At 37.9% G+C, this 144,179-nt stretch overlaps 1 protein-coding gene across 3 annotated transcripts; it reads right to left on the bottom strand.

The window, feature by feature from the left end:
• Window positions 1–63,866: 63,866 nt before the first annotated feature.
• Window positions 63,867–138,548, bottom strand: STIM2 (stromal interaction molecule 2). Of its 3 annotated transcripts, XM_054065398.1 has the most exons (13): window positions 138,265–138,548; window positions 100,234–100,364; window positions 89,790–89,904; window positions 81,847–81,958; window positions 81,085–81,200; window positions 79,621–79,798; window positions 78,640–78,817; window positions 77,870–78,037; window positions 77,566–77,666; window positions 77,040–77,278; window positions 73,293–73,494; window positions 72,869–73,017; window positions 72,311–72,492 (listed from the first exon to the last, which is right to left on the bottom strand). In XM_054065398.1, exons 1-13 carry the CDS (start codon window positions 138,455–138,457, stop codon window positions 72,455–72,457), a joined length of 1,920 nt encoding a protein of 639 aa, XP_053921373.1. In that variant the 5' UTR covers window positions 138,458–138,548; the 3' UTR covers window positions 72,311–72,454. The 3 variants fall into 3 exon arrangements, with proteins under 3 accessions (XP_053921372.1, XP_053921373.1, XP_053921374.1); XM_054065397.1 differs by lacking the exon at window positions 72,869–73,017 and having other exon boundaries at window positions 63,867–72,492; XM_054065399.1 differs by lacking the exons at window positions 72,869–73,017; window positions 73,293–73,494.
• Window positions 138,549–144,179: the final 5,631 nt, after the last annotated feature.

Here is a 144,179-nt window from a genome sequence, read left to right as displayed (position 1 = left end):
AGGAATGACCATCATGGAATTCTGAAAAGATAAGCTAAATACAAGACGAAGTACAGAGAACAGCTTCAATTATACGATATTAGACTCTTAAGCAAAATTGGAGGTGTGAATTAATCTAATTTAAAATTTGGAGATTGCAGAATATAGAAAGCATCATAGCTGTAAGGTTTCGGTAACATTGAATTAATTATAGTTAAATAATTTTCATGTGGTAGTTACTAGCCTTCTGCTAAAGTGGCTATTCTAATATGAAAATTCTGTCAGGTACAAAAGATGTATTTCTGAAAAAAGCCCAAACAGAAAAATAGATAGGGGTGATCTCAAAATGCACAAGTCCCAACACTTAGAGATTCACTGCTTCACCTAACATGATTCCAAAATTATGATAGGCAAATCCTACTAACTGCCTAGCTCCCATCTACATTTCCACAGTATCAGCAAAGCACAGAAAGCATCCATTCCCTTGAGAAAGTATGGAAAAGGCCTGTTTATTATCAGAGACATGAAAAACACCTTGAGTAAAGAAAACCAAAATAGTAACACTAAAGTAGAGCAACTTAGTAATCTGCTTCTGCCTTACAACTAACTAAGCTCAGCATGAAATTGTGGGATTCAGCAGAACACGTTATTTTCTGAATTAAAGGTGACTTTTCCATAACTCTTTCATTAGTTTTAAAATATTAATTTTTTTTTTAAAAAAAGGAGTATAACGAACGTTTCTCTGGTCTATGGGTGTCAGAAGCCTGACTACTGAATTAATGTAGTTTATTTTCAGTTTATTCCACTGAACAATCTTGCCACAGTGTTGGAGATGTTTTTTCAAAGGTGCAAGGTAAAATGGGGTACTCACTTTTCCATGAAAATCCATTTTATTCTAATATCTAACATCTTTCGGTTATATGATATGTAGTCTATTGACACAGAACACAATAGTCTGTGGGAGAGGGTATTTTGCCCTATCTTTTTCTTATTACATTTTTTCCTACTTTTCATAAGTTAATAATGTACTGTGTTCTTAGTAGTCTTTCTTCTACCATCAAAAGCATCCATAACCAGTAGTGTTATTTATGGGTTTATTGCCCAGTGTTTGGAAATGTTCTTACTTGTATTAAAAATGTAGAAGTCTGAATTAATTTAATAAGAATTGAGTATGAGTCATTTGAAGATTCTGAAAATCCCAGCCTCCCTAGCAATTTAGGAGTCTAAAATTAGACTGCCCCTCTTTTGGGCAGGGAGGATTGAAAAGACTTCTAAAAATACATTGTGTGGCAGAGAGTGGTGAAAGTACACTAAGGTGTACTTTGTTGGGTTGTCGACACATATGCAGAACACAGCAGACACTTTGCTATCACAAACTTATTGCTGAAGTTAACAAGCAAATGGATGAACAAGAATTTCAATGTTACTAGCATCTTGAATAACTCTGCATTTTAGCAGAAGCCAATCTTGATTGAAGACACAGAAACAGTTTTCTTTTTTCACAGAAAACATTCCTCCCCGTTTCCCTTCCAAAAATAAACAAAAAAAAGAAATACTTTTCATATCTGGAATAACATTTCTGATCATAACCATGCAGACACTAATAGTCTTCCATCCCAAAGTCACCAGGAGATCTAGGGTTAAAGTCATTGCCTAGGATGTGGAAAATGGAGATTTGGGCTATTGCTGGAAGGCTAGAGTAGGCACTTGAATTCCAGTTTCCTCCATCACCACTAAACTGTAAGCATAAGTAGTAGGGAATTCCATTGTAGGTGTATTACTTTATGCATGAAAATCATTTTGAACACACTTGATCAACGGAGGCCAAAAAGAAAATAACAGTGAGGAAATAATTTCTGATCCAGGACTAATGGAGGATAACAATACTCCATTTCCAAAAAAATATCCAAAATGCCTGCAGACTCCAATGGAATACCTATTTATTCACCTGGATATGCAATATGGAGTTAGACCTAATTAAAACTATACATAGATCCAAAATATGAATGTGTTTGGGGTATGTGAATTGCACTGACAGCAATGTTAATCCGACTTTATGTTTAAGGTAGCATTAGGTGTTTTGCTTGGCACTAGATATTACACAGCTATATTTCTATAAAAATAAGATGTTTTGAAATATTTTTATAAAGCTTTTATTGCCATGATAGAATTTTTGTAACTCGCACCAAGTCTTTATTATCTTGTGGAAGGGAGCTATAAAACTGCTAGTGTTAAAATCAATTTATTCTCAAGTCATCATCCACTAGCAATTGCAACCTTGCTCACTGCTGCCTTCAGTTCAGTACTCACATTTCTATAGGAGTTTCGGCAAAACGCACTTTTTTTCCCCATTCTCAATTACAGGTTTCAGAAAGAAAACTACGCTGACAAACTGACACTAGAGAGACCTTTCAGCAAGTTATCCCAGAAAGGGTCAGCTTTACTCTCTGAAGTACTTAGAAATGTATTGTACATTCCTCTACCATCATAATAACTAAGAACACTGCTGCTAGGTATAAAATCTCTGATATTAGCCTTCACAGTGCTCAAAACATAGTACATTGGATGCCATTTGTGATGAAGTGTCACTTCTTAGAAGTGGTAAGAACAGGAATAGTAGTGTTGAGGAGCTTATGAAACCTTCCAGGGGGGAGAAGAGAGCCTCATGGATACAGAGAGAAAATGGAAGATCTAAAAATATGGTATTCTACTGAGGTGGTATCTACAGTGTTACGGAGATGATAGGCAGGAAAATCCCAGATGACTCTGCCATACACATAGAAAATGCTTCTGGGCATTATGCAAAACCAGCTACTACACTCTCCATTTGAGGACATAGTCTTTCACCCATTGCAGTGCTTTTTCAATTGGTTAGGGTAGTTTGCAAAGAAACTTCTATATTCAATAGAAAATTTATAGTAGAAAATTAAAAAGATGACTCAGTTTCAAAATTTACCTTGAAAGGTTGTTCTAGGGCTACAATTGAAACAGGATCCTCGGTCCCAAAGTTCATTGCTCTCTTTACTAGGCCGATAGCTGTTCTGTGATAAATGCCTCTTTCTCTCCACTTTGTCTCCATTTCCAAACTGAGATAGCTTCTTGACAATATTTTTGACAAGACTTGCAGTTCTGTTCCCACTCTCCTCCATTTAGTATGCATCCACAGAATATTAGCTATGTTTTGAACTACAGAGTTGGGCTCACATGTAAGCATTTTGTTGACAGAGACATAATAAGTAGTTTAGAAGAATTTGTTTAAGAAGTAAGGCACACATTTAATTTTCATATGCAAATACTGTGCTTCTTAAAAAGTCATTCCAAAGATTTTAGATTGCCTCCAGAATAGTAAATACCTTCCCAAACTTGTAAAAAGTATCAACTTTGCCTTTGTTGTGAAAGACAAAGTGAGGTACAAAAGGAAACAGCACAGCAGATGAAGTCATATCAATTTCCTATGGAGTCCTATCCTCTCCTTTTGGGGACATTTGTTTAGGTTGTTAGGATTAGCAGTTTACTGAATCCACCAAGACAACAATAGAATACTGAAGTGCAAGACGCTATCCCATCAAAACATTGAAGTGCTCTCTAAAGTTGCTTAGAAACAGTCATGAGAATCAACTCTTACTGTCCGGTGCAGTATGAAGTTCCACTGATATCCAACAGTGTATGTACATGGATTTCAGCTGATTGCTTTTGAGTATCAGTTCACCACAGCCAGACTTTCAGAGCTTAAGTGACATTGAGAAATGAAAATTCTAAAGCTGAAATGTTCAAGATAGTTTTTTCAGCTCAGATTTATTCCTCTTCTCTAATTATTCCAAGCTTTCTATAAGACTTTTTACAACAAAAATAAAACAAAACAAAAACCCCACCAGCTAAGGAATAACAATGTCTAAGCTAAAAAGAGAGAAAAAGAAATAAGGAAAAAAAAAACACCCAAACAAAACAAAACAAAAAAAAACTCAGAAAACTACTTACACAAATTGGAAAGCTAATTTGCTTTAGCATAATGTGACTAAATGACTTTGAAAAGATCACTGTGGTGAATAAACTTCATGTGAAGAATCAAGTAAAGTCATTTTTTTTGTGCACTGTACACTGGAAACCGTGACCAAATATTCCTCCCTTGCTCCCCTTTGAGAAATTTCTCTAGCAAGGGAAATTAACAGAGAGGCCTGAGAAGAAGTTCCATTTTAGCAATTAATATCTTTTCTCAAAACTTGTTATTTCACTCTTGTATTTGGTGGAGGCTGGTGCATAGCGAGACAAGGAAGGAAAAATATGGACTGTATTGCTGTGGGCACTACCTGAAGAGAGAGAAAAATCAGTAAGTACGTAGAAAGCAGTGAGGAGCAGAAGGACATAGTGTCTCAGATACAAACACTCTGTTTGATAGGGTTTGTCAGTTATGAGGAAACAAAAAAAGAAACAACTTCTTAGATGTGAACTGACACAACTCACAAGGTAATGACTTCAATGGCCTGGTTAATTCAGGAATGCTCTTATTAAAGGGCACTCTGTGAGTTTCACTGCAAGAAAGCACCAGGGATGCATTCCTGGACAGTTTCAACTTGTGCAATAACTAACTACCTTTACTTGCAAAGCCCCAGCAACCTGATTGTCCATCACAGATCCTGTGTATCCTTTCACTGCACTGCAGAAAACCATCTCTCTTCTATGTGTGTGCAAAGATGCCAACCTACATGATAAGTGCAGAATCTTTAATTACATAGAGAGAGAAAACGATCCGGTCAAGGTTCATTGATCCTGAATATGTAATACTGCCATTCAGAATTACCCCTTACTGCTGGCAACCTATTTCCCAAAATGTAACACCACCATTCTTACAGGACCCATTTGTGGAGATCATAAGGTGAACACCAAGAATCTGGATTCTCTCACTAGCTCTTAATCATCTGACACCTAACACTTCCTGAACATGGGCTGCTCTTGTTCTAGAGACCTTTGGCTTGGTCTTTCTAATGACTGATTTTATTGTGGGGCATGGGCAGGTGCTTCCAAAAAATCCATGTCTAAGGACTCTTATTGACCAAAGAGGGGATCCTAGTGGAGTATGTCACGCTTCTTCCCTGCACAAGACCAGTTCTTCCTTTCTTCCAACCAGGACACAATGTAAAGTATACACATTCAGTAGCATAAGAACAGGTTAAAATACATGACAGTGGCTATACTTACAGGTACCCTCACATCCATTTCTCAATCTGTGCGGCAAGTTCTTCTATCATAGATAATTTCTTGAATTTTCACGTATCTGTGAATTTCAACTCTTTTCTCTCCATCAAGGATCTGATATTACCTGCACTTGAGGTTACAGAAGTAGGACAAGGTGATAGGACAAGGGATAATGGTTTTAAAACTGAAAGAGGGGAGATTTAGATTAGATATCAGGAAGACATTTTTCACCATGAGGGTGGTAAGGCACTGCAACAGGGTGTCCGGAGCAGCTGTGGATGCCCCATCCCTGGAGGTATTCAAGGCCAGGTTGGAAGAGGCTTTGAGCAACCTGATACAGTGAAAGTTGTTCCTGCCCATGGCAGGGGGCTTGGATCTAGATGATCTTTAAGGCCCTTTCAATCCAAACCATTCTGTGATTCTATGAAATCAAATTATTTCGAAATAAGATGACAAGTGTCTACCAGCACAGTGTTACTGGTTGAGTTACAGACCATATGAAAGTGGTGGTGTAAGCTACTAGTTGCAGAGGATCATGCAACTTAAACCTGTATCTGTGGAGAAATGTACCATTTCGTTCTGTATTTCTAAATGGCAAAGCTTAATCACAATAAAATATATGACTGAGCATTAAGATCAGAACAATTTCGCAGTTCAGCTATTTTTGTTTCGATACTTAACTCAGGTGTTTTTGAAAGCTGGCTTACAGTGTCCACACCTAAGAGCAAGATCTGAGACCCGAGACTAATCTAGTGACTGTAACCTCCCAGCCCCATCAAACACACTTCCCCTATACTCAGGAGTAGCTCTATCTCCTACAACAGTAACAGCCTACAACCCCTAAAGTGAAATGCTGATCCTGCTCCTCACATAGGTAGTCTTACGTCCTCTCTGTGATGACAGTGCCCTCATTGGGATAGGGCAAAGTTAAGAAAACAACTGCAGGGTTGAATAGTTTGGGAGGATGAATTCATGGATAACAATACTCAGAGAAAATCTAATTAGAAGTTGTCGTGGTTTGAGATAAACTAGAGTCAGTTTTCTGTTTCTAAGTCAGTTGCTCATTTGAAGTAACTTCATTTTCTGAAAGCTAACTGCATGTTAGCTCATGAGTTAGTGTTCCTCACTAGAAGTGATAACACAGGGTATTGGTATGCAAAAAGGCCAGTGCTTATACTTATTCCTATAGTAACCAAGACCACCCTTGAGCTGGCAGAAAAATGCCACACCTGCAAGGAGGGGCAGACAGGACAGGTGACCCTAAACTGACCAACAAAGTATTCCATCCTATATACATCACACTCATTATAAAATCGAGAGATCAAGAGGATCTGGCCCCTCTTCTGTGATGGCCAACATCAAATGAGGGCTTTGTCTGTTTCTCCTAAAGCTGGATCCGCACATTCTTGAATCCAGTTCCTGAGCTCAACTCCCTTCTAGCCCTGGACCCATTCCCTAGTCTCTGCTCTACAGTATTTGTGGTGAGGTATAGTCATTGAGGGGTAGCATAGGGGCATGGACTCATATATTTGAATATATTTTATTACTTTCTAATTATTTTCGTTATTATTATTATAATTTCATTAAAGCTGCAGTTTTAGTTTCCAACCTGCAAGTCTTTTTCCTCTCATTTTTCTTTCCTCTTTCCCTGGGAGTTGGGGGAGCGGGATTTGGGAATTTAACTGTATGGTTTTAGCTGCCAAAATTAGCTGGGTCAGAGCTAAATCATGACAAAGGTGAAAACATCTATACACAACTGTTAAAATAACTGCTATTAGATACCTACATACACAATGGCTATTGCCACGAGCTAAACTTCTAAAAAGATGGAGCAGTCTGCAGAGACTAGCAGTCATTATAATTTCATTTCAGTGAAGATTGTGATGAAAAAACATATTCTTCTCTGACAGAGCTTTATTTTTGATCTTATTTTGTTATCCTTAATTTAAAATGAGAGACATCCCAACAGAAAATATCTGATTGCTCTTTGAATGCAGAGAAACAAAACAGAACAGATTGGCCAGGTGATTTTCTGTTACTGATATCTGTTGCTGGAACATTTTGTCAAAAAATATTTTCAGAGAACAAGTAGAATCCGTCAGGTCCTCAACATTAGTCTCTAACAGTATTTCCACAGATTAATTAACTGAAATGTCATTCTCTTATAGCTGCACGCACTCTACAGAAGAGTACTTGGTAGCTGCTGTGTGTTTTGGAGAAAACAAAGCTCTGCAGGGATACAATCATAACTCCAGTAAATTACTATTGCAGTGGAATGCTAAAAAATAGCTTTCCAGATATATTCTGGGAAAAATCTTAACCCAAATGCATTCTCAGAGCAAAAGATTTGCTATGATCATTTATTCACCATCAGAGGCAATCTGTAGTTGCCTTTCTACATGCATTCTGAGGACAAAAGATGGTACCTTTTAGTAGATACAGAACTCTCACTTGGGCCATTACACCTTGGTAGAAATATTTCATTTCAGAACATTCATACCTAAGGTACAGCTATGTAACATTTATTCAGTAACATGGGGAGTTGTTATGAATAACTCTTGTTTTTGTGTTTAGTTAACCTTCACCATGTAAATAGCACATGCACACATCCTCTCGTGCACTCTTGCAGGTTCAGTCCTGCCACCAGCCCTTGAAAATCATACCCAAAAATTACTATCTGCATTCAAAATGTCTGAAAGACACTCTGTAACTTTTGTAAAATTTGCTTTTTACTCTCTTCAGGCAAATCCCCTTGTATTTTCAAAAACATAAATATGTCTTTATCTTTGGGGAATAAAACAAAACACAAGTAACACAGCTGTGCTGGTCAGCACGAACATAAGTGCTAGAGAATAGTTCACCACACTCAAGTGACTTCACATAAATTTTCATCGCCCCATACTGACTCCAGTAAGTCTGAGTCTTTCTTTGCCCTCATCAATGACTCTTTCCTCTTTAATGTCCATCCTCATTGACAAAAGATCCCAATCTCATTTTCAAATGTTTTCTCTTTTTTTTTTCTCTGTTCATTGCCATTGTTAAAATAATAAGAAGAAAATGGTGTAGCTCTAATTTTCTCATTCCAAACAGTGTAATGATTTCCCCTTTACAACTTTTCCTGCTGTGGTTAGTATACAAGGCAATCATCCACTGGCATTTGAGGGCAAATAACAGCTAGTATAAAACCTACAAAGATAAATCAGTAAATATACAAACAGGTCACAAAAACATATTGAAATAACCTATTTCATATTTGAATATCACACAAAGTGAGTTCATATACTAGATTTATTTTAACCAAAAAAACCTATCCAGTACAATATAATACTGTTGAATCCAGAGGGATAAAATGTTCTCCAAATTCTCACCATTCTCTGAGCAACTACTAAACTAACAGTTAAAAGGGGCTGAGCATTTTCTAGGCTAATATAGGGAATCATGACAATCCTGCTCCCGAGCTTCTCTGAGCTTAAATCAGCATGGATATATTAAAATAATGTCACATAATTTTCCTCATGAAACACACTTTGCCGTTACCTGGAGGAATACTGTAAGATACACTCTAGTACTATAAATGTAAATATTCTGTACACCAAGTGTTCCGTGAGAATGGAAACTTAATGATGTTTATATTACAACATCACTGCTGGAGATAGAGCTGTATTAGCATTTCTGTGATAACCCATCCCACCATTTCCCAGAGGTTTATAATTCAACTGTAAAAATTTACTACAAGCTGAAATTTAACATATCAAGTCTGCTCTAGGAGCAATTTTTTGTTTTTAAAGGAGACAGCCATCTGCATGTTATGAATGTATGTATAAATATGTTAAACATACTTTTTAGTGTTTGACTTGATAAAAAGAAGCCATAAATAAAATTGTTTTAAGAAAAAAGAAATCCATCCTAATCTGAGGGCATCAAGTGAAAAAATATGGTGAGCAATTAGAATATAATTTCAGAAGCAATTTATGAATAGTCAAAGTAACTTCTAGGAATAAGCCCTCATGAAAAATGCGAAGATCCTGAATTTCTTTGAAGCGTGTTTATTTTCCTGCCTTGTAAAGGCCTAAATTTCATCCTGTTCTGTGTGAGAACACAGCATTGATTTTGCTGGTACAGCTACAGAATCAGTTCCTGAGTTATTGATATGCTTTTAAAATACAGGATATGCTGTAAGGTAAGCTTAGCAGTAAAAGAGTTTCTTCTCCTCAAACATGCTTCTTTCTCCCCAGAGCTCAGCATTTCCATATTACAGATTTAGCTCACCCTAGTAACCATCATGTCCAGCTCAAATCCGATGTAGCTGTGTAGGGATCAAAGCCTTCACCTCCTTACTTGAATGCCTATAGTTTTTGAGGTCAGTTCTCAAAAGGCCTTTTGTTTACTCAGACCATATCTAATATGACTAAGATGATAGACACAGTCCTTTCTATATCTGCATCTGTGTTGTGGAGCTCTGATACTCTTTCTTTCCATTGATTTTTCTTTGTTATTGCTGCTGTGTACTGCTGCTTTGGTTATTTTCTTGAATATAAATGAGGTTTATTGCTAAGTTCTAGATTATTGCCATCAGCTGTTCTAATGAAATGTAAACTATTCTTTCTTCTGTAAGACTCTGGGAATGATCTGAACCCAAACTCAATATGTATTTTTCCTGAAAAGACTAACCACAAAGTTCTGTAGCATAGCCCAACACTGGGAAACTTGGGGTAGGTTAGGTGAACATACACAAATTTGAAACTAAGATTTCAGAATTAACTTAAACTTTGTTTTCAGAAGATCAAATTACATCTGTGAAACTTCATTTTTTGCCTAGAAAGTTGAAAAGAATCTTAACATTTCACCATCAACTAAAAGTATTTAGTTTACATTGAGTGTACAATGGAATTTGGAGAAGAATTTGAAAGACAAACAAATGGCTCAGTGATCAAAGACCTGTTGTTTGGGGAACATTGCACACTAAATTTGAGGACACCATTTGTTGGCTGTTTATCATTGACAAGACCTCCACATTGTACAACTGCAGATAGGTTATGCACTGAAGAGTGTATGTATAAAGTACGAGATATTCAGAACACAAGAGAATACTGAAGAAAAAAAATTCTAAATGTACGTATTTCATTTTTTAACATTCCCTGGTTTTGTTGGAGAAGGATGACTGAGAGCCAAAGCAGTGCACTCTTAAAGCAAGAGTCTTTAGGACTGGTCCAAGCAAGAAGAAATTACTCAACTGCAAAATACTTGGGATGGCAACAATATGCATTGATGTGCATAAAAAAAAATCACAAGTTCTTCAGCAGAAATATGAAAATCAGAGCAAGAAGTAGTCACTTACTTGAATCCTTTCAAATAAAAACAGATATTCACTTGGTGAATTAAGCATGAGGCTGGGAGCAAGAAAAGCACAACAGCTTTGAGGATCATGATCAGACTATCAAATAGTGCTATCTACTCTCTGAAAGAATTCACTTGCACTTTGTGATCAGTCACATAATATTTTTCTCCTTAATAGTTTCTAGTCCTAGCACTTCAACACTATGACAGTATTTGTTTTTCTGCAGATGAAACCACTGCATATAATTAATGTTACAGAAACATCAAGGAATGATCAGTCTAGAGTCATTCCAAAGGCAGCCAGAACAGATCGCAGGACCTGTGCATACGCATTATAGACAGATGTTTGTCAAAACTTTTTTTAAGAAGCCTTTGGTGATGTAGATACTATACCCTTCTCCAGCAGTCCTTTCCTGCCCACAAAGGGGATCTTAGCCCAATAACTAGCTTCATCCAGGTGAGGAGCCTGTCTGTAAAAAAGAAGTTAAAAAAGAGCTCTAAGTGAGGTATAAATTCAAAATATGGCCTTCCCACCAGACACTTACTTTCCAGACAAGCTCTATATTGGCTCTCCAGTCTCAAGTCTTTCCAGCTTTAATGAAGTTGCTATTTCCAGGTTTTCAGAGGGTCTTTTTATACTTCTTTTTTTCCCCCTCCCATTGCAGATGCACTGAATGATACTTCTATGCAACTCAGCCTGGAGAACTCTCAGGGAAATCAATTTGACTAATGCACACACAGCATAAAAGGGGATATTTAACTGCAAAGAGGTTGTTTTTTCCCTTGGACTGGAGAACAAGAGCAATTATTTGAGCTAGAGTTTCCGTATGGAAGTTGGAGAGAAGTGATGTTTTCCCCATGGATTAACATTTCCTGACTTTGCTCTTCACTCAAAGGTTACAACTACTTATGTTAGATGCAAGCTATGCATAATAATTGGAAACAGGGCACACTGTCTAAATCATCATACTTGTTAACATTTCAATGCAGATATCATTTTAATCCTTGAATTTCTAATGTCAACAGTAGCTGCTTAGAGTTGTCATTGAAATCTTTAATTTCTCTCCCCTTCATACTGCACCTATGCACACACATTGTTCATTGGTTATGGTTTGGCGTTTCTTCCAGGTTTTTATAACCTTGCAGTATTTATGCACGTGGGAACTTATACTGGCAACCTGGTACAAGTGAGGAGTTTTATTTGAATGAAAAGTACTGAAGTTACTTAAGACCCTATTCAGCAAGATTATATAGCATAATAAAGGTCAGCTGTGACACATAGTAGTATGTTAACTTGCAAAAAGATATGTAGTAGTAGGTGATAGGAAGGCTTCATTTGCAAAACCAGGTCATGCTTTAGGAATAAGTTTCAGATAGCAATAAGCAGATGATAACAGTGGATTATTGCAGCCTTACAGGGAAAAAACATTCACATCAGCTGAAACAAGCATTTTAAAGCTGGAGTCAGATTCCGGATCCTCACTGTGCAAATAAAAAGACCTGAGGAGCTTCAAGAAAGAAACTTTCTCAAGGGCTTTGAGCTGGTGTGATTGTTGCCATCAGCAGGTTTCTAAGAGGTGGTTCTATCCATTCATATTAAACTCATATTGAAAAGTCCTCACAGTGACTTTTGCACATCATTTACAAGAATACAAGTATTTTTTGTGATGTGCCATAGTTAGTAATAACTAATTAAATCAAGAAACTCCCTGATGATTGAAAATAAGCATTTTGGACATTTTTTAACCAATAATTGCCTCCATCACCATTCTTCCAGATTCTCTGCTGTTTGGAAGAGAAAGAGGGAAGGATTTTTCTTCTTTGCAATTTCCTTATGGAAGATGATGAGTGTTACAAGGTCCTTAAGGCCCTGTACAAGTCAGTTCTGAAACACAGTTCATGCATTACTTATGAGATTTCACTGAAATGCAAATCTGAGTGTTTTTCATTTGTTCCCTTGGTCCTAAATGAAACAACATTTACTGAGTCCAAGGAATCATTTTCAGAGTACAAATTCTAGAGAAAAATGTGTGGTATGGTAAAAATTATTAATAAAAAATAAATACATGTCTAATCAAATAAAGCTTCTGCACTATAAAGCTTCACATTTGTCTGTATTAATGTTTAATGTATTTGTAAAAAGCAGTCCTGCTTTGCAGAGTATAGCCACAAAAGTGTCCTGCAACCTACTAGCACTTACAATCACAGCATGGGTCCAAAGAAGATTGTCAGAAAAGCGTCATCCATGTTTCATAGATCAGAGGAACGGTACAGAGTATATTAAAGACACATTATAGTTACTAACAGGAAAGTGAATGCAAAAAACTGTTCCTGGGTTAGCTCTAAAATTAGATATTCACTTACCGTTTCATTGGCTTAAGCACTCTTTGGAAATTATCAGTAAGTGTTGGACTTAACTAAAAAAAAACTCACTTATGATCTACAGAATCCAATTGCACAATAGGGTTCTAACAAAAATATTTATTTAAAAAATATGCTGAACAAAATGGCTTATAAATGACATGTCTTTCTACTATCATAAAACAAAAATACACCTTGAAAGACTCTGATGTGCTCTACCATAACCACTTTACACCTATACTGTTGAGAGCTAAGCATAACCCATAGGCATCTTTTGAAAAGCACTATTTATTTGGAATATTTTCTTCCATCTGTGAGCTACTAAAACATGTAAGCATTTAAAAACAGTATGAATTTATCACACAAGCAGGATTTGCTCTAGCATTTATTCAGGTGGTTTTGCATAGAGTTATTTCAGTGACTTTGCTGTTGTTCTTGCATTTATATCCAGACAGGAGTCCCATTATCTGCCAGTGCAAAGGAAAATATTTCCAACTACATTTACAAGATATTTCAAATTTAACTGAAAAAGACATTTAAAAGAAGGGGATTTGCGTGTAAATACTGTAGATATCAGTAAAAATTAAATCACTGAATTGAGTAAATACACAGAATTTAAAGAAATGTTAATATTTTCAATAAATATGATCCAAAAAAAACACGTTCGTTTCAGACATCTTATAGAAATGCAAGCTTAAGTTATTCTCCCTTGAAAGATAAAAAAGGGCAGAGAATCTGAGTCAGTCTCAAACTTGTTATACATACACACACATGACTAGTTACATTCTGAACTTGAGACTTGAATTCTTTGTTATTGAACAAAAGCTTAATCCTCCAGACTTCTTGGGGAAATAGCTGTAAACAAGTGAAGATGAAAAACAATTAACAAAGTGAAAGGATATGAGGAGTCATTTGACGCAGCAGTACAAAAGAAAAAAAAATAGTCAAAATAAAATAAGTTTCCCAACCTGAATAAATCTTTGTAGGAAATACTAAACCAAAAAAAAGGATAAGAAGAAGAAACTAAATAGATCTGAATTTATGGGTGCACTAGAAAACACAATAAAATAATCTTCAAGGCAACCTCTTGGGGAAAGACTAAAAATAAGAATTGTAAACTATACAAGGAGCATTTTGTAGAAACTGTGTCTTGCTCAAAATTATAGCAATCTAAATCATCCTCCCATATGCAATAGTCTACAGTTTAATTTGGTAAACTAAGTATCAGGTTTAACCTTCTAGCTGGTTTCTGCCTATCTAGCTTTAATTTTAATGCTTACTTTTAATTGACACTCAGCAATTCTCTGAGTTATGCCAACAGGTCTTCACTATGTAAAAAGGGTTAAAAGTATCTTGAAGCCAGAGCAACCAATCCAAATACTGTTCAGAAATTCTCAAAATACTAAAGACAAGGTTCCAAAATGGTCACAAACTTTTTCTATCAAAGGAGTTGTCTAGAATGACTTGTGATCCATTCTTATAGTTAATGGCTCACACACAAGAGAAGCAGGGCATACCACCACATCTCCAATACTGTTTATGACTGAATTATAACTCATCAGGTGGTTTCCAAATATATGTCATATGATTAGCAATTCATGTACATGTGTAAGGCAAGCTGGTCTTAGGGGGGATTTTCCAAAGTGTGCAGAATGGTGGGGCCACAGGATCAAGCAGATGTTCAGCAGTTCCAAAAAGAAGTAAAAAACATTGTAAAGTCAGCCAAACCAAGACTTCCTTCTATCAGACTCCCTAGGACTATAGTCTCAGTAAGGCTACATTCCCTTACAGGACAGAATAGTGCGGAGTTGAACTACAGGAACATCACATCCTTCACCATTAATTCAGCAGCAATGAGAAGTAAAGCCAAAGTCTCCAGTTTTGTAGCAGAGTTTTCATGAGAAGATGAAACATACATGGGCATCTTTGCGCTAGCTTCAATATGCAGCATAATGCAGCAATGGAGGTGCAGTGACAGGTTGGCAACCATACGCTTCCAGCCTCCAGAGAGTTTGATTTTTACTTATTAGCCCCGCTGTTTTTGCCTACGTAGCTAGAAAGATACAAGTACATTCATTTTATTCTTAGTATGCTACAATCACACTTATATTTTACTTTGTAGTTAGACCTTTAGGGAGTAGCTCACAGGTTGATTACGCTGGGAAAATTTCCAGGAAATTTTCATTCAACTTTTATATCTTCTCCCCTATCCTTCCTTGCTGCATGCATCTCTCCTTCTCCTGAATTTTTCTCCTTCACATCAAAAATTTACTATTATTTCGAAGCCACAGAAATCAAGGACAAGGAAGAGAACTGCCTATGTCAGAACCTGTGTTGAAAAGTTCCTAAGGATGGGGGAGACAGGAAACAAACATAAATTGTTGCAATCCAGGATGAAGAAGTTGAAGGTTGGGATGCAAGGACTTTCATACCAGCCAGCATACATATATTTATACACACATTTGAAGGGCAAAAGGAAGTAAGATCACATAAATTTTTTGACATCTACTGCGATGGGCTATTCATTAAATCCTTCCTTTGCCTTCATTCAATCAACTTCTTGGTAAAATTTCAAAATGAACCAACACTTAAATAGAAGAGTTATAGAAAAATCTGCAAAGAGTGGGTACAATAGGAGAAAACTTTGGAATGACAGAGGGAGAATGTTGATATGTTGAGTCATTTCATCCATTTAAAACCTTCCTTCCTTTTATCAAGTGTGTTTCAATTTTTATAAGTTTCTAGAGCTAGAAAGATGCCTCTTTAATTATAAATGTGAAAGAATAAATACAAGTCTTTATCTTGCAACACTTTGCTTTAGATTTAAGAATAAATGTGATTTAGAATATTCCTCTACTGTATATCAGCTTTTAGTAACTGGAAGTCGAAGTCAAAGTCACTGAAGACTGAAAGAGCAACATAACCAGCTTAGCTTTGAGAAATTTAGGGCAACAGAGAGACTCCTCTCAGACAAAGACATAATATACTGATGTCCTAGAACTCATCTAGAAGGAACACTGTGCTCTACAAAATGCATTCCTCCAGGTAAAAATGCTTTTTTATCTTCTTGTAGTTTACAAAACCTACTCATTGCAATACTGGAAATATTCCTTTAAATTTATGGAAGAAATACAACAGGAGGGTTAGAAATGAGGTAAGGTATGCTTTCTGATGGCATTGCTAAGAGTTGTACTGATGCAATCAAGTACCAAACTGCTGTACAGAAAAATATTGTTGTAGCATCTCATATATGAAGTAATTCATATAATTACAGGAAAATTCAGGTTGAAAGGACATGATCTAGTCAAGCCACCTTCCCAAAGCAAGGTCAGCTGTGAAGCTAGGGTTTTAATTCTTCAGTTATCCATTATCATTGAAAAAAGATGAATTCAACCTTATTTTCAAAAAATAAAAAGAAAAAATCCATTTCTTGCTAACTCATATTTCATTATAGGATTCTAGGAAATGAAAATATTTAATTATTTCGTTATGAACACAAGAATTATAAGGCAAGAGGGAGGCTTAGCCATCTGTAGTAGAACACTCTGCTCCTGTTTACATTCATCTCATCAGTTTGTTTACAGTGAACCCTCCTGAACCTCTCCTTGCTAGATAGGATGCCTTCCCTTTGTGTAAAGCAGGCTTATGCTTAAAGTCAGAATGAGCAGATGGAAAGAAAAGTTTTAACAACAAGAGTGCTCTTCCATTGTACTTCTGACGACAAAACAGTACAAAGTGTCAGCAGTAGGCAGAGTATGCTGCCATCTACAACATTAGGTATATTGCTGGTTTTCTTCAATCCAGAGTAGGCTGTTTCTGAGCAACTAGAAACATGCAGAAAAGATGAAAAATACCTTGTCAACCGAGGACAAAATTCAAAGGAAGTCTTTCATTCCATGTCCAATCCTTTTATATATAATAAATGTAAGAGAAGCAGTCAACCTACAGTCTTGGTTCAGAGAACGGCACAAGTACAATTCATCTACCTCTCCGCTTGCTGTTTTTCAATCAGGGCACCTTAGGCACAGGCAGGAGGGGAAATTAATGCCTCTATCAGGTAATTACAACCTGCTTCTAGTTGACCTCCTCGGTGTTAAATCCAGGTGCAGCAGTTTGCACAGCAGTTTTTGGGCTCTGCTTCTATATCTTGCTGAACTCCCGGGAAGTCTTTGAGGAGCATCAAGGTTCCTGCTGCTGTCTGGAAAGGATAGCTACAGGAAGCTGTAACTTCTAACAAAGTCTAGCAGCTTCTAACAAGATCTGGCAACTGTTCTTGATCAAAGGGTGTTCTATCCTCAGTCAGGGAGGGTCAAGCATGGTTTCAATAAGTACTAGAGAGAGGCCTGGAGTGCAGAAGTTTGTGCATAAATAGGGCACTACCTCCACCAGGGACCAGAGGAACTAACTCTGGCATCCTCTTTGATAACTGAGGACTGCTTGGTAGAGGCAGGATCCACCCAACTAAGTGGAGCAAAAGCATCTTTGCCAATGGGCTGACCAGCTTGGTGAGGAGAGCTTTAAACTAGGAACAAGGTGACCAGGAGAGATAGCAACACCCCATACAGCAAAGTAGTGATGGATAGGCTTGACAAGTAAAATGTGCAATGTGATGTGGACAGAAGGCACCTCAGTCAACGCAACTAGGATGAAGGGGCCATCAAAAGTCTATACACACAGACAGAGTGCTAAAAAGACAGCAAACTGCATATGTTTTCTCAAAAACTAGTAAAATACTACCTTTCTGAAGTGCCTGTACACCAATGTTCACAGCATGGGCAACAGGGAGGAGCAATTAGACATCTGTGTGCAGTTACGGGGCTACAACCACATTTGGATCATGGAGATATTGTGGGATAGCTCACTCAACTCTATTGCTGCAGTGGCCAGACACGGACTTATTAGGAAGGTAATAGTGGATCCAGATGGATCCACCATTTGGAATGCCAGGATGACTGGGAGTTGCCCTTAATGAAAGAACAGCAGACAGGTAATAAGCCATCTTGCTTCTTACAGGTCAGAATCATTGGGCAGAGCAAAATCAGTATTGTTGCAGCGAGTGTCTGCGACCAACCACCTGTTCAAGAAGAAATGCTGGATTTTATGGCTTTCTTCAGGCAGCTGGAATAAGCCTTCCATGCACAGGCCATGGTCCTCATGCAGACTTTGACTACTCCAATATCTGCTGGAGGAACAACACAGTAGGGCACAAGAAATTGAGGATGTTTCAGCTGTGCGTTGAAGGTGACTTCCTGACACCAGTGATCAAACAGCCAAAGAGGGCAGAAGCTCTGTTGCACTTAATATTTACTAACAAGGAAGATCTGATTGGAAGTGCGAAGGTTGGGGGAAGCCTTTGTCACAGTAACCATGAGATGTGGAGTTCAGGATCCACGGAGAAGGCAACAAGGCAAACAGCAGGATTAAGAGGATTGTAGCCCTGGAATTTAGGAGAGAAGACTATGGCTTGTTCAGGGACCAGCTTGGAACAATCACATGGACTATGACACTGGACAGAAGGGTCCAGGAGAGCTGTTTGATTTTTCAAGAATTACATCCTTCAAGCACAAGAATGGTCCATTCCAATGTGCAGAAAATCAAGGAAAGGTGGTATGGAGCTTCTGACAATCTCAACTATCAAAAAGAATAATAAGAGGTGGCTGCAGGGACCAGTGACCCAGGAGGAATGCACAGACACTGTTCAAGTGTGCAGTGATTGGGTTAGGTACATCAAAACCCATCTGGAGCTAAATCTGGCAAAGAATCTACAGGGCAGCCATCCTCACCTCAAACCCCAGAAAGGTAATGGAGCAAATAACATTGGAAGTTACTTCCAAAAATATGAAAGACATGGATGGAGCAGCCAACATACATTTATGAAGCAGAAATCAGGTATGACCAACCCAGTAGCCTTTCATGATGAAATCATTAGGCTCAGTGGATGAGGGGAGCATAGTGGATATTCTTATCTTGACTTTAGCAAGCCTTTCAGCACCTTCTCCTATAGCTTTCTCATAGACATATTGATGAAATACAGACTAGATTAGTGGACAGTAAGGTGGATTGAAAACGCGGTGAACTGCCAGGATCAAATGGTTTGTCATCTGCAGCATAAGGTCCAGCTGAGACCAATCACTAATGGTGTACTCTGGTGTTGATACTGGGACCAGCGTTGGTTAACATGTTCAGTAATGACCTGGAATGGGCCTGAGTGGATGTGAATGGGAGGGGTGGCTGGTAGACCAGATGGTTATGCTGTCATTCAGAAGAACCTCAATAGCCTGGAGAAATGAGCCAACAGGAAAGGCAGAAGTCCTACATCCGGGAAGGAATAACTCCCTGCACCAGAACAGGCTGAGGTACAACTGGTTTGAAAGAAGCTCTGCAGAGATGGACTCTGCAGAGAAGAGGGTCATCAAGACAGAAAGAACCCCACATTTTTACTGTGAGAGAAATTAAACATTGGAACAGGTTGCCCAGAGAGGTTGTGGAGTCTTGGTCCTCAAAGATATTCAAAATCAGATTTGACACAGCCCTGAGCAACCTGCTCTAACCAACCGTGCTTAGAGCAGGAGGGCTGGACTGAACCACCTCCAGACGCTGCCTGCCACTGCAATGAGTCTCTGATTCTGTCATCAGTTTGGTCACCTTTCCAAACACATGACCAGAGTCTAGGAACATTTCATAGTGTTGCATGTACACTTGTGGTCACTTGATGGGAACACTCATCTGTTTTAGCCTTATTACAAGAGTGCATTCACATCTATAACACAATAGGATCATGACCTATTAGCCCTGGAGTACTGTAGGAACATAGTGCACTGCACTGTGCCGGAAACTCTGGGAAGCACTGACAGAGTAGATTCTTTTAGCTAAAAAGCCTAAGCAATAACAGACATTATAATTAGCTGTGGATTCAAAGCTATATTTTCTGGTAGGGAAAATCATAGGAAGCCAGGGAAAATCATAGGAAGAATTACTCTGATTTACAGTAATTTGCCACTGAGGGTTTCAAACTTCACCAAAAAAAAATAATCTAATGAGTGCGTATTATAACAGTAGAGATAAGGAAACTCCCCAGGAAGTTTTTGTGTGTTGGAATATTTTTGTATCCTTTCTTTACTCTGATTACATACAAGACTGTGCTTGCTAACACAAGAATTAGGAAGACTGAAAATACATTCAGTAGAACCAGGGATGAACAAAAATGTCTGTTCGATTTGCAAAATATTTCTATTTTTCAGATTTTTATTTTGCACTGGTTTGAACCAGTTGAATAAAAAAGCCCTCAAGAAGAAAATCTCACTTAGGACTAATCCATCAACTCTGGCACCTGCAAAGGAAAGCAGAGATAGAAGATCACTCTTCTCCGAATTAAACAAAGCAAGGGCTTGAAGTTTGGTCTCCAGAATGCCAGTCAATGCCTTATGGGCTAATTCAGTGGAATATTAAGCAAAAATAAATCTATGGGATTGATATGACTTTACTATCCCTTTACAATATCAAGCACTAAAATAAATCAGAGTTCTAAGGTTGGTACAGTTTAGCTTCTTAGGAGACAATAACCATTATAATTTTTTAACATTTTATGGAAAACACAAAAACAAGCAAAAAAGAAACTGAAATCTAAAGGAAGGTATTTCTAGATGGCAGTTTGTTTTATGAAGGAATCTTTTCTACTACCAAGCACATTGCACAGGATGATTCCAATGTTAACAGATCATCTTTTGGAGGCAGCAGGCCTTTCTGTGGGATGAAATAGGTTAATTTTTAAGAAAAAGAACAAAACAAAAAAAGAACATACAAAATCAAAACTTTATCATTTTTAACACCTGTTTGTGACTCTTATACCACCACATTACAACTATATGATGTATGTATACACACTCACTCTCTCTCCTAAGCCCAGGTTAACCAAAGCCCAGTTTAACCAAAGCCCAGAATTACATTGGGGGAGATCACAAGACATGGCTACATCTACAAAATTCAAGCTTTTCAATCTAGCTTCCCTCCATAAAGGAGAGAGGTAAATGGACTGACCTGTAATTATTTCAACAACTTGTGTTGATTAATGAGCAATTAGACCTCATTTCTTATCTGTTAAGCTCAACCTATCCATTCCCAGTCACACAATCTTCTCATTTACTGTAAAGATATGCCTCCTCGCTGTTCAGAGAAAGCAGCCACGTGTGGGCCCCACTTGTGCCCCAAGGGAGCTGGCTGTGAGACCCCTCCAGCCGAGCACTCAGCAACCCCATTAGCACACAGCTCTGCCTGTGCCTAGATGCCTAGCTGAGGAGCAGAACATTTTATTGCAGACATAGCTGCACAGTAACAGGTCTGAAAGCTTCAGGCTGAAGTTGGCTCAGAGCAAGCATCTGACTATGCAGATACTACAGTCGAAAACAGCCCTTGGGTTGTGCCTGCAGAGCTCTCAGTTCACTTTGGTTTTCTAACTTTTTCAGACTTTTCTTAGAATATTTTTACATAACAGGTTGGGGTGACATTTGAGGTAGGTATAACTACATATCCCTTTATATAGAGGCTATATAGAAGCTTCTGTACAGCCTAAGCAGCAAACTAAAAAGTACACTCATTTTCAGGGAGACTGACTGTTAGCTCTTCTGGAGGGAACACATTTTTAGAACTGTCTCAGCATTCCTGATACTAAGACACCTTTCTGACAATTTTTTATTAAAATCATTGTTTCTACAAAATGTTTCAGCTACAATAAAATAGTATTTCCTGACCAAAAAAAAACCAGTGCATTCAGTAATGCTAAACACTTCTACTAGCTTCTTAAAATAAGCAAAAGCATTGGCAACAGAAACAGTGAACTGCAGTCCTATGCATAATAAAGGCAGAAAAAGCAGCAAAGAGGAACAATGCAGCCCACAAAATGAAACTCAAAGACGGGTTTGCTTTCATTGTCTGGCTATTTTATATGCTAACCAGTATAAACCTATTGTTGTTTCAAGACATCAAATGATCTCAGCTATGTGCTGCACATCTTCCTGTTGCAGAGAACTAAATGGGTCATTCTTACCTACATTTCCACAGTCTATAGAGCTTATTGATACTATGAAATCAAATTTTTATCAAAAGGATAAAATGATGTTTCGTGGAAAGAAATTTATAACAAAGCTATGCTTCTGGTAGTTTATCTTCCTCTATTAGAACAACCTGATTGCTTCTAAGCTTTCCCAAGCTATTTGGAAGGAAAAACTCTGTCAGAATTAGGAGTTATGATTATTATATCCTTTTAATGTGCTTAACAAGACAAATCATTACAGAATTCAAACACTTTGGCAAACATCTATTCCTGGCAGGGGAATGGACATTAACATGGCAGCAAAGGCAGTTTTTCATGCTCAGGAGACACTCTAGAGGGCTGTCCTGGAAGAGAACTTTAGTCCTGGATGGGCTTAAGTCAGATAAAACCAGTTGTAAGAAATAAAATAAACAAGAAAGTTGAAGAACAGAAATTTAAGCAGTTCCTGTGAAGAAACAAAAAAATTGCAAACCTACCATCACAGAAAGCTGTAGAGACAGAAGCTGATTAACAAAAAAATATAGCATCTGATCCTGTGTTTGGCTAGATGCTGAAAAGCAAAGTCCATTTATTTAGAAGAACAAGACGACAATGATACAATCTGTTTAGAACAAGAACGTAATTTTCGGTTGCATGTCCACTTTCAGCAAGTGCAGTTGCTGGAGGAAAAACAGGAATCGAATCACACTTGCTGCTAAATACATATTTAATTGCTTATGTTTTTTTTATATTTTGTTTTGCACCAGACTGTTTACTCTGCTCATGATGATGTGGAATTACTGTTACAAAGTTTTCTGCTTCCCTTCATCAGTCTTAAAGTGCCCCCTAGTGCACATGTAAGGAAATAGTACAGTCTAATAAAGCAGTGCTAGGGTTGCACACAGGGAATATTCTGGTAGAGTTTAATTCATCTCAAAGCTTTTCATTATCTCTCTCCAGTCGATTACATCAAATTTTAGTCACTGAAGTGGATTCTGCATCTCTGGGAATGTGAATTCGTAAAAGTGAATCCAATAAGGTTCTGGGTCGACGTAACGTAAGAAGCAGTACTAGTCCTTTCCAGCCTTCTAACCCGCACAACTATGACAGAGGAGATCTTGTTATGGAGGCTGGAACACATTGGTGTCTGCTCTCAGCACCATCTCCCACCCACCAGGACATCTGTGCCAATAGCACAACCCTGCCCAGGAACCATCATCAGCCCTGCAGAGGGCATCCAGACTCCAGACCTTTTTCCTCTACTCAGCAAGAAAGGATGATCCCCTATGATCTGTTTAGATTTAGGAAAAGAAAACTTAAGGAACAGATTTACCACTTCTGAGGCTTTGGATCGGAGTGTCAGGGCCTGATATCCATCCATGGAGTTACAGACGGCTGCATCAAAGTCAGCAGCTATAGCAATAGATATTGCTGAAAACTGCAGTTATTTAACCACATTCAGACACAGCATTTTACATCAACGTAACAATTTGTGTGTTCCTCACAGGTAAACGAATCACCGGTGCTCTGTGATACAGTGAAAGGAAGAGAAAAGAGGGATTATGTCTTTTTTAATCACAAAAATAAAGAAATATGATTTACCCAAAAACCTGTCAAGAATTACATGAAAAATCTGAAATTACCTGAGCTTTTGGTTACCTGACTTTAGCTTGAACCACAGACTTCTCCCTCCCTTCCAAAGCAGGCTATATCTGAAATGAACTCTGCTTTTCACTCACTGATAACCTTAGCACTGCAGTGGTATGACAGAGCTTGTTTCTCAGATGTTTGAATATTACTCCTGATGTACAGGGATCTAGCTGTCTTTTGTGATATGTTGTGATAAGCTAATTTCTTCTGCAGAGCTTTCGTGGAAAGAAATTGTACTGCAGTATGGAAGTCAAATGGAAATAAACCATTACAACGTTTTCAGCTACACAAAAAGAATTTAAGACAGTCCTTCAGTCATCACTACCACATATAAACCCAAAAACAATTGAGGATCAATAAATGCATCCAGCTGGCAAATCTCATTTACAAAATGTCCTTATAATTAGGGCAGCATCATCTGTGGCATGGTTTCTAACTGCTTATACCTCCCCAACAGAAATCACTTTCATCTTGCCTGTTTAGATATCTAGCATTTACGTTGGTGAGAAAAACAAATTCTTAGTCAAAAAACACTGCACATACACATCAAGAATATTTTAAATCCTCTCAAATTTCTCTTCTCTTTAGGATTAAATCAGACTTCATACTATGACCTTACATTTGGAGGGTTTAATAATTTGTGTCTAATTACTTAGAGAGCTATTTCTGCTTGATATTACTTGGGTTCTGTTAAAAGATCTTGAACAGCTGTTCCAGATCAGTGTAAGAATTGATTTCACATCCATTTTATCATCAGAATTAATGAAGCATCTGATTTGCTGTGTGGTCCATAGCAAGTGGGTTTGTGTCTCTGCTTGAATTTCTACATCAGTACAACCTTCACAGAGGCTTAACAGGAATCACTTCTTTCACATTCATACAGTATTAATCACACACACACAAAAAAAAAAAAAAAAAAAGAAAACAACCAATAACATTCTTACATGTGTCCTTTGGTGGTGAATTTAAAATGTCTAGTGCAGATTCCAAATATCTTAAAATGTCATTGTAGATAGCCAGACCCAAAAGATCATCAGTCCATCTGGTCAAACCAAGACAATAAGACTGTGTACTACAAGATTTGAAAACACCCTATCTTGCCACAGCAAGAAGTGCTATGCAGTAATGAATTAATTTATTTATATTTGCCACAAGCAGCTTGTTCTCTCATTCTCTTCCCTGTAACCAAATTACATATGCAAAGTAGGATCTGGTAGGATTGTTTTTCCCTGCATAAACATGCTGCTTTGTGCTTATATTAGAGAAGTCAAGGTCAAAAAAGTATACTTTCCATCTGAAGCAGCAACTCCCAATGCAGTTCCTACAGGAGATAATAAAAAAAAAAAAAAACCAAACAACTTTGCTGGAATAGTCCTTACCTTCAGACTGAAGAGCAACACTTAACTGGAGAGCCAAAGTACCTACATCTGATGGCTTTCTTCTGAAACTTGTACTTGGTGAAATGCTGAATGGACACAGATTTCAAGCATCTTCAAGGACTCCCACCCTTTGGGGATTTCAAATTGGGTTAAGTAAACTGCAAACAATTGGTGCAATGTTGTTTCTAAGAGACCTTTGAAGCTCTCCAGGCAGTCTTACCCCCTGAGCAAGATTATCAGCAGAACTGAATTGGGTCATCTGTAGGAAAACCCAAAAGATGGTCACCTGCCTAGATGTTGCACTGCACTTGTGGGAAGGAAGGATGGCTAACCCGACATCCCCCTCCTCCAGGCAGAAATTGTGGTCATTGCCTCTTGTTATGTCATCTGCACCTTCTGAGAAACATTTGGTACTCTCATTTTCATAATTCCCCCTCTTAAAGGAGGTGTATACATCTATTGGATCACTCCACAACCTCTACATGACTATAAGCAAGCCCAGCTCCCCTCAAAGGGCACCTGCCCTGCAATCCATCTTGATCACCCACTGACAGACCCTCTCAATAAGTAAATTATGTATTAATTTAAATATGGCTGCTTCTTCCAAGTTAAAACTTCCTGTGTTACTAGGTTTCACGTTTAAACATACTGTGTTGCTGTAGACTCCAAAGCTCTGAATAAGACATATCTGCTGGACAGAATAATACAGGAAATCGTAAAGGTTCTTTCAGATAATGTTATGCAAGGACTTAAGAGAATTTATCTTCCTCACAGAGAATACTGTATTGCAGTTGAAAATACCTCAAAGCACAGTTTAGGTCTACGCCAAAATCCTTGCATGTGTCTTGTTTACATTATGTATTGTTGTGCTTTCAGCACCTACCTCTGGATCATTTTGATGGGACTCATATTACCTTATAAAACAGATCAATGCATTATGTTGTGCATTAAATTGCTTGCATCTTAGCTCAGCTCTTTCTAGATACTGTCAGGTTGTATAATGCCACAGTCAACTACACCATTCTAATGGATATTTTTAATATCTCCATGTAAACTTTAAGTGGGTCTGGAAGGAGATTGACCCTCTTGAGACGACTGTGAGAACATGAGAAAAGTTAGCAGAAACACAGTGTTCTTAACACTAATGTTTATCTTTGAGCAAATATATACAAGTCCTGGATTTTCAACTAAACTCTAAAGTGGATACATGAGCAGAATAACCATAGTCAATTTCATTATCAAACTGAAATGCTAAGAGATTAAAATGAGGAATGTATTTTTAATGTATATTCCACTGTTTATCTCAAAGCATGAGCTGCGCCTGGCCTGCAAAGTGGCCCTCAAATACTACCTAAAACTGAGGCCAATGTGGGATCTTCTTGCAGCCCTAGTGTCAGTCACTTCCTTTCCAGCCATTGGTCTAAAAATTGCCGGTTTATCCATGGACATTTTGACTTCAGAAAACCACTCAAGTGGCTTTACTGTAGAACTGTGTCAGCTCCTTTCTGGTCTAAGTTATATTATATTTTCCTCAGTTAGACCTATTCGATCCAACACATCTAGTTCACCGGTTGTTTTGACATCTACATTCAGAGAGCCATGCCTTTCCAATATAGCAACAAACAAAAAATCAGGCTCTGGTAAGTAGTGTACTTCTCGAAACAGAGATAAATTGGGACAAGATTTATGATAGACAGCATATCTCAAAGTTTCATGTAAGATTTGAAAAGAGTTGAAAGACTGATTTCTATCTATAGTTTGTGTAGTACAATTTATGGTTTGTTGGTGTTCTGTAATTTTGCACAAGCATGCAAACAAATAAAGAAACAATATTTTACTTTTCTCTTCCAAAAGAAAAATAGTTTAATCCTGGATTTGAAAGTTCCCATAGACAGTGATAAAATCTAACATCTACCTTATCCGATAATATTTGTGTGCAAATAACTCATCTAGAATCACAAAGATTTTGGCTCTGTTTTAATCTAGCAACTGTTCCTGAGGGTTTCCATCACTTTTAGACAAATGCAAATGTTTTCCATGCACTGTTGGACACCAGTAATACTTACCAGTGTCTTTCCTCAAGAAATTTCTATGGATCAGAGTGTTAGGGCCTGATATCCATTTGCATGGAAGACCACAGCAGGAAATTCTACATGCCTTATTGGGCTAGCAATCTTTAAATACATAATGTCCTAATGAAAGGCATTTTACAGTACCAGCAAAGAACTCTTCACACATTGACAACCAATTTCTCAGCTGTTGAAAGCTGCATAAAAAGGCTTCCAGCTGCCATACAATATTTGCAACCAAACAAAAACTAATCCTTGGCAAATATCTTTGCAAAAAATAACTACGGTGAAAAATAAAGTGGTTGAAAATGGAGCGACATCAACAGGAAAAACAAACATCGAAACAATGCTTTTTAGCCCCCTTTCCGATTTCAAATTGATATGACTCATTCTTCCACGTCATTCTCCCACCTGTGCAAACTTTGAGGCAATATACCAATTTCCAGTCCTTCAGCACGGACAAATATGATAAAAACTGTCCTGGATGCAGCCAAATCTCACATATCTCAGCATTCAGTAGTATACAACACCAATTTAGTTCAGCAGATGTCCAGTGCAGACTGACATAGTAGTATTTTGACATTCAACTATGTTTTCCATGAAATTATGATCAATTCATGAGTGAATCTCATTTTAGAAACCTGAGCGAGACAGGGGAGTACAGATTCTCAGGGCTCTTGCCTTTTATTCCCACTTGCCTGCACATGGATCTGTGACAGGCCTTGGGGCAGCAGGAACATTGTTATGAATTGGACATTAGCAATAGAGAAGAAGCCTTTCAAAAGTGTTTGCATTTCAATCTTTTTGGACTGCAGCGGGTAGTCAGCAAGGCAAATGACTGCATTAACATCCTCTAATACAACTAGAGGAGCAGATGAGACTAGCACCCAGAGGAGTAAGCCAAGGGAGGAGCGAGGCCAGTGAAGCTGAATGGGGAGCATTTGAGGTCGTTTATGGGCTGGGCATCAGCAGGACAGCAGGGCTTATACTTGGCAGTGCACCAAGGTACAAATCCAACCTGGCAAGAATAACAAGAGGCAGATGATTTGAATCAACATCAAAGCCTGAATCACAAACCCCCCATCCAAATCCTACCCAAAAAGTATCTCAGCATTTGGGAAGGAATCTTAGCATGATACTTGTGGAACAATTCCTTGTAGGAGCAAGACTATCATGCTACAGTCTCAGTAAGAATTAATCCTCCCAGCCAAAGCCTGTATTCCCTGACAGCAAACTGCAACCTTCTCAGAGAAGAGAGTGAGTTTTCAGCTGTGAGATATGACTTAATACAGAGTGAAAGGGAGTGGCACACATCTGACCTATTTTAAAACACAAAATGTGGAAAAAAAAAATCTCAGCAATAAAATATGAGCTTTACTTTCAAGTGCAGGCAAGCCAAAGTAGCCCAATTATTTACCACCCAAGATGCTAAGGAAGAAAGTAAGTCTCTCTGCTCCCAATGTTGTTACAGAATCTCAGAAATACTTTATGTCTCTAATTACTAGATGAGGTTCCTAATGTACTTCACTAATGCTCTCCTCTCTCATTTTTTTTTTCCTGGTCATCAGTAAGCTCATTAACCAACCCCACATGCAGAAGTGTTATCGCCTAGACTGTGTTACATTATTTTCTTATTTATTTTGGAAACAAGTAATTTATTACTTAAACATATTTAGTTGTGACCAGAAAAATGCAATGTTAAAAAGAAACAATCAAGGGACAAATGTACATTTAACTTTCAACTCAGTTTTAATTTTGTAGTTCCACGAAAGAAAAATGGGCTTCTCTTCTGTTTCTTTCATCTCCAAAGAAAGAAAAAAAAAAGAATTCTAGTGAAGAAGCAATACATAGCAAAGGTACAAAAATTATTTTTCTGTTTCTTTAAGCCTGTCCCCAAGAACCCACGTAACAAAAAAAAAAAAGCCAAATAGAAACCACAAACAAAAAAGAACCCAAACAAGTAGAGACTCTTTTTAAACATTTTACCTTAAACATCCCTTTTTACTCTGCTGTATTTTTAAACATACAGACAAAATTGTTATGTGCTGCACTTGTATCTTGCACCTTAAAAAAAAAAAATCAGCAGCAACTTGCTTTTCCCTTTTCTCTCTCGCAAAAGAACTTGTGCAAGACACCTTTCAGCGTGTCTGCTAAGCTTATTGGGCTGGTCATTTAAAAAAAAAAAAAAGCAAAATAAAAGCACAGCTGTCTAACACTAGAACTGCTTAAGGTAGCAAGGGCTGGTCAGGAGCCTGCCTCCAGTGACATCCATGAAGTGATCCTTTCAAAAAAAAAAGGAAATGTTTGCTCCCTGTCATCACTTATTTTAATAAGATCCGTTGGCTGAGACAGTTATTCATGCAGAGCAGTCATGATCTGCTTAGACTTTCACTGACCTTCAGGGAATTATAAAAGAAGGAACCAATTTCAGTTCCTGGAATGGAGGGGAGAGAAAGGCAAGTAAAGGTAAGTGCTTCAACAGAAAGAGTTCTAATGTTATAAAAGAATTCCTAACAGCAGGGAAGGAGGCATCAAATCAACTTCTGTCACTTTAAATATTTCCTACAAAGGAGCAAATATGCTTTAGTGCAATGAGATATCCATTTTTATGTAGCGTGCCCAAGAAATAATCTCTACGGTTCAACCCTGCACTACTACAGCTGAGTCAGCACCATTCTTTTTAAATGACCTGATTCTGTAATCCCATTATTAACATCAAGAAAATGACTTTCCTCTTTGCTGTTGTGTGCTATCAATGGAAAGCCACAGAACCAAAATGCATTAGCTCTCACAGGTCTCCTCTAGGATTATTTGCATCAATACAAACTGAATTAATCATGGAAACATTTGAATAATCACCACTTGCATGCTAGTGCCAAAGCTGTGTCAGGAGCTGTGGTTCGCTTCTGTAAAATGCTGCATTTTATTTGTGTTATTGTCATCTGAACCATGCATATTTTATCATTCTCTATCAGGGTGATATCTTGCAATTTATATTGATAGCTTTTTCTTATTTCTTGGCATATTATGTATATACCCTCTGCTTTATGATCCCTTGTCAACAAGCTTATATTTTTCAGTGGCACATACTTAAATTTATGCACCTGAAGAGGAGAATTCAATACAAGAAATAAACATAGAAAATACCAACGTACTGGAGACCCCCTGTATGTTTGCAAGACATGGACTCAACATTTGACTTGTAGTGTTTTATATAGCTACAGCTTTTAACTGCAAAAAAGGAAAAAGTCTACTAGGTTACTAGAGGGCTGCTTTTATGGCCAGTAAAGTTTAACTCTTATCTCTGAGCAGCACTATAGTTCAAGTGGACTGCAAATGTGAAGAGTAAAGTACCCAGGATACAATTGACCGGTTCTAATCCAACTGAGTTGGAAGCAGTGGGTTCAAGGCAATTTGTGGAGTCTGTCTAGTAGCAAGCTAAACTCTGAAGACTGCAGTATCTGTAGCAACATATTAGTAAGCATTTTAAATGCAAAAAAAGCCCCTGATAGCCAGGGTCAGAATTCTCATAAAAGTGCTATACAGTTTGTCAGCATATTTATTCTGCAAAATTAATTAAAAAAAAATTAGATGCTTCATGAAACAAAAGTAATCAAAATTCTCACAAGACAAATGACATACTAGGAGTTTGTCAAACATTATGAAATACTGCTGAAAAAATTAGTTCTTCCTCAAAAATAATGCATAAATACATATGAAAGAGATGCAACAAGCACAACAATAGCAATTGCAAGCAGTCTTATGCATTGCACACAGAAGCAGGAGTCAAACAAATTACTTATACTGAATATGATATCAAAATACATTTACGTCACTGTTAAACATGGTTGAAGCAAGTTTTCTACTATGAAAGAATGATATAATTATCAAAGAGAATTCAGAATAATTGGAGGGCTGCACAGCTGCCCCAGGCTCTGGAAGAAGGACGGAGGTAATAGCCACTGTCCTATCAGTCATGCCCACAACTTTTCCAAGTCCTTCCAACTTCCAAACTGCCTACTGCAGTGGTACTGCAACATAAGCACAATTTCCCAGAGACACAAAATTTCATGCTACAGACATCCTCTAAGCAAAACTATGGAAACAATAAAATAATTATGGTACCGGAAATAATAAAACTGGAAAAGCAAAAAGCAACAGTGTGTTAAAAACATCCAATCAAAATAAACATTGACTTTCAGTGGAGTAAATACATTCATCTCCACCTGAAAGGAGGTAAGACCTGTTGTTTATCAGGGGCAAGGCCTTTCATGAAAGTACAACAACCAATTTACACAAACATTCAACTGGGCTATTTCCTCATTAATTTTCTTCTGAAATGTTTTTTCCTTCTTTGTATGAGGAAAACAACACTTCACAGAAGTCCACACAGGGAAAAAAAATCAAGTATTTAATCCTACTCTGTTACTGTACAGCTCCAGTTACCATAACAACTTGCTGTAGCTCTTCTCATAATAGGCTTAGGGTAGCTTGTCCACAAAAACATCTTGGGACTGGAGCTACCATTAGTATACTATTTCATATCCATGCAGTCTCTCTGTTGCCAAGAGTCAAATCTATTTCATTTTAAGTTTAAATATGAATCACGATATTTCATGGCCAGAAAAGTCAGACTACAGGAAATGTTTGTAATAACATCACTTATCACTCAATGTGGCACTGGATTCATACCATACTGTTGCTCATCAAACGCTTCAGTATTTCACTATGCTTATAACAGGAAGCAGACAGTATTTTAAATACATATGTGAATTTTTAGCGGTATTTTCATTCATATCACCAGTTCATTTACACCAAATCTGTAGTTCTTTCATTTCTATAATTTAAAAATAAATATTATTTACGTCTGTGCAATATAACAACTCTTTCTCAGGTATGATTTATTCCTGCTATTTGAGAAAGTACTGCAGCTGTGGCGAATGAGTGTGAAACTTGCCAAAACTCTGTGGGTAAAATTGGAAACCTGGTGCTCAATTTGAGGCTCAAATATTTTTTTTGAGCTTCATTTCACAATACAAACATTCTTTTGTGTAATTTATTATTAAATATAAGTTTTCTTCAGCCTAATTTTGCTAGATTTGAAAGAAGGATCCTAAAAATATATTTTAGGTGCTTTGAGCTATAATAATTCTTTAATGAAATTATACTTTTCAAGATAATTTCAATTATCTTTTCAAGATAATTATTCACAGAAGCTCAGTGCAAGTAAAAACGCATTCATTCAACTTAGCCTACTATATGATTTCCAAAGAAGGCCATTGGAGCCAAGCGCTGTCAAATGCAACCCTCAAACTTTCCAGGACTTCTAGACAATTTTTACTGGTGGGAAAGATGAAGGATTAAACTAAAAGCTCCAGAATTTTCTCTCCTCAAAGAGAAAATAAATCCTATGCTCCACAAGTCAAATCTAAACACAGACATCTCCAAACTATTTCCTCTACAAAAAGTCTTAAAACTTCCCTTTACGCATGTCATGAACAGGAACTCATAACTGTGTACTGATATCTGATGGTTAGGATCCTTCCACATTGCCAACAAAACTGCCTTCCTCTGGCTCAGTCCCTTGAAAAAGGGACGGAGCTTTGGTGCAGCAAGACTAACAAACTCTTACTGATAATAGGCATGTCCCCATTGGACCCATGACCCAATAGCCTCTCAAAATAGCAAAGGAGTGGGACACTTTCTAATTCTAAAAGATAAATATCACAAAACCTGCGAGAGTGCCTGTGCTGGATGATGCCTACTTTCCCATATGAGCGAACTCTCAAAACACCAAAATGTGTGCATGTGTGGCAACTGGAATGAAGATTAGCAGTGGTTCTGACTCAGAGATGCAGAGTTGCCACAGTTCTACTGGGTTTCTCTACAATTTTCTGTACTCTCTTCTGAGACATTTTAGCCACTTTGTCAACTGATACAACAAAATTACAGTTCATTTGCAGGTTTTTTTGAAATTTCTTTGTTTCCTTTTGAAAGGCATTTCCTAATCTAAATCCTCCCCCACTGAAGTTTATTTCTACCTAAATCATTTGTACCTGCAAAGTGCTTTGAGGTCTTCAGATCTGAGGTGTGTTATTTTATGAAGCTTGATGTTTAAAGCATTCCTAAATCAAAGTAAACAATGTGACATATTTGGACTTAATTTGGTGTGCAAAACCCATTATTATCTAGTTAGCAACTTCCTCTCAATTGAAAGTATTTTAAAAATATCACTAAGGGAAAAAATCTGCAGTGTTACAGGCAATGCATACAAGTCATTAGTTAACACAGTATCTATCCTTGCCTATGGATGGAATTCTGTCTCTTAAATTAAGAAGCGATGAAGAGCTACAAGAATTTTTGCACGTCGGCATCCTAGGTGGTTCTAGTCTAATTGATTCACATTTCCTGAGGAGAAGTGGCAGGCTAGCAAACACTACACTGCTGATGTCAGCTCAGATCTGACATTAGTAAAGTTCCTAATGCAAATTTACAAAGAACAGGTAAGTAAAATGAGCATATTTTTATTTTGGACCCATTAAAATGCTGGAGATTGCATTTTCAAATAAAGCCAGCAAAATAGATATGAAAAGTAATTATTTCCAACTTCAAATATTACAATGAAGAAACAAACAAAAATAAAAGTGTACTTGAAACTTCCTTGGAAAAATAATGTCAGATTCTTGGAAATTCACTAATCTCTGCAACATAGTCTAGATTAATATGCATGTTGAGCAATTTGAAATAAGTAAACAGCCTTCTGTGGAAGGAACTGCAACATAAAAGACAAAGAAGAGGTGATGAAATACCAGTACAAATGAACGGTTACCAGAGCTTTACAATTCTAGTTAACTCTTTGGTCAAGAAAATAGTTTTCTAAAATATACAAACTACGGTATACAAATAAACACTCCTGTAGGAACACACTGCAAAAACACAAAGCTGTTGTTTGAGATACTGCTTTGTAAGAGACAGACTGAGCACAACTAGCAGGCAGGGTGAGAAGGAACTCCCTGAAACTTCAGTGTAAATGGAATAATTGGAAAAATAAATGGGAGCTGTGAGGCTCTGGCACAAGGAGTGGTGGGAGCCCAACTTTAGTTAGCAGTGGTCCTAGAGGGTTGGGAAGTACGCAAACACAGAATCTGCTTCCTGTCGTTTAAAGCTAGGCTTCTGTAGGTTGCCTTCATACATCTGTCATATAAACGAATAGTGCCAGAGAAAGGCTTGCTTCATCTCAACCCTCTTCTGAACAAGAGTGGTCAATAAATTCAAAGAACAAGAATGTTAAAGGCATTCCTACCTTGAGGTGTTAAATCAGCTATAAATCTACAAAAGACATGAAGAACCAGATGCAAAGTCACATTCAAGGATATATGCAAAGTCTGCTCAATAGTCATAACATGAAAAACTTGTTTGACCAAGTGAACTTATCCTTTATGCTTTTCTAAACATAGGCTTCATGCAGTACTGATTAGCAGGCAGCTGCATGTTGCACCAATTCATAATATCTTGAGTAGCACCACTTGCAAATTACTTCCAAGGAAATGAGTACTTAGGAATTTGTCAGAGACCTGATTAGATGGTGAAATGAATCAGTGTTAGAACTGCAATAGACTTTGATCAGTTTAAAAATGGCTTGTTTGAACATTTGAAATCATTAGCAAGGTGCATATGGGAGTGATATAATACAGCATTGAGAGCAATTAAATTGGAGTTCATTTTGTAGTGTCTATTGAGTACATTATTTTTATCTGGTTTAGAAACATTTTAATGATTGCATAATAGATGCAACACCCATTCTCCTTGAACATTATTATAGAAGTTTTTTCAGTAATATTCACACATGTAAAAGCAGGAGTAAAAATAGTATTTTCCCATAACTTGATCTTTCTCTGAGAGATTTCAGTGGATCAAATTCTTATTATGCCTTCCAAGCTCTTTAGACATTTATCCAAAGATCTACTAAACTAATCAACGCCAATGGAAATGAAACTTTAAGACCTAGATCTACAAGGTATTTAGACTGAATTGGTTTAGAAAAATCCAGCTACACATTAAATAGAACACAACTTCCTTACAAAATACCATTAATCTGGAAGTTATACCTCCAGTTTCTCTCAAAATTTATAGAGTTTTACTTTTAAAATAAAGCCAAGTAAAATGAACACACTTCATAGAGATTCCATTCAGAAAACAAGTGATCAAAGCCCAAGAGTTGTCCATTATTTATCAAATTAATTTCACAGTTTCTATCTGAAATAATGATGGTTGCCTCCCTGCTCTCTTCACAGCAGTCACGCCTCCTTCTTCAACAACAAAAACTTAAAGCTCTCTTATATCACTTTGTAGCAAAGAACAGTTGGGAAATACAGCTGTTTAAATAGTCAGTAGAAAAATAAACACGTTGACTGTAGTGGTCTGAAAATCAAGATACATAGCTCAAGAAGTGACCCGCTGACAGACAACAGGGTTTTCAAAATCTCCTTGTTCCACATAGTTTAGTATCTTCTTTCATGAGGGTAGATCACATTAAGGGTCTGCTCCATACTATTTCAAACTCAATAGCAGTCTTTCAGTTATCAGTAAGCTTTGGATCAGACACCTAAGCAGGGAAGCTTATGTACATGGAATAAAAAGTACCAGTTAGAAACCAGTAGGATGACTGCCTCAGATGTGATTTACGTGCAAAGGCAAAACCCACAAAAAATACGCTAGTAGATGGGAGATTGTATAATTTTTTTCTAATGGCTGTGTTTCACATAAGTCATTTCTAAGACACAACACTCACCATTAAATAGACTTGTTCAGTCTTTGAGTTAGTTTTCCTCACAGTACCTGCATGTGAGGTGTGGAATTAATTTTATCTTCATTAATATACAAAAATTTGAGGCATTTAAATATGCTTATAAACAGACATTCTGTGAGAGTTAAGGAAGTTACTAAGCCAAAGCACAAAGTTCATTTAACCAGTTTTTCAATCCCACATGTTAAGTCTCTCGCTTATTCAGGCACTGCTCTGATATTTATCTCTGTACTGTTTCTAGTTAAAAAGCAACAGCTTCCTTCCAGAAAGCATCAGAAGTTCAGTCATCAGCATGTTCCACAATGGCTCTGGATGGGGACTAATCCCAAATCAGAGGATAATTGCCTGTTCCTCAAATTCCTATTCCAGGTTTCACAAGCAGGTTTTGTTGTTTCTAGGGCAGTACTGGCATGGCAATCTGCTTTACCACATTAATTAGAGCCCCTGCAGTGGCTCTGCTGACAGGTCAATACAGACAGCAGCCTCCACTATTTAATGTTGCAAAAAGATCCTCATCTGCCAGATAGTTCATGCCTTTTACTGAAGCCAAATTCTTAGAACAATTGTATTAACTACATGCAAAAACAGTTCCAAAAAAAAAATGGAGACTTCTGCCCCAGTGCCAATTTTTCACTCAGGAGCTTAAATTTTTGTTGTCAGGCAAATCAAAAACTTCTGTTCTCATTAGCACTCCACAGCTATCAAACTATCACTTCTTATTCAAATTCATCCTAAAAACTCAGCTTGCTTAAATATGTGACTGTAGGGGACTAAGTCTGTGAACTTTAACTAAGCTTCATTCATTCTGCTTTTTCAAGCAAATATATGAGCCACACAGCACAGTCTCTGTCATATGTCTTATAAAGCACAGAGTACACCAATAACTGGTAAAAGTAGTAATAAAAGGTTAAGAAAGAGACTTGAGCAAATCAGAAAATGAGGGCTTCCCCAGCGTCAGAACTATTTCAAATATTTTTTGTTATTGTTTTTCCCTCCTGGAGGACATGGCAACACAGAAGGCAGAGAAAAGCAATGCAATCCAGCTCATGACTTACCTCCTAGTACCCATGAGGCAGATGAGAAGAACAAGATTAAGTAGAAATATCCCCAAACATTTTTTCCAAAGCAAAATGTTGCATTTCACCTGTGAAAAATACAGAACTGTATAAATTAAAAAAAATCTCTACAGAAAATTGACCATGTTCAGAAAGTAATAAGAATCATATTGTTCTGCTGCAGATGGCTAGGTGGAAAATAAACCAACAAGCTTTAAAATGTAATTTGTCCTTCCTAAATAATTTCATTGTTTTGGGGAGGGAGGGCTTTCTAATACTATTTTATTTTAAACAATCAGTCCTCCAAGAACTTCAAGTCATTTAAAACAGAACCAGTAAAAGAAAATAGCTAATTTTTGCCCTTGTTGGAAGATGGGTAATAGAATAAAAGCAAGATGATGTCAGAGAGAGTTAAATACAAGCTTGCAGAGGACCTTACTAACAGATGCAGATAGTATATTACGCCATTGTTATCAGGCAAAACTATTCTCCTAGCTTGTAAATTAAGTTAATGTGTTAGTATCAATACTTAGGAATTTGAATAATAAAATAGATTTCAATTACCAGCACATTTCTATACCTGCTGAGGATCAAGTCCTTTGTACCAAGGTGCATCCTGCAAACCATTAGCCACTGACAAGTGATTCACTGTTATTTAACTTCACAGCTTGCAAGGTAGCAGGACAGGAGGTGGGAAGGGAAGCTGGTGTGGGTGGCAGCAGTGCTGCTTCTGATGGGCCCCAAACTGAGCTCCTGTGTAGAGTCCCAACATCACTCACCCACCCACTTGACAGGGCTGAAGACAAGCAAAATTAGGGCAGGCTTTACAGCAGTCAGTTCAAAATACCTCTGGGACTATCTGAACAAAGAGTGCAGAGCTAAGGGCTGTAACAAGCACCCAGGCAGAGAGAAGCAGCATCCAAGGGCCTGAAGTCTGACCCAGTCCAGAGAGAGGGAACCAAAACACTTCCTCACCTCATCTGCTGCAGCATCACAGCTCATTTGTGTTCTCCAGTTTGATCCCCTGTAGGCTTTGCCAGTGGTATTTCCTTACATTTTGGTAAGGACTCCTACCATCTATACCCATCTGCCCGTGGGCGGCTACACAGAGAACTTCCCTGGGCCAAGTGATGCAAACCAGGGCAGGAGGCTCCTCGGTGGAACAAGGAGCTTTCTCTCCACTTCTAGAGTGAGAAACAGGAAACTTGTATAATTAGTTAATTTAGACCCTGTAATGAACAGTGGTTTATGTTCTGACATTAAAGGACGTAAGAATCATTGAAAACCTGGAAGGCAAATTCACGGTTGGTACAAACAGCTGACTTCAGTGACATTCAGCTTGTTTATGCAAGCAGCAAATTTGGCCTGCATGTACTTTTTGCTCAATGTTTCTGTCAGACAATGCAGAGCAAACAATATTTGGCTTCGTCTTACTCTGGGCAGATCAACTATTTGCACCCGGGATTTTTTTCTTTGCCCGACGGTTTGCGTTTTCCCTCAACCTAGGCTTTGATGTACCTTTATAACAGCTGCAAACCACATTTCATGCCAAGGAGCAATTTGCAGGCACAGCACTAGACATTTCAGAGCATTGCTAGTTATTCATACCATATTTTTTTGGCAGCTTTTCGAAATATACCACCACAGAACTGTCGTCTCTCACAGTAACAAGTATTTTCATGAATTTGTCTTTTCTGTGAAAGTAATTTGTACTTTTTTACCACAACAGAGGACTCATCCTAGCAACATACAATTTTCAAATCCTATAGTTTGCTTTTAAGAGTGCTATTTCTAAAACAGTCTTAACAAAAGCTATCTTGACACGTGTACGAAACATCTCTTGCAGGTAGTAGAAAAGAGGCAATAAAAAAAAAAAAAATAACCACCTTACATCCCCCACTGCATGCCTCAGCTGACCTACCTTCCCCCAGGGAATGAATGCAATGCCTGATAAATCATATGTATGCTGTGAAAGCAGAGGCTTATCTCTCTGTTCCTGCTTTTTCTGCACAAATTGCACAAAGAAGTACTTTTAATTTGGATAATAACTGCACACAAGAAAAGGTTTCTGTTAAGCAGGCATAAGTCATATGTACTTCATTTACTTGAAACTCTTAAAACTAGGTTCTGAACTTTGTAATTTAAGTGATTTCACCATAGATTAAATATTTAAAAAAAACAAAAACAAAAAAACCAAAAAACCTTGCACTTGTACTTTATCATCACCAGTGTTACCAGCAGAAAATCAAAGCTGTTTGTAGTAGCTTTCCTCACTGAGAAGAGTTTCCATCACAGGACAGCTTCTGGAGTATGAGAGGATTACTTAATTTAGTTGCTTTTTAAGACCCAAATGTATTTACTACAAAGCTGTCCAAGGACAGCTTCATCAAAGAATTTAAATTTGGTTGCTATTCAGCTATTAGTAATCCTTTCCTACAGGCCAGCAGTCACAAGGCACCATTTATAGCCTTTTATCTTTCAGTTCAGCAGGTACATCACTGTTTTCATTTCACATCACAGGCAGACTTTGCCACCACCCTGAGCTACATTTTCAATGTAGTAATCAGACAACCAAACCTCATGTTCTGGAAGACATCCACCTCTACTCACCAAACCCTCTCCAACTCATTCACCTTGTCAAAAACTCATCTTATCGGACATTAAGGCATCCTGATATTCTGGCTTTTAGGAAAGTACCAATTCATCCATGGGGCTGAACTAGAGGCACTTCCAGAAGAACCTCCAGAGAAAAGCTACATGCACAAATTTCAGCTCACAAGCACAGGTCCCCTCTGTCTTGGAAGGGAGATCAGCCCTGCTTGTCCAGGAATGGATGTCATTCTCTCATCTGCTCCAGCCCCAGAGCCTCTTTGGAAAACAGAGAAAAAGATAAACGCTGCCAGTTCACCACTCTGCTCCTGCCCCTTTATGCACCATTCTCAGCTGCCAAGCAATTTGATATTCAGTTGGCAGAAAGCATCTTGTTCTCTCAGAGAAAGTAAACTAATTGCCTTCATTATTACTGTTGTTTCTCGTATCCCATTTGTGCCTTGTGCCACTTGGCTCTTTTGATCATTCATCTTAAATATATGCAGACTTCAATCCATTTAGAATTATCAGTGTTTATTCTGCAGGTTATTACTCTTTTCAGAAAGAGGATTTCTTATAGTTTGATAGTATTTAGATAAGTAAGGAATGAGTGTCTCCCTTTGCACCTTATTTACTTTCCCTTCCCTCCACATATCAGTTAATAAAAAAAGTATGGATGCAAAGCATATGAAAATCTTAGATGATAAGAGCAACTGCAGAAACATTACAGAGAAGTTAAACACCATCACCTAGCAAATCAATAGCAAAGTCAGAAAAACTTCCAATCTCTTGATCTAAATCCTAGACAGTCTCAAAAAAAGTACTTCTTAAAAAAAGTACTTTCTAACAGCACCTTGGTTTCATTTATGTCATATTTCTCATTTCAGTTTCTTGAAATACTTTCGACAGTGAAAGAAAAAAAACTTATGATCTCTCCTTTATTTTACTGGTTTAGTTTTAAATTAAAAAGAAGAGCCTAGCATGATCCCTAAATCTGATATTTCAGAATTTAGGTTTGATTAAAAATGGGGAGATCAAATGGATAACAGAAAGTGTGGAAGCTTGTTTAAAATGAGGCCATTTATTAAAAATGAAAGGAAAATCTTTAAAAGTATTTCTCAACGGTACCTTGATAAAGATAGATAGATACCTATAAAATACAAATATTTTACTCTAATTTGGCATACATAATACTAACTACATAAGGACGACAGTCAAAACTCTAAAGATTTGGTTTTCAGGATCTTCTACTGAAAATTTTATTTAGAAACGTTTTTGGCTAGCTATTTGATAGATGAAAGAGATATACTCAAAGTGATCAGAGCAGAGAGTGCTGCAACTAGGTAGCCTTCAAGTTGTCATTTAAGAGGCTCAGATAGCAAAAAATACAGTCAGCAAGGCAGCTGGGTGCACAATTTATTTCCAGTCTCTTTTCTCATATTAAAGACTATCTCTCTGTCATAGCAGCAACAGTCAGTATATTCAAAGCAGTGAAACAATGAAAATATCATCACACTGTAATTAGTCTGGGGGATGCCAGCATTAGGGCATGCCAATTCTTTCAGTCAAAGGAAGACTGTGCCTCATTCGTCCAGTGTTCCCCACGTAGAAACAGCCCTGTGGCCAAGAGATCCTACACCTTCTTTTATAGCTACTAGTTTATCCCATCAGGCTAATATATCCTAAAATACAGTAAGCAAACTCAAAATGATTAGTCAGTCATCCCTGCTGGATTTCACTACAGCTTGTAACAATGTACAGAGTTTATGAGCAATTACAATTAAATTATTTTGTGATGAAATCTTGAGAGGCACTATAGGAACAAAACCAGCAGCATAATTCAATTTGTTTTCTCACTAAAGATACACTGTTGATCTGTATTTTTCAAATAAAGACCTTCTACCCATGTGTCTTGTAAAAGACAGAGGACGTTTCTCTAAACTAAGTTCATAACAAAGACCAGAAGGAATACTGTCTCCAGTTTTCAAAAGATGACATATGGTGTGTTCCACAGGACTGTCAGAACTAATCTCTGAAATCTTCACCTTAAATTGGCTGACAACTGTGCCAAGCTAATTTTTTTTTTTTTTAATTAACTCTTAGGAATACAAGGACTGTCTAGGTTTCCAGTAACTTGTAAAATTACTAACTTTTGCAATTCCATTTTGCCTGAAAGCCTCAAGGCAGCATACATGTGCCAGTCTTCAGAACATCCACTAAGAGAGATGCTAAAGCCATTTTAAAGGTATACAGAGTAACGAGTAAATTAGATGGCAAGGTAGGATTGCAATTCAAGGACAAAGTTGTGGAGCTAATTTCCCAAGTCTTGGACCATAATTGGAGACAGTCTTACTGTTAAAGGAAGTGTTTCCTAAATATTTGCAAGACCCACTACAATATCAGTATCAGTCAGTTTGAAAACTTCTGAAAACCACTTTTTTAACATACACAGAAAGCCATCCACAAGAGGCACTCCAGTCTCATTGGCTTTGTAAAAGCTATTCTGTCTGGAATCCAAAAAGATATTAATTCCAACACTTCCATTAATGTATATCAAGAATTTAATGAAACCTGGGAGACCTCTGCCTCACTAGAGAATCGAATTGCCATCATCCTGAGCAAGGAACTTAAAGCAAGATGCTCAAAAATGTTAAGCAACTTGTTTCCTGTGCTCACCATCCCCAAATCTAGAAACAGATAAAATGTCATTTGGTACTTCACAAATTCTATGAGGAGAGCTGATTAAATGCTAAGATACTCAGTTATTACAGTTAACAATCATATAGACAGGACAGGACTTGAGTAAAAGGAAAGTTTTTTTCCATTTAGTGCACAGTAATCAGGTAAAATTTCTTCTTCCATCAGTTCAGACAGTCTATTCTAGTTTTTGATGAAAGTTATGTCTAGCATTACTCTGTGCAACACGTGAAGCTATCTAAAAAGGTCAATAATATCAGTGAATACTAGGAAAATCAGTTTTAACAACACATCAAGACTTATATTTCTCAAGCCAGACAATGTAAGCATTCTTTGGTTTATCAGAGAATAGGAAATCTCTAGAAATTGTTTCCATTTGATTATTTCTTGATTTGACAGAACAGCTTCCCTCAAGTCCTTCTAGAGTAGTTGCCTTAATCCTTCCTAGATTTGGGGTTTTTTTCACACAATGGTATATTGCAACACATAACTGTTCCAAGGTGAGGTACTGTTCTCGTAAAACATTTGACTAAAAGAAAAGCCAAACCTTTTTAGAAGCAAGGAATATCTGTTGTCCCAAAGGTGTTTTTATCTCCTCAGCTGCAAGTTAGAGATTCCTATGCATTATCATCTCTAAAACTAGCTCCTTACAGCTTCTTCCTAGCTATATTTCCATAAACAGCTACAACTCACTTATTTTTGATCTGCATGTTCTTTGTGCTTGACTGTAGTGTTAGAAGTAACAGCCCATCTAGGCATGGCTTTATTTTTAACCTGACTACTGTTTATTATGGCTAACAAGATTTTGCCTGTGAATTCTCCCAAAGCTGTGAATGTAGTTACTCAATTATGATACATAAAGATCATTCAAGAGAATCTCTGATTCAAAAAACAATATAGGCTAAAAGTGTAGACAATCATTTCTTGAAAAAAAGTCTTCAGCTGGTGTTGTTCAGGCAACATCATCAACCTACACACAGTCTTTGGGAGACATCACTTGGATTCTCTGTGAACAAAGAGCCTTTAGAACCAGAGACACTGTCACACATCAAAAAATAATTTTCCATGCTCCTCTAGGCAGAGAGGAAGAAACAAAGAAAATGTTCAAGTCCCTTTTGCATCACATACATATAACACACAAGCGAATGAGCAAAAATAACACCAGTAAAAACACTTCATCTAGTTGCTTATCACCTCCATTGGAACTGCTAAGGCAAAGACTTTGTGTCAGCTTCATATTGATCACAAATGGAAATCAGTTAACTATTTTCCTCTCACAAAGACTCTTGCCATGAAACTGCAAGCATCTTTATAATACAAAAGGTACTTACTCAATAGAAAAGAAAGAGTCCTGAAAAGCAGGCCACTAACACCATTGTGCAGCAGCATATATTACAAACTTGCTGCATTCAAAGGAATTAGAAATGTCTATCTACTGTTCAAAATTATATTTGTTGATTTTATGGAGGTTTCTTTGCTGCTGTACAGTCATAAAAGTAAGTTTGCCTAGATTTTCGTAAAATTTATTTCAATTATTTCCTAAAAAATAACGGTGATGTTTTGCAGTAGGCGACTATAAGCTGACTATTGACTTCCTTAGAGCTCTGCAGAGGCGTTCTTGAAAGAAATACAGACATTATTGATGAAATTCACATCCTTATAAAACATGAACTGTTACACCGGAGAATACTGTAAGGTTGTAAGATCAGACAGGCACAGTTGGCTATAATTAATATCATTGCACTGACAAGTGTATGAATGTGTGTACATATTGAAAATTAGTTATATGCATAAAATGTTTGTATCTTGCATAATATTAACTTACACTAAAAGTAATAAGTATTAGAAATAATTGTCTCCTGTTATAATGGTTTCCAGTTAGACCTCGCACACAGTAAAATTTTATGCCTCTGCCAAAGCACATATCAGCATTTTTATGCTAAGTCAACACTACAACACTATCAGCAAATTATTTGGGACCCAGCAGGCCCTAGGTTTTCAAACATCTTTAAATCCAAGCTTGCTTTATATCAGCTACCTTGACAAAAAAGTGTTTTGCTCTTAAACCGAAGTCTTGACCTCTCTAGGGCAACAAAACTTTCTGCTGTGCATTGTCATTTGCAAATATAGGCAGAAGTAGTCTTTTCTGTAGCAGGTTCACAGAAACATATTCCAATTCATTTTCAAGTGACATGCAAAGCATCGAAACACTGAGGGTAGGGGAAATGGTTACTGCTGGCCTTCAGTAAGAAGACACCTGCTAGGTGAAGCTACATAGCTGGCCAGGGTCTAGGTGTCCCAAGAGGTGTTCAGAACAGCCTCCAAAAAGCACAGAGTGATAAGATACTGTTTCAACACCATATGTAGCCCTGTGCTTACACAAACTTTCCTACTGATTTCGTGATCCAACCAGTTTTACAGTACAAGTCTTTTGGCACCCTATGGTAGGCTCAGGCACCCAAAATGTATTCACCTCTGTCTTTAGGAGGGGAAGCAGCTCCCTAAAACATCAGTACGCTCCTGTATAAACATATAATTATTGGAAACAGAGAAAGCCCAGCACAAGGGGACATTCTCATCCCTCCCTCATCACATTTCCACACTTTTGTATTTAAAAAAAAAAGGTTCATCTTCGTGAATAAAATATTCAGAATTCTCCTTGATGACTGCAGAAGAGCAGGACCCCACACACACCTACTGCCTTCTCTCAGCTTTCAATTCAGCAAAACATCACCTAAATCCTATCATTTAAATAATCATAACATCAACTTGAACGCTTGCTACAACTATGTTGCTTACTACTCTTGTGTCCCCATCAGGCTCATTTGACTTATAGCATCTCTGAGATGAGGACTAATTATTGCTTTGTGTTTGCATTCCAATATGATTGAGCCCTACTTACAAGCATTTAGGATAATAATTGCTAACTTGTATAAATTGCCACAAAGACAATTCAGGTGTAACTACTTTTCTTCAGTGCATGTAAAAGATCTCACTTTGCTGTTATTTGTAAAACAAGATACAGCATTGAGGACAATAGGAATTAGCAAGAATAGATATATATACCTCAAAGTCCCTGTCTAAAAACTTCAGGATCTAGGATCAAATTTTCATGTCTAAGTCTGTTCCTATCTGAACCAACTCCCAAGGAAGGCTGAAAACAATTAAATGAAGCTCACAAAGTAGCCATACTTAAATTTTTGTTTGAAGATGTAATTCCATGCAATTTTTCTTTAATTTCACACTATTTGGAGTTGAATTAGCTCAACATTTGCAAGATGTAGGCATCATTCAGGTCAAATTAGAAAACACACCTGATCTAGCCTCAAGTATCAAAAACGCAATCAAGTCCTTAATGTTTTTCTAGAAGAGCAGATTTTTGCATAGAGAGTAAGTAAAAAAATTAGTAGCTTCAATTTCACCCAATGCTTCATGTAAATGATGGCACATATTAGCGGGACACAAGCTTTCCAAACAGTTCATGATACACACATTTCAGCATTCATGCATCAGTGTTTCAATTTCATTTCTAGTAGCACCACAACTAATTACTTGTGCTCTCCACCAGACGATGAAGAGTTGTGCTTGTTTAGGTTTGGGGTTTTCTAAAGCAAAAAGCATGAGAAAAATGCTTATTTTGCTATATGTAAATATAAAACTACAAAAACATATGATAAGACAGTTAAAATAGTACATGTTATTAAACTAACCTTCCTCAAGAGCCGATGAGTAAGGAGAGCTGGGCTATCAAAATCAGCTGTAATTGTTTAATGTGTATGAAAACCAACAATTCAGAACTGTTCACATAACTCATAGTTAGTGTGTAAGCATTAGTTTGTAATATGTGCATGAGATAAGTTGTATTGATATATTTTGGAGATCTAAAAATCTGACTTTTATAGAAATTGCTTAGAGAGATAGGCTTTAAAATATAGCTTCAAGCCTTAGAAATGCAAAACTCAAAATTTGAACAATTTAATATGTTATTGCACTATGCACCTCAGTATTTTCAGAGAACAGGAGCATGTTTGCTTAATTTCCAAAGAGGTTATAGAATAAGACATAAAAATTGCACAGGAAAGCATAACTGTGCCCCCTTGTGTGCACTAGTAATACCATCATAAGACTGGTCTTGAACACAGTATATTATTTTCTACCCTCTTAGCTTTCAGTTTATGAAACTTTTCATAGAATTTAGTTAACTCTGGGAATAATTCCCTAATGAGTAGCACAAATGTGGCAGATAAGAGGCAGCAAAAGGAGATGTACTGCGGGCCAGCCCTCCATCCGTACCTCTCATGAGCACTGCTTGCCCGTGATACCCTCCAACACTGCTCACAGGCAGAGGAAATTAAAAAGTTGAATTCAAGCTGAAGGAAAGAACAAAGTATAATACGCTTGCAGCACACAACTCATTCCGTATCACTACCCTCAGGCCAGCAATGTTGTGGAACAATGCCATAGGCAGTGTTTAATGCCTGCTTGAGTATGCATAAGCTTTTTTTTTTTTTTTTTAAATAGGCTATACTGAGTGAGGAGCTTTTTTAATTAACAATTATGGAGCACAGTCTCCAGAACTCTAAAGAGTCTTTCCAAATAATGAGGAATAGTTGCAGCGACAACCCCTAAGCTTTTCTAACATAGTGAAATATGCAGACTTGAGTGCCAATGTAAAATTACACTGGCTGCAGTACCCCGCTCTGTCCACAGGCTGATGTACTCCTCAGAAGGCAGCTGCTAACAGTCTTGAGGAAAATCTGATATCCATTCAGAGTCACATGACTAAATGCCCATTAGATTAAGTCAAACCCAAAAGTTATTGACTCTCATTGTTTTTAAACAATTTAATTTTGAGGTATCATGTGGATGAATAGAATATATGAAAAGTCTGACTGGGTATAGCACTAGAGTTCTCTTTGTCCTAGCTAAATTCCCTTCCTTCTCACAAATAATTCAAAAAAGGATTTGTAAATTAGACAGTAATTTTAATTGCATAAAAATCTTGTGTTCAGTACTAAGTAAAAGAAAAGAAACCCACCACAACAACAAATTTTTGGAAGGTTTCAGTGTGTAAAGGACGAAATGGTTTTCTTTGTTCCCTCCTTCTCCCCACCAGAGTATTTATACTCTTAGCACAATGTGACAGAGCAACATATTAAAACAGTAAGTAGGATATAATTGCCTTAAAACATATTTCAGTACTGACTAGGGTACAACTTCACCACAAATGCTGGTGTCCAAATTACTGGTCTACAGGAAAAAGGAGTTTTTACAGATGATTGTTTGACCTTTATAGGAGGTTAAAAAACAGGTTGGACCCTTTTCCCACCTACATACTCTGTTCTCTCTATTGCTGGTTTTCTGGTTATCATAACCTATTAAAAACAAAGAACTGCAGGTTGAACAGTATTCACAGTTATAGAATTGGCAGTGGAAATACCAGGATTAAGGCAATGACTTGTAGCCTGAAAAATTTTCAAAGTACCTAAAAATCAAGAGAACATATGTAAGTATATTCTCATATACAGACATATGTACACAAGAGAGTGAAGGTGATGCCTGAAACACTGCTTGACTTACAGAAGTAAATGGATCAGACCCTTAAAAAAAAAAAAGTATGTATGATGTTGAAAATACATTACCAAGCTACAAACAGGGTAGCTGTACCATGTAACTGCAGTATTCTCTTTTCTGCGTATATGATCTGTATAGTCTCTCCGAAACCATTAACCTTCCTGTGGACATGAGTTGTCCCCCACGCTGTACACACCCCCCTATGCTGCACGACTCACCTTATGTGCTGCTTCGGAAGTTGCACGTGAAACACGCAGACCCAGAAACCAGAGTTAACGTTTTTGGGGCTTGCACTGGGCAGTTTTCAATCTCACCTGCTTTTACATTCTGTATTCCAGCGACCATTACAAAGAGGGAAGAACGTAAAAGAAGAAAAGCCTTGAAGCTACAAAAGAAAAATTAACAAAATTGCAAATCTAGGTCTGCAGAAAAACAGGCAAATCCTCTTTGTCAGAAATGGAGAAGACTGAGAAAAGCTCAGACATCCTAAATATTAGGAAAGATAGGTTTATTTGCTGTGTGAAATCCTTCCACTTCAATTGCTACAAATAAATATTGTATTTTAAGACTGTTCAGATGAAGTGCAAGGAAATAATTTTTGTAATTATATCAAGCCCCCAAACAGCTGGCTTTTTTCTCCCCACATTAAATGGACACTTTTAAGGTTCATCTGAACAGAGTGCTAAGCCATCTTGCCTGGGCTATGCTTTTGCCAAGAGAAAGGTTGGACCAGATAATCCTTGAGGTTCCCTCTGATTTGGTATTCTATAATTCAAGAACTAACATAGACCACCATGTAAAACACTAAGTAGTCACAATATATTACTCAGCAAACATTAGAAATGCTAAAGAACTGTTGAAATACTGGCACATTGGTATTGAGCTACATCAAGAGAAGTTGAAAAACCTATTTCAGCATATAATGGAGAAAGTTTTAGCATATTGAATAAATTTTAAAAATCTGTTGGCAGAAAAAATTCCACAAATTACTCCCTGCAGCTAGAGTCTGCCCTGATAAGAGTTTTATGTGGCTAAGCATGATATAAGATAGAATAGTCTTTTTTTTCTGTATAATTTGCTGTTTCTCTCTACAAATCATTATATTGCATGTCCTAAAGTACTCTTATGCAAATCACAAATTTCTCATATCTCTCTTTCCTCTGCAGGTCATACCATGTGTAATGTTATAACCATCCCCTAAAACAGACTGTGCTTCTGTTAAAACGTATTTTCCACAGAGAAAAAAGCCTCAAATTGAGCTTAAAGAAAATTCTGAAAGGAAACTTCTTTCTTTTGATTAAAAGACAAAATATTTGTGCAAATACTTTTTGCTAAGTTGTCTACAGGTTTTCTTGGTGAAAACTACAGCAGCCCTACTGGGCAGCCAGCTTTAGCTTCTGAAAACAACCCTTGCTGGGCTTTCCTTCAACAGGCTCTGAAGCCACAAGGCAGCTCTCCAAAGCAGGCAGACATAAGCCCAGAATGCTGGTTTCAAAAGGCAAGGTAAATCATTTCAATCACTGTGTTTCAGTAGTATAAACACTGAAATTACATTGCTAAAGGAAAGTGAGGGGAACACTGTTATAGAGGAAGGTCAAAGCACACAAACTGACATATCAGAGAAATGCAAAGACAATTTTTCTTAATGCCATGGTAATAAGAGTGTAATAGAAACCAATATTGTTTGCAGTTCATATAAATAAAATCGTGTGCAGCACTTGGTAAAGTGGTGGGTGTAAAGGTTTCACTTATGCTTTCTCCAGGATAAAGCACAAAGTCAAAAACCTTTTGTAAGACAGCTTCATTAACATTAAAAAGATGTAAAAGTATGACATTCTTCTAGTACAGAGAGCAGCTACAAAGGTAGTAACCCTCACTTCCTGAACATCGCTTTATGTTACTTGATAGCAAAGCCCTGTGGAAAACACATTAAACAATATTAGCATAGAGTTCCCACTTCACAGAGAACAGAATCTCCTCATGGTGACTAGAGCAAGCGAGAAGAAAAATGATGTATCAAAAGGTGACCTCTGAATAGTTTTATAGAGAAACGATAATATAAACCTATTCTCACAAAACAGAGCAGCAGAAGAATTGCAGCTACGAGATAAAGAGGATTAGTTCAATCGTGCTATAGCAAGGAGGAAGTATTTTGTTTAAAATTAAGAAACTACAAATTAAGAAATATGGTTACATCAAGCAGAATTCAGTTTTGTATGACCTTTCCCATGTATGAGTAATCTATAGAAACACCAGTCTTGTCATATCAAGCAGTGCATAGCAGCATTAACACTGTAGACCTTCAAGACTCCCTAATGATAAATGGTTACATTGCTGTAGCACTAGTTAGCATGCAGAGTGCCAAAATTTCTTGAGAGTCAAAATATTCCCACAAATATATATCACCAATCACAGTTTTGTAAAGTAAACACAATAGATTTCTTACCAAAAAAATGCGCAATTGAAGGCGGTCTTCAATTTTAGTCAGTAATCAGGCTGATTTATTTTTTTTAGAAGCAGTTAGCGTACAAATTCATACCAGTTTCAGTCAACAAAAAGCTGTTTTTCTAGTCTATAAAAATGCTAAACTTGTAGGCTTTAAGGATTTATACATAAATAAAGCTGAAGCTAAAAAGTAGGGAAAGTATTCTTTCATGCTTATTTAAAAATATTTAAGAATCTTTAAGCCAAGCTGACTGGCAGTTTTATCTTAAATTCAAATATTTATATTTTTCTGAAACTTTTACATTAAAAATTGTAGCTATTCAAACTTGCTTTTCACAGTCAAAAAAAACCTCAGCAACACAGTTTTCCTTACAATTCGTCTTTTCTAGAACAAAAGAACTTCGTTACGGGATGTTGGGAGCCCCCACTCCCAGCATCTCCTGCCCAGGACTCTCCCTGCCCATCCACCAGAACCCAGGCCAGTGTCCAGGGTCTCTGCCCAGCCTGGGGGATCTGGCTGATGATTTCTCACTTGCACATTCAACCGAGAGCAAAGCTGCACACGTGTCCCAGAGACCCACAGGGATACAGGTACGCACAGAGAACACTGACATGGCATTGCCTTTAACAGCACCTATAACTGGACTCACGTAAGACATGAGCGCAGACAGCCAAGTGCCCTCCTCCACTTGGGCTGGCAGAGACAGGAGGTCGGTGTTGCAGGCACACACACAACACTGTCTGGGTTCACAAGCACATGCACATTTGTAGATCCTCCAAGTACCAGCACAGCCTCTCTGTCCATCCCTCACCCCCTGGGCCCTCTTACCTGCCCACAGGTCTCCTGCTCACCGACAGGGTTTGCTAGTGCACATGCACGCATCTCTGTCCTGGGGAAGATCCCCTCTGTCCCCCAGCAGCCGGCACCAGGCCCACAGGCTGACCCACCGCCCCCTGTAACCCCCGAGCACCTCAATCGCTCCACTCCTGCTCCAGTGTCCGGGGCTAGGAGCCCTACCCGCCCCCATGAGCGGTACAGAGGCCCCACTGGCTCCAGCGGCCGGCTCCATAGGCCACGGACACCCAGAGCCCCGGGCTGGCTGACCCCAAACCCACTCAAGCACAGTGAGAGTAAACAGAAAGCTCATTAAAGGATTTAATCAGAAGATCAGACAAAATCTGTAGTGAATGGGTGCAGGGCTCAGTCAGACAAACATGTTGTTCTGCTCCATTTTACAAGTGACCAACCACTTTCATACTCTTTTCCGTCTATTTCCACTTTGTTTCTCCCTGACCTCCTTCCCCTGCACATTCTCCCATCAATATGTGCAGTACCTCTGACCCTCTGAAATATCTTGGACTCTTAGGTTTGCAGCCTTACGAGTTGCAAAGTCCCCAGTTGCCTGTAGTTTTGTGGTAGCCCTTCAGTTTTTGTTTCTTGTTGTTGTCCTCTGTGTTTGTCTGTCAGGTCTACGTCTTGCTGTTTCGATTATTGCTTTCCCAGTCTCCTTTTCATCACATTTGACAAGGTCCTTGACCAGGTAATCTTGGAGAAGCAAAAGTTTTGACATTCCCCAGAACCCTTATCAGTTAGTGGGACATAGCCCTATATACTCCCTCATACCCTTAGAAATCTGTGACTGAAGTTAAGTGAAATCAAGTAAAAATGCACTTCAAAAACTGCCAAGGGAGTCTAACACCTTCTCTTCTTGCTTTTAGTTCGCTCAGGCAGAGACTGTATTTATACTCATACAGAGAATTTATGCTCTCTGCATTTACAAAGTGGCTCCATTTTATTTCAAAGGATCCTTCAGGGAGGAAAATTATACTCAGTGAGAAAAGGGTGCTTTCAGCTCAAAATAATGCAATAAGCCAATCTTATAGAAAAAGAAAAAAAAAAAAAAAGAAAGTCTAGATGGTCCATAAATGAAAGGCAAACATTTATTCAACAGTTCTACTTTCTGTGAGAAGGTTGGGGTGAGGAGGGGAACATACTTTTTCTAACTTTGAGAAGAGGTTTGAACGGTAATGCTATAACTGCTTCACTCTCTTTTTAAACTATGCAAAACATAGAATTTTTTTTGTCAAATGTAGTATAGTTTTGAAAGAAAGATGATTGTTCTATTCTCTTAAGTTTCAGTAGTTGTAGCTATGTGCCCAGCTAACTTTTCCCACCTTGCAAAGAAGGGCAACAGCAGTTTCCAGAATAGCCCCAAGCAATAGCACTTAAAACTTCCACAACAGCAACCTTGCTACAAAATTGAGAAAAAATGGTAAAAACAACGGGAGGACATTTCATAAACAGTTTTCATTTAGGAGTAGCAGTAACATACTGGTCAAGGATGGCCGAGGAGTGTAACAACACAGGCAATGGAAATATACTGAACAGAAGAACTGGCATCCTTAAAGCTGGAGAAAGAGGGGGAAAAAATGACATCTCTGGAATTCTCTACTCCCCTTCACAGCTCCAGAAAGTTTCTAGACTTCAAATGTCTAATCTCACAGAGTCTAATTTAATTCTCCCTCCTCCTGAAAGTATTTATTGCCTTTTTTTTTACTGTGATCTAAAGTTTAGAAACACTGTCAGGAGGACACAAGAGATTATGCTTAAAATTTATTACGTTGGGTAACAAAAGATCATACCCAATGTTCCAAAACAAAATTATTTTAATTAGAGATCTAAGTAATCATTGAACCATAAGACCAGCTCAATCCTTCTAGACTCTTACAATGCGTCTGACAGATAAAACCCACAGTTGCTCAGCACACACGTATGTATTTTAGCCTGAGAAAGCCGTCTCCTTACAAACATGCCTAAAGTCCCCAGCTCCCTGTTTAACATGCATTTTGTGTTACAATTTAATTATTCCATATGCAACAAATTTGACATGGCATTAGTGGAAAGATTAACTCTTCCCCCAACCTCAGCTCCTCCTAGGAAACCATACATACGTGGCAGTTCATACACATCCCCAAAAAGTTGCTCCAACTATTAGCATTTCATAGCAATTATACTTTACAAAATATTCTGCAGCTTCTAATTGAGTCAGGCAGGTTTTGTGATGAAAGGTTTGGGGTTTTTTTTTCCACTCTTAAAAAAACACAGCTTATGAATTCTACCTGCTTGCTGATAAATCTGACACTATTGGAAAAATAAGGCAGCAGATTTAGGAAACAAGAATTATTCACACTGGTGAGGTATACATCATTAACCCTTTTTTGTTCCTTAATCTGTTATTTACATGCCATAGACAGAACAACTCTGCCACCTAGAGTAAAATCCAGGACCAATATAAAAAGATTTAGTGAACGCACACCGTATGCTTAACTAATTTGAAACCAATGAGATACCTTCTGTGGCAGATAATTCAATGTTATTATTATGGGTTTATTCCTTTTTTAAAAAATATGCTACTCTATATTTAGTAGGCAGCTTGCTATCAAAAACCAGCAGCTTTGCCAGAGAGCTAGGTGAAATATATGATAAACACAGTTGAGATAAAGGGCCAATAAAAACGTAAGTTATTGCACACATCTCCAAATACTTCCAAAGCTTCACAAAGTAGTTACCCATTTCTACATATAAATAGAACAGACTTCCCTTAACAAGGTTTAAAATTAGGAATTGTTCTATTTATACAAATCAGGAAATCATATCCAATTTAACAGAAAAATGGTTCCAGTTCTCACATACATATATATTTGGACATGCATATATATATCTCCAAATATTTCTATTTCTGAGGCCAAAAACTACTGTCATTTTTAATATGTAAAACACTATCTGTTAGCCGGGACAGAAAAACTGAGGTAATGGCAAGGCAAAGCAATTCCTTACAGTGAGCTGATGACCTTTAATTTACATAAAAACTAGGATCTTAGCACCTTATTATTATTAAGTTAATGCACCTAACTCCAGTTTACCAGGTCAGAGAGGTGAAGAACTGATATCTCCTTGAATATGAATCTGTGGCTTTAAGGATTCAGATAAATTTAAAACAATAAATCTTCTCATTCTGAGGGCTGAAAGGGCATGTTCTGAGCTCTTCCGTGAGCAGTTATGTCAAAGTACCAAATAGCACATCATTTTTTCTGTGGTAACCGAAATACATTTGTCATCATAGTAGATGAAGATTTACTTAAAACTACACAGACTGAAAATATTACTTTCTTGTTTTAGATTCTCTCTCTCAGACAGAAGGCAACATCCTATGGAGGGTATGTAAGGTTAATTCCCCAGCTCACTGAGCACTGGTTGAAAAGGCATGGATAAGAATTCTCTTCAGAGGCAAATTCTGGATGTAACCTCCAGATCACAGAGTGTTTAAAATATTTTTTGCTAGAAGCCAGGAAGGTTTGCCAGATAAAACATCTGTCTTTTTTGCGGTTCTCTTCCTTAAACACCTGTTATTCCTGGAGACTAAATAGTGAGACAGCTGGACCTTGGCATAACCCACTGTGGCCATCTCATGCGGTTGGTCTTGTGATAGGTAAAGCACCAAGAATGAGCTGTTGCTGGAATTAAAAATAGTCTGTGCTTATTTGCAATAATACACTGCACTGGATGCACATAGCACACCTCATCTGAGGATCTAAATGTTTTGCAAACACTAATTAAGCTCTGCACTGCTGCTATGATTCACAGAATGCCATTATCACACCCAAGAGATGCAGGAAAGAAAGGCATTGAAGCAAAGTATAGGGAAGGAAGCCCTTGAAAGCAAAATTACTCTAGTTCCTTTACAGATCACATCAACCTGCATATATCTCAGAAAATAGAAAGTAAAGTGCTACAATCTCATCTGGACCATGGAAACATGGTGGAATATCTCACACAATTGCTGCAATGGGTGGATACAGGCCAGGATGCTGAGAAAGGAGAGTCATCCCTGATATGAGAGCACTGCAGGGAGTGGGTGACAAGACAGCTGACAACTTATGGATTAGAATCATTGGGCAAATCAAAATTGGTAATGTTGTGGGGAGCGTCTGCTACCAGTCACTTGATCAGGAGGAAGTATTGGATTTTTGTGGCCTTCTTCAGACAGCTGGAATAAGCCTCACATGCACAGGACCTGGTCCTCATGCAAGCTTTGACTACCCCAACATCTGATGTTGGACAGACAATATAGCAGAGCAAAAGTAATTTTTCAGGAATATGTTAACAATGACTTCCTAAAACCCATGGACAAGCAGTCAACACAGGGAGATGCTTTTCTAGACTTTATACTTACAAAGAAAGAACAGATCAGGGATATTGTCATTTAACCTTCACAGGCAGCTCAGCCCCACACAGCCGCTCACTCACTCTCCCCACGAAGGGGTGAGGGAGAAAATTGGAAGGGCCGAAGTAAAAAAAAAAGTAGGTTGAGATAAAGACAGCTTAATAAGGGATGAAAAAAAAGATGAGAAAAACTCCAACAAAAAAAAGAAAAACTATGCAAAAGCTGTCACTTCGTACCAGCCAACTAATGCCCAGCTAGTTCCTGAGAAACAGCAATCCCTGGAAAATTCCTCCCAAATTCTATTGCCGAGAACAATGTCATGTAGTATGGAATATTCCTTTGGTCAGTTTGGGCCAGCTGTCCCAGCAGTGTCCTCTCCCAGCCTCTTGTCTACCTACAACCTACTTGCTGTGGGAGGCAGACTGAGAAACAGAGAAGGCCTTAACGCTGTTAGGACTGTTCAGCAATGGCAAGAACAGTGGTGTGTTATCAGTGTCACTTTGGTCACAAATCCGAAACATAGCACCATACAGACTGATATAAAGAAAATTAACTCCATCCTAGCCAGAACCAGTACAGTGGTTGTGAAGGCTGGGGGCAGCCTTGGCTGCAGCAACCATGTGGTTGTGGACTTTAGGATCCAGAGAGGAGGGAATAAGGCTTTCCTCAACTCCAGCAAAGCTGACTTTGGCCTATTCATGGATCTGACTGAGGAGTCTCGTGGAGTACAGTTCTGAAGAAAAAACGGGGTTCAGGACAACAGTTTATTTCCCCCCCCCCCCCCCGGATCACCTCCGTCAAATTCAAGAATTGTTCATCCCAATGTGCAGAAGGTCAAGCAAAGGTAACAGGACACCCACATAGAATGAACAAGGAAATCCCAACAAACCTCAGCTATCAAAAGGAAACATAACAAGAGATGATAGCAGCCACAAGTGACCTAGCAGGAACACAGAGACACTGTCCAAGTACACAGGGCTGGGGTTAGGTATGCCAAAGCCCATCTGAAGCTGAATCCAGTGAAGGACATGAAGGGTAACAAGTGAGGCTTCTACAGGTATATCAGCAACTTCAGGAAGACTAGGAGCAGCGTAGGTCTGCTGAATGGGACACACATCATACAGTGAAAGTAAGCATGGATAAGGCTGAGGTACTCAAAGCCGCCTGTGTTTTGGTCCTTACTGGCAAGATCTGCCTTTCAGGTATTTCAGGTCCCTGAAATCAGTGGAAAAGTCTGGAGCAAGGAAAACTTATTGCCAGTAGAGAAGGGATGTATTCACAAGTAAGCTGGTCAATGCCATTGTAAAATCACTATTAATTATCTTTGAAAGGTCATGGTGATTGAGTAATGTTCTTGAGAACTGAAAGATAGCAAGCATGGCAACTTTCAGAAAGACAAGGAGGGAGATCTGAGGAACTACAGGCCAACTGACCTCACCTCAAATCCTGGCAAGGTGACAAAGCAAATAATCTTTTGCCATTTCCAAGCACATGAAGGACAGGGAGGTGATGAGTCAGCATGAACTTAGAAAGTAGCAATCATACCTGATCAGCTAATAGCCTTTCACAATAAAGTGATGAGGTCAACGGGTGAAAAGAGAGCAGGCAATATGGTTTATGTTGGCTTTAGCAAGGCTCTTGACAGTCTCCTATAACTTTCTTACAGATGTATTGATAACATGCAGACTAGATAAGCAGACAATAAAATGCCCTGGAAACTGGATGAACTGTCAGGCTCAAACTGGTCATTGTTATCAGGAGCAGAAAGCCTAGCTGGAGGCCATTCCCTAATGTTGTATCCTTGAGGCTGATACTGGGGCCAGTACCATAACTTTTTAATTAATGAACTGGAAGATGGAACAGAGCACATCAACAGCAAGTTTGCAGATGATAAACGAATGAGAAGTGGCTGATGCACCAGATGGGTGTGCTGTCCTTCCAGGGGACCTCAACAGCCTGGAGAAATGAGCAAAGAGGAACAATATGAAATACAGAAAAGGGAAACTTCAAATCCTGCATTTGGGGAGAAATAACTCCACAGACTGGGGAGTATCTGGGAGGAAAGAAGCTCTGCAGAGAAGAGCCATGGGATCCTGGTGGGCAATAAATTGAACATGAGTCAGCAATGTACCTTTGAAACAAAGACCAACAGTCTTCTAGAATGCAATAGAAAGAGTCTTGCCAGGAGATAGAGAGAGGTGGTACTTCCAGTCTTGATATACACCACAAGTACTGTGACCAGTCCTGTGCTCCCCAATACAACAGAGTGATGGACAACTTGGAACAGTTCCAGCACAGGACCATGAAGATGACTGCAGGACAGTAACATCTGAAGAGTGGCTCAGAAAGCTGATATTGTTTAATTTGGAGAAGAGAAGGGGTGGGGTACCTCACCAATCTGTGTCAATACCCGATGACAGCAAGACTCTTCAGTGGTACACAGTGAAATAACACAAGGTAATGGCCATAAATTCAAATAGGAATGACCATTCAAGGAAAATTGTGCTTTTATACTAAGGCTGATCACACACAAATCACCCCATACTGGTAACTGAATAAGATGAAAATTAAAAAACCATAAAATTAAGGAAACTGACTGTTCCCCAATACAGTTCAAAATCAGCTTGTGAAAAGAGACCAGAGATTGTTAGACACTCAGAGGAGACACACACTAACTGCAATCCATCAGCAGGTTAAGTCATCAGTCATCTTACCCAGAATAAGATCTCAGAATACTTTTGAAACATTAAGTGACCTTACTGAGCATGTTGAGTTCCAATGAAATCAAGCTTCAAGACTCTTTTCCAGGAAAGGAAACACAAACTCCAGAAACACAGACTCTGCTTTAGCAGAGTACATATGTTAATTCTTCAGCTAATAAGAAGTAATGCCAGAATAAGCTTGAACATTTCTCTCTTGTTTGTGTGTACTCCATTAATTTACAGAGGCTTTTAGAATAACTAGAAGCACAGATGTGAAATACATATAGAGCATTTTTGAAGGTCTTTGTAAACGTTCTGTACCACTTAATGCTTTACATTCTCAGCACACTGGTATCTTTTCCTTCCCCTTCATCATGTCACTTTATGGAACTCCCTATTTAAGATGAAGAAAGTCAAACCTGCTTTTTTATTATACTCCTTCCTGGCTTTTAATTTTACTGGTCATTCACTTCCCCCTGCTCCAAAATGAATAGTTTACAGCATCCTGAAAGACAGAGCAGAGATAAATGTAGCTTTGAAAATCATCACTTCTCTTTGCAAGAGAAAATACTTAGCTCTCAGAGGAGTTTTATCCCTTAATCCAGTACATTACTAATAACATCTTAAATGCAGGATAGTACTTTCAATTAATAGAAGCTTAACATTCATTTGGCCCCTTTCAGGAAGCCAGTCACACTATTGCCTTTATTTTACAGAAAAATTGAACTGTCTAATTAAAAGTCACAACGCAAATAAGTGACAATAAAAATTAGATTTCAACTTCCTGTCTGAAGCTTAACTAAATGTATTATGCTACCTATCTGTACGCATTAAAGCAAAGACTCAAATGTACCAACTTTGTCGATACTTGCATTTGAAGGGCTAGAAAACAACAGAAATCTTTCCCTTCAAAGTGACAATGGACAAAACAATACAATTCTTCACTTGAACAATTCATTCCTCTAAGATGTTAAAGGGAATTTATACAGATCCTTAGCTATATATTTATTTTATATGTATGTATACAAACACATATATACATAAATACATACACATAGTTAGCTGATGTTGAGTTTGAAGCAGACAATGCCATCTTTTTTGGGAGGAAGTTGTTAGGGTTTTTTCCCTGTCTTATTACTGTAAAAATTGCCATACTAAGTAGCAGTTATTTCATTTAGGCTGAACCTGGCTGAGCTGCTCTGGGTTGGGTCCTGTCAGGTAAAGGCCTCAACATGTACCAAGCACAACCAGTAGCAGTCTAGGCAGAGCGATCAAATACTAACTTGGAGTACACTGGGAAAGCTCAGTTGGAGCTGCTTTATCTGCCAGCTGAAACGGAAAAGAACAAAGTCCTACTGGTTCATTGAAGGCAGCTTTGAAAGACCTGCAGTTTCATAGAGTATTTCCAGAGCAGCCTTTACCACATAAGATGAATAGTGCTGTGTAAAGAAAGGTTCACTAAGCAAACTTCTTCACAGCTGCGAGACATTACTGCTATGTTTTATCATCGCAATGTAGAAATAAAGAACACCACACTACCTCATTTTCACTAAGTAAATGATTTGCAATAGTGCCAAGTATACGTAAGTTATATTCTTACACTATAAAGACATGGAGTGCAGTCTCATACAGAACAGCCATTTTCTATGTATTTGTATAATATAATTCTATAATGCTGTGGAGGAAAAGCGTAAATAAAACTTCAGCAATTAAGATTTTGGTTGCACTTCCAGCATGACATACCAAGAATTTGCTGGTTTCATCTGACCACATCATACTACTAGAAAAGGGAGCAGAACTGTAATAGAAACATTAGTAATAATCTTATTGGAAGACACTTGACTTGGAGGAAATACTCCAGGTAACTTGCGTGAGCTATAATTTCAAGTAGGCAAGCTGATGGAGTCCTAAACTCTTTTAAATTTATAGGATACTTTTTTAAACCAACTTAAAAACACAGGTATTGGTAAATCTTTCTGGTATCCATACCAGTAAGCGATAAAAATTCAAAGAGGCTTTTGATCATAAATTCACAATCCAACAATACTTTCCCAAAAGGTAATACTGATGAAAGGTTTTAGTTCATTCCTTTGCTACTCTTCTCAATCCGTCAAATTTTTGATTGTTCCAGCTGCACCTTACAGCAGACTATTCATCAAACAGGTGTCCTTTGCTCCTACAATACCTTCTTTTCTCGTATGCAAAAACATCCACTGGTAGGACACAGATTTCCCTGAAGCCTTCAGTAGGCAAATTATAAATGTGATATATCATGAACACAGCACTAAAACAGTGATTCACCAGTGCAAGACCTTCAAGAGAAAAAAGGAAATGACTAGTGTTTCAGCAGAGTTCAGGTTGCATTTAAAGTGAGGGAACAATTTGTTTAATTTTCAAGTCATTCTGCTCAAATAAATGTTTGACTTCTCCCAGACAGGGAATACTGAGAGGAATAAAAGACTTTCACACACAGCTAAGAAATTGAGCTGCCTGCCTAATTTATATAATTCTTTGTAGAGAAGTCATCCTCTGATGCGCATACTAATTTTCCCTTGTGAAAAGGAGCAGCAGTAATAACCAACAAGTTGAACGTTAGCATATTTGTGACCTAGCTGTCAGATCCAAATGTGTGAATTACAGTGCTTCTTTCTCCATTGATGTTCAGAATTTAACATATGCCAGCTTACATCGTGCTTGGAGATGAAGAGCATCTTTAAAGGGATGGAAAACGTACACCCTCTTCTCCCTCCGGAACAAAAGATGAAAATTAATGTTTGGTTGTAATGCAACAAAAATCAATCACAGTTCTTTGATAATGGGTTTGTCAGAGCTCCCCTGGAAAATAGGACACTTGAGAATTCTTAACTACAGTAGATACAAATCTAAAATAGCCTTTACAGTGAATCAGTGCCAAGGAGGCAAATTATTCCCATAGAAATCTCAGAAGACTTTGGTTCCACAGGAATACCGAAAGATCTTGAAGAAGCCAAAAAAAAAAAAAAGATCATCTAAACCAAAATAGATCGCCTTTTACTTACAGCAGTGTACAGCAGGTACGCAGCATGGAGCATATATTCTTACCAAGTTTGGCAAAGGGTGTCTCCAAGAGTCTTGATAAAGGAATGAATAACTGTTATTGGGGATCTTACACTCAACGTCAATAGCTCTAGATAAAAAGGGGGGACCATAAGCAGCAAAGCTGTGTACTCTGCTATATGCTCAGGAGCAAGGCATGGGAAAGTGTATGGTCTTTAGTTATGTTTAGACAAAACGCCAGCAGGAGCTTCTGCTTTTGCACAGCTCCCCTTCAAAGGACTCCTCTAGGACCTTCATTTTTAAATTCTAGGATCTCCAGATATTCCTCAAATTACCATTAAATGTTACTAATAAGAGCTCTTCAGTTGCACGGGGGGAGCATGGTTTGGTTTTCTCTTCCACTTGCTCTAATGCCGAATGCTATATTTTGGTGAATGAGAATTTCCTCCACTCCCTGCAGAGCCTTAATGAAACTAGTACACTTGTCTATGGCTAATATTAGCAATGGCAGAGTAGCTACAGGAGTTGCCTCAGACACGATCCCTAGCAATGTCCTGTAGCTCTGGACAGATCTGCCAGGAATCAATTACTCGAGGCCCGACAAAATAAAAATCCCAATAAAAAAATTTTGAACATTCAAAAAGAAAACTTCCGTTTGCCTGTAAGATGAGGAGATACACTGACAGCACCAAAGCAGCAGTAGTATCCCAGGTCTGATATAGACAATGGAGTCATTTAAGGGCATAAATTGCACTCTAGAAGTTTTCTTTGCATTACACAAGACAAAAGAGTCAGATTTACTAGAAAACACAACTTCATCTTGAGGTAGACACTGGGAATGATAGGTTGAGAAGGTTATCAAAAGAAATAAAGACCACTGATACACAACTATATTGTTATATTTATATTTAGTTATTTTTCACTAGGAAACTTGTCTTTAAAGTACGTATTCTTTTGTATTTGAAGTTTCTCAACTAAAGTTTTTGAGCTTGTGGTTTGTGGGCTTTTTTACTTCTATGTATTAAATTTGGAGGTTTTGCTGTTTACAAGTCTGAAGATATACATCAAAGCAGAAACTAAACAGTTAAAGCACACCTTTGCCTAAACAATTCAGCAGAGCCCAGATGTATGAATGCAAGGACTTTAAAAGTTCTAACCTCGTTAGAACAAGTCTACTTTCAGAAGCTCTTTTGCTAGGTACTAGTGATGCATTAATCTATCTCAGCTTTCATGAAAACTCATTGTTTCTTTCTTATGCTTCTGTTGCTTCTTCCATCCCAGATGGAAATCACTCAAATTCTTTGTCAATGTAAACAACAATTATTCAGGCTGCTATATGCTCTAACTAGGCAACAGCATACTGAAAAAAAAGAAAACACTACAAATGCTACAGGGTTTGGTAGTTGGGATTTTTTCTGTTAGAGAGATTTAGGCTAGTCATCGATCTTGGAGCATACCTGGCCTTGGAGATAGATAAATAAAACATCAGAAATAACAGTCTTTCTCAAACTATTTTCTCAAAAACTGTTATGAAAAGATTAACACATTCTATAGATGGAGCAGAAAGCAGAATGGATTTTTTCCCCAAAGCAGGATTTCCATTCACAAGCCTCGTCAGGATTTTATCTCGACACCTTAAAAATATAGTGTATTTCATGAGAGCAGGAGTAAAAGTCAGGGAGGAGAAGCTCTTCAGCAATTATATAGTCTGTGTTCAAACTTGCCTCATATATACACCTCATCTTTCCAATCATTATTCCAGACTCTTGCATTCCAGAGTATAAACAAATAATGATCCACTCTTTCTACCACTCTTATCTTCAGCCTCTTTCTCCATTCACACGCTTTCACCCTCATGCTGTAATTGTGACTTTCAATTTCTGGTATATTTTCCTATTGCTATGTTTCCTCTGTGTTAAATCTATGAGAAAACTAGAGAATGAGTAGCATTATTAAGATGTAAGTAGCAAACAGAACAAACTGAAATCCAGCATGAGGTTCAGAAATTACTTCCAGTATTCTAGCAGCCATGAACTGAAACGTAAGACCTCTTAGAATACAGACAAACCGTGGCCTTCAGAAATTAGCAATACATTTGTTTTAGTTTCTTGAGTTTGCCATTTCACTTCGTCTTCAAACACTGGGGGGAAATAAAGTGAAAATTTTAAGTACATAAGTAGGAGAGAAACAGGACTGAAGCAGCCAAGTACCACAGCATCACACTGATAAGAAACTCGGCTAAACTTTACTTTGAATTCAGAGAAATTTCTTGAATAAAGAAGTGTTTTCTGCTCTCTATCCCTAGGGACAGCTCCACACCCAAAAGACCTTACAAAAGACTAGCTGTGCTGTTTTAACCCTATTTCACATTCTCCATCTCAGAGGAGAAGGATGCTATAGAATTTCACAAGCAATGCCATCACCCCGTAGAACTGGTAAAAACATCAGATTAAAAGCCTAAATTTGACAGAGTAAGGAAATGGACTTCAATTCAATAGTAATCAAAAGCAATTCATCTAGGAAAAAGAAAAAACAAACAACACCTGACTTCAATGACTGAAGACCAGCTTGTTGAAGGTGTTAATTAACCAAGGCTCAGTAATATCTATCCCATGGGATTAGAATGTTCTGTGTCCCACTTGCTTGGGTGCCAAGTCTGACGGTAAAATAAGGCATTTCTTATAAGCTATGCTACAATAGCTCAAACAAAAAAGGAGAAATTAACAGTAGGTCCCCAATAGAAATTTATTTAGCTCTCTGAAGATGCAGAGCTGATTTAGGCTTTGCCAGCCTAAGTGCTTTTTACATTGATGAACAATCAACATCATTTAATCAAGAACACTAAAGACAAACTGAAGTGAAACCAGTGACCAACTCACATCAAGTTACTGCTTCTGAAAAGGGATATATTAAACTAACTACAGCTGAAAAAATACACAGATTTGATCATCAATATCATATTTTTATTCTAGAAAAAGTAATCAATTTATTTTACACTCTAAGTTTTCTAAATATGACTTACATTGATCCCACATCTGTACTGGCCACATCTGTGATTCTGTGCCTGTCACTCACTCATTTATCTCACTGCAATCTTGTAACCAGGTCTCACCTATGTGGAAGCGACAAGAGAAATCACTTTTAAAAAAGCTCTTCTTGGTGCATAGCTACTGCTTCTTCTGCAACTGCTGGCAGCTGATGACTACACATAAGAAGGAATAATAAACAACAGCAAGGACTTTTTTTGTTGTTGTTGTTAGAGAGGCACAGATTCTCAAACTAATCCTCACACTCAAAATCACAAGGCTATGCATCATTCCATCATCCAGAAAGCCTTCTCAACTTGTTTGGGATAAAGAACACAAAATCCCAAATATGAATATGAAGCAACTTAAAATCAGATAGGCTCTTTCAAGCAAAAGCAGTAAGATTTGGGATATGCAACCCTAACTGTAGCACCCTGTCAAAGAGAACTGTCTCCACCTTTCCTCTCCCTGTAATATTGCTCTCAATCTTTAATAGTAGCACAAAGCAAAGAAATATTGGCCAGAACCCAAAGCAGAACAAAGAAATTTATCTCAAGTTAAAAAAAAAAAAATAAAAAAGCAAAAAGCAAAAGCAAATTTTATATACTCTGGAAACAGCCTAAGATGAATAAACATAACATTTTCACTAACACAGTTTCACTTTTCAAAACGGAAGTCAAATTTATTTAACATTAAGTGTAACAACACATCAGAAATCAATATCCACTTATAAAATAAAGCAAAGTAACATGAATAAACACAGAAAATACCGTCCGAGACTTTCCAAGCAAGACATTTCTCATAAGACTCACAGAAAAAAAAAAGATTTTTATATGCAAACAGACTCAATTCCCAAAAACTCAGTCTTCCAATTGTAAAGCAATATATAGCTAATGGGACGTAAACTAGAAAAGAGAATGAAATGCATCATGCTGTACAACACCAAAGAAATACTCCAACTGCATTTGTGTACAGCATTAACAACATGCAGTAGAGGAGGTTAAAAGCAAGTACAGTGTGTATATATTAGAGAGATAGAAAATAGTCAGTTTGAAGGCTTTTTTTCTTATTTTAGTTCAATTAATAAAAACAAACAGAGGCTAAGAGCAAAGAGAGGAAGAGCGAAATCGGCATGGGGAACAAAATCTCTTCCCAGAACAATAAAGCATCTTAAGTAAGATTTAGATTGTGCACATATTTACTTGTCTTGGTCCTCTTTTTGCTATATCATTGAAACATACCTAGATGCAATGATGGGCTTTATGCAAATATCTACAGTTTTATAAAGCTGTAATTAAACAAAACAATGCAAATCATTCAAATTCTGCTAATCTTTTAAGTCAGGCATTAATATGCTGAACACTCACTACAACTCAATGTTATCTAAATTAAAAATTAAAGCACGGCAAGGCATCTCCCAAATAGTCTTGCTGAAATGTAGGGTATTTTAATTATTTTTGCTTCTTAGAGGACAGCAATGTGAAAATACACATGCTACCCAATTCATTTCATGAAGAACTATTTAAACAGTTCTTTTAGATAAAGAGCTGGAATCTTTGTTGGTTCTAGTCAGTTCACAGCCTAACAGATTTCTCTTGCCAGCATTTTTTTTTCTCCAAACAGCAATTTTTTTTTAACAAACCCCCAAGATCTCTTACAGATTTTCCCAGCTATTGAAAAGCAAGCAAGCGTAGCGCACATGCAAGTTCTTAGAATTAGATAGCCAAATATGATTAACTACAAATTTCCAAGCAGTAAGTACATATACATTCCAATGGGGAGACTAGGTCTTATTGGGAGATGGATTTAAAAGCTGATAAAGAACATAAGTTACTTGGTTCACTTCAGAAATTCTCTGCCTTCCACCTGAAGGCTTCCAGGAACCTATTCCACCACCTAACAAACTAATAAGCTAGTATAAACAGTCAAGATTTTAATTCATTTCTGTAAGAATGGACTGACAAAGACTGACTTTTGTAGGCCTGGACACACTGATCTTAATTTTAAATTAATTCAAGTCTGAAAATAATTGTGCAGCATCAAATTAAGATACAAATAAAAAAACAAAGTAAGGAGAAAGCAAGAAGGATAACTTTACCACTAATACACAAATTGCACCAGTCAATGCTGTACCAATTCAAGGTAGTATAGCAGTTTTTTCACAAGACTCAACCATGATCTAGTCCTTAAAAAGCAAATATCTAAAACTTCTTTATTAGTAATTCTCAGCTGAAAAAAATGCTGTATTTTTAAGTATGACCAACTATCAGTAGCTGAATATTTTCCTGAAAGTAGAGGGATCGTAAATAACTGAGTTGAATTAAAGTAAAAGGAATGTAAAAGAGAAAGTCGTAATTCTGATATCTTTACCACATATTAAATAAAAATTTACTTTAAGACATGCTACTGAAATCATTACCTGAAACTGCTCTGAGCCCTGGTATGTAAGTTAGTGCTGTAACTGCCAAATTTTATGTTGGGTCAAAAGTGAGATAGAAATATGAAGATGATGCCCCGTAGAGTACATCTAAAGAAGAAAGCGTATTTTTTTTTCTTAGGTAAAGAGTTACTGATCTGAAAGCTTTGAGAATTAATGTACTCTCATCTCTAGCAATGTAAAATGTAAGCATTCCTTACTCTTCTGACTTAAAGCAGATGAAATACCTCTGGATTCTTTTTCATCCTCTGCAATGACCAAGAGGAATTTCTTTTTACTCTGGTCAAATGTGTCTTCCTTAACATCTAAGAGAGACCAAATTTCCCACCTTCATTTCAAGCACTGAATACATAGAACATACAATCCGGTAAACTTGAGATTCAAAATTGTAGAGAAAAAAAGGTAACACAAATCCATTTTATTTCTGAAAGACTGAAGCAAGCTGGTAAGTACTGCCATGTTGCTTAAGTAATGTCAGATGCAAGAGCAACTGGGAATAACAGTTTAAAGGTTAATATTGTTACATTTCATATGAACCTGTGCATTCTCTTTATGTAAGAGAGGACTAAGTGGCATTTCAGATCAGCACCAACTCTACAGGGCTGGAAGGGAAAGTTATCATTGAGAATGTGTATGACACTGTTGAACTGCTACTGAAGCCTCACAGAATGGTTACCCAAACATTTACACGCTATTAGGCAAGTCAAACTCTACTGGCAAAGGCCTTTTTTGGTTATAGTTTATACAAACATCTGTGTTTAAGTCACTAATGGAAAAGTTTACCAGCACTTGGAATCAAACAGCCTCAGTAGGCTTAACCATTAGTCAATGAAGACACGACATCCAGGATTAAAATGTCTACAGCAACTCAAAATAAGCATTGTTCATGTTTCAAACACGAGACAGAAACGCATCACTTCAGTCAGTGCAACTGGAACAGAGTAGAAAACCATGTTCACCCTAATTAACATATTGTACAAGGAGATAAGCAAATAGTGAAGAGGTCCAAGAACCAGTAAATCTTTATGTGGCAAAAAATTGTTTAAGTTAAGCATTGTTTATTTACCTTCTTCTCCCAAGCTTGTAAGTAAGTGAAAAAGAAATGCTTCTTTGCACACATCATAAAACTAAGGTAGTAAGCCCTCTCCAGCAATGTATCTTGGAAATAGAATGGAACTATCCTGAAGTTCTAAAAGCCGGTGATACGAAAAAGGCTAAGTAGAGCTCATCTGTCTTCTGTGCATGCTATCTTCCTATACATTGGGAAGCAAAAGGGCAAAATCTTGAAAGCTTCCATTTCTAATTAGTTTCATCTTTTTTAGGCTTTCAATCAGTTGTAAGTTAATGCCTTACTCAAGCTGGCATCCATAAATATCATGCAAAAATCAAAGTCAATTACCCCTGGGCTTCACCGTCTTCAAGGCTTCTAACCGAGGAACTGCATCCTTCCTATAGTGTTATTACCTTCACTATGATGGAGAATTTTCCCTCTTTCAGCAAACTCCCCATCAGAAAGTGGAGGATAGTCTGCTACCTAGGTGCCAGTGAAGTGGGGAAAGAAAAGTTGACACGTGCCTGGAACTGCCAAAAAAAAAAAATTCCATCACCGATCAGAATGTTTTAATAAGCTGGTCAAAGGCCTTCCCCATGTCAGTCAGAAATGGTTTTGCTAAAATTTTTAGGCAAATAGGACAGAAGCATCACATCACTTTAGTAAGAATTGTGGAAAAGTTTAGATTTGTTAAGTTTTGGAAGAATTGATGGGGTTTTCCTCTTTATATATAACACACTTGACATTTCTTCCTTTTACAAGTGAAAGACTTAAACAGTAACCTCTTTAGGGAGAAGCCTTTTAGGTAGTTTCCACAAAAAGGCTGCTGTCCTGACAAAGAACTCTAACAAAATATTTAAGAAAGCAAAGATCCTCATCTTCTGAAAGAGACTAGAGAATTTAAATCAGAACATGGATTTTAGCTACAAACACTAAAAAAGAAAAACAAACCTAATCACAACCACTCTGAGTTCAGAGCTCAGGAAGTCCTCAGCCATTTAAGGATGACACTAGATGATTGTTTCAAGTGATTTACTTGTCTTACAGAAGTCTTAGAGGTCAGAATGCTGGCTAGACTCACTGACTGCCAGTCAGTTCAAGTTACATATTAAGCAAACAGAGGACCTTTTAAAGCACAGTCTCACTTCTGAGATGTTGACATGTGCCAGGGACTTGAACATTAAGACTGGATTTGACGCTTGCCAGTCAGGATCTACTCGGAGTCAGTGCTCTGACTCTACTGTAACAAAAGGATGCTAACAGTTTGAAGATAAGCATTTCTACAGTAACCATAGTAGGAGCAATGCAAATCATTTAGATTGTGGATAAATTTAGCTGGCAAGATGAGCAAGAGGTCTATTAAAATAATTAAAAAAACTCCAACTCTATGAACTTTAAGTTTGTGCTCCAGTATACAATACTTACTACTTCAGATCATATTAACTTAAGCTTTAAGTTCTACAGTAATTAAGTAGAAACTATAAAGTTACACGACAGTTGATTATAAACTGAGTGTTGAGAATAGTCTTTTCTCCAAAAGTTTGCCATTTTGAAGTTAAAATATTTCACTATGATAATCTCATCTGATTTATTTGTACAATGCCATGACACATTTTTCCCAGAAGACAGTTAAATTGCGTATTTTAAAAAGGTACTCAACACTTATACTCACAGCCAAAGATGAGCCCAGCATATCCTCCATTTCAATTTTTAGTTATACTTACTGTGAAAAACTGTATTGGTGTGTTTTGGCTTCTCAGTATTTGAGCTTGCCTGACTTCAACGTCAGGATTTAGAAGTGCTGTCCTCCAAGGCCTCAGTACCAGATATTTTTTTCCATGTGTAACTATTTACTCTCCAGTATCAAAATGCCACTCCTTCATCTTTGGTAATGACAGAGGCAAAGTTCCTCAAACCTCACACTGCAGGTCTATTATCTGGCCCCAGATCTTACTTTAAACTCCATTACCACTATAGCCTTCTCACGTGCAGACATCAAAATTTAATATTTTTCTGGTAGTACTCTCCTGCATGGTGTTTGGGAGGTAAAATAAGTTCCCTACTTATGTATTTTTTTCCCTTTGCACATGTTCAAGTACTTAATGAGGCTTTTATCCACAACTCTGAATGCTCAGTATTGAGGTGATTCTCTGGCACAAGTATTTTTGCATTGCTGGGTTTTTTTTGTCTACCATGTACATGTACAGAGTGTACAATTTTTGTCCAAAGAGATCATTTTTACCTTGTGATGACTTGTTTGCAGCTATAGCTCTTCAATCTGAAGATTCAGAGAATAATGGAACAATATCATGTTTTCATTTTCTATCCCACCAATTTTTCTACTCTCCAACCTTTACCAAAAAATTGATTCCTCCTATGCTTTTCTGTATAAATGACAGTTACTCTCTGTTAGACAGTAAAGCTCTGAATTCCATCTTTTCTCTTAAGGAATTAATGAATGCACCGGGACTTTTAAGGTACTTGCATAAGTAAGGTCTCCATCCCATTCTCTAACTCTCCTATTCTAACTGTTTCAATGCCCACAGTAAATGGTTCTGTTAAAATTACTCCCACCTTGTTGAGGATGGAACTAACACATTGATTATGTACAGCGGAACCTAAGTAGAAAATGATAGAAAACTTATGTATCACTTGATTTCAACTTAGCTACAGGTTTTGAAGGCTTCTTACAAGGAAAAAAAAAATAAAAATCAGGCAGTCAGTGAATTAATTCTTTCTTACAGTACAGCATGTACATATTGGCAAGAGGTAAGTGCCAAATCACAGGTCCCTGGCAGTGGCACCTGTGACTGAGGCAACTGGAATACTATACAGCTGAAACTATTTAGTCATCACTGGGTAAATCGCTTGTGTTCACTACATCAAGAAGTATCTCTTTGGAATGTACCTCAAAAGAAATTCCTGCTCAGCATTAATATTTTCAGACAAACTGAATAAAAGGCACTGTTACTCAAGCAGTACGTTTATGTCTCGAACTGTTTAAAAAAATAAAAAGATGTTTTTGAACAACTAGCTGTTGTCGCCCTAAGACTGCTTCCTTGTTACCTTACACTAATTTCATCTCTCCCTATAAAAGCTTAACACAAAAATTGCTTTTATCTGAAGCATGTGGAGTCCCACCTTTATGTATCTTCATATCTAAAATTAGGAGTTAGTATAACAGTATGCATTATAAAATTATACCATTTACTTCAGACATGTCTGAACAGCTAAATCTTCAAACTATACAAAAATAAAGCGTATGAAATCTTACAAAAGGAGGACGTTAAGACATTAATAGCTAATCCAGAAAATATAATAACTTACATACAGCAGTAAGCATAAGCAATGCAGCCTACAACAGCTTTCAATTAACAGGACCTCTGAAACATGTCTGAAACAAGTATCAGCTAAAATTGGAACATTCCCAAGCACAATAATGTTTCCAATTTATTGTCTTTACCACAGTACAAACTTTTATAAACCAAGTGTCCATTGTCTGTCCGTCTGTAAACAAAAGCTACTATTCCCCTCCTCATTTTAGAAGAGTGAATATTTTCAGTTCTCCATCAAGTTTCATATCCATCATTTGCATAAGGAATCAAGAGCCTCTTCTCTTTTAAATTACTTTTTTTTTGCCATAGAGCCTGCAGTGAAGTAGAATCACAGTGAAAGTCCTGGGAAAAACATGATCTTTACAGCACGACTTGAACCATTCTAATAATAAATGCATCTAACAAAGCTTCCCATAATAAAAGCATGGCATTTCCATTTCCAGAAATCAAGTCAGTTAGAAATCCTATGTTCTACTTAAAAACCCCAAAAGATCTAAAAGTGAAAAGATTCATCTTCTCAGTCATATACAAGTCTTTCAGTTTCACTTGCAGGGAGAATTTTCCAGTCTGTAAAACAGTAGTGCAATTCAATTAGTTCTACTTCTTTAATTTTTCTTGAAGTCCAGTAGATAAATGTCCTAGCTCTACGGAAAGACAGGAAGTTGCTCTGGTAAACAAGAAACTTTTGCAAGCCCAGGAAGGCTTACTAGTCCATTAAAGCTCAGAAGTCCAAAGTGGCTTAAAAATGGTTTATGAATTAAAAAGAAAAAAAAGAAAAAAAAAAATTAAAAAACCACTAAAAAAGACAAACTACAAAAAAAGAAATAAATAGACAGAAATGAATGTAAACTGTCTGAACTTTTTAATGATTTCTCATTGACAGCTGGCACAACCTTTGACAGTACAGTTAAATATAGTTGACCTACAAAGAGCATTCCATTAGGGCATCCAGTCTGGAATGCTCAAATGGAATTACATTCCTAAAGATTTAAAAAACAGAGTTGTTATAGCATTACTATAGGTATCTTCTGCCCACGTCACTTACACTTCTTCTTAAAGAGGCTTTTTATTTTCGATGGCTTTTTGTTTTTTTCACTATTTTGGTACAGGTCCTGTGGGATGCTACTTATCCTAGGGACAGAAGCAGCTTCGTGGCTGGGCTTACTATCACTGCTGGCTGAAGAACATGAGGTGTGCCGAGGCTTTGGGACTGGGATCCCAGTTGAAAGCTGGTTCATGCTGCAAGACTTCTCCAGGATTCCATTATAAACTTTGCTCGCAGGACTAAAGATCATGCTCTTAGTTTCTGCCATGCCTACACAGTCAGGAGACCCCCTAGAAATATCTGCAGTTAGAGAAGAGGAGTCTCCCGTAGATGATTCCTCCAGTGAGAATTCTTCTGGGGATACTTTCTGAGGAGAAAGTGTCTGATATATCTCAAGACTTGCTGGAGGAGACTGCTTCTTTCCAGTTGATGAATTTAAGGAGTCACATTCCGAACCTGTTTCCTGTACTTCCCTGAGTCAGAGCAAAGAAAGGAGAAAATATAATGAAACTATTATTTCCTTCATGCCGTTAAACATGAAACTAATTTAGAATCAGTAACATGAGTCTAAAAGCACCACCCACACTATTCTTTAGTAATTAACAAAAGAGAACATTAAACATTTGCACTTACAACTTGAATTATGTTATTTTCTAAACTTAAGATAATTAAATTTGTGTGATCTTGGTTTTGCGGACAGCAACATCCACCCAGAGTCAGTTATTTGTATCTCACTTCAAAGAACAAAAACTATCTTTCTGGCACGTGAAGTCAGAAAAGTTATGAAATGAAAGAATGAGATTTAAGCCTATCACATACAAAAAGTTCCTTCAGGACAAGTGTCCCTACCTTTCAACAAGCTCATTTGCTCCTTCCAAAAGGAATTTAACCTTTTCCTATGAGGCCATGTAACAAGAGTAGGTACACGCTCAACATGCTGTAAGAATTGTGTTACCATCCATCTTCTCTTCGCCCAGTAGCTGACATTGCTTTTGATCCTAGTTTCAGATGTAAAAGCCAGCAACATATTGTAATGGAGAATCAGGGTTAGTTCAGCGCACCCTGGATTGTAACATTACTTAACTGTATATGACATGCTAGCTATTTACGTACACATACCAGACAAGAACCCTCTCTCTTCCATGTGGACTATATTAATTTATATTATCCTACAGATTACTTTAACTTTTAGCTTGGATCAACCTCTAATTCTAAACTGTTATTCTCAATTAATCCTATTGAAGTTCTGAGTGCTGTTTGCTAATCTCCGTACCATTGTTTATCAGCAGAGAAGTAAATGGCTTCCTCCTCCTCTTCAGTTCGATAAAGAGCTGGGCAGCTCGACACAGAAAGGATGTCAGGGTCAGGGGAGTGCAAAGCATGCTGAGACTGTGGAGATGATGGCACAACACTGCGTCTGGACCGACACAAGCTACTGCTTCTTGCCAGCGTGCTGGAAGGTTTTACAATGGACCCTGAGGCAAAGAAAAAGCAAACCAAAACCCTCCAAGTGACATTGATGTCAACAATATCTACTCTGAAGACTAAATAGCACGTATCTGCTTTAGTCACAGTGATTCTTAAACAGCTTTGACACTGCTCTACTGTTTAGAGGGGAAAGAAGACTGACCTTATACATTCTACAGTTAGATGAAGCAGCTAACAAAGATGCAACTGCAGCAGGTTATTTGCCTGCCAAATATTACTCTGACCATGTGCAGAAAGCTCTGGCTCACTATGCTCTCCTGAGAACGAGAACAAAGAGAGATTCTACTGAAACTCCCGACCATTACAAAAAAAGAGCAGTGCTAAAATTAGAATGTTACCCAATATCCTGTATTTTAGTTGTGTGTCTATTTTGAGCTTAAAAGAATACGTAGACGTTTGCAATGCAGGTATAATACCTAACCGAACACCTAACTGAAATATGTTGTGTTAGTTGAAATTTGTTAGACACGTAAGACCAGTTTCATTTACATAAGATACTGGAATTAGAGAATTCAACCTTATTTTAAGCTCAGGCATTTCTTATTTGATAACTTTTTTGCCAAGCTAACTATGAATTTCTGGAAACAAAAATACTAATGATGTGCAGAGACACCAACACAAGACTTGGCCAGGAAAGTATCTAACAAGATATGACAAATTAGAATTTCCTAATCCAATTCCTCCTTCAGAAAATGATTAGGCAGCAATACTTATATAGAAATAAATCTACATATCTGTTTTCAGGCTCACTGTTATGAGCCTCAGGGTTTCTCATACTCAAATCATCCCATAGAATGCACAACTGCGTAGGTGAGACAGATCATACTCACTGATTTTCACAGTGTTTACTGAACACAAGACATTGAAAAAAATAATTATTCTTGTAGACATGGATGTCTAGCCTGACAAAATGTATTTTATTTATGGAGACACCAGTTTAACATCAGGTGTACTACCATTTCCTTTCCTGAAATCTCAGAAAAGGTTGAGCTGTCATTCTGCTTTTAACACAGGAAATCACAACTTTAAGAAAACAGCAAGTAGCTGCACCTTCACCAGCACTTTAGGCTTCATTTCCTGCCAGAATGAGCAGAAAAGAAAGGTTTACAAGTCCCAACATAACAGTTGTCACATAATTCAAACTTTTGATTTGACTTTTGATGAACTCCCTACTGACCTGAAAAGCAGGTGTTAACAGCTCAAAAATAAACTTGTGCCATTACAGAAACATTCTTAGTAAAGGCAAATGTGAAGTGACATAAGATAATAAGAACTCCTTTAGGAAATTTGTACTGTGTCCAGATAAACCAGATGCCATCCTACTCACTGGTGTAAAAGAGGACAAGATTGCACCATCAGTGAATTTTGAGACACATCACAAGCATTTGGGTTCCTTGTTGGTGTATACACATGGGATTGTGAAGGATTCAGCTACAAAAATTTAACAAATAGAATTTTCTAGTACACATGAAACTCACTAAACCAAGGAATCAGATGAATCCTACCCGGTCAGTAGAAAAGTAGAAGTTTCACTGTCATCTTTCTGTAATGTCTTTGTTCCAGTCTCGTACATCTATTTCTTTATCCCCTTTTTGCTCTTCAGCTCAGGGCTGATTAAACAGGTCTATTACTTCACACCATCCTACCACCCCAATTGCTGTGGCACAAAGGCAGCTGTCTGGCAGACTTCAAATTTTGTCAGTCTTAAGAGACTAAAGGATGCTGGGGTAAGGTAACAGCCCAGATTGTTTAGCGTCTGGACCTAAATTGAACTGTCTTGATCATAATTGACCTGTCTGCGCACTGCATTTTGCTTAAAGGGGCATAAGCAAGACAAGCTACTTTACTTCTGTCTTTCCTTGTGTGCATTCATCATTTTTGTCTAAAGGATGGAAATAATTTAACAGTTACTAAACTAACCTAATAAATTGACAACTGAACTGGTTTCAACAACAGATCATTTAGCATATTTTCCCTACCTTTTCCCACTCCCAAATGTTTCCAGGTTTTTTTACCAACCAGAAATTTTAAAAGATAATAAATTAAGAAGCCACATCCCTCATGTGATCACTAACAAAATCAGGCTCTTGTGCCTTTAGAACATTCAGAAGAACACATTTAAAGTTTTCACGTTACTAAGCATCAGATAACTTTCCTCACTAAGACAACATGCATTAGCTAAATACATCCAAATGAACTGAACTTTTAATTATTTTTTTTTATCATATTTGCAAAAGCATACAGTAAGGTTTCAATCAAGTATGTTTTTATAAATTGTACAGTCCTTCTCTAATCATAGTTCCTCTGAACCAACTGCACTTTCCTCTCTGGCTTCACTTCTATGCAAGACCTGAATGAGAAGAGAGACGAAAAATAACCCCACAGATCTGAAGTCTTATCCAAGACTTAGATCTCAGTGTTTTGCCATTTTTTATTATTTAGACTATCTGGAAAGTCATGACAAAAAATGGAAATCTTCATTTCAATATCAGACCACAGGTTTCCTATACAGACTTGGAAGTTTAAATCTAGGTCTCCATATTTTACTGGGCCATCTATGATATTTGTTGCTAGGGTTTAAATCAAAGCCTTCACATTGAAGATGATGAGAAACAGCATTCTTCAAAATTGATCAGAACTTTCATCAGTGTTGCAAGGGGATTTGTGAACTTTACAGTATGGCCTGTAGAAAAACAGTTTGGTACACTAATGTGCCTAAAACACATTAAATACAGCCAGCAAAGTGGCAGCCATTCTCCTTATGCTGTTTGAAAACACAGTTCTAATTTCTTGTGAGAATCCCAGCCCTGGAAGACAAACATACACATACAATGTTCTCTTACCTACTCATTCCTCAGCTTGATATTGCTTCTTTAAATAGCTACATGGGAGCTTGCTTTTTTAATTTGTCCCCAGAGGTCAGTTGATCACAACTTCTATGAAACATACCTTGTACTAGAACAATGACTCAAGATACGAGGGTGGTGTGAATCCCTCATGTATATCATTTGATCACAGTTTAACCAAAGCTGGAATTCCCTCCCTCCAGCACCTGCCTCTCTGCTTCATACTCAAACAACCCAGAGTATCCAAACACAAACACCTTGCCTAAAAGCTTTCCTTGTACAACAATAGGATTTTGTTCCAGCTACTAAAGAACATTTGAAAAGCTACATAGCATGTGGCCTTTTGAAGCATGTGATCTTCCAAGTAGCTTAAGGGACTCCATCCCTTCCATCTATAGAAGAATAAATGCGTTAACTGAAATTCAGCATTGCTTATTATAAATGTGCTCCCAACTCTCCTACTGAAATGGACAAAAGGCCTTTACTTTATGTTATCTTTATTGCAAACTCAGTTTTCAGTTTTATGCGTTTTTTATGCAAGATGCATCTGAAATGCTAGACTAAATTTTGCTCCTTTTGACTTGGATCCAATCCTGTTTGATTTCAGCACTCTTCTCCCACCTAACCTTAAAATGTCATGTCTTCACCACCTTTCCCTTTCTTCTTAGTGAGCTCACACCACTTACCATGAAACTGTGAAACTATTGGAGGAGTATCTTCATCTAGGTCATCAACTCCCCCTGCAATTGGGTAAGGAGGAATGGAAACTCGAGGCATAACTACCCAGCTGTGATCAGAGTAGAGAGAGGAAGTCAAGCTTGGTAGCCCAGAATTGTGTGCTATTTGAAAACCACAAATCTTCTCAATCTGTTGCCATCGATAAAGACGCTCTCGCAAACACGTCGTCAGCTCAGAGAGTGCTTTCCTGAAGAAAAGCACACATTAAAGTTACATCCACGGTTCTTAATGATAAAACAAAGCAACAAAAGTGCTGGCATTCTAGCATATCAGAAGATCCATTAGGACTGTCAAAATAGTCACAATTTAATATCTTTTAAACTGTTCTACTTAAAAGTGCAAAACTACTAAGACAGTAAGCTGTTCTCCTTGAAAATGCAATATCATTAGATACTAAACTATATAACTCTCAAAATATTCCATTGTTCCACGAATAAACACAAAAGAATATGTGCATTGTGGTAATACTCTTACTTTGCTTCAAGGATTTTATGGTCCACTTCATCCAGGGAGGAGCTGTGTGCAACATGTAATGTTCCAAATACAGTGCTTCGCTTCTTTTTTATCTTTTCTGCCTAAAAAGCAAGATAAAATGAAATGCGTAAAACTAGAAGTTATACATAGATGACAAAACATCAGCAATGTTGACAGATAGCAAACAACTCCTCAGAGGAGAAAAACATCCAAACACTTATCTGAATAATTTGTATTTACAATTTCACAGATCTAGCAACAGATCAGAAAATTCTTTAAGGAGCCGAAGAGCAAAAGTTAGTACCTCATCTTTGGCAATTGCTAATTGCATTTCTGCGTGCTGTCTTTTGATATTGTAATATTGTACTTCAACTTCATGTGTTAACTGAAGCCACTTCTGCAAAGCTTCAGGAACAGACCAATTACTTCTCAGCTCAAACTCCTTCTCAGCCTTTTTTAAAGCCATGCGAACCTAGCAATCAAAAAGAAGGGTCACCAAGAATATCATTAGGTCTGACAGTAAAAGAAAGTGAAATAGAAGCACCTTTATACACAACAGCAACATACAAAGGCTTTACAGAGCTTTGGTGTGTACCAATTACTGTCAGGAAGGCAGATCAGTCATTTCTGAAATATAGCATATGAATTTCCATATACGATAGTATGCTCAGAATTTTTTTCCCTATGATAAATAGTCCCTAACTTGAAGTTTTAACATATTTGTAAGACAGCATTTTTATTTAGTACAATAAATACAATCTACTGCTACTCAAAGAAAGACAAAGTTAATACCTCTCATCTGATAATAAGATAGAAAAAAAGCTTTTGTATATATTTTGTCCCATGAATCCAACAATATCACGATAAGCTAATAAACAAAGCATGTGTCTTTTTATAGTTTCAGGATTATTTTATTAGATAATGGCATGACTGACAGGCAATCATTAAGCGCTCTTTGAATTTTTCCATTCAAATCTAGCATTAGAGAAATGCTGCTTTAAGCACTTTTAAAGATCTAATAAAACCAGGACTAATTTAAAGTCAACACTAAAATTATAAGCAGTTTGCAGATACCTGTACTAACTCTTCCTCTGCATATTTGAGCCTGCTGAGCTCACATTCAGCTCCCTCCCTCAACTCCCTTAGGCGATGAGCTTCCCGTTTTGCATCATTGATCTCATCCATCATTTTGCGCTCCAGATTTTGCTTTTCCACAGCAACATTTCTGTTCTCTTCTTGTGCCTTCTCAAGCCTTCACAATTGAACAAAAAAATTTAAGAAAATACATAGCATATTTGTTAAAAGCTGCAGTCCTCGGGAGAAGAAAGTGTGTCCAGTGACAGAGCAAGAAGCAATGGGCACAAACCAAAATACAAGAGGTTTTGTCTGAACATCAGAAAACACTTTTTCACCTTGAGGGTGAATCAGCACTGGCAGAGGTTGCCCAGTGAGGTGGTAGAGTCCACACTCTTGAATATATTCAGGAGCTGCCTAGACATGGCCCTGGGCAACCTTTTCTAGATGAACATGCTTGAGGAGGTGGGGCTGGACCAGATGACCTCCAGAAGTCCCTTCCAAACTCAAACATTCTGTGATAAAAAAAGACTGCGCAAACTTCATGAACCAGGAGCAATTACATCACATAGCGTGATGTCCATGTCAGACAAAATATGCAAACTTTTAGATGAATCTTGATTTAAGATATATTAAGACCAAAATAGAAGTCTCTATAGACAATTAAGCTGCAGGTGCAGCAGAGAAAACTATCAACTCTCACAATGCTAAATAAGCAATAGAAAGTAATGAGTCCAAGTCTGCTTCAATCTTAAGAGCTTATAAACAAAAGAATTGTTCTTATTTCCACATATGTGAGAATCCCAATGTAAGTTGTAATTATATGAAAACAACAGTATATACTTGTACTTGTGAGTAAAAAAGATTGAACCTCTATTCCTCACCTCCACAAATAATTTATGACTGTAAAGGATCTGTATTTGTATTTAACATCAAAAAAAAAAAAGGACACCTAAACATCAACTTTTTTTTTTAATATACCTTTCCTGCAAGTCAAGAAGACTTTGCTCTGCTGTTTGGAGACTCTCTAAGTCCTTCATCATTTTTGTGATATGTTCTCTTGAGGTTCTGTTTTGTGTGTATGCAAACCAGCAACCTCCAAAACCAATAACTATAGAAACTGTTAATATAAAATCCTTCATCCAGTTGTGAGGAGGACCTGTAAAGAGAATAATACAATCATTAATTAGTTAATTGATATCAACAACAGACTGGGGACTTTTTTGTCTCCATAGTCTAAAAGATGACAGAACAAATGCTAAACAGGCTTCTAGTTTATTTATCAAATTCATCTCCAACATCTACCACTCAACCTTTCAAATGGATTCCAGAGCATTTTCCATACAATATAAGCAACTGTGCTCTAGTATAATCTACTTGTACTATACTAAAAACATACATTAGAGTGAGGAAAACTTACTAAACTTCTACAATACATAGTCCGTATCCTTATTTAAAGGAGTTGAGAGTTTTCCCAACTAGACTTTCAGGTCAGCAGGAACTTTAGTTACCTTTGAGCAAGTTCTTCCCAGTCTGTACTCTCTGGAATACCATAAGCTGAGTTAAAAATGCGCTTATACAAAATCAAGTAGATTTTAAAAGGGTAAACTAACTAATAGCAGCACTTTCCAAAAGCAAAATCTGGGTTGTCGAAGTATCATACCCAAGAATCACATACACCTTTGTTAATATAATTTTTATAGTCACATGCACCTTTGTAGAACAAACTTGTAAGCAATGGTTTCTGTTAGCTTTAAAGATATAATAAAAACACAAATTGCTTCTTTTCCCTAAAAATCTCCAGCTCAGATCTGTTAAGGTAACTCTGATCAATTGGGCCAGGTCAGATGTGGCCTGTCTTTTGCAAAAGTCTCTGAACCAATCTCCACACTCTGAAAGGAACTCCTAGTTCAGAAATACTCAACAGACACAGTAACATAAGAGAACTGTAAGAGCGTACAAGCAAGCATGCAGACCACTGCTGATGCAGTAAGGAAATGTCTGCATATGCTCAAGCGCGTCAGATGTGGAACTGCTGCACTAAATTTCACTTCACTTAAACTCTCATTCCAGCATCCCAGCTTAAGTTGTCCAAGATGATTAGTAACTGAAAATAACTTCAGCTATAAGTGTAATTTAAACAGTCAAAAACTTTTAGAGGACATTTCTTGTGACATAAATGCCAACAGCCATCAGCCAAATGAGGTTATACTAATATTTCTACGTAACCTTACATACAGAAGTGAAACTTTGTCCTGATCCCAGCATCTTCATGACATTTTTTTAACTGCTTGGCCTGCATTGAGGAGCTGGGCAATGAATCTGTCAGTATATCCACAAAATAAGCAAGCTGTCCTATCTACAGTATCAAGTGTCACTGAAAGAATTTGCTGATGAATTCTTACAAATACAAGACAAGAAAAAAAACTCAAAAAAGTTACTAACGTGTGAGAGGTCCAAATAAAACAACATCCAAGGCTTTAAGCTGAAGCTTCTGTCTATGACTCCGGTCAATTATTTTCAAGTGAGAGATCATGAAAGCATGTTCATTTACTGCTATCCTGTTAATGGCAAGACAGAATGTTACCTATTCCACAAGCCATGTTAAAAACATCAATAGCATTTCCCACAACTACACAGATTATAGTTACACGATTAGAGTAAGAGATATCATTCAATGCCAGTAGTATTATAAAAAGCATATCAGAATGTAGCAGAGAAGAACATCAAATAATTTCCCTATTATTTTCTTTCTGGAATAATTTTGAAATAAATCCATTTGGCATAGTAAAGGTAATGCCATCTTTGCAGACTTGCAACACCAAATCTCTGAAATACATACAATACTCAAATTTAGTAGTTATGCTTAAGAAAAGGGGTTCTGCAAACAGTTTTTGATGTATACCTATATAACAGATTCAAAACAAAGTTCGCTACTATACAGAATTATGTGATCATTGATAAAAGCTTCAACAGCAAGAAACAAAACTAAGATGAAAGGAGTGCAAGAAGCATTTATATTTTGAAGTATTTGGGCAGGAAAAAAAAAAGTGCAGCCAGCTCTTCAAAACTGCCAGGTTGTCTCCCTTTTCTTGCATTTGACTATTTATCTCATTAGACTCTAGGTTCACATGGTTGTTCCTACATACAGACTAAAGCAGCAACCTGCAATGAATTACATGAAATTAATCCGCAAGAAACGTTCACCTGGGAAGTGTTGTTCCATTGACATTGCTGTCTCTAAAATTCTTTTCATATTGGGGTAGTTCAACAAATTCTGACAGCCACTGAAGAGTATCCTCTTGAGTCCAGTTATGAACTGGAAGAAAAAGTCAGTTTAATTATCTTTAAATTTTGTAAAAAGCAATAGCAAGACATAGAAGACAAGTAAAAAAAAGCAGTAGGTTACAGTGAGCAAGAGGCTATAACCATATCTAACTGCAGAAAAAACAACATTAACATTCATTAAGATGTTTCTTTCATTTTGCCTTTTTCATTATATGCTTCTCAGAGGAAGTTTAGGCAAACTATAAACAAACAAGAATGGAACCAATAGAAATATTTCTTTATTAAAAATTCCACAGAATAATTCAGTGCTTTGCTTTAGTTTAATTCAGGACATCTTGTGACTTTTATCTACTTAAACTGATCTCAGCCTCAATCCTTTTGTCCTTACTACCCTTGCAGAACTAAACACATCAGCAGGTACTGTAGCCATTTAAGGCAATGTACCAAGATCTTGCCCAGGATCATGGCTTAAAGACTCATATTCACAAGAATCTTCATAGACGGTCACACCTACTAACAACAAGATGGGAGCAGAGAAAAGAGAAAGAAGAAGTTGAAAGAAAATACTGAAAGACAGCAGAAATTCAACAGGAAAATAATTGAATCTCTCTCAAATATGCCCAAAGCAGCTGCATTACATGCAATCATATCCTCACTAAGAAAAATCATTTAAATATGTACAGAATAATCAATGATTTTCCTGTATAACAGGAACAGCTTACATAACCTTTCACACATACATATGCTCCAAGAAAATAAATACTATCCATAGATCTTACAATTACAAAAAAAAAATAAAATAAATCCCATCTCTGACCCTTCTAGGCCAGCTGCTACAGCTTACAGCTTCATACGGACAAAGTTCAAAGGAAATTGTTCTTTCAATTTATGAAGTCTGTAAAAGTTTGTCTGCATATGAAAGAAAGTGACAGCCTCCTTCTGGACACACCTAACTTCACATGAACAAATATCTTTTTCTTTCAACATTGCTTTCTCTAAAACCACTTGTATGTTACAAAGCTTGGCACACATTTCTTTAGAAACCTTAACACAAGGACACATCCTTAATGAACTTTGACAGTGATCCTTTAAAAAGAGCTGCAGAAAGCTTGACAGGTAAGATGCAGGCAACAAAAATTTTTATGTTCAAATTCATATTCCAGTTCACAATGAAACTGAATTAAAGTCTTCTAGGTCTCTTGCCTACTCTCAGCATAGCCGAAAAATTAGGCTTAAACATTTCAGATTTTGATCATGCCAGGTAACACTTCCCTCAGACCCACTTACAGGTTTAAAAAATAAGCTTGCAATACAAACTGCCTATTTTATTTGTATGAATGGTTACATGGCCTTCCCAACTTGCTGCCCCATTTCCTCCTCTCCTCGAGCCACAGGCTGTTTTCCAGGTATTGGTCTTGCAATAGACTAATTTTTGTCATATTACTCTAACCTTTACGCAAAATTTCTGGGCTTTTCTTGTAAACAGATCATTTTCACATTGCAAAGATTATTTATTAGTCACAAAACAGTTAACCAAATTTACAAGCCATTCCAAGCGTCTCAAAAGGATCAACCAGAAAACTGTCACATTCTCTGCATTCCAGAAATATCTATCAAGTCTTACTTCTACTGCTGAAAGTATTTTGTATTCACACTGTCAAAATTTAGGCAGATTTGTACTTTTTAATAATTCAGTGGTAATTTGAAACATATTATCATGTATGAAATTAGGTACATATTTCAGCTGTTTACAGTAGAGTTAATCACATTTGTTCCACTGTTTAAACTGGTGTGATGTTTCCTTCACAGGATATCAAGGAAACTTCTGCAAGCAAACCAGTTATATTTAGGAAAAAACACTTGGCTAATTATCCATCACTGTATCATACCAAAACTGCAAAAAGAAGCAACCAAAGTCTACCCCAAACTAGAATCGGAATCTGTGCTTATTCTAAAACCGTATTATTCTGTATCATTCTAAAACCGCTATCTGTGTACGTAAATGGTAACATCAGTTACTTTTTAGTATATTTGTATGCATTATCATATATATAAACACATATATTTGTGTATGTTATATATTTGGTATACAGGGCTCACTGTTGGGGTCAGTTATATCTTTATCAGCGATCTGGACAAGGGGATCAATGCATCTTCAGTAAGTTTGCAGATGACACCAAGCTGAGCAGGAGCACTGATCTGCTTGAGGGTAGAAAGGCTCTGCAGAGGGATCTGGACAGGTTGGATTGATGGGCTCAGGCCAATGAGACTCAGCAAGGCTAAGCATTGGGTCCTATGCTTGGGACACAACCACCCCATGCAACACTACAGGCTTAGGGAAGAGTGGCTAGAAAGCTGTCTGGTGGAAAAGGACATGAGGGTGCTGGTCGACAGCCAGCTGAACACGAGCCAGCTGAACACGAGCCAGCTGCGTGCCCAGGAAGACAAGGTGGCCAACAGCATCCTGGTTTGTATCAGAAACAGTAAGGCTAGCAGGACTAAGGAAGTGATTGTGCGCCTGTACTCACCACTGATGAGGCCACATCTGGAATACTGCATTCAGTGCTGAAGCACATTCAGAGAAGGGTAGCAAAGGCGGTGATGGCTCTGGAGAACAAGTTTTGTGAGCAGCTGAGGGAACTGGGGTTGCTTAGCCTGGAGAAGAGGAGGCTGAGGGGAGTTCTTATTGCTCTCTACAACTACCTGAAAAGAGGCTGTAGTGAGGCAGGTGTTGATCTCATCTCCCAAGTAACAAGTGATAAAACAAGAGGAAATGGCCTCAAGTTATATCAGGGGAGGTTTAAATTTAATTAAATTAGGAAATATTACTTCACTGAAAGGTTTATCAGGCACTGGAACAGGCTGCCCAGGGAAGTGCTTGAGTCACCATCCCTGGAGGTATTTAAAAGGCGTGCAGATGGACTTCTTAGAGACATGGATTAGCGATGAACCCGTGTTAGGCCACAGTTGGACTCGATGACCTTCAAGGTCTTTTCCAACCTAAATGATTCTGTGAGTCATTGTTGTGTCCCATCAAATGAGCAGTCGCCATTCAAACTAGGCACGATCAATACAGACTGAACTCTTATTCTGGGATTTTATGGTCTGAATCTCTGCCCATGGACATTTTTCACAAGCAGTTTACATTTATTATGTAAACTAATTCTGCTTTAGCAGAATTCCAGTGTCAGTGCCTGCAAAATCCCAACTTTGCCAGGTGGAAACAGGCCCAAACTACTCCACCCTCTCTTTCCTACAGCATTACGGTGGAGCCCTGGGAGGTTGATACACATCAGTGAAAATGCCTATGCTGTTTCTTTTTGTTGGTATCTTACATAGGTAATATATTGGGGTAAGAAGTATTACTTCACTTGTCTCCAGTAAGACCTTATGACCCACATATACGTTTATTCTACAACAGCATACAATACTGAGAAACAAAGCAGCCTTTATTCAGCAGAAGAAGCTATAACTTACTGAAACATGACACAAAACAAGTCATACATACCAGGTGTACCAAAAAGTCACGCAGACCAGGTGAAATTTATCTTAATCAGCACTGCCAATTAGAACGTGCCAGCTCCTACTAATTAGCTGCAGCTGTAACTTTTCCTTATTTTAGCACCCAAAAAGAATATAGTTTTTCAGATAGTGAAGTAGCAACTTCAGGTTAAATGCATAAAGCATTAAAGAGTAATCATGCTATCCTTCCCGCTCAGGCTTACTTTCACAAGTAGCTGTCTTGAGAAAGAGGATGTAAGCAACATGCTTTGGGCAGCCAGGTGTAGAAGCCACAGTGTTTACACCCCAGCACAACACTCAGTCTCCAGACTTGGATCAGCTATTTCAAACCACAAGTTCAGGTTTTTTTACTTTTTTTTTTTTAAGATTCTATTAATAGCATGCCTGAAGGCGAGGACAGCAGAAGTATCTTAAAACTGGCCCTGTATGAAAACTGTTCCTTGCTAATGGCTGATTGGAAGATGAGGCTATATATCACATTTTCATGTTAGATTTATCACATAGCACAGTATTTCAGGGCAGGGCAGCACAAAGTAAAACATTACAGTATCAGCCACAGTACTCCTATAGGCCTTGTAATCCTTTCAAAAATCAAATTATATTTTGTAAGAGTATTTCATGGCAAGAAGTGAATGACAGCCATATACTAGGCTTAAAGTTGAGAACAGGCTGAGCAGGCAATATAGAAAAACACAAGGTTGCTCTGTCAAAAACACAGGATACATAAGATAGTTTTATTTTAGCAGGACCTTCTACAGCAACATCAGCATAAAATATGCTACTACTGGTAGGTTTTTAAATAGCACGAAAAAGCAAGACACAGAAGTGACTATCTTTTCAACAGTTGAACACTACAACTGTTGTTTCCTGTCACATAGAAGTGCTAACCTGCAGTTCTGGACTGGTCCTGCCTGGAACAGCATACAGCATTATGTAACTCATCCTTAGTCAAGCCCTGCGTGCATGCATTTCCAGTCTCCAGATATTTAAAACCTGAGACAGCACACAATTAAGAAAATGCAAGACAAACAGAACATCTTCGTGGTATGCAGCTTAGTCCCAGTTGCTACAAGAACACTGGTGTAATATCACCTCAGAATACAATAGGTGTTCACACATAAAAACATAAAGCTATTTTTTAAATCTTTTTCCCCTAATAAATAAGATACCAGATTTTAGGTCAACTTCAACTTTCTGCAGAGAAGGAAAAACAGATGAAAGAAAAAAATATACTCACAAGGCAAGGGAAAAGCTTTTTTGTATTATACAGCAGTCTACAGGACACACTATACATTAAAGGTCAAATATGCCTTAACAGTAAAGAATAACTACTTCTTTTTAAAGCAGTTTGTAAAAACTAGTTTTTGGTAGGACTCAGGTTAGTCTGAAAACAATAAATTATTCATCAATTCCAGTTTTGACCTATAGTTTTACTTTGCTACGAAAAATCAAGTCCCGACGGACAATGCTACATGACCAAGCATACAGCACACGCCCTATTCACCAAGACAGGTCAGAGAACTACCCAGCTGAAAGGTCCCTGCGCGCTGATTTACAGACTCCCTTACTACTAAGACTAAATATCTACACATCTCTCTTCAGACAGCAAATTCTTATGATCTTAGCCCATTAGAGGGGGGGAAAAAAAAAAAAAAGAGAAGGCAGGCACCCTTGAGACACAGAACTTTCAAAGAGAACTGTACAAAAGACTGGTATTCAGACATCAAAACAAGTGTTCATCTGTCACCTTTGCTGCATTCACACCTACCACCTCTTCAAGGTGCTTGTAGAAAAAATACCTTCGATTTTAACCCAAAAAAACCTACTAAGCTTGATACTTCAGAATAGCCGAAAGGCTCTGTATATGTATAAATACTGCTCAGTTAGAGAGAAAAGGAAGTAGCAAAGTAAATACCATATAAGTAGTTTAGAAGGACATTTACATTTAAAAAGTAAGCACACAATAATAGAAGTCAGAGGACCTTCACAGACATACTAGTTCCTAGCCATTCCTCAAAACAGTTCTTTCTGTAGAATTAGATTATGAGAATAAAACACTTAAATGGTCACAAAAAGCATAAATAATATCAACTTAACTAAATCAAGTGGCAGTCTTGTTTTGTACTAAAGGGAGTTTAATAATACGCTAGGTGCTGATATAAGCTATGACTATTCCTTCCACGCAGGTAAAACCTATAAAAGCCTTGAAATTCCCTTAATATGCACTACTACAGACTATGCCTTAAGGATTCTACACCTGGTGGGGATAATAAAAGCCTGCCCTTTTTGCCAGAAAAGCAATATTCTGAAGCTGGGTATTTTATTTTATCTGGCAATTTTTTAAAGGTTTGATTGGAGCCAATCCTTAGGGTTCCATTCACTGCGTAAGATCCTTCTCAAGCAATTACTTAAAAGCAACCTCTGTTTTTCTTAATCCTAAAGGGAGACACCAAACAGTAATGATGCACTTACTATACCATAAACCATGTTTTCACCTCCTTCCCTCAAATCTTATCTACCTCACATCACCAGTATCTTACACAGAAAGCATCTTTAAGCTACTTGACAAATACTTAAGAAAAACATCCACATAAAGCAAGTTTATGGGAAGGAATGGGTTATTTTATTCAACATAAGCACAGTGGGCACTGTCAAAGGCACTATTTAGAGCTTGTAATTCTCACACAGATACCTAAACAGACCACCTAAAGTTTCAAATTATTGATACCGTCATGTACACTACCTTCTCCCCACTTGATTAATGCTGTTAAATTGCATTGAACTGGCACTATAATCTAGCAGCACATAAGAAAAATAAATCAGAATTCCTAAAACTTCTAGAAAGGAAAAGCAGTATTTTCCATGTTTCCTAACATTAAGTGAAAGTAGTTTATTATCTTGAGAGGCTTCATGCTTTCTAATAGTCACCAGGCCACTATTAACACTGCTTGGGAGTCTCATTCTAAGGGCTTCTCTTGTTGAGCAACTTGTTTTCTCAGGAAGAGAGTAAAGCATCCCAGCTGACCCAGTAAGACCAGACATCCTCTATGTCTGGCAGCCTGATCTAGCGGGATGTCCCTGCCCATGGCAGAGGCGTTGGAACTAGATGATCTTTAAGGTCACTTCCAACCCTAACTATTCTATGATTCTATAATTCTATGATTCTAATAATCTTTTGAGTCTTACTCACAACGATCACTACATTCAAGAAACCTGGAACAAAGATATACATAATAGACAAATTAGATACTTCTGAAAGCACCATAGCCTAAATTTTTGAAGGGTTACTCTTAAGTTAGACAAACAATTGTAGGGACATACTTGTCTGTGACAATTTAGTTGCAATATTTTCATTGAACAAGATCTTTACTGAATAAGCATTTACAAAAAAATTGAAGCAATAATGCTAAAAATTGTGGATTAAATGTAGATATTTACTGTGCAGCAAACAACCAATATATTACTTCAGATTGTACTTAAATGACTTCCTTATAGTAGCAGGATGAACCAATGACGTGTTAGTAGTTTCATCCTCTCTTCTGTTTCTACTTTTACTTGTTTAGCTAATACTAAGTTTTAGATCTCTATATATTCACTATTAGTGTATCACCTTCTGAATTGTGAGGGGCAGGGGGGAAGTTAAGTATTTTTCTCCTAACTCCTCCACCATTCTGCACCTCTGGAAATTCCTTTTTTAATCACTACATCCTGGAACACATTCGGCAATGAACACTGTACTGCTTGTTAAGTATAGTCTTTTGATTTGGTAATATTTGGCTCAACAAACTTAGTTCATTCAAACCAAAGTGGGGAAAGGTTGGTGATATTGCATTGTCAGTCTATTTTCTGGCATCCCAAGTTTAAAAAGATTTTCTAAAATACTATCAACTAAGAATTTTAGTTCTTCATAGCCCAAAGACAGTTTACATCAAAGTGGAAGCATATTAGACTTTCCACTTAACACAACATAGAATAAACATTTTAAACCAGCTTGACAGCAGCCCTTAGGTCTTACTATATTAAAAATATGCTTTTCTCGAATTGAGCACTTGTAACAGGCACCATCATAACCTACAGCCTCATACTGATGAGTGTGTAAGCTATCTTAGTTTATTTACAATATACGCAGCACATCAACAGGCAATTAACACTAACTAGACTGAATGAGTTCTTAGTCAGGTCTACGTATGCCTATAATAACAGTACTAAGACAAATCCATGAACATGTTTTAAGAGAGGTCACCTATTTACTACTCTAAATGACTTCCTAAGTAGAATTTTTTTTTTATTATACCTACTTCAATAACCACCATAATTTTTAGCTACTCTTCTTTGCTTACCTTCAGATGTTTTCCAGCGTTTCCACAAATCCTCAATGGTGATATGTTTGTCTTCTCTGTGCAGGTGACTATGTTTATTAGAGGCATCCTTGTATTGCATATCTTCCCTTAGGAACTGAAGAAAAGGGAAATCATCTTAAATGCCAAAATAACAATTTCTCAACAGAATCTACAAGGAAATCGGGCACAAGAATCTTCATCTCTTCCCCATGCAAGCAGCACGCAATTCATGTAAGTTGACTACATCAAACACTTAGAAAGCTAAACGCTCTCGCAGGACTTTATTTTCACTATGATTTAAAAAAGTGAAAATGCAGTTGCAAGTATACTAGGTTTCAAGACATTATTAGTATGCCTTAGATTTACAGTGATTACAAGAACGCACCATACAAGTCATACTGTGAACTTCTCTACTTTTAAGATACTTGATCAACTTCACCTACTTGGAAGTCAAGACCAAGATTTGAGTGTGCCAGTCCCTTATGGATGAGTAATACCTGAATCCTGCTACAGTAGTTAAATGCAGCTGCTTACGGGATTACAGAAAGGTTTATTATATAACAAAAATTAGACTTCTATTTCATCAAATTAAAAAACAGAAGTCATTTATGGGCCAATTTTCATCTTGCTAATAATTCCTTGGTACTACATTGCAAACACAGAAGCATTACACAAAGCTTTTCCATTCTTAGTAATCAGTAGGAATTCTATGTCAAAATGCTTTGCCTTTTAGTAAACATGATAAAAAGGAAGATCCTGCAATTACATCATATATAGCAGTGTTGTATTAGTATTTAAGTCACTATGAATGGGTTCTCCAAATATATACAATGAAAAAAAGAAAGCGTGAAACTGTAAAACCCGTTTGATTTTTATTACATACAGGCCTAGAACAGTTGGACTACTAGTTAGCAAACCAGCTCTCATTAATAGCGGAAACCTTCCACAGGTACCAGTACCTAAAAGCACAGCATGAGCAGTCTCTGTGGGTGGAAACCTTCATATTAGTAGCAGAAAGCTAACATGAGAGCTAAGTAATCTTCCACCACATTTTGATTGCCTTCTTCAGTTCCTGAAGGATAAAGCTGCTCAAACCAAAACAACTATATAGTCAGTCACGACAGCTAACTCAAACAATAGCCTTTTACGTGGCTGATCATTTTATCACCACAAGTAGAGGTGACAAAGAAGGCTGAGCTACCAATGCACCGCAGAAGACCTCACTTCTTAAAATTTAGTCCTGGTAATAATTTATCTGCATAGCTACCCACATAGGCTCCATTTCTAACAAATCTAAGAGATTATGTCATTCAAGAAATTGCAGGAGATTGAAACGTAGTCAATGTTAAACCATAATACTAACTTTTAATAAAAAGAGACAGTGTATGATAGAAGAAATATGCAAGAAAAAGCATTTGAATTTCCCCTTAATGAAAACTTCAGTCTTACTGGGAAGTGAGGGAATCTAAAAATATGGGAAGGGATTAAAGTTTCTCTTCTAATTGCAAGACTTCAGATAAAATACTAGCTGCCTTTTCTAAATCCAGTCATAAACCTATACATGTCTTCTGGTTCCAAATACAGATTGGATGCAAATCCTTTCTCATTCATCTACTACTTGAAAACATTTTTGATTGTCAGACATTAGCTTTCCAAAGCCTTTTGATTCCTAAAATAGTTCCATTTAGCCCATACAAGTCACACACGCATTTTAACTCCTCTCCCCTATGTGTATAAGGTATAAATAAAGATATTTATACACACGTGTATATACATGAGAAATACAGGATGAATTTATGAAACATGAGAACAATTGAAAATAGTAGCCTGTTGGGGCAGAGGCAATTCCAGAACTTCTGAAAAACCCATGGACCAGCAACTGTAAAAAAGTACAATACACACAGAAAAGGACTGATTGCTTTAACTATTTGCAAATGTAAAAACATCTACTACTTAACCTCTGTTGTATATTCCATAGTCCAAGTGCGAACTCAGTACCTCCCAGACTGGCACAACTACCATAAAGCTGACAACTTCCTCTAACATGCAAAGCACAAAGGCAGATTAGCTTATTTGTTCACACTCCATGTTTATTGGAGAGTAGCCTGAGGAAAAGGAATCAAACAACAAGAAAAAAAAAATCTTATCCACTACTGTCTCTAAGCCTTTCCAGATTAAAATGCAGTCTCACAGCAGGAGCTTGCCCACCTCATCGTCTCTCTTAAAATTTCAACTACCTCCTATCAACTAACTTCCCCAACATGTCTTTTGGGAACTCATGAAAAATATACTGAAAAGACAGACAAAATTGTTTTATACATCTCTCATGTAAAGACTATCTCCCTTCATATGGGGCTAAGGTACACATTAACTCCCACTCTTCAGCCTTCTAGTAACTGGAGACTCCAAATGTCAGCCATGGACATTTGTTTTAAAAAACAAATTCTGAAGAAGAACAGAATGGAATATATGCTGTATGTAAAGGTTTCAGCACTTTTTGCATCCCCTCAGCTAAAGCTCATACCCTCAGATCAGTTGTGTTCATAAGAAATAAACTTGTTTCCATGTTTATTTCTAGTTGTCAGCAAAGGTTGTGAAAAGCCTTAGGACAAGAATGTTTTCAAACAGCTACAGGTGTTGCCAAGGGAAATCTGAATTGCTATTAACAATGTGACATAAAAAGTTAGCAATAAAGAAGGGAAAAAGAGGCCAATTGATAAATAGAGAAGCTTCAAGGTGTTACTTCTTACCCTAAAGCAATATAAGACATTATAGGAAAGCATTCTGATTTTAAAAGTGGGACAGATATCTGGGTGCCACGGTAACCTATAAGTAATGCAAACAATGGTTTATGGAAAAGTTCCAGCATTTCATGTCGTTCTGCTAAGGAGCCCGCAGAGGGAGCAAGAGTTAATGGATGAATTTACCTCAACATACTGCTAGAACACAGCCAGCTACACTAACAAGTTGAGGGAAGAAAAGTAAAAGCCTGATTTAAAATTTTATCACAAATACAGAAAATAAATCCAAACTCGAAGCACAAGATTTCCCAGGGGAAGAGGATAACCATGTAAAAGATCTGGATTACACTGAGAGACTGTTTAGAGTACCACATTAAGACCCTTTTTTAAAAAGCAACTGTCAACAGACAAATTTGTATGCAGTTTGCATTTAATAATCGGTTATTCCTTATTCCTATTGCTCCTAGATCTTCCAAGAATATCATCACAACGTCTTCAGTCAGGTTCTCTAAAACCAGCTGGTCACAATGGTAAGTTACAATACTCATAGCTAGAAAGAAGATACCACTTTTCAAAGAATAAATGCATTATTTAACAAAATTAAACATCTTTTGTTTAAAAGATCTTTATTCCAAAAATAGCCTAATATGGAAGTTCTCCTTTAAAGAAAGGAATTGGGTCCTAAATTGAAGAAACCCATAAAAACAGAACAACTTTAGTAAAAAGAGAAGGTTTTTTTTCTTGTTCTTTGTCATGGCAGCTAATCTCTCTTCTGTTGCCCTGGTCATTAAGTATACAAAGAAAAGGTTAGAAAAATAACTCTAAATAGGGAGGTTGAAAGAATAAGCTCTAACAAAACACATCTAAGGATTATCTTAGCCAACATAACTACTCAAGAGGGAGAAGTCTTTTTAAGACTACAAAGTTGAAACCAAGAAAGCAGCAGATAAATTACCTAAAAACTACATGAAACAACAACAATAAAAAATCATCTGTCAAACCACCACACCTAGACTCAAAACTGGAGTTTTGATACCAAAAGCACCATAACAACTGTGCCTCTACAGAGATTCACATCCCAAGGGGTCTTTTCCAACCTAGCAATTCTATGACTCTAAGAAAGCCCAAGGTTCAACAGCATACTAGGTGGAGAGGAAACTTTCTCCTCTTTGGAGGGAACAGGATTGTGGAGTTACAAGGTCAGATGCACCACAGCCTTCCTTTCTCTTCAGAAAGCTGTTAGTACTCTAACATTCACCAAAATCCTATCAAATAATAACCAAAAACTAACCTGAAGAAAAAAAAACATGAAAAAAAAATCCAGCCCTTCCAAAAGAGGGAAAAAGACAGAACAAAATCCAATACTAGTTTGACGTTAAAAGAGCACTTCCAAACTAAAGCCACATGCAACGATACAAAATGGTAAAAGATGTTAAAATATGGAAGCTGCAAGAAATGCTTCATCCTTCAGGAGCAAATTAACAATTGCATTATTTTGCAAATGCCAGTGGAAAATTAAAATTAACCACAGTCGATAACTGCAGAAGGAAGTGCTATGCTATGCTTGCTTATATTTTGCTATGCTATGCTTGCTTATCATATGCTATGCTTATATTTTGTTCTGGGTGAAGGCTCAAGTTTATGATTTTCAGTCCCACCAACTTTACTTTAAGCTCCATTAGTAACATCTCTTGGCTAAGTATTACTGTTTTCCTTGAGGATCTATTCTTTGAACAGTGTTGTTTCCTTCAGATTTACTGATTCAAAAGAAAACCTGCAAAAACTCCAACTTCAGGTTTTCTATAACGCTGCCCTCAGATACAGCCCATTAGGTCACTTTCAGTACATTCCCTCCTGCCTACCCCTGCCAGACTCATTGCAGCTATTGCAATGTCACATTTGTTGATTAAGTTATGACACAAGTGTGCTCTTAAAAGGCAACATACTATGATGCAGGTATAACAGCACTCACAACTGCCCACCTTGTTGAAATGACATCTAAAGATGTTACACAGTACAATAGGAAAATGTATTTAAGTATAATAGAAACACAGCTATTACAGAGAAAAAGGACATAGATACAAGACTGTTACCAAGTATATCGCAAGTAATTACAAATTATACTGGAAAAAAAGATTACTAGGCTCAAAACAAAACTGTAGCTAGTTAACTGCAAAGTAAACTTTGCAATCTCTTCAAAGCCAAGATACAACTTCCAAGGGAGCATTTCATTGCAGCAGGAATAAATGCCTACAGTGCTACATAAACATGTGCAGACTGCTCCATATCAGCTTAAATACCTCCAAGGAGGCAAGCCATGATGCAGGTCTGACCCAAATCACGTTGTAACAGTTAGTCCTACACAACCCTACCCATTATAACACATGCTGCCCCTCCAGAAGACTTCTCTGCACAGGCATAGTCATAGGCTTAACACAGTCATAATGTTTGCAGACAAGACCTGGCTCCTACCCATCCTGCTCTGAAAAAAACCACTCTGTAGACATGCTCAGAGTGGACTAGAAAACTTCAGAAGGCTAAAACACACCCTGCCTGGCAACAAATACATTAGCAGTTGAACAATAAAATTAAACATAAAGACCGACCTCACTCTGTTAAACAGATCTACAACAAACTAAGGCAATCAAAGTAACCCAATAGCTTTGAGGGACAAAGGTTTGCCACATTAGTTAGAAAGCTCAAAATACTCATTTGAAAGATCAATGTTCATAACAGAATGTTCTTGCACAGTGAGCTGTAAAACACACTTCAGAGGGCATCCCAGTACTGTGCAAAACAGTTCTGTTTTCAGTTTCTGAACCACTGCAGCAGGTATTTCTCTACCAGACAGAATTTTGTCTCACCAACTAATACTGAAATATAAATCATACACAAATACAAATGTTAGTTTAAAAACCTTTATTATTTAAATGATAAGGACAAAACCAGAGTACTAATGGAACTTTTAAAGGACACTTAACATCTTGCTGAGTGCATATCTGCAGACAGTAAAATGAAGCAACAGCTCAGTCTATAGCAGAACTTCTCACAGTTGAAACTCTAATACCTGGGGCAGGCTCCTGAAGTTTAAAGAAGTTCCAAAATGCGCTATACAAAGGGAGTTCAACCTTTTGAAGTATGCCATGCATTATTTCTCAACATCTGTTCCACACATAGCTGTACTGCCCTCTCATCCAAATCTTCTGCTAAATCTTCACTTCCTCCCAAGATGCATCAATCAAAAGAGAAATTCTGCGCATAAACTGGCTTTTGTTCAAGAACAAGGAAGGGCTATTCCCTTAGTCATCCCAAGTCTAAGGCTTTAACTTTTTTTTTTCACCTCACAGTTTATGCTCCTAATATCCAAATTACACATACTTAAAATGGGAGCACCACACTATCTTGGCATCTACTTCTTCAGGCTTTCCTGTCATGGAATTTCTTGCGATTTTGCCTGAAGTACTTAGTACTCACTAATATTCGGAACAGATTATTGAAATTAATAGGTCCCTGGTCCAAACTAGTAAATCATGTTTCATTCACTCTTTATCTCTCTTACGCAATTAAAGAACAAGGATGTCCACAGACTACTTCCACCAACTCATCATAACACAAAATGAATATTCAGAAATAGTCACCTAAAGGAAGATCTTAGGCAGTCAAATATTCTACCCTTTTCAAACTTACTATAGCCAAAGTGCTATAGTAATCTGTGCTATAGTATACTGATCAGATCATACTAGCTACTTGTTCTGCTTTAATCGCTGTACAGAAGACCATCATCCTCCCTGGTTTAGGGCACTACAGCTAGATTCTTTGTTATTCTTGCTCCTGATATTTCAAGTCAGGCACTTCTGCATATCATCCTTGAGGTTCCAATTTCTTTGACCATAATTAAAAGTTATTCTCTGATCATCTAATGCTTTCAATATTACAGACTCTTCCTCTCCACACAGTGGGTTTTGGCTTTTTTGGGGGAGTGGGTGGCTTTGCATGGGGCTTGTTAGGTCGGGTTTTTTGTTAAATAGTTATGCAAGTACACTCACTGGAAAAATATTTTGATTTTTTTTTGTTTAAGTGATCTATCCAAAGATCTCATGCAAAGCCATATTAATGTCACTAGCTTTGTGTGACATTAGACACACAGTAAGATATTAGTATCCAAAAACCATCAATTTATTTTCTTTCTACAGAGAGATTAGTTGAGTAAATGACTTGATGTAGGCAATACATATAGAGACTCTTTGGAAACAGGAAAATCCTACGTAAATAGTGAACATATGATAAGTCTGTCTTACTGCTTGTTCCTCTTCATCATTAAAACAAATCATGTACATGTGGTGCAACAGATGCTTCCTGAGGCAGATAGCCTCCTATAACACATGATGAAAACCTCAGTTAGTAATAAATTCTCTCTTCCACTTACCCTTTTACAGCCTATCTCTTTAAATAAGTTTAAACAATTACAATCTTTTGTAAAGTAATAATAGGAGGAGCCAGATTTTATAGAGAAATCCATATTAGATAGCCCTAATGGCAAGTACAGTCCTTTTCAGCATCCTTCCATTTTTCTTTTCTCTGCTGTATGATACCCTCTAGTTTTCACACTGTGACAGTGTGAAAATTTACAGAAATTAGTAACTGCACAGTCAAGCATACTATACTTTAAAGTGTGACACAAATTTATTATCCAAGCCTTTTTTCCTTTAAGTTATATTTCTTGGTTTGAAGCACATAATTCTACATTGAAAACTCAGGGCAAGTATCAGAAAGTTATGTGAATCTTGAATGCCAAAAAAAGAAATAAATTCAAACATACGAGTAGCTATGACAAAAGCTTCCCCCACCCCAAGTATTTTGTAATAATTAGAACTATAAAAGTATTTCCTAGCAAATGTTCAAGTTCATGTCTTTTCATCTTTATAAATCTAAGTTACACCATTCAGTCTAACCTAAGTAACAGGCCAAAGCATAAAGAAAAAAATATCTAACCAGTTCATGCTCAAACCAGAGCCCCTCTATTTTCCTTAAGACTACTTCAGCAAATCCCTCATGTGTTTCAATGACTAATAAATCCCATGCTAAAAATTTAGATCAAGTTTCCCCACATCAATTTCATAAAGGTCAAATACAAGCTTCCTTCCAATCCAGACGCTAGATACAAAAGACTTACAGTATCAGAAAATTTTTGAGGAAATAAAGTTTCTTGTAAAAGTTCAAACATTCTTATATCGTAGAGAAAATCTCCTTCTACAGAATGATTGTACGTGAAAACTTATTTTACAGAGGAAAACCAAACTACAATGTCAAACAGGGCACAAGGAACATTAGTGAAAATAACAGTGTGCAGGCAATGTGTCTGCAATCACTGCTGAGCGTTCTCAACTGGATTAGCAAATTTAAACAAATTAAAAAAATAATTCAACATCTTCAGCTCTTGTTACCTTCCCCTCTCAATACAACTTATTTGCAAGAACTTCCTTACTTGGTATAAATATACACTTGTAATTTTTTAACACAGTTTTTAGTGCTGGTAAACAGAAGGAAGTTATTATTGCACATTGTCACATTCTTCCTGCCAAGTAAAAAGCCAATGAATACCTAATCAATAAACTCAATATACTGCTCTTCCAGGAGTCTTGCAAGTAAAAAACATGCAGCATGAAACAGGAAGTCCATTACACTATTGTTAAGTAAAATCCCTGTATTTCCTGCAAATCCCTGTATTTCCTGCAAGCTTTACTTCTAATAAACTTTAATTATCAGTCCACATTCATAATCAAAACAAGCAGCATTACCCACTGTGACAGAAAAAAAATAAATCTCATTTTGAAATAGTGTATATTAGAACATATCTAGTATAAATATAGACGTAGTAAAATAAGGTAACTAATTAACTATGCTATTAAAATGTCAGATCTTTTCAGATTATGGTAAAAATCCAGCAAGAGTGCTAGAACAAGCATATAGTTTACTAGTTGAACTTGCAATTAAATTGCATTTCTCATTAATTTCAGACTTTCTTTTAATATCTTAGAAGAAAACATCCTATGTGAATACATATTCACCACCATTTGCATACAAAGTATAGGTACAAGAAAGCTCATTTAGGGTTTTTTTATTTTCATTAAATATTTCATCAATCATTAAAATTGAGCTAGCAGAAAAAAAGGGCTACATTTCTGTCATTTTAAGAATAGCGAATAGTTCAAATGTTTAGTTTCACTCATCTCTCAATACCCAGCTATAACAGCACCCCTCACGAACCATTCTAATTTCAGTCATTTTAACAAGTTGTAAGAGTAGCTTCTGTTCTTTGGATTTATCTCAACATTCCTCAGGAAGGTTAGATACAAAGACAGTCTACTGGAAACCAGGACAGATCTTTCAAAAACCAATTAAAAGTTACCAATGTACAAATACCTCAGTATTTTCATTTAACTTTCTCAACTGTCACGTATACAAATGCAACATGAGCCAAGAGAATCACACAGTTCTCAGAAAGCTCACAATCCATCACTAATGATTCAGTTTGCAGATTAACCAAATTCTGTAGTAACAGTGCTAGACTATTTCCAGAGCCTGAACTACCTAACCATGACACTTCCTAAGGTACAGAGCAGTTTTTTTTCCTCAAAAGTTAGTAAGTACAATATTCTATTCTGAATCACTCTCTTCATTGCACAACATTCCTTCAGAAAACTCCTATCAACCACACATCAATCACTGTTGCTGCTGTTTGTAAATAGCTACATAGAAAACGAAGTAGCATAACATTAAAATTGACAATAATTCACCACTCATTCAGGGAGAACAATCTTCCCTGAGACGTTACAAAAAAAGAAGATAAATCAGGGCTAGATTCTTCTCCCACTCACCTCCAGTGAGAATGGGCTTCAGAATCACATGGCAATACCCTCATTTTTAGGAGACAGGAGATGAGCAAACATCTTCATTTCCCTTCCTTTCTCAAGCCTGTGCCTGGCAACTGCCAGAAAGCAGAAGCAATAACAATAAAACTGCATGGATATTTCTGTTCCTACCCAGTAATTTTGAGAATCCTGACAGTAAAGTAAGTTCAAGAGCAAGCCCTTTCCCAGGATCGCCAGAAGCCTGCCTACCAAAATCATCTGAGCACAGTCACAAAAAGTCTTCAAGCAGGTCTGTACAACCTTACTTAGTTCATAAGACTTAATCTACCATTAGCCTACAGCAGGAAGTGCTTACTATTTGTCTGTAAAGTGTAAGCCAAAACACATAAGAAACCTATTTGTAACAGGTATTGTTCTCTACCATGAATTGCCTTGAACAGATTTAAGGTGAACAGGGAAGCCCAACAATACCTTAAGCAAGAAAACCTTAGAGCAAAGAAACTATAATACCAGGTGGCAGACCACATCAACTCTTAGTTAACGCACTGCAAGCTAAACCAAAACCATTAGCCTAGCCCAAACTAATCACAAAAATAACAGCTTTTGTACATAGTTACATAAAAGCTTCCTTTAGGCTAGAACAATGGACAATAATATTCCATTTCAGATAATTCTAGAAATTAGCCCTTCCTTCAACATTCGGCTGTGGGAAAGGCTGAATTATGAAAAACAACTACTCAAGTATTGGAACATAAAAAGCATCTACGTAAAGGGGCGGAGGGGCAGTGGGGAGACCTCACGGATGCACAAATGAAGGCTTTTTACTCCTACCTCATCACTTTCATCTACTTCAATACCACCGTCTTTATCATCATCCATTTGCTTATGGATCATGCGGAGAGCTTCTAGGCTGTATCGGTCCTCCTCCGTAAAGCATGGTGGGCTGAGTGAACTGCAAGGATCTAAAGTAGGGGGGGGAAAAAAACCAAAACAGAAATGTTAGCTACTGTCACTCTGGAACACAAAGCTCCGAAGCAAGAAAAAGGGCTTAAATTCCTATATCTGCATATATATTTCACTGCACATGGCCTCCAGGTCATAAATGTCCAATACAGCTGTAAAACAGTAATTCTTATGAAATGAGGTTGAAGGATCAACTCCTTTTTTATCCACTAAGGAAGCCCAAAGAATAGGTTGGAATAGTTTGACTCTTGGATTTGTTTTTTCCACCCTTCTAATTGCTATCGCAACCTCTTCTTCTATCATCCACCCTTAGTAATATATCACTGCAACAGCAAATAAAGTCACTGCATTTTCCAACCTCCTTTCTGAAGTTCTGGGATAAATAGAGAGCAGGGGAGGAAGGGAAAAAGAATTGTCATCTCCTACAGTCACAGCTTCCATAAACAGATAACAAAGGGATGGTAACGACTCTGCAAATCACATTCAAAATAGATAGTACTGCTGAATGCAAAATATTCAAGAAGGACTGCAAAAGAAGAAAGCACATCACAAAGAAAATTAAGCTGATAACAATATATGATATCTTAGTCCTGTATGCTCTGATCAAAACCAGCAGTCACTGTGGAACAGGATTCTGGGTCAGAAACAGAACATTTTCATTTGCATTCATTACTGAAGGCTCATCATTTACACACTTCTGACAGCTTTGCTTCCACCCTATCAGATTATTATATCTGTCCTTTCCCTTCCACAAGGCACATGCCAAATGCTCCGGAATTCTACAATGCATGATGATCAGCCATCATTAAAAACTTTTTTTTCCACAGACTTGGGCACTAATAGCTAGCTATTTCATTAATTCTGATGTACTGAATGCCGTCAGGGAACAGAAGGCGGAGAAGGATACAGAAATAATTTTCTGGAAGTTCAGTTTTAATAAGATAGTTAATTCCAACTGTAATTGCCATTAAAAAAAATGCACTGATTAGTCCTATAAATTGGTACACTCCACTTCAATTGTATCAATGCAAATACAAATTGAGGCAATATATGAGTAATTTTTGCTTTTCGTAGTCTATCAAAGGATTAAGCTTTCATGTTACTACAGAACTTATTAAAGTCTCATTTATAAGTGGTAAAAATAAAGAACACATAGAAATGGCTAGGATCAAGAGTTTGCACAGAAAAATAAATGTGTTAGTATTTTCATACCAATTGAGTTGGCATGATTCCAATTTTCTGTCTTTATTATAAATTTTAAAATAATCAAAAATAATGGATGCTGATAAGACTCAGCTTGCATAATGCTACAAAGCAGAAGTACGTAGGTAGCAACCATGGCATAGCTATAATCTCAGAAACACATTAATGGGACTGATTCCTACAGCTAGACATGAGTCAACACATTCTTTCTTTATACATCAGTTTTATTACACAGAACAGTTACCTGTTATCTGTGCCCATGTATGAATTAAATAGAAACAGACTAAAAAAAGCAACACACAAAAACCCCAAACACATCACTGACACTGGCCCAGAACAGACAGAAATCCTGGTTTTAGAACTACTGCATACCAATCAGAATCACAAATTACTAATCATTAAACCAGGCTAATGACAAAGTTTTCAGCTTTGAAATGCATTTTTTTTAAAAAGTGAAACTGAGTAATTTTTACATTTAAAAAAAAATCTACTTCATTTGTTCACCTGTTTCAGTAGAAAAGGTTTAATTTGCACTACACAGCCTTCACATTTTTGCCTCAATGAAAAAAATCACTATCATCAGGGCGTTTAAGAATTTAACCCTGCAATACAGAGTGCTTGGTGTAGAAAGGCTTCCTTTGCAACATAAACAAATAACCTCAAAGGTCTGCTAATAATTAAATTCCAATAGCCACAAACAAAGAATATGACACAAATTAAACACAATCATGCATCAGAAGAACCATCTTTCTACTGTAAGATTAGATCTATACTATGTTTTAAGTTAGAAGAAATCATAATTGTCAGAACAGATAAACAGGTCCCTCAAATACAACAACTTGTTTAATTTGTAATTAGTTCTACCTTTACTACTAGAAGATGTCAGACAAATAGTGTTCACAGTCTACAACCACCCACTCAAATGCTTTGCCATTTCATTCACCTAAAAGCCCAGCTTTTTAAATCAAAAGGGTTTCCTCAGAGTACATTTTCTCAGCACTGAGGTTGATCTGTTTCTTAACTGAAGTAGTTATTTACCTTAAATACGCCCTTTTTTATTGTTATTTAAGCATGGATGACCTTAAAGAGCCATGGCTCTTCTTGATAGAAGTAAACAAGCTGCTTGTTCTTCAAATGTCCCATGCATCCGCTCCAAGAACATTTAAGCTCTCTCACGAGACAATATCATTCCAATTTCTCCTTTTGGGACTGAGAAACATGGAGTAGAACCACATGTCAACTGTAATTTAAAAAATAATGCCCTCTAAACAGAACTAAATTTACCTTCAAACTTATCTACTTATAGCAAAATTAAACATTCACAGACTGACAACACTCATCACCCTCCTCTTCAGAAAACAATTTCAAAACAAATTTAAGCCATAACCTAAAGAATAAATGAAAAGCATTTGAAAAGCATACCTGTGAAGCCCTACTGAATCAAACCCAAAAACCAGCAGATGGAGATTTCATCATCTGCAGCTCTGCAGAAGATTAAATGCAAGATTTTGCCTCCCTTGCATGGCAGAAACAATTTAAATTAATAGTAGACTAAATATCTTCAGAAACTTCTCAAATAGCCAGTCAATTAAGATAAAAGCCAAAAGGAAAAGTCTCAAGGTACAGCAAACACCATAAACGCAGGCCTAAGGCCCCACAACAAATAACTGATAATTTGTTTTTTTACTTTGAATCCACACTATCAAAGGTGGTTTGGGATTCCAAACCTTTTCGTGTCCTTTAAGGACAATTTCATATGTGGATCAATTTCTCTGTCCCAATCCAGTGTCTTGTCGTAAAAACAGTCCAAAATCATCATCAGAGGAAAGACCATAGAGATGACACCAAAAAGCTTAGTCAAGGAGTGAACCTGATAGATTAGAATTTGACTCCTCAGCACAGAAGAATTAGCAGAGCCAATAAAAGAGATACAGCTCAGATGGAGTGGACAAGAGGCACACAAGCACACCATATGCCACTAGTCAAGAGTTATTTTACACCCCAGTTTTTAATGTTGATCAGAAGCAAGAAAGTTTCAGAACTTCTGGTCGTGATGAGGAGGGAATTTGTTACTGAAAAATTAATGTCAAACTTATGGCTCAAGAAACTTGGCAGAGGCTTATGAACCAATCCTTCTTCCTGTCTTGAATAGCTAAGTAACTGTGTCCTAGTTCTGAAGCAAGAGGAGAAAGTAGTATTCACCAGTCCAGGGAGCTGCATAAAGCCATGGATACAGACCAGTCATACTGGAGACAGTTTGATAAAGAATCAAGCACAGAGTTATCCAACCTTGTATCCAGGAAACTTTGTATTTACAGATAAGGGGAAAGTAACACTTAGAACCCTTTTTCCCCCCCCTCCCTTTTTTCTCTCTTTTTAGTGAGGCTTAAATAAGGTGAGAAAAAGCTCAGGAGACTTCTGAACTGAAGTTCAGAATCACCTCTTTTTAAATCCATTGCCTTAAGGCAACAGGGGTTAAACTTACAAAGTGGCACTGTCAACACAATACAGTAAGGAAAGTTAATTACACCTGTATGTCAAGTGCTCATGCCAGAAAAGCCCGTAAAATCTACTTTTGGAATACACCATTATAAATCATTCCAAAGCAAGTGGGCTTACACACCTCAGTCTGTCTATACTGCATTCAGTTTTCCCTAAATTATTGTGTGTGTAGCAGACCTCAGAATGAAAAGAACTGACAGAGCAACAAATAGTCCACAATCCCACAGTTATCTCACACACCCTCTTTTGTATATGAACACGAGAGCATAAAGCTATGACTGTGCCAAAGCCTGTGACAGAGGGACTCTAGCCAGGTGTTTGCAGTTTCAGTCTGGCATCTAAAGCACCGAGTCCGTAAGTCCTCTCAATGCCTCAAAGAGCCTTTTTAACAACACAGGGACACACAAATCCTTTATGATTTTCACAGGTATCTGGAACCAGTTACACACCTCCAAATTTAAAATTTAAATGCCTTTAAATTAGTTCACTCAGAGCAAAATACAATTGCGATTTATTTGGAGAGATTGGCTACTACACGTAATTTTTATTCTGTGAGGATGATGAGCAATCATTCAAGCAGAAAGAGCACATTTTTACGCTAATATGTGGCAGTCCTAGGGAAGCCCACAGTGTTTCCGCGACTGCCTTTTTTCTGATGAATTCAGGAGTGTACCATGTTCTGCTAGTTTTATGATTCCTCGTTCCTAAGAAGCCATCTGGGATAATGGGAAGCCTCAGAGAAAAGGCAAACATTACACATTAGTGTCACCTTCCTAAGTACATACTCTCAGCTTAAAATAACTATGTTTCAGCAAGCCATAATGACAGAAGTCGGATTTCTTCACATTTTCCAGAGCCAAAGCAGGTGATCACAATATCCCCAATCCCCCAAATGCATCTTCGTCTAACCAGGATTTCTGTTTCCTTACATTTCTTCTGCACCACAGATTTACACTGTACTTTAATACATTACAATTCTTCATCGATGCGATTCTTTGAGGGGAAAAAAAACCCTGTAAGAGAGCAATGACTTTAAAGACCTGAGTACAAACCTGAGTGTCAGATACAGTAGTGATTCTTAAAATTACTGAAAAGCAAATATTTTCAAGAATTTCACCAGATGTTCAAAACAGCTGTTCACAATAAAAACACCAACTTGTTGTTTTTCTCTGAAATCCTTACATAAGGTGCTAAAATCTTCAGATGCTTGAAGAACAGCCACAGAGTGAGCTTCCTTTAGTCTTTCAATCAAAAGCTCCCAAAGCAAATCACTCCTACTCTTAATAATTAAACTCCTCCATATGGCAAGTAGGCTGAGCAGGATGTAACAGTTAACTTGACAATGTCATTTGTGACATTTATTTAAATGATTAGAGTGAAAAATAAAGTTCATTACTGCAGCACATCTTTCCACTGAAAACATCATAAAAAACAGACAAAATTTTGACAAAAAGGACAGAATACACTTATCTTCTAATCACAACACTGATGTTACTTAAATGAGCTTCCTGAAGAGGAAAATACAATAATACTAACGACAGCAGAGGAAGGGGAAGGGGTGCAACAGGAAAGGATATCCAGGATGTCGTCGTCTCCAGAAAATTTTAAAATGTAAAATTTCACATTAGGTTTTTCCAATACTCCATATTAGAAACTCAGGCAGTTTCTGAAATTAGGTTTATAAACTCAGGCAATAAAAGCAGATAAAACTGTTTAAACTCCTGGCTGCAAAGTCCGGTATCTGAAGCACTTGTTTCTGAATACATTCATGATGCTAAAAAACTTCCAACAACTATTTGTAGTCCAGCTCTGTGAAAGCTGCCATAATTCTTCTAAAATCCACTGAACATCCTTCAGTAAAAGAAGACATTTCAAACAACCTTAAAATAATTCATTACCACTTAAACATGTACATAAGTGATCTCGCACGAGATCCAAAGCTGGTTTTGTCAGACTTGAGGAGTGTCCATTTATTCTGCTATTTCAGCATCTTTAATACATGCAAATTGTTATTTCCACCCCTAAATGGAAACCTGAAACTTGATGAGACAAGAAAGCCTTTGATTTTTCCTTAAATCACCATTAGCTCATCTCTGCTTTCTCCACACCCACAAAAAAGCTGTCTAATTCTGAACTTAAGTTTCAGGGAGGTTATACACAGGAAAGAAAAAAACCCCACAAACTAGTGAAATCACAGTTTGTTATTTAAAGCAGAAATTCAGTCAAATAATGCCATTAGAAAAATCAAGCATTATGACAGGTTTTGATCAAAACTTTTCTAATCTTTCCTAGATAAAAAGCTTCAAAAGGAACTGCAGAACAGCAGACAACTTTCTGATCACCTGTTAAAACATTCAAAACATGATACACAATCTTTGAAAACTATTCAAGAACTTGATAGCAACAAAAGTTTACTCAAAGGAAAAGATAGGAAAGGAACTCTCTAGAGGTTTAAATTTAATGTCAAATCTAATTTTGTTGTAATTTAACAGCATTAAAAGCACTTATCCAAAATCAGCAATGCTTGTTTAAACAGGAACTTACAAAAAGAGGTTTGAATATGTTAATTATGTCAAGGATTATTCTGACAAGACAAAAATATCTAAACACTTCATTTAGACTGTTAGGAAGTTAATTATTAAATTATAACACCACTCTGTCTGACTAAACAAAAATCAAGAAGATAGATTCGTGGCTTTTCCACCTCCTTCCCACACCCTCCCTTAGCAATGACACAGTTTGAAGGGAAGAGGAAGTTGGACAATTACTGTATACAATGGTCAAAGCAGACTGATTTAGAAGAGGAACTCCTGCCAACCATAACAAAGCATGATAAGAAGAAACTGGGAGATGCATCTTACACAAGCCATCAAATATTCTCCATTTCTTCCTCCTTCTAACCTTACTTATTCTTTAACCATACTTGCTATGCAAACCTACAAACATACATGAATGTTCAGTTAAAAAGAAAAAAAAAAATCTACTCTTAGCAACAGGAGAGTCCAACTCAAATTTATTAGTACAAGAACAAGAAGGGAAATATTACTGCAGTTTAAATCTAAGTTTCCATTTGTGTATCTCTATTTGTTAGTAAAGACTATTTAACACACCTTTGTATGATACACTCTTTGCATGTTATCACATTTATTAGCATCTACAATTAGAACAGCTGCAAGAAAAAATAAATTTACATAGGCTCAAAGATGGTCTAAATTCATAGCTAACACCCTTAACTCAAACAAAATGAACAAGACAGTATTTTTGCCTTATAACCTCTATGTGTTTTAGAAGTTACAGCTATCAAAGAAAGAGGACTGCAAATTTACTATTTTGAGTTCATCTGCCAAGCAAAAATTAAGCTGATGAAATAAACTACAGATGTGTATTCATATATATTCAGTGACAAAGCATAACACAACTAAGCACATCTAACAACATATATCTAAGCTATGTATATATTTTAGGTCTAACTAGCTGTTTTCTTTTTTCTAACAACTTTCCTCTTTTTCTAACAGCAGGAAGTTGGAAAAGACACAGTATATTCCTGATCATATCATTTAATCAATCAAGAATTTATCAGCTCTTAGGGAAAAACAGTAGTGCAGCATTTAAGCCACTTAATTAATTTGGTCAGGAAATCAGAAAAGCAATTTGCAGGTGACATTTAAATGCCTGACAACATGTCCGTGTAATTTCTGAAGCAAACTTCCTACTAACAGTTATTTAGGTAAAACCTCGTCTTCCTGCTCAGAATTCCATCCTTGTTAACACATCTGGTGTGCATTAAATCTGGAAGCCTCATCTTTAGACTCCTGGTGAACTTGCACAGTCAATATTCAGTGTAACAGTTTCTATTCAGACATTGCTCAAGAGCTAAACAGAGCATGAGCCACTAAATTTCTTCTGGAAGAAAATGATCTGCAAAATACAACCACCATGATAGCACAGCTGACAGTTTAAGGGTTAACAAAGACTTTGCGTGAGGAAAAGTTAGTTCACAATTTCTTGGAACCAAAAAGGGAGGGAAGGGAGCACTGGAAAAGGATTTTACAACTTCACATAGTCTTTTTAGAAGTTTAGTAAAAGACAAATTTTTTTAAAAGCATATTTTAAGACCTAAACCCTTGCACTTTTAGTCAGGAAAACTGAAACATGTTAGTACATTCTGAATTATAATTTTGAAGTCATTAATTATCTTCATATAAAATTATATAGAACTTTAAATTTATACACCAGTTCTTCCTCTTATTTGTTTTCACATGTGATTCATAATCATATCCTATAACCATGAATCAGGCATGTAAGCATGGCATTGCTGACATTACTGAATTACTTGTCTTTTACACCATCTGATCTAGTATGTATATTATTAACTGTTCTAACCAAGGAATCAAATTTAATCCTCTGTGAGCACCATCTGTAGCATCATCATTTCCCTCAGAGTTCCTGTAACAACATGTTGTCAGGATGTATTTATACTTTAAGAGAGCATATCATAATTATACAACTGAAACCTAAATTAAAAAGATGTAACATTGTACTTACAATAAAGGAAGCTTAGCATCAGGGCACTTTTTTTAATACACAGTCTGTTAAAGATTCTAGCATTACATTCTGTGATTACATTTGGCAGCCCATGCAATGTTTATACTTTCAGAAATACAAAGGCATTGAGTGGATAGATTTGTTTTATTTAATCCATAACACCATAATGAAACACTTCTTTTTAGCACCATTTGACATATCAGTAATTAAGAATATATAAACATCAGCTTCATTAAATAGTCCTATTAGCTTATATGAAAACTTAGTAGTGCAGATTGCTGGCTAGTTAAGGACTATCCTACTTCCAGAAGCTTACACGAACTGCCCTGCACTTAACACTCAACTCCAGACTGCACAACTGGCAGTTCTGCTTGTACTAATATGCTGCTAAATATTTTTCACATGATGTATTTCACCAAGTGATAAACTGGGCTGACAAATCTGATGATGGCGTCCCTGTTCACCTCGGCTTATTTGATGCAAATAAGATCTAAAGAGCCTGTGTTGATAGTCACGCAACTTCCGAAACAAAATATGCTATTGCTCAAACTTAACACAGATATTTATAATTATCAGAACATTAGAATAAACTATAGTTGCACCTATCTTAGATATCTCTTAGTCGATAACACTATGATAAATGTATTTTGGGGCCCATAAAAATAGTAGCAAATGGTGTGGTGTTCCAGTATGTATTCCATAGTTATTGAAGTGGTCATTAAAACAGAAGACAGTTCTTACACAATAAGCATACACTGAACACTCACACTCTGCATACAGTCATGCTCTGGAATCATATAGAAGAGCAAATGAGAAGACTCAGTTCAATTAAACAGCTCCAAATTTAGAATAAGTAAGAAATTTTGTTTAGAAAAAGAATTCATACTACAAACACATGGCTTGTCCCATCAAAGTCAGATACAATTTGAACACAAGTTTAAGATAGTTTTCTACATTTTGATGTGATAAACACTCATTCACTGGTAAAATATTGAAAAGGACAAAGTCTTCAAAGCAAAAGCAATAATACTTTTATTTTACAATTGAGCGCTGAACTGGATGCTCTTCTAAAAAAGGCGTAACATCTTACAAAAGCAGTGGGTATATACACTAGTTTTAGACAAAGAACCATATAAATCTACAAAGAATGCTCATTATTTTTTTGGATTATACAGCCATGTCCAGAGACTCCCTTCAGGTTATCTCCTTAAACAGCTACATCTTACAAGAGAGATTTACATGACGAGATAATTAAACATACAAACTAGCTGCAGCAAAACTTAGCAATTAATTCTCACATTGACAAATCTCAAGAAGTCACGGGCACATGAAACCTGTAAGGTTCCTGAACATTCTAAATTTGCTTGAACAACACACATTGCAAAATAATATTTCTACAGCTTTGAATACCATCAGTCGCTCCCCTTGAGCATATGCAAGATGCAAGGAAGAGTTAAGGCAATAATTTCATACATGCCTTAAAGCAGAATAAGGCAAAGACTAATTCTAAAAGGATTTGTAACTGTTCAAGCCCCTGCCATTCGTTCCTGTTGCACTACTATCCCCTTCCCTTGTACAAACATAAGCACATTTGTGCAATCATGCTGCTGAAAGGATCAGGAAACTGATTCTGGCTGAATTGGTTCTCTATGTGCCTGCACAAACACTTGCGACAGCAAAAGCTCAGGGCGGGGGGGAGGAGGAAACCCATGCAGAAGCAGGAGGAAGCAGGCAGAGCTGTGCTTTACAATCAGTGCTGCTGCTAAACCCAGTGACACAGTAGGTAAGCAATAAACTGGAAAATGGAATTAATGCAGAGGAACAATATCTAGGCTACTTGAACGGAAAGCTCCAGATCCACTGTTTTAGATCCTTGTTTTCCTATCAAGAGGCACAAAGGACATGTCCTCGACTACTTGCTGCAATTAACAACTATCAAGCGGAAAAATTATGTACATTATTTACCTGCAACAAGTTGATGTCACAGCTGGACTTAAATATAACATTGAACTCTCTACTTCAAGTAATCTATGTTCTTTCAAGTAGATTTTGTGCCCTGTAAAACCTGAAATGGACTCCTATAGCAGGAGTTGGAGTAACAGCAAACAAATAAAATGTCACAGGATGTGACAAAATTTCTAATATGTCTGCTGGCAAGCTCAGAATTTGTGTTCTGCAAGACTCTCCCCACAAGAGAAGTCAGGAGCTCCAAATGTAGCATACTTTGGCTGCAGCCAGTCCACACCACAGACTGTATGTCTTCAGAGACATCTCACCTCTACAAACTTAGACAAGCAGGCTCAAGGTGCCTGCTAGGCACAACTGTCTCAAATATTGCTATAATTCATGTAGTCCCTTCAATTCAAGCTCCAATTTTTTGGTCAGTTTCCAAAACCTAGGAACCAGGATATGAATTAAGAATTCAATACACAGGACTATAAAACAGCAATCTAATAGGTTGTTTCCCAAAGCTGACAAACTATGACACCTTGCTACATGAAAACAAGTGAGTTTGTGTTGGGGTTTGGGTTTTTTCGTTTTGTTCAGTGGCTTTTTTGTATTTTTATTAATTTGTATTTTTATTAGCACAAGACAGTTTTCTGAAGAGTAGAAACAGCCAGGAAGATACTCACGGAAAGCTCAAAGGAAAGAACAAGAAAGTATAAACCCTTTCAAACGTTAACACTGTGACAACTGAGGCTACAATCAACTGCAAAAGAATATTGGTGTAAAATATCTTTAAAAGTAACCAGTGACATTAAGAGACATAAAATGTACTCTTAAGTCCTCACCTAAGTCCCCGTGTATGTGCCTGACATACACTGGGCAAAAAAAAATCAAAGCAAAGTGAAAAGCAGTCAGCTTTTACCAGATGATGATAACTTACAAGTCATTACAGATACTTTATAACATACCTGCAATTTCTTGAAATACAAAATTTTAGTGTATATTTCAGTGTCATATATAGGACCTTAAACACTAATATCGATTAGTATTCATTAGATTTGAAAAGGCTAAAGCATGAAAATAATATCCTTGGTTTTTTAAACTCTGCTGGACACATACTGTGAATGGAACTGGGTATTTCATGCACAGAATTACCAACACCTCTGTTATTTGCTCCCTGCAACAGGCAGAAGTGGAAAAACAGGCACAGAATCAAATTCCAATATACATAAGTTTCTGCTATATTACCCACTTTTAATACATCAAGTATCAACATGTTCACACAGCCCATCATTTTCAATATCAAAAAGGATAGTAACTTCCAAAAGTTAAAAAAGCCACCTGCCAGTCATTAAGCATAAGCAAAAGCAAACCAGAACCGTGAAAGATTTTTTCTACTTCAATACATTCAATTAGATCTCATTTTTAAAAATTCCAGGAACTTAATTTCACATGACACCTTCTGTTTCCCACAGAAACAGAAATACATTACAAATAAGATATGCAGGAAAAACACTTTTACTGAATTAGGATTGTTTTCAGATACGTTTGTGTTTCTGTCTTGTTATGTTAGGTGTCCTCTTGCTGGGTTCTGGCCTCCATAGACAATAGAACAAATCTGAAGTTCTTTATTCACATCTCAAAGATGTTTTGTAACACTATTCTACTTTGTAATTTCACTTTGGCTTAATCAAATACAAGGAACACATTCTTCTACAGGTTTTATCTCCAAGGTCTGTTCTCACGACCTAAATGCAACACCTGACAAAGCTGACATTCAAATACCAAGCATTCCGTGTGCGTCACATCTACCAGTCAACATAAACGTTTTAATCTTTTCTATATTAATGAAGTGATTTGTAGATTATAATTCTCAGTCTAAGTCTATTTTTTTTTCCTGTAGCAATTTTAAAGCCATTTTTATGCCAACTCCTCTCCTGGGGGCAAAGGGACACTGTTTTCATGTTTACTGAACACAATCAACATAAATTTGATACCAGAAAATAGGTAACATAGTTAGACCTTACTCTCCTTAACAGTTTGCTGAAGTTCTCTCCACCCAAGTGGTTTAATTACCAATGCCAAACCAAAACCAGTTGACAAAACTGAGGGCTCCAATTCACAAATACAAATTAAAAAGTAATTCCATTAGTCATACTTATGTATGAAATGTTAGTCAAAATGTCACTTGTATCCTCGCCATATGTTCCCAGGATGGTCTTGGGAAGCATGCTGTTGTGATGAAGTTGCTGACCCACCACACTGATGTCCCAAAGTAAATATCTAATGACACCAAACAGAAGAAAGAACAAGAAGAAAACCTTGGAAAATACTGATCAAATTCCAAACAGGATCTTACAGCACTGACATCCATGTACAGATTTCACTGCCTTTCAATGTGCATATGTATTCTTCATGACAATACTAAAGAATGTTTGTATTCATGCATACAAATTAACTGCTTAGGAATGCCTTTGCAAAATCTGTATGGTTTTACCTTCACATTGGTTCAAACCAGTACATTGTATATAATGAAGTGATAAGAGTTTCAGCAGAACTCAAGGCATGCCGAAAGACAACAAATAACAGCGTGTCAAGAACTGGTATGCCTGTGGAAACCAAGCTTGAAAAAAAGGTGATAATCATTCAGAAGAAAAAAATCCATCACAACTAGAATAGGCATGTTCATTCAAGAGCAAGGTTTTTTTAAAGCTACGTTATGTTGCGTAACATTGTTTTGCATCTTGTAATTCCATAAGAAATACTTTTATATAAGGAGATATTTTGGACACAAAACCTTGCGAAGGCAAAAAAGCTAAAATGCCACATTATGCCCAGCTGCGAATACATAACAACCTGTACCTTTAAATGATAAGTCTATCGTAAAAGTCTACACTTTTGTGCCAGGAACTAGATAATCGTTAAGGTCCCTTCCAAGCCAAACCATTCTCTGATTTCATGATTCTGACACTGTTAAGTTTTCTAGAGCTCTAGTAAGAGTCAGTGTTGTTTTGGTAAGAAGTCTCACTTTGCCTTTCAGCAATTTAAAAACAGAGACATTTGAGACTCTCTAGGAACGAATACCTAAAAAAAAAAACCCAAAAATGTTTAATGACTTTATTGACATTTATACAAGTTTAAATATAAATATTTTGAAAATGGTTAACAGTTTTCCTATGCAGAAGACAGGAAGAGAAAAGACAGTTATTTCAAAATGCTTGCACTATTTTTATAAGCAGAAAAAGTAATTCTCATGAAGTGTTATATAAGTTACTGCACTACAACTGCAATCTTGATCAAAAATAAGATTCAAGATGCTGTTAGCTAAGTTGCAGTCAACTGTTGCAGTCAGTCAGGAGAAAGGCAAAGAAAAGGGTGTGGAAATGGTAGAAAAGGAGATAAGATAGTAAACCATCAGTTGTATAGACCTATTTAGAGCAACGTAACAAAAGCACGCGTTGCACCTATTTTGATTGGAAAGCTGTAGAAACGATTACATATATGAGATGCAATAATACAGAGAAGCAACCAAAATCAGATAGAGCGAAGTGAAATTCAGGAGATTCACAGAATTAATGCAACCAACTCCCTGAAAATGTACCCAAATCTATTCCAATAGAGTTCGGTTCTTAAACTGCAAGTTCTACCTCAAGAGGAAAAATACTAAGTCCAGAGCTCATTTGTGTGTAACTACCCGCGGCAGCACCTTACAGAAGGTGCAAACCCTGAAGCAAATCCGGGCTTAAACAGAACACTAAGAAGAATTCATGCCAACCTTTTCTGAACAACACCAGCTGTTCCATGGAACTGCACACAGAACATGAGTATTATTTATTGAAAGGTGGACTTTAATGCAATTAACTAAAACCTTTTCTCTAACACTTGCCAGGAATACCTCACCCAGTGAGCAGAGTAAAGCTATTAACAATCTTAAGTAACTACTTAAGCGTCAAAATGACATGTAAAAATCAATGTATCAGACTTTTAAGTTCATTAAAATTACTGGTGTAAACAAGTACAAGTTTCATTGGGCTTGTTTTTTGCTAATAATCTGCAAGTTTTTCGACTACAGAAGGCAGTAAGTAATGCAAATTACCAGCAGTAAAATTTAATCTCTGCACTGCATAAAAGATTCTTTGTTAGGTTTGCGGGTTTTTTTAAGTGTGATTATTTCAACTCAAGTTTTAATAAACAAACTTAAACACTGGAGTTCTTTGAATGCCCTTGTTTCATATGCAATCACATGGCTATTGATTTACTGATCCCTTACAAAGGATTACCTGTTGTAGTAAAACCTGATTAATAGAACAGAATTATTTTAGCTTGGCAACTAAAATAAACATTACACTACTATTTTAAAGTCATAGACAACATTGCAGGACAACTAAGACTGAGGCATGAATTAAGTATCTACTATTCAAGTACAGAATGCCAACAACTTACAGAAATCAAACAAAAAAACTTAGATAACACAAAATCTGAGAGCCAAGTACAATCTTCCAAATGACGACACAATTCTGCAAATACCTGCAGAGGTATATATTACTGAAAATACAATCCTATGTTGCTACCAAAGCACTATCTTGAAAAGAATCATTTCTTTCACCATCACCTAAGCATGCCTTTCCATGAGAGTTCAAATGAACAGAAGAAATCCCTCAACTGCAAACCAGTAAGATGACAAATGAAGTACCCAGCTCTAGAATACGCATTTTTTGCATACTTCTACTCTAAAAGAAAGTATTCCATTTATTCCAGAAACAAGTAAGAAACAATTCCTGCCCACACTATAATATGCAACATCAAACATACATGTCAAAAAAGTGTGTCCGTAATTGCTAAGTAAAATACACCCAAAGTAACAAAAAGCAAGCCACTAGATAAAAACTAAAATGAAGGCAAGCAGGATGTTAACTGCAGTTTTTCACAAGGACATCTCAATAGAAATGGCCTCTGAAGACTAACCCTTTGTCACACTACTTTTATTTTTAATCCTGTAGGTAATACTGCATAATAAACTACATTAATATATGCAAAGTTCACATACCAATAAGTAGGTCAATGGGCCCATGCTCAGTTAACACAAACACCTGCAGTAGCCCAGTCAAACCCACAAAGGAGGAAGAATTTGAGAACAGTTTTCAGCCTTATCCAAATTAAGCCAAATGGAAATATAAAAATAACAAACCCAGGCAACAGCTTCATGTTACACTTCCCATCAAAAAAAAAAAAAAAAAAAAGCCAGAGTACAGAATTTGTGCAGTCACCATTGGCAGCCTGATCCAAACCTCACAGTGCCATCCCATCTCTGCCTGCACACGGTACCCTAGTTGGATTAATCAGTTTCTGCGCTCTAGAGAATTATACACCCACATGAAGATGTGGCCAATAGCAGCCACACCTCAGAGAGGTTTCAAACAGAAACAAGGAAATCACGCCAAACATTCAGCCATGTCTGTTGCATTGTGACTTCCTGTCCTCTCAGAGATTGCAAACTGACTCAAAAACCTCTCCTCGCATTTCTATCTCCCCTTCTCTGATCAAAACTCTGCTGCCCAGCCACCTCAAGGTCCCTTGCATGAGCATGGGAGAAAAGAACCAGCTGCAGCACAAGCAGAAGCTGCAGCCTGTGGTATGTCATCAACTAATCTGGGAGACAATAGAAAGCTGATTTCGAAAGTCAGACTGGAGATTTTCTGTATGGGTGCAAATACTTAACTCAGCTTGTGCACGCCTCGGGCGGGACTTGCAAAGCGAACATAATCACTTCCAGCACACCAGTGAGCAGTCTATGGCTAGAATAACTGGCCTGTGGTTTTGCATGCTCAATTCACACCCAGGAAAACAGCGTGATTTGAAAAAGCAACAGAAACACTTAGTAGTCCAAAGACTCAACTTGTTATCTAGCACAAAAACAAGTTTACAAGCTGCTACATGGACTGCCAGATAGCTACAGCTATTGACAAGTATTATAACAGAAATGGTGACAGGAGAAACACAAAATACTTAATATTTAAAAATTAGTACAACACCAACTATAACTTGTAACTTTCTACTTTCAGTTCTGTCAGGTCCTACAATAAATCAGGTTGCTGCTTTTCCCATTTGTGTCACTTCTCCTTCCACCTCATGACACACACATAGCTATTTCCTGCTCTGCTTATATTGTTCTTCATTTTCCAGGTTTTCTCTCATCGTCTTCCATATTTCATTTTGAATTACAAGGTTTTCATTCCAGTTTCTCAATCTCCTTTATTTGTGAAAGAGGTGTTACCAAAATATTGTCAGATAGTTTTGACATTTTGATATCAAATCCATCTTCTTACTGCATGCTCATAGCCTTTTTTAAACCATAAACATCATTTATGTCATATATAGTGACCTATCAGTTTTCTTACTTGATTACAAAGACCACTATAAAATTCAGTTCTCACTTTCTAAAACTACTTTTTTTTTTTTTTAATAAAAGCAATGTCAATTTATTTCTCTTTACCTTTCCCACCCCTAGCAACCTTAGTGTGGTTCATTTTGGTTAGTTTCTCATTTTATCAGCAACAGAATAGCAAATATGCATAACTAGCCATTGTTAAATCAGTCAAAGTGGTCTTTGCACACATATACACTCCTCCAAACAATGTTAAGATCCAAATTTGGGAGGTTTATGTTTGTTTTTTTTAATTCTGAAAACTATTCACATAGGACGTTGCAGAGGGGAGAACAAAGGTAATATAATCACAGCAACAAAGACAAATTTCTAGGTGGACAAAGACAACTGCCACTTATTGTAAAGGAAGATCATCTTAATCAGTATAAGCACACTAACATCACTGATACAGGAAGCATATTCTTATGCTATCAGAGTCACTAATGAACACAAGGGCAGAAATGCTGGAGTGATACTTAAAGCTGCCTTGCTGTGCTAGTTGATCTGCTTAACTGTTATATTTGAACCAAAAAAGCTCCAAGAGTGGGCAGTTAGGACTGTCTGGAACTGTGCAGACTCCCAGATAAAGTTCACGTTTTCTCAGAGATCTCAAGTATCCCTTCAAATCATGAAACTTGGCCCATTATACACTTATTTTTCACCCAAAAATGGTGGTTGGGTCCTTGAATTTCAAACTAATATTTCTGGTGAAAGATGTGAGAGGCATTCTTGTTAAAAAGACAAATAAGTATATTAAAACCTCATCACTTGTTTATCCCACCTAGAACAAAAACAAAACAACCCACCTTAAGTATTTCACTTTCCCTATTTGTTCATCTTCCCAAAAAGCAACAAGAGAACTTCATTTTTGCGTGATGAAAACATGTGTTTATATATGGTTGGTTTGGTATGGTTGAGGGTTTGTTTTGTTTTGTTTTTTTAAAAAAATACTTTCCCTTCTGGTAGGGAACACAAAAGAGACAAGAAATGCAACCAAACTAAAGAAAACAATATTGCCATAATGGCATGTTGAATTGTAGATACTGTAACAACGTTATCAAAGAAGCTTGGTGCATAAACATGCACAATATATAGACATGTAAATAAAATGTTGCTTCTTAATAGGAGTTGCTCAAAGAAAGTGCTAGTATTCATGGATAAGTAAAATATTTTATTAGCAGAAATCAAGAAAATTTTGCCCTGTTTATCTCAGTCTGGATCCACAGGAATATTTGGTTACACAGAGCCAATAGGTTCCTGATAGATGATTCTCCATTTGTTTGTTGTTTAAACTAAAATGTCTACAAAACCAAACAAAAAAACCCCTACACTTTCCCTTACCAGTTGCTTTACCCACAGTGCCATGAGTTTTCTCTGCCCTTATCAGTACAACAGCTACATTCAGTTCTGTCTGGACTTGGTTTCTTGAAGGGTAAAAACAGTATTTTAACTGAAGTATAATTTAACAGCCAACAAATCATACTAAATTCTTTTCATAAGCTGTGGTACTCAATAGAAGAGATGGTACAACATGTAAAACCAAAAACAGCTTTTCAGAGAGGGGATACAAATGCAGCAGAGAAATATCAAACAAAACATCCGGAGACAAATCTTTTTTACTCTGAGGTTCTCAGTTTACACCCAAAACAAAAACCGAGACTTCCTTTTTTCCCTGTCAGTGCTGAATAGCTACCAGTCAATTGTAGCAATGACACAGAGCATAACAATCATCTTCCTTCCTACTGAATTTTGCTGCTGACAAAGTTCAGAGCATTAGCAGCAAATGTCATCTATGACAATTTGAAGAGAAATCCAAGCCTGAGCTGTGGAGAGGAAGATGTAGAGGCGAAAGCACAGAAAAACTGACCATTGCTGACCTGTGCAGTAAGTCATCTGACGTCATTGTGCACACTGAAATGTTTTAACAGAGAATTTCTTACCAGAAGGATTGCCAACTGGTGTTAATTCCATTAAGTTATTTGCTTAATAAGCAGCTATTAAAGTTACTAAAAAGAAATGCAAAGACAATTACACCTTACTTGCTCAAGTACTGTGTGTGTTCTGCTCATCTCCAAACAGAATGAACATAGTTCCAACAGAAGAGGAGATCTTCACGTGCAAAAGGCATGCGACAGAAAACAAGGTAGAGTAACCACATACTGGGGTTTTATTTTCCAATTGGCAGTATTTTGAAAAGCTACTAGCTAAAATAAACAAAAACCAAAACAAAACTGCCTTTACATGGTGTAGTACACAGTTATGACAATGAGACCTACTCATCATCATGTCTAAGATGCCAAACTTTTCTCAAAACGAGATCTACATGATGGAACACACAGCCACGTTTATATTAAGCAACATAAAAATTGAGCTGCCTGGAAGAATTCTTCACACTTTAGGACATAACACAAGTAGTAAATGTTTTTGGTTAGGAAGAGTTATATTAAATGACTGCGCTGCCAGTATGTGCTAGATTTCTTGCAATATCCTTTCTCAAGCCCCAGGCAGACAGTTATTTCAAGATATTAGATAATTGTTTTACAAAATCAGAGTAGCTGCTTATGTTCTTAAACAAGGTTTTAACCACTCACCTCTGGACCAATGACAAGACAGAAGCACACAAAAATATGCCTACAGTCATATTTCTGAATAACAGCATCAATTGTTGACTGGAATAGCCATCTCTGGAAAAGAAAAATACAACTCTAATATTCCTAAAGAGCCTCCATGGATCTCCACGTTACACCATGGATAATACACATATAGCTTTTCTCTTAAAGAAGCAGGCACCAATATTTTAATAAAAGTTAATGCCACAGGAACTGAGTCCTGTCTCCCATCAGAAAGTGAAATTTAGCAAAATGGTTCTGAATAACAGACCACAGTGACAGACGTGCTGTATAAATGTAAGTTTGCTCTTTTCTAAAAGCAGTAAAAATATTGCCCAGGATCGCATTTTTCTGAATGCAATGCTTCAGTGGTCTGTAAAGATCTACAGTCGCATACATATTTTGATTCCATTAATTCTTTTTAAAAAAATATGTAGGAGAAGAATATAATGTATGCATATAATCTTTCTTGTCTGTTGCCCAGGTCTTTGAAAGCAACCAGGTACTCCTAAGTAAGGCAAAATTACTTACAGAAAAGCAAAAAAAAAAACTTTACGGTTTCTTGCAGCATAATTTCAGTAGTACTGATTTGTGGAAAATCGGTTATCATACATATATTAACATAAATTCTGCTTTTTAAAAAGTAAACCAATTCTCAAACCCTAAAAACAAAAAGGGCTTCATCAGTGAATTAGCTAACAACTTCCAGTCACATAAGAAAAGTATACCAAACAGTATTCTGGGAGTGGAATACAGAATACACATTGTAACCTGCCAGGCACTCTCAGAGTGGAAAATTTCCAAATCATCACATTTCTCATATGAAAATGAACAACATAATTAAGGATTGTGTCTTAGTTTAGTGCTACTGGTTTTCTTTATACTTGTTTCTGAAACAGCTATGACAAAAGATTGTTTACTTACATGAACAAGCACACCAGAAGAATGAGACATAAAGAATAATCCAAAGAAACATTTCCCATCTTCCCCAACTTGTTTACAGCTGGGAACTGTGTATTCAAGCCTTTAAATCCTACATAAAACAGATCTTTCACCGCTGCTATCCTAATGACTGGTATGTTTAAATGCCATTAATGCCAAGGTATTTTTTCTAGACAGATGCAGCATTTTTACAATGAATCGTGCAGCGCACATATTCTGCTACCCTGCCTTGACAGAGCTATTCCCGAGCCCATCCATCATTTCACTAGAAATTTCTGTTCAGTTTCTCTACCCATGTTCAGCCAACATTGATGAGGCCATACTGGCAACTTCTCATTAGTTACTCTAATTTTCCTGATTTTCCCATTTCTTCTCTACAGTCTGGTTGGGCAACAGTGACAGCTGGTTGGCACATCAACTATTATGCCAAGCAGGTGCATAGAAAGAACGGAGGAGATAATTTTGTCACACCTTTTTCTGACAGCTGACTACACTGCTGTTAATTACAGTATATTTCATATTCATGGCATATTCAGTTATTTACCAGCATCGCTATATACAAGCAAGGTCCCAGTTCAGAGAATAAATTAATGCTATAATACCACATATGCCTTTTGCATATATTAAGTGTTAGACTGAACATAAAGATCATTCCCAACATTAAGTTTTGGCTCAACCATCAACTCTGAATGTAATGAAACAAGCACTCGTTAATTGGTCATAAAACACTATAAGTCAAAATAAATTCAGATGGTAATAAGGCCTTAGATTAGTTAAGTAGCTTTGCATTGTATTTATTAAGAACAAACGCCAGATTTCTCAGGTACTCACACTCATATCTTTCATCCTCTATGTGAGCAGAACCACCTTATAAACAAAATAAGAGCAAAAGCTTCACAGAAATCTACTTCCAGATATTTATTTCTTTCTTCTTCTCAAAAAACTGCTAGCAAGTTCCATTGAACATTCAGCTGAGGAGGTAAAGAACAGGTATGACCAAAAGCAAAGATGATGTTGGACAGGCATCCATATCTGGAATTTTACCCAAGGACCAAAAAACAACAACAAAAAAAAAGACATTTACTGAAAGATCACACTACAGAATAAGGCAATCAATCCTAGACAAATCACTACTAAATGTATTATGTAGTTATTAAGATTTGCATATAAAGAGTAACCTTACAGATTTCTAGAAGCCTTAATTACATAAGACACATTTGGCTCTGCTTACAAGTACAGTACAGAACTTAAGCATAAACGTTGATTTATTGCAATATGCATTAGTCAGATATAAAAGGTAAGAGCTCTCTGCAGGTTCCAATGTTAGCCCTAAAAGGGAAAAGAAACTCAAGGGAATCCTATCAGGTATTCTGAAGGACCAGTGAAAGACAAACACAGGACAGCTGTAGCCTCCTAACAAGCTGCACACAATGTGTCACCAAACATTCTCAAAGATTTTGGGTTCTCTCTGTCTCTCTGATGTATCTCTAAAGACAAATCTATGCGATCAGAAAAAGAGACATGACCCACATCTCTTATCTTTGCCACTACAAAACATGTAGGAATAGTTGCCACTAAGAGCAACTCCAATGCTATGGTAGCTTGCAAAGACAGAGTAGGCAGACCAGTATTCTGCTTGTGACTAACCAATCACAGTTGCTTCATACTGAACAATTGTGGGCGAAAATATCACAATTTCTAATTTAGCACAACATTCTGCTATGAAGTACAAAGTGTTACTTGAAGTTCCCAGATTCAATTAATGCAGAGGTGGAATTGTTCTTTTCTTTTTCCATAGCTGTGCTTCAGTCTTATCTACAGATCTGAAATGTTGTGTTAAGAGTTTCAGAACCACATTAATGGAGGCCAGTCTATTCTTTACTTCTGGTACTCCTTATGAACATGGGCAGACAGGTCTAAAACCAGCTGAGCACTTTACATTCACAAAACAAAAACGTCAGGCATGGAAATGCCTTCTAGAGCCTACAAGGTTTTTATCAGTTATGTGCTGCTGTACCCAAAATTTTAAAACACCTACACAATTCCTGCATCAAAAATTTATCAACAAAGAATGGAAATATTTAGCTTTTCAGTATTACTTTTCCATTCTTAAACTGGAGCAAAAAAATAAGCAGTAAATCAAATGAGGTGAGAAGGACTTCTAGTGAGGCTGGGGTACGCAATCAGAACATACCAAACATGCAGATTTGTTGAATTGGAAGAGGCAAGGCAAGACAAATGCAACAGCACAACTCAACAGATAAGACATTTAAAAGAACATTACAAAATACATTACAAAACATTACATCCTAAAAAAAAATCAATTCCCTTACAATGCAAACCAACAATTCAGATGAAATCTGTAAAATGGTTCAAAAGCTGAAGGGATTTCAAGCATAGATTATCGTCTCTAGTAAATAAGTCATCTACAAAGAAGTCTCAAGCCTTCTGAGAGTAATAAATTATGGCTAATAAGGCTAACAAAGATGGAGAGAAGGAGTTAACACCACCTCCCCTCCACTGACTAAGAAATTAATTATAGCTTCCTTGAGTGATTGGCTGAAACCTAATCCTGCAACATTTTAAAGCTAAATGGCCTAGGAAAAAGAAAAAAGTGAACTTAAGAAGCACTGTGAACATAAATAACAAATTAATATCCAACCTGAGCAGTAATTATTCACTCTACAGCATTCAAAAAACTTAAATACATTAAAGGAACATGGCAAAAACACCTCACTCAAAAAGCATCAGTTTATATCTAAACCCAGACAGGTTAGAGCCTCCTTAAATAGAATGAGGTACTGTTCCTACAACAACTCTCCTATAAAGCCAGGGGAGTAAAATTTTTTCCGCTGTGTCTACGTAAGTGTCATCTTCACACTCAACAGAAATCTAACTGACACAGCAAGTAGATTTAGTGGTGCGATCCATGCATCCGAACAGGGCTTTCTGCCTCCTGGTATAACAAGTTTACTCAGTTATAGAAGGAGCCCAGGTTCCTAGCTCAGATGCTGACACCTCAAGAGTTGTGAAATGAATCCCATCCTTAACACTTCTGATCAAGTAACGCCATGGGTAAGCACTTAAACAGCTCTGGGCCCTACGAACTCAACAGTGTTAAACAACAAACAAAATCAATGAATAGGTGAAGTAGGAACCTGTGCATAGTATACTTTTCCCACCACTTCCTGAAGTTTGCACAGTCTGAAACACTAACTCCCAAATGATGCTGCATTCCCGAAGTCCAGTATAACAACAATTAGCTTTGGCATAAACAACAGCCAGGCAGAAAAGCCAAGGAGAAGAAAAGAGGCCCACTGCAGTAAATACTCACTGTGGACATCAAGAGCTGCTGCTGCTGAGACTCCTGCCTCCCTCCACTCCAGGCCCTGTATCTCACCAGTACCCACTGCACATGCTTCAACCCCTTCTGGAAGCAGCATTGAGGCCAACAGCAAATCTTTCTGCCTGCCCTGCTAAATACAAATCATAATTTTCCTCTTTCCTCTGAAAGGAATGACAACCAGACAAGAACTAGACAATGTCTGAAAGTCATACTTTGGATGATGGCACCTTAACAAAAATAAAGTATGATTTCTAATAGTTGAAGTATTTCACTCATATTCATATACCTAGTTATATTCAATCACCTTTAAAATATTTTAGGTTAGGAAAGAAATAGTTGAGGTAGCTTTCATTACAACTAAACTTCATATCCATTTCAATTAGTAAACAGAAAACTACTAACATGCAAGCAGTAAAATTAAGGGGGTTTGCCTATTTAACAAACTAATTAACGAGAACTCACACTTTGAAGTAATCTGTGCTTACAGAAGTTTGAGACAGGCCAAAGAGGAAGCAAGTTTCAAAATATTTCCAAGTGAGAAATCTGAAACCATCAGGTGAGGCTACTTCATACAATAAGTGAATTTGTCAGAGCCAGAGGCTCTGTAACAGCCTACTCTCAACTCTGAGAGAAGAAGCATAGGAAAAGTACAGTATTTACCTCACCCTAGCACTTATAACTGCAGTACTGTGAGAACATCATTAGTGTTGGCACCTGTACTTGCCACCAGTATGAATGTCATGACTCACTCTTTACCATGGCTCTAAGCTTACACTTACTGCACATGCCCGTACTGAGAAAATATCCAGGAAGTATGCTCTCCACTAGGTATTCAACAATTCTTGCATAAAGTAAAATACATAAGAGAAATACCTTATATGCTTAACTTCCGCACAATACAGAATGCTCTATATTCAAGTCATGATCTTAAATTCACTGCTTAGTCAAACAAAAGGAAATCTTTGAAATATCCAAGCAGTTGTACAAGTGGCAGCCTGCATAGCAATCCCACAATATCTGCTGTTGTTTTCCACAGCAACTTACAGTTGATGCCTCCAATTTTCATCTGTGTATAGAAAGTGCTAGAGAACTTCATATCTAAGTCTGCCTTTTCCAAAATTCTGAATGCAAAACTTGCCAAGGAAAACACAATTATAGCTCTGTCTTGATAGTGAAAGACATGCTCCTTCCTGCTTCTAACAAGTCTCTTTCTACACTCCCATTAAACAGATCAGAATTTAGCTTGTCCTTTATGATCACCGAAAATACAGCACAGACCTGAAAAAGCAAGCTGAATTTTCACTTGTTGACCATAATTCTCTTAATTTTCATGTGCAGAATGTCCTTGTTACTAGCAGAGTGTTTCACTTCCACTTTCAGTTGTATTGCGTACACCAAAAAAAAAAAAAAAAAAAATCTAGAGACATTCATGAAACAGTTCTGCAACTAGTTTTCAGAGCAGAACCCTTGGCAAGACCAGGGAGTTTCACCTTAAGTACTCAGTCATGTGAGAAGCACTGGAACAATCATTTTCACTACAATAAGCCTTCGAAACCATTTGAAGGAAAAAAAAAAAAATTAAAAGATACAAGAGGCAACAAAGCCTGAACATTTATTTCAAGCTCTTCTCCCTCAACATCCTGCAAATAAGAGTGGCCTGGAAGGAGCTACAGAGTAAAAGCCCATTTTCCAACATAACTTGGGTTGACTGATGTTCAGTAATGCTTTGATTGATCTTCAGTATTGTCACACCACTACCTAAAACACTACAGCTGCCTAAAATCTCTATTTCTCCCACAGTCAGATCTGAAAGTAAAAGACCAGGGTCTGGTTCTTTCATCACAGACAGCAAGGCACTACATCTAGCCTTTAACATTATAGTGTTGTGAAAATTCCATATCTTCAGTTGGCATGTTTAGTTCTGTCTAAAGTCTTCTGAAACACTTAAAATATACAGTATCAGAACAACAAATGACCAGAATTAAAGTAGTACTTCATAAAACTTTTGCACAAAAACTTGTAAGTTTTGTGTAAAACTTACACTCTATTCAAATGAATAATCATAGAATTATAGAATCACTCGGTTGGAAGGGACCCACTGGGTCATCGAGTCCAACCATTACTAACACTCCCTAAACCATACCCCTCAGCACCTTGTCCACCCGTCCCTTAACCACCTCCCTGGGCAGCCTTTTCCAGTGCCCGATGACCCTTTCTGTGAAAAATTTCTTCGTGATGTCCAGCCTGAACCTCCCCTGGTGGAGCTTCAGGTCATTCCCCCTTGTCCTGTCCCCTGTCACTTGGGAGAAGAGGCCAGCTTTCTCCTCTCCACAACCTCCTTTCAGGTAGTTGTAGAGGGCAATAAGGTCTCTCCTCAGCCTCTTCGTCTCCAGGCTAAACAAACCCAGCTCTCTCAGCCGCTCCTCATAAGACTTGTTCTCCAGCCCCTTCACCAGCTTCATCGCTCTTCTAAATTCTAATCAATTCTAAGTTCTAATCAACCACTACTTTCATATTTAAAAAATAAATGCAATAATCTGGGTAACAAGACAATGGCTGTCTTGTTCTTTGGCTTCTGTAAGAATGTTAATCTGCTGCTGACAGCATTTTGGGCATAGAAAACAAAACAGTAAAAAAAATCAAAAACAAAAAAGTCACTGTAATTTTATTAACTTCTAACAAGAAAGAAATTTCAACCTTAGGAGACCATTTAGGAGACTACAAACCAATACAAATCAACAAAAGAAACAGTTCAGTAAAATCAATTTACAAAGTGGTTCAGTGCCAGCAAACATTTTGCCACTTAGCACCATCTCTCAAAAACTTATCATATAAATTATGATGCAGCTCACTATAACACTATGACATTCTCCTTTAGCCATTTTACCCTTATTCTTTCTACATTAGTAGTCACTTTTTCCACAAAATCAAAAATGAAATGTTAATCAAAAACAGCAAGTATTTGCCGAACCGTCTTGTCTCAAACAACACAAACCACTGTACCTTGCAGTCTCACAGAAGACTAGCAAAAAAATACCAATCAGCCACGCTGACTCAAAAGTGTCCATATAGCTCAATCCTGAGCAGCATCAGTTAGCAGCAGATGATGCAGTACAAAGTGTGATGGCAAGAACAATTTTTCCCTAAGGAACATGGGTTTGATTTGCAAAACAGTCCACTGCAATGAGATTCGTACTTTAATACCACCTGTTCATACAGGTGTGCTCTCTACTTCCCCCAGGAAAATGAGAAGGCAGGAGGATATAACTATTTTTAAACCTTATTCTGATTTTCAATTAACATCCCCAGGTTTCCTAGCATGGAAATAACTATCAGTCTTCCTACAGTTGCCTCCTTTATAATACTCATGATTTTGAGGAAATCTACTACGTCCTCACTATCACCTCCTGAGACCTGAAAGCCATCCCATCTGGCTGCCTCTCCCAACCTTCCCTCTACCTCCTTGGCTTTCCTTGCTTCCAGGCCACAGTTCATTCAATCTTCACTTAGACAATTCCAGCAAATTATTCCAGCAGAAAATGAATCCAGCAGCTAAGCTGAAATAGTTCAGCACAAGGAAGAGGCCAGGCTGAAGGCCTAAACCACAGCTGTCAACACATATTGGCTTTACCTGCCGAAGAACTCTGGCCACAGGACAGGTCTTTTAAAACCAAAAAGTCCTAGTTTCTCTTTATATACAAAAACACATACACAAAAGCACTAGCAAGCTTTATTCAAACATTTCTAGTTTTACATATCCTTTCAAGAGAAAGCAATTAGTGTATGATTTTCCTTTCTTCATAATTTGTAGTATTTCTTCCTGACGAACAACTAGGCTTTTTCCAAAGAACAATCCACTATTATTCCTCAAAATCTCAAGTATAACAGCTAATCAGAGCTCAAATTTTTCAGTTAAATCCATTCCAAGTATACACTTAACAGTATGAAAGTAATGAATAAGATAAGCTTCTTCCTTCCTCCCTGCACCATGGTTTTGCACTTTGACACCACCATCTCATCCCACTGTCACACAGCATCATAGTATGTGCAGGCAACAGCAGTTTCCATTGAGTTCCCCTGTAACACCCCACAACATGACAAACTTCCTCTCACTTCCAAGCTAAACAGCATAATGCCCCAGTGGCAAGCATCTAGTACCATGAAGATGCATCCTTTTCCTTCCCACTAAGATAAAACTTTACCTGCAATTGCTTATCACTCTTTCATAAGAAAAAGGCAATTTCTGTGGACCTGATCACAGTTAAGGTCGTGTACAGACCTTCTGTTTTGTTGAAATAAGCAAGTCTTACATAAAGAGAAACTAAAGCCTTGACTACTATTCATACAATGCTATAAACGGACATGAAGCAACATAAAACAAGTGTCTGAGTGCTTCTGCCACAAAAAAAGAAACATTAGATACATGGTTTCTTAGGAAGGATGTTTACTTAATAAAGGCAACAAACCAGTTTTACTCAGATTCCTTTATAACAAAGCTTAGAAGTAGTAAATTGGATGCATCTAGGGCTCATATATATTTGGGTTTTTTCTTTCAAGTATCTACAGCTGAATCAGAACAGGACACATATTCATTACCCTGTATTAATAAAATCACATTTCATCAGTTTTGCTTTAAATAAGTAAATAGTTTTGTAAATAAGTTTAGTTTTGGGACATGAACTCTTTTACAATAAATCAACCAGTAAAAACCAAATTAACTCCCAAAACAAAGGTTTCTATCCACATGGATTTTTCTATAAGCTAAGTTACTATCATCTACACTAACCTCTTTAAGCAACCCTCCCAAAATCTTGGCTCTACTGTTAATCTAAAAGCCTCCCTCTACAAACTTTATAGATTCCTCAAGTATTCCCTCACCAGTTTTGAATGTCATTTTTCAAATCCACACTCAGTAACACCTGTGTAAAACATTGCTTTTTGTGAGTAGCTAAATCTCCCTTACCCACCTTTCTGAATCACTTACTGTTTACTAGACACACATAAAATGGTTAATACTACTTTCCTCCAAAGCTGTTATCTTCTCACAGATGCCCTTGCACAGCTGTGCACTGAGCTGAAGCAACAACTTGATCCTGCTGAAAAAAATACCAACTTCCAGCTCAATCAATTCCTCCAAACTAGCTCAACTCCAGCCATGTCAATGTTAACGGAGAAACTGGAACACACAGAATAGGCAGGGCGGGAGAGAAAGCAACAAGCACAAAGGAAGAGCATCCCTTTCTGCAGCAACAGCCTACACCAAGGTCTCTTTAAGTCAATAACAAAGCAGCACCCTCCAAAGACTGCAGAGCTGCAGGTCTCATAACGCTGCACACTACTCAACCAAAGTAAGATCAATTATTGGGAACGCAGTTGTGCAAGACCAAAAGTAAAACATTAATTTACTTAAAAATGCAGTCTCAGAAAGAAATCCCAGAGAATACAAAAGACAGGTTTATACATGGAAGTCAGTGGAATCAATTTATTGTCATTTATCTGTACTTTAGACTGACACAGTACTGCACTGTTTCCGAAGTAACTACAATACCTGCTGACGGCAGCATTTCAGTAGATATGCTGGAGTCCTCAGCAAAGGAAGGACATAGATCTGTTAGAGTGACTCCAGAGGAGGGTCACAAAGATGATCTGAGGGCTGGAGCACCTTCCCTCTGAGGACAGGCTGAGAGAGCTGGAGCTGGTTCAGCCTGGAGAATGGAAGGCTCCAGGGAGACCTTATAGCAGCCTTCCAATACTTGAAGGGGGCCTACAGGAAAGATGGGGAGGGGCTCTTTATCAGGGAGTGCAGTGACAGGATGAGAGGTAATGGTTTTAAGCTGAAAGAGAGGAGATTTACATCAGATATCAGGAAGAAATCTTATAGAATGAGGGTGATGCAGCACAGGAATAGGCTCCCAATAGAAGTCCTGGATGACCCATCCCTGGCAGTGTTCAAAGCCAGGTTGGATGAGGCTTTGAGCAACCCAATCCAGTGGAAGGTCTCTCTGTCCACAACAGGGGGGTTGGAACTAAACGATCTTTAAGGTCCCTTCCAATCCAAACCATTCTATGATTCTACGTTATCTTCAAAGAACACAAACCAGGTAGGAGAAAAGAGATTGAGGCAGCCACGTTCAAAAAAAAGTACTGGGAAAGTTAATTTTTTCAAAGAAAAATTAAAAATATGCTCTAGGTAAGACAGAGCTCCCTTGATACATTTCACCTGCAACTATAAACTGCAAGTAGGAAAGGATACATTTTTCCTTCCTGCAACATCACCATAGGAGTATTGGAGCTACATGATATTATATAGTCTAATCGTTGTATTTGAGCAGTATTTTTCGTATAGGCATACAATGTTAGAGCAAGAAGTTATCCTGCAGCATTCTACATATAGCAATCTAGGATTAAAACTACAGTAGAAGGAAGCCTCCTACTCAGAATAATTAACTGCCATATTTGTTTCAAAATTGTCACAGACCACGTGCTTTGAGTGGTTTTTGTTAACAGCCTAATACTTCATGCTTGCTCTTCAAATAAAAATATGGGTAGCATTTCAAATTGAGGAAAAGCTAATCAAGCTTGTCTATACGTAGTGAGTAACAAGATAAGACTATTTGCTGTCGGCAGATCTTAGCATACAAACAGAAAATTCACCTGCTTTCTGGATCTAGTGAGGGAGGAAAGCATTTCAAGTAAAATCCTGTGGTTGGAACAAAAAAAAAAAAAAAAAATCAGCAGATAGACAAAAGTTATGTTGATAATCTAGCAAAGCTCATTGAACAGATTTCAACATGTAAACACAGAATGTAAGTTAAATCTACAAAAAGACCCACACACACCACTTACTGAGCCATTCACTCATTCATCAACTGCTACACACAAAAAAAAAAAAAGAAACATTCAGGAGTCACCAGTGACCAATCTCAACAGGAACTTGGAGGAGTTATTTACTATTAAAAATAGAACAATGTTTGTGTGAAAACCTCAGTTCTAAATAAAATATTTAACTTGCAGAGAGCTCTGAATTTAAACTAATTCAGTTCACACAGTCCCCTGACAGAACTGAGAAAATTGTTCCTTTATGTGTGTAACATTACTATGTGCCTAATAATTGCATGCAACTAACCCCTTCCTCTATTCTAAACCACAAAGCGAGAAAGAGCATTCATACCACACCTTCACATACAGCAAGTTACTCATTTTAAGGAGTTAAGAAATCCAAAATGCCTTCACCAAAATTTTAGTCAACAAAAACTTTCTTAAATTAATATCTACCACAAGGTTTGTTTGCTGTTAAACACAACTTTAAGTAGGGCAGGATAAACTACTGTTTATTACTCACCTCAGTTTTAGAAGCCAAATACATGACAATTTCTTACAAACAATAACCACAGAAATAAAGTACAGAAGAAAATAAAAATCAGGTATTAAAATGTTAACTGGAGACAGCACCAGAGGGCTGGGCTGCTGATAGTATTTAAATACCTCATGATGTGGAAGAAAAGGTAGGAAACTAAAATCATTGCCTAGAGGAAAAGGATCAAAGCTATCTTTGCATTTCTACAAATTCTGAGCCACTGCAGAAATTAAAGCTTCACACGATCCATGTAGCCACAACAACCATTCCCATTTGCACAAGTTTCTGTGGTGTTGTTTGCGGTTTGGGATTCAAACTGCAACAGTCAGTGATGGGTTCCCTCCCACCTCTGCATCCAGGAATCACTAGAGAAGCAAGATTTATCTGCAGCAGTATAACACTGTCTGCATAGAGAAGAATATTTTCTCCTGATATAGCAAATCTTTGCTAGAGATCATGAGGATGCGATTTAAAAGGTCAGTAGTTCTCACCTGTTAATTTTAATTATGTTGATTCAAATGAGTCAACAATTCTGTTATAATGAGTGCTGTTAACTCAAATTCTTAACTGTTCTGACCAGGCACATTATCTGCAATTTCCAAGCCAGATTTCAGTTAAAACTCTGGACTTTTCATTACACAGATTTAAGGATTCCTCTAACAGGTCTCATAAAACCGCCATGCTTTTGGGACTGGAAGGAAAAGAAGCAAGGTCCAGAAGAAGGAAAAAAAAAAAAAAAAAAAGAACAGATACAGTAATAAATAAGCTCTGTTTAGTAAAGTTGGAAGTGCTCACAGAAATGCAAATTTTTAGTACCCAGGCCATTATCACATTCTGTTTATGCTGATTCTAAATTTTAACACTGCATTAGCATAGTATTCACCCCATCCCCCTTTCAGATATGCAAAGATAGTTTCTATAGTAACAGGAGAGACTTAGTAGTATGCAAAGGCAGAATAACACTAACTTATGTAATAACTTGAAACTCACCTTGGTTTGTAAAATGTGTATATGCTTATTTTAGTACAACATACATAGAGGTTATATACTCTTAACACATACTATATGTGGTGAAGACAAACATCTCAAGTTCCTGTATTTTAAAAAGCCAGTTTTACGGATAGGATGTAACAGAGTAATCCTAATGAAGTCTTCTCATACGTTAGGATTTCTGCAGTAAATTAGTCAACTCTTATGTAAGCTAATACACCTTCAACTTCTGAGGATTTTTTGACAATGCATTAAAAATTACCAAAAAGAAAAAGAAAACTAGTAATTTTCCTAGCTTTCCCACAACATCACAGCTCTTTGCAATATATTCCTCTCCCCTGATGCTGATGGAGAACAGATATTAAACACAAAAAGGGTATACAAGTCACAACACAAGCTAAAAAAAATTAAAGGATCAAGTTGCTTACTTCATACAAACTTTAAAACAAGGAAAGTGCATTTTAGGTGTTTTTCATAATGATAGTATCATCATGGGATTTTATCAAGATGAACTGCCTTTCTCATTTGGCCAGTCCTCCTCCAACGAATACATGGCAGCACAACCTAGTTGTGATAGATCAGTATCACGGGCTGAGGTTAGTTAGAAGAAAATGAGTCATGCCCAAGTTGCGTAGGAGCAGCTAGCCAGAATCCGGTAGGAGGTCTAAAGAAAAGCAGAGCTGTCTTCTGAAACCTTATAGCTGAAAGTGCAACACAAAAACCTGCTTGTGGAGGAATTATAGTGAGTCAAAGAATTCCAGCAAAGGGCACAGAGGTTTTTTTAAGAAAGGGTCTACTACATATTACTGTAAGACAAGAAAAAGAAAACACCAAATAAATAACCTGGCTAATTCCCAACAGTGAGATCAAGGCAATCTTCAGAAGAAGTGAGGCTGATGGTCAAGAAAAAAAAAAAGGTCTCGGGGCACCAGAAGGTGCAGAATACATTAGAAGGATTGAAGAGTTACAATTAAAATATTGGAAGTCTGAAAGGCAAAACTACTCAGCTATGGACAAAGGAAGTTACAAGTACTTGATATCTTATCTCTGAATGGGATTCCAATGCTACTCAGCTACCTAAAGGCTGAGATTTTTCCCGGCTGACTGGTTTTTAATCTTTGTTTCAAAAACCTCTACAATTCCAGCCAGGGACTGTTGTTATGACAATTCACCAACTGCTGATTGAGCTATCAGTTTCCTCACTGATTTCTCTTGCTACCAAGTTTCTCCTATTTAGAATCATAGAATCACCAGGTTGGAAAGGACCCACTGGATCATCGAGTCCAACCATTCCCAACACCCCCTTAAGCCATGTCCCTAAGCACTTCATCAACGCATTCCTTAAACACCTCCAGGGAAGGTGACTCGACCACCTCCCTGGGCAGCCTGTTCCAGTGCCCAATGACTCTTTCCATGAGAAATTTTTTTCTGATATCCAGCCTGAACCTCCCCTGGCGGAGTTTGAGGCCATTCCCCCTTGTCCTGTCCCCTGTCACTTGGGAGAAGAGGCCAGCTCTCTCCTCTTACAACCTCCTTTCAAGTAGTTGTAGAGAGCAATAAGGTCTCCCCTCAGCCTCCTGTTCCCAGGCTAAACAACCCCAGCTCTCTCAGCCGCTCCTCATAAGACTTGTTCTCCAGCCCCCTCACCAGCTTTGTTGTTCTTCTCTGGACACACTCCAGAGCCTCAACATTCTTCTTGTGGTGAGGGGCCCAGAACTGAACACAGTATTCAAGGTGCGGTCTCACCAGTGATGAGTACAGAGGCAGAATAACCTCCCTGGACCTGCTGGCCATGCCGTTTCTGATACAAAGTTTATTATTACTAAAAATAAAAAATAAGCTAAGAAATTAAAAACCTAGCAAACAGATTTCAGGGACAGATGACTGCATTGAGATGCTGACAGGAAGTGTCAGCTCGAAGCTGAAATCCTTTAGTGGAGAAAGGACTCAAAATTTCTGTTCTCCCAACAGGAACAGCAAGACCAGATAATGCAGAGCTTAACTAAAGACAAACAAAGAAAGTTATGGAATAAAAAAAGCCTGGAATACTCACTTGTCATCACTATAGATCTCTACTAGCCTTAAAGAGTAGTTTGCTAGGAAAGTGACAGAAGTTTCACAGCTCACAACCTTGAGTACACTCTATTACTCCACCATACATAAAATCTCACACAACCACCAACTTCCAAAAGGATTATTCAAGCCCCAAAATTGCCTACTGCAATTCCACAGTCACCTTAGTGATGCAATCATACGGACAGCGAGCCTCATGCCATCACAGGAGGCAGGCCACCCTTCTGTACTGCTGACCCCATCTGCACAGTCCCTTCCTCATCTTGGCACCACTGCTAGCGCTTGAAGCATGTTAGGAAAAAGTCTGATAAAAAGTCCATCATTTTTTGTTGTGTACATTTCTTTTCACATTCCTGCAAGCCAAGGCAACAGACAATGCTCATCACAAAGCAGAAAGGGAGCAGGAACTCCCTCCCTTCTTGTGGGTTATGAGTACTGGGATGAGCACACCTACTCGGATGAGCTCTCTTGTGCTAACAACATTGTTTGCACAGCCAGTTGAGGTCAACTCCAAAGAAGGAAGCCACCCTTCCACAGCCACGCACATCAGAACGGCTTAAATCAGTTGTGAAGTTGAAGCTAAAAATACATGTTTTCTAGAAACCCTCATTTCTCAAGTGTCAAAGTTAGATTAATTTGAAGAGGTCAGACTGATAAGATGATAGAGAAGTTCCAGAATGGAAACTCAATTAAAAGAAAAAAACTCTGAATTACTTTCACAAAAAGGTTACATTGTTGTCCATTGTTTCTTCAGCAAATACAATATAGCTTAAAAATGGTCTAACTCAATATTGTAAGCCATTATTTGAGAGGAATTTATTAGCCAGATACAAGTACATGCTCCCCATCTCATCTGAAAGACAACCAAATTAATCCATGAAAATGGACTAAATTTGGACTTTTAAACACAAAACAAGTTCACAATTATCTAGAATTAAAACGCAAATTAATTAAAAATCAATGAATAAACTCAGTTTGAAAATCCAGTGTTATCTTCAGAGTCAGAAGATAAGATTCTTTAAAACTTTCTACTAAATTAAGTAGTGAATGAGTAGAGCCAGAATGAATTGAGAAGAACCTCATGTTATCCCATCCAGTGGTTTTGGATCTCCAACAGAGTTTTGTTGATCTGCTTTTCATAACCATGATTAAATATACAGCATCAGATGTTACATATATGTAACATTTATAAATTACCATTAAAAAGGCATCTATACACAGGAAGACAAGACTAATGATGACTTACATAAACAATTAAGTAAATCCTGAATATCAGATGAAACGTGCCTAGAGTAGAATTCCTGGGCTCCTTCCTGGTCCTAAAATTCATCGTACATCCCTCTTCTGTCAAGCATCTAGATTATCTTTGCCAGTTTCTTCTCTAACCCAATAAAAACCTCCAACAACGGGAACCTGCTGACCAACCTCTGTAATGGGATTGCTATAGGTAAAATCTTTGCAGTTCACGTTTAATTTAAATCTTGTTCACTGCAATTTACTTCCTCCCAACCTACATCTCAGCCACAGAGAAAATAGTAAATGTTTAAAAAAAACCCAAAATCAATAGGCTAATAATACTTTCACATTGGTATTGCAGCAGTCAGGTTCTGAGCCTCTCAATCCACATTGCTACTTTCCGCTGTACTTCTTGGATTGTTTAATACTCTAGACTAGACCCAAAAGTGCAATCAAAAAGAAAAAAAGCCTTCTAATTTAAACTGGATCAACATAACCCAGGAGAGCAGCCACTTCTGCCATAGATGTTGCTTATTCAGATCAATTTGTGACTAGGACTCGTGGATTATTTCCTCCAGCTGTGTGCCCCACACACCTCTACTTGGGCATCTGATATGCTCTTCCTAAAGCAGCATTTCATATTTAGCAGCTTTTTATTTTCTGAATTGTACTTCTACGATCTATCAAAATTACTGAAGTAAGTTTATTCTGTTCTCCAGATGAGTGTTGCCAGTCCCTCTTAACTCAACAGCACATCTGCAAGAGATCATAGATAGAATCATAGATAATGTAACTAAAATCATCCCTTGAACATGCCATCTGGTCTTCTCCCAACTTTCAAGAGCTCTTCCAGTTTTGCAAACAGTAAATTAAAACTATTTAGGTTAGTTACCAGACAAAAAACTTACATGATCAACTGAAACACTGTATTTATCAAGCAGATAAACATGGAACTAAGTTAAAAACCTCCTAGAAACTAAACCTGATTCTAAGATGGCTCTTAAGCATACATATTTCCCAGACCAAACTGTCACAAGGCCCATACAATAGGTCCACCTACAACATGTTAGATCTCTCAAATAAATGTATTTCTTCACCAGACTGACTGCTGGGGGCATCTCAGGACTCCTATAGTCCATAAAACAGATATTAAAAAAACCTTTTTTCCATACAGAGCGACACATCAAAATTGATTAGGCATGTAATATAGATAGCATCAGCACTATACACAGCCAGAACCGTTTTACACCACCTACAACCAAATTAATTGCAGTAAGAAAAGAGGAGGAAAAAAAAAAAAAAGAAAAAGAAAAAGCTGTTCCAATACAGCATTTTCACAACACCCCTGGGAGGTACGACTGCTGCTTCACAGACTGCGGATGTTCCAGCTTCCTTAGTTTATATGGCAAGTCAACAGACTAGACAATTTTAGGTTTCAGAAATGCTGTCTCCGCAAACAAGACTGCTGGATCACGAAGCTTTGCACCTCCATCTCAGGATTACCATTGAAGTTCAATTAATTATAACCAAAAATCGTGTTTTTAAAGCGTTAGGCTGAGAAGAAACCCATGCACGTTTTATCCACTGACAATAACTAATTTTAGCTCAGGATGTCAATACTGTTTCAAACCACATCAGAAGTTTTTCTCTGATAAGAAATGCAAACTCATTTGTTCAGAAGGGGCATGGGGTTTTCCTTCTCTTTTCCACCTTCTGCATTCTCCCTCCAATTAGAGCTGTTTGAAATGTACACTAGAGGACAAGACAAATTCCCAAATACTTTTGCGTATTTCCCAACACATAAATCCAATTTTTCTAAGTGAACAGTCAAAAGGCCATAAAGCTTCCCGGTGGTCACTACAAAACAGACTTGAAATGTATATAAGCAATTCAGAGCCATCAAAGCCTCCTGAAATTGGATTACTTTACATGTCTCAGTACAACCCCTGTTTTTAACTGCAGGCGCTACCATTTACCACAGGCAGGGCACTATAAATGCATTCGGTTTTTAAAAAGGATTAAGTGAAGAGGGCAATAAAGCTTTCCACACTTTCCTGGAGAACTGAAACCCCGAGGGCACGGGATGGACAGGGCTCTCCCTAAAGCACCGGGCTCCCAGACGGCGCCGCAGCCGCGACACCGCGGGTTCCCCGGGGCGGCCCCGCTGCAGCCCCCGCTCCCCCCGGCGGCTCCGAGCCACCCACGCACCCGACACGGAAGCGGCGGCTCCGGATCTTAACGCTATCGTTATTCAACAGGATCCTGCGAATATCCTGCGGCGGGCTCCGTCCCGGGGAGGGGCAGGAGGGACCCCGCGGGGCAGTACGGCAGCGCCCGGGGGCACAGCGGGAAGGCGGCCGTGCGCCTGCATCCTCCCCGGGATGCTCCCGCCACGCGTGCACCCCCCCGGGATGCTGTCTGGCTCCCTCCACTCCGGGATGCTGTATCGTCCCTGCAACTGGGATGCTGTGTGCCCCCCGCTCCCGGGATCCTGCTGTCTGTCCCCCTTCCCCCGGTATGCTGCCTGCTCCCTCCACCCCGGGATGCTCTCTCTCCACCCTCCCCAGGATGCTGTGTGTCCCCCCTCCTCCGGGATGCTGCCTAACCCCCACACACCTCCCCCCGGGATGCTGTGTGTCGCCCCTCCCGGGGATACTGCCACCCGCTCCTCGGAATGCTTTGCCGTCCCCACGCGTGTCCCCGGCGGCACAAGCGGCGCAGTTACCTGCCGGCTCAGCCGCAGAGGCGGCGGCTGCGGCGCCCCCCCGTCCCCCGCGCCGGCCGATGTCCGCAGCCTCCAGCTCGCATCCCGCGGCGGCGCCGGGCAGGAGCAGCCCCAGCATTAACAGACAGGTCAGCGGGGCGGCGGGGCCAGAGGTGGCCGCCGCCCGCCCGCCGCGCGCTCGGAGCCCGCTCATCGGTGCCGCCGCCGCAGCCGAGGGTGGGATGGAAGGGAAGGAAGGGGCTGGAGCTCCGCCGCTCCGACGCCGCCCGCCCCGGCGGCCCCGACCCGACCCGCCCCGCGCCGCTTCCGCCGGCCTCGCGTCACCGCGCCGTGACGTCACCGCGGCGGGACCGAGAGTGGAGGGGCGGCTGCCGAGTTCCGACCCCGTTGGCGCGGCGGGGACATCGCACAGACCGGGCTGCCCGGGGCCCCATTCAGCCTGGCCTCGAACACCTCCAGGGACGGGGCAGCCACAGCTCTCTGTGCCAGTGCCTCACCGCTATCATGGTGAAAAAAATCCCTCCTTATGTCCAGCCTAAAACTGCCCCTCTCCAGTTTGTACCCATTGCCCCCAGTCCTATCACCACAAGCCTTTGTAAACAGTCCCTCCCCAGCTTCCTTGTAGCCCCTTCAGGTACTGGAAGGTTTCTATAAGGTCTCCTCGGAGCCTTTTCCAGGGTGAAGAAGCCCAACTCTCTCAGCCTGTCCTTGTAGGGAAGGTGCTCCAGCCCTCCGATCATCTTTGTAGCCTCCTCTGGACCCGTTCCAACAGCTCCATATCCTTCCTATGTTGAGGATTCTAGAACTGGACACAACACTCTAGATCAGGTCTCACAAGAGAGGAATAGAGGGGCAGAATCATGTCCCTCAACCTGCTGGCCACGCTTCTGTTGATGCAGCCCAGGATACGGTTGTCCTTCTGGGCTGCAAAGAACATTGCCAGCTCATGTGGAGCTTCTCATCAATCAGCATCCCTGAGTCCGTCTCTGCAGGGCTGCTTCCAATCACATCATCCCCCATCGTGTACTGAAATCAGGGATGGACCTGACCCAAATGTAGGACCTTACACTTGGCCTTGTGGAACCTCATGAGGTTCTCACAGGCCCACTTCTCCAGCCTGTCAAGGTCCCTGTGGATGACATCCCATCCTCCTCTGGACTCATTCCAACAGTTCCATATCCTTCTTACACTGAAGATTCCAGAAATGGCCACAACGCTCCAGGTGGCATCTCACAAGAGAGGAACAGAGGAGCAGAATCCCCTCCCTCGACCTGCTGGCCACGCTTCTTTTGATGCAGCCCAGGATACAGTTGGCTTTGTGAGAAACACTTTTTCACTGGTAAAATCTTGAAAAGGACAAAGTCTTCGAAGCAAAGATGATAATATTTTTATTTTACAGTTCAGCTCTGAATTGGACACCCTTTTGGACAAGGCATCCCATCTTCCAAAAGCAGTAGAGGTGTATGTACTAGTTTTAGACAAAGTACTGTTTAAGTTTCCAAAGAATGTTTATTTTTTTAGGTTATTCAACCATGTCTGGAGACCTCCCCCAGGTCATCTCCTGACCAAAGACAACTACATCTCACAGGTCGATTAAGCACATCAATAAATTCTCGCAGCCCTAAGACAGGTCATCTCTTAGAATCATCGAACATAGAGTCATAGAGTTTGGGTTGGAAGGGACCTTGAAGATCACGCAGTTCCAGCCCCTCTGCAATGGGAGGGACACCTCCCACTAGATCATGCAGCCTGAGGCCCCATCCAACCTGGCTCTTGACCTAAACCAGCTACATCTTACAAGAGAACTAAGCATATCAATAAATTCTTGCAACTCTAAGAGAGTGTTTGTTCTTTCAGGTTATTCATCCATGTCTGGAGATTGTCTGCATATTATCTCTTGATACAACAGGTTCATATTGCAAGATAATTAAACATACAAACCAGCTGCAGCAAAACTTATCAATTAATTCTCATATCCTTATGGCACCGACCCTGCACCTCGTGCAGTCACCTGAGGAGAGCTTTCTGAGGGGAAGGAATGCATGAAAGAAGTTACAGTTCAGCATGTGCCGCAGCCCTTACAAAACAAAACCTGAATCATATTTTAAACCCGATCCCATGCAACTGAAATCGGGAAAGCTGAACCCTCACAGAGATTAAGCCAGATTAAACCCTGATTCCATTGTGCTTAAGACCTTGGCAAAAATTAAAAAAAAAAAAAAAAAAAAAAAAAGACAAAACTTTTACTAAGATGTTTCCACCAGGACACTGCATGGGAAGAAAATCTGTGTTATACTTTGTTCCATCCAGGTCTGTGGGATTTTCAACCAGTATGCTTTGAGTCATTTAATAAACAATAACACAGCCTTTAAAGACCAAAATGCAACCCAATATCTTAGGTACACAGTGCAAGAGAAAATGATGCAGCATGGATGGTAAAAGCTATACAAGTGTTATATTAGATGTTAAATATTACATCACCCGAGAAGTAACAGAAGCACCATGAAACGGTCTTGAGTGAAGCCTTTGCCTACTTTGTAAAGCCTACAGGAGGTAGGACCATTGGAGTGGTGCAAGCTGTGTGCATTGTTCAGCAAAATCCAGAAAACCAACTGTGAAATTTACAGCACTATTAAATGCAGCAGGAAATAATTTCTCCAGCAACATAGCTAATGTGCATATTCCATCCCAGCTGAAACCTATTTTTATGCAAAAACACTGCCACAAAACCTTAAAGCAGTCATATTACATATAAAGACTTGGCAAATGTGTCTAAACCTAATGAATTTGGTATGAATTGTGAAGCCTTTGCATAGCCTTATCATTTCAGTTGGCTGAATACAACAACCTTTAAAGACCAACAGCGTCTGACCAGATCTCGTGCAAAGGGAACAATGAAGTGTCTGCATCTTAAGAAAGCTTGTTCAGTGTTATTTAACTTTAGGGAGGGGTCCTGAAGTGACTAAACTCCCCAGATGAAAACAAAGAAAACAGTTGCTAATTTAATTATTCAGTTAATTTTGAAAGATAAAGAGAGAGGTATTCATAAAGGGTATAAAGGCTTGTATTCTGAAGTTGGAGCAGGTCGCTGCTGGTCAGAGCACCTTAGTGGAATATCTCACAGCAAGAAGCATATTACATGGAAGCACCTCTTGATGCACTGGTGCTTCATATCACACGGAGTCAGCTGCATAAGCCCAAAATCAATGAAAGTACCCACTCTGGGCTGCAGCCTAACCATTAATCCACAGAAAACTAAATGACTTGTGATTTCAATGTGAGGACCCAAATATTAGTGCCTTGCAAGGCTTAATCACAGAATCACAGAATGAATTATGAACTCTAGACGTCATCTAGTCTACTCCTCCCTCCACTCAACTGTGAGGAGCACTACTCATAACCACGTGGCAGTTTCATTTCAGACTGTTGGCCACTACTTTTTGAGTAGAGTGACTCAGACTCTTTTTTCACCCACTTTGTCCCCTTATCCAGTCCATACCTTCCCTAATCACCTGCAAAGATGCTATGGATACTGCGGCCAAAACCTTGTTAAAATCAGTATGTGCTCCTCTTATCAGCTCAACCACAGAGACAATCATCTCATCATGGATAAATCATGCTGGTAGAACTTTTCTGTTTTTTCCAACTTCTTATCTTTCATCATCCCGGAAATGTCTTAAAGAAATATATGGTTCCTGATCTTCTCTGAGAGGCTGAGTAGGGAATGACACTCCTGCAGTTTCCCTGACTTTGCTGTGATGGTAGATGTGACATTTGCCTTTTTTTCCCAGTTACTGGAAATCCCATCTGATTGCTACAGCCTTTCAAAGGTGACAGGAATCAGCACAATGACATTTGCCAGCTTCCTCACCACCTTTACAAGTACCTCCTGTCCAGCACTAAGGACTTGTAAACATCTAATTTGTTAAATAAAGTGGCCTTAATTCAACTTTCTTCTACAGCTGGGAGCAGTAGCCACCTCCAGATTTTGCCACTAGGCATAGAGATCTTTGAGGCCTGAGCTCACTAGTAAAGAACAAGGGAAAGAGAGTTTTGATTATCTCAGCCTTTTCTGTCTCCTTCATCACTAGGTCACCTACCCCATTCAGCAGCAAAGCCTGTGGTTCTTTGGGTTAGTATGCCTGTAATTAAAATTATTTAGATTATTTAGATTGTTTCAATTGAATTGGTGTGAATGGAGAATAAATGGTAATATCTGGGTGTGGGGGCCCTTGATGAAGCACCGAGTAGTAGAAGGACTCAGCATAGACTATGTTATCGGCACCCAAATTAGCAGGTCTTCAAGTCCTCAGCACATCTGTGGGCAGTTTCACAAGTCACCCAGGTCTGGAGAAAAAAAGCAAAGAGAAAATTCTGGTGACTCACAGAGACGGGACAGGATGGAGACACTGATCACTATCAGGGGCTTAAGGGTACAAAGATGCATATCCAAACTCTGTGCATGGTTTCTAGCCTAAGAAAAACCCAGGTGACCTGAAAAGGACTTCACAGCTGGTGTCATTTCACCCCCACATAATCATAGAATCACCAGGTTGGAAAGGACCCACTGGATCATCGAGTCCAACCATTCCTAACACTCCCTTAAGCCATGTCCCTAAGCACTTCATCAACGCATTCCTTAAACACCTCCAGGGAAGGTGACTCGACCACCTCCCTGGGCAGTCTGTTCCAGTGCCCAATGACTCTTTCTGTGAAAAATTGTTTTCTGATATCCAGCCTGAACCTCCCCTGGTGGAGTTTGAGGCCATTCCCCCTTGTCCTGTCCCCTGTCACTTGGGAGAAGAGGCCAGCTCCCTCCTCTCCACAACCTCCTTTCAGGTAGTTGTAGAGAGCAATAAGGTCTCCCCTCAGCCTCCTCTTCTCCAGGCTAAACAACCCCAGCTCTCTCAGCCACTCCTCGTAAGACTTGTTCTCCAGCCCCCTCACCAGCTTTGTTGTTCTTCTCTGGACACGCTCCAGCGCCTCAACATCCTTCTTGTGGTGAGGGGCCCAGAACTGAACACAGTACTCAAGGTGCGGTCTCACCAGTGCCAAGTACAGAGGGAGAATAACCTCCCTGGACCTGCTGGTCACACCGTTTCTGATACAAGCCAAGATGCCATTGGCCTTCTTGGCCACCTGGGCACACTGCTGGCTCATGTTCAGTCGGCTGTCAACCAACACCCCCAGGTCCTTCTCCTCCGTGCAGCTCTCCAGCCACTCTTCCCCCAGTCTGCAGCATTGCATAGGGTTGTTTTGCCCCAAGTGCAGGACCCGGCATTTGGCCTTGTTGAACCTCATGCCATTGGCCTCAGCCCATCAGTCCAGCCTGTTAAGATCCCTTTGCAGAGCCTTCCTACCCTCCAGCAGATCCACACTTCCTCCCAGCTTAGTGTCATCCGCAAACTTGCTGAGGGTGCACTCAATGCCTTCATCCAGGTCATTGATAAAGACATTGAACAGAGCTGGATCCAGTACTGAGCCCTGAGGAACCCCACTTGTGACTGGCCTCCAGCTGGAGTTAACTCCATTCACCACCACTCTCTGGGCCCGGCCATCCAACCAGTTTTCAACCCAGGAGAGTGTGCACCTGTCCAGGCCAGAGGCTGACAGTTTCTGAAGCAGAATGCTGTGAGAAACTGTCACATGTAATGGCAATGGATGTTAGATCTAACATCTGGACATGGGCATTACAGTGCTGGATGTGCAGCCTTATTCTGGCAACAGCCTGGTCACCACTGCCTTGGTGCCCCATGTCTGTACAGACTTGCTGGACAGACACAGCCTAGTGGTCCTAAGCTTAATACCCTGAGGATATGAGTGTGAGTTAAAGGAGTTTCATTTCAAAGAATTGGAGAATCATTAGGTTGGAAAAGACCTTTGAGATCATCAACCCCCAACTGTACCTGCCCACT

Source organism: Cuculus canorus, chromosome 4, assembly GCF_017976375.1.
Source record: "Cuculus canorus isolate bCucCan1 chromosome 4, bCucCan1.pri, whole genome shotgun sequence".
Classification (NCBI taxonomy): Eukaryota; Metazoa; Chordata; class Aves; order Cuculiformes; family Cuculidae; genus Cuculus; species Cuculus canorus.
This window is presented reverse-complemented; position numbering and strand designations above follow the sequence as displayed.

Coding starts and splice junctions, on each gene's coding strand:
- STIM2 (XM_054065397.1), bottom strand. CDS start 138,457: ATGAGCGGGCTCCGAGCGCGCGGCGGGCGGGCGGCGGCCACCTCTGGC. Junction 89,905..100,233: donor AAGTAGATGAAAGTGATGAG/GTAGGAGTAAAA, acceptor CCTTTTCTTCAG/TTCCTAAGGGAAGATATGCA. Junction 77,667..77,869: donor TAGCAATTGCCAAAGATGAG/GTACTAACTTTT, acceptor CTTGCTTTTTAG/GCAGAAAAGATAAAAAAGAA.